Source organism: Dermacentor silvarum, chromosome 4 (assembly GCF_013339745.2).
Source record: "Dermacentor silvarum isolate Dsil-2018 chromosome 4, BIME_Dsil_1.4, whole genome shotgun sequence".
In the NCBI taxonomy this organism is placed as follows: domain Eukaryota; kingdom Metazoa; phylum Arthropoda; class Arachnida; order Ixodida; family Ixodidae; genus Dermacentor; species Dermacentor silvarum.
This window is the reverse complement of record NC_051157.2, coordinates 129,463,854-129,608,032: the sequence shown is the minus strand read 5'-3', so window position 1 is coordinate 129,608,032 and position 144,179 is coordinate 129,463,854. Positions and strand designations below refer to the sequence as shown.

Genomic DNA, 144,179 nt, shown 5'->3' with positions numbered 1-144,179 from the left:
ACTTGCCTTCGCGGCTCCGACAGGCGCATGAAGGTAGATTAACTTCTAATGAACCGCACTTCGTACCCATACCGACCACACTCCAGAAAACCTCGCAACTATATTCTTTTGAAGAAAGCCACATCACATTCGCTCCCGAACCTACACGTAATATACTTTCTTGATAGCACAATTATGATTCTCCGATGCGGCAATGTGGCAGCATCCTGAACAATCCCCAAATTTGAGGGAGACTCAGAGCAGTCACTACGGTCTGGTTGGTTGTCTTGAACAGGCGCGCATGCGCACCATACGGCAACGTGTGACCCCGGCAGTCCCCTCATCAGACGCCAAAGAGGGCATGACTTATCAAGACAATTTGTGTAGACACGGAGCGAGTCTCGCGCTTCTGTACCATTGTCCTTCCCATGGAACTCGGCCTAGGCCCTCAGTGCACAAATGTAAGTCCCTCTCGCATGTGACGTGTCAGCGTCGATGGCATGACGAAAACATACTTCTTGGCCCGCTTATTTAATGAGCTGTGAACAAATAAAAAGTTCTAACCGTACCAACTTCCGCAGTTCGCGATCCTTCTGGATGAAACACAAAATGCCTTTTTTTTTTCGCGATATGATCATAAGAGCCGTAGCTTTTGTTGCACGCCCCGCAGACTAAGCGAGACAAAAAAGGCTTCAGGGAAAGTTACCGCACTAACAGTTTCGCTGAATGCATACGTTGTTATTGAGATGTGTTCCATAAGCGTGTCATTTTTAAATGCGAAGCATTTCTTGGCAAACATTGGCTACTTTGTGACAGTATCTATCTATCTATCTATCTATCTATCTATCTATCTATCTATCTATCTATCTATCTATCTATCTATCTATCTATCTATCTATCTGTCTGTCCTTCTAGCCGCTGACGACATTGTGCACTCATGGTCGTTTCGTTAACTTGGTATGTACCAAAATTGGCATACTATGACAACAGTATATGACGAACATAAATTATATGTCATGACATGAAAGTCATTACATGCGTGTCATGTAGGGAATGAAACAGCCGCCTACGTCTTGGTGCTTTGATGGTCGTTTCGTTAACTTGGTAGGTACCAAAATTGGTTTAGTATGACAGGAGTGCATGACAAACATAAATGATAGGTCATAACATAAATGTCGTGACTTGCGTGTCATGTAGTTCATAAAAATGACCCAGCGATAATATTAACACTTGAAAACCACTGAAATGGGTTCGGACGTGGGTACTAAGTGAAGGAAACACTACAGGATGCTGGTAGAAGTCATCGTAATGAGCATGACTCCGCAAAAATGACAATGACTGTGCGAAAAACAGAATAACACTCAAAAATCACGGGAATGCGTTCGGACGTGGGCACTAATTGAAGGAAACACTAAAGGTTGGTGGTGGAAGCCATAGTCATGACCATGACTCAGTAAAAATGACAATGACTCAGCGAAAAAAGATTAACACTCAAAAACGCTCGATGTAGGTTTCTATTCTGATAGGTTCCATTAGTGTGCCATTTTTACTTTCTTTACGTTTCACTATTTTTTCAAATTCCAATGCTGCTACACACCTGCTTGAAGGTAGGAAGAGGAGGAGGAGGAATAAACGTTTAATTTTGAAACACTATCCCGGGTGGGTAGAAGCTTGTTGAATTGCCGATGTAAATAGGACAGACGAAAAAAAAAACACAGATACAGACAGCCAGAACGCTCCCTAAATTAAACACATACCTGTTGTTAGGATGACAACTGAACCGATTCTGGTAGTTTCAATTAAATTAATTTGTCGATACTTTCCAACAGCGGCTTCCGCGGTATAGCGCATCATTACCAGCGAATGTTTCGTTTGTGAAAAATAAAAGGTACTGCACTCACCTCTCTGGTAATGTTACAGTACATACGAACTCATAAATACCTAATGACACATATGTGTCATCAGGCTTCAAGGGAAGCTTTCTCTGACGTTTACTTAAATGCTTTCGTTTCACTTTTCATTCAGTTATATGTAACAGAACACTGTTCTGCCGCCAATGCTTATTCATTTCCCGTTTTGATAACTTAATTTTTTATCCACAGTCGTATAAACTGTTGCCGACTTCTCGTACATTTCTCCGTAGCCCATTTTAATATTCTCAAGCTGACATCATTTTTAACGCAATGGCGTTAAGGGTCCCGTGTCGCAGAAAATCCGGCGTAGGCAACCGGCGTGCGATGTAGGCGTGTGGCGGAGAAAATCATCCCCAACCTTGCAGGCCCTCCGAATATATTTAGGCAAATGCATATTGCACGCCTTCACATATCACGTGCCGTATATGCGGGTTATATTGCCACACCATTCTATCACTAATGTTGCTCATACCGTGTCTCACATTCTTGACCAAGCTATTGCTAGGAATTTTGAGAATTACAATCCACAAACACATGTCATGAAACAAAACACCCACAGCGCATGCCTTTCTCAGACTAAAATATTAAAAGTGCTAAACAAACACGCGAACCTTAAAAACTGATGTAATTTCTTTGGCGCAGTTGTGCTCTATCATCGGGATCGGCCAAAGCAAGAGGCTGCGTTTCTACCAGAAAACTCGCCTATGTGCATAGCGTTCGCCGCCAGTGTTTACCAGTAACCATTATGGTTGCATAAGCTGCAGTCGTCGGGAACCGTGAGAAGCGGTCAGCGATCTTTGAATGCTATCGCGTTCCACTCTTAAAAGCAAAGCTTAAGCGTCCTCCAAATTTTTCTATAGCTCAACACTCCTAGCTCAATAAACGCTCTGATATCCCTGCGTTTCCTTGGGTTCTTTATCCACACTTGGCTCCTTGTTGCCGGCTTCCTCACGTCACTGTAGTGAACTTGTATACTCTATCTCGGAACTGTTTATTTGTTGCTGCTTATTCAGCTTGTCTATTCGTGCACCTACCCACTGGCAGATATCAATTCTTGGAAGTTGGCCAAGAATGTTCGCATACTCAGTGGCACGATGGTATTTACTGTCTAATCCGGGCCTATAACCAGTGTCACATGCGCAGTCCCATATACGCAGTCGCCCAAGTTTGCGCATGTACCCAGTGGCTAATAATTTTTACGCTCAACAAGACAGCAACAAACAGTCAGAAGCCAAAATGGAAGGAGAACGCACAAAAATCAATGCTCTTTATTAATTACGCAGATCCAGCACACATTTTTGATGTTGTGTGAAGCAAGCCTTTAGTGAAGCTGGTAATCGGATGCTATACAAATGATGGCGATGGGTGCATGTCGTTTACGTTTACCTTGCGCAACGTGTATTCAGATCGAATGTTGAAGTTTATAAAAGACAATTTTTGTAACTATAACCCTATGTAATTACTATGATAACGAAAACACTAGATGATGATTCGACATTTCAAATCCCGCAGATGCACACTGTCAGACACCTACGCAATGTTTTTACGAGTACAAAGGGTAAGTATGATGCATGTCGAGGAAACAATGGTGATGACAGGGATATACAGACAGAAGTACAACACAAATCTATCTACATTTAAAAATGGCGTGCCTCTTGTGTTCGAGTGGCGCATGTCATTCTGGAAGATTGGTCAAGAAAGGCCACACACCATACGCCACATGCAGAGTGACTAAGTCAAAGAAAATTAAGGTAACAACTACCGTTCGCCTGCAAGGTAAAGCAGTGGCATGATATCTGATAGCTGGCGAAACATCATGCCTAATAAGCCTCAGATTTACGCCATTTGCTGTAGTGAACAAACGTAGGGTTCAGCGAGTAACTTGTTTTCGAGAACGAAAATAGTAAAACGCGCTCATTGACTCTTATGACATGAGGGAAAAAGCTTTTATTAGGACAGCCTCCTAGGCTAAGAAAGCGAAGTGCTTCAGCGGGAAGGTGCGCACGCCAGCCTTATCTATTAAACTGATGTTCAGGTGGTGGCGCAGTCATGCCGTCCAGTATCAGTATTCTGTATTCATGTAGAATTGGCAGAGTGGGTGCAAGGTATAAATCCTGTTCTGCCAATCTGTGGGCACTAAGTTCAAATGATCGTGGCATAGTGAGAGTGCTTGTTTCTTTTCAAATGTTTTGCAAGTATTCTTTGAGAGTTCACTGACCGGCGATGGTTGACATCAAAGAGTAAAGTAAGTGGGCACACAACAGCTATAGCTGTAAGAAATAATTAACGATAACGTGATATTTCATGAAGAGGCGAGCTTATATTAGGGGTTCGAATGAGCTGACATAAGAGCTCAAGTTTTTTTGCGAATTTCGCCTTTTATTATGCAGAATACATATGCGCTTTGTGGCACTACTTTGTCGGTCTGCATACAGGGGTTATATGTGCCCCTTTACATATGCGCTTTGTGGCACTACTTTGTCGGTCTGCATACAGGGGTTATATGTGCCCCTTTGCTGGCACTCGCATTCATGGCAAAGTTAACTTTTGCAGGTATGCCTACAAATATATCAACTAGCCCGCTAATTAGAATTGATTTTCAACAGCCCACCAAGAGACGTTGTAGAGAGCCTTACGCTCTCTCCCCCTTCCTCTCCTTTGTTATGACGGACCTTTTAAAAGCGGCACACCGCCACCTCCGAACAATACCCCCTGAAAAAGGAGCCGAATTGGTTCAGAAACGTCGGGCTAGTAAATTTCCTTATTTGGTTGGAGTCAATCTCTAAGTCTTAAACGTTTAGGCAAGCGCCACATTGCATTTTTATGCCTGACGACGGAATCGATGGACTCCTGGTTTGTTTATTAAAGATAATTCTTAATGGTCACAGCTGGTTTTACTGGCACTCAGCAATCTGCAGTGTATGATTGTCTGCCCTGATTACCAATAACTGAGTGGTATAATGGTGTTTAGGTAGTCCAAAGGATTTTTCTTTTAAGAATTTCTATGTCTCTGGTCGTTCATGGCGCGCAGCACCTTGGTTCTTGTCGTTATGCACCGTATAGCCGTAAAGCGTGAGCCTGCATTGAGTATCCTTGCTTGTTTCAAAGACTGTGTTCTGTTTAAGGGTACGATCAAGTAATTACGTATAGTCACTGGCGTACGTTGATGGGTACTTTATATCCCAAAGACAAATATATCACAGACGTTCACAAGCAGTTAGGAATAGGTAATGCAGCAAAACTGAGCCACCTGTTCGTGAGAACTGGAAAAATATCACAACGACACATGGACGCAGCAAAGCAGCACATAAATAGTGCATATGCCTGATTAAAATTGCAAGACAATGAGAAAGGCTACGTTGATTTTATTTCCGAAAGCCAATCGGCAGGGGAATTTTTGAAATATTTTAGACAAAGCGGAGCAAGTAACGCGTTTTAAAGGCACTTACTGGCCACCGCCCAACTTCTCCGGGCTATAAATCTAAACTGTAGCCTCCTTATCATGGACACAAGTGGACTTGTCTTTATTTACTTTTTCCAGTCTGATCCGGATATTTCTGCAAAGCTAAAATAAATATCATATTGATGCCCATTGGTATTTGGATAAAAATATTTTGATGGAGCTCGCGTCCTTTGTCGACGCGGCGCAGTATCCCAGATCAAACTCGTACGCGACCACGGTGCACGGTGATCCCCACGGAAAAATCCTGAATGCAGCGTCCATCCAACACCCGACGGCGTCCGTCGCAGAGGAAGTCGCAGTGGCGCTGGATCTGTGCGATCCTGGGCGCACCCAGATCCTCCCGGACTCCAGGTCAGCGGCGATGGCCTTTCTCGCCTGCTCGGTCTCGGCCGAGGCTGCGGCGGTGCTTAATACCCACAAGCCAGGAACGGTCCCTCACGCCATCACTTGGTTCCCGGCTCACATGGGCCGGAACGTCTCTCCCGGCTCGATCAACCCCAATGAGCTGGCCCACGACCAGGCGCGAGGTCTCGTCAACCGCGCCGGTCGGAGGGGCCCGGTTTCGCAGGGTATCGACCGGACCACGGACCCGCTGTTACTTTCCACAACGTCACGGCTCACTACCAGCAGGGACGCCGGCAGTTCCCGGCTCCTCACCCGAAGCTCGGCAGGCCCCAGGCCTCGGTGTTGATAATGCTACAGACGGGCTCATTTCCGTCTCGATCCAGGCGGAGCCACTGCACTCCGGGTGTGGATCCCCGCTGCTCTGACTGCGGCGAGGAAAGGTCTACCATTCAATCACATGCTGTGGCAATGTTCACCATTGCACCACTCGCCTTTCAACAGGCAAGAAGACTGGGAAGAAGCCGTCAAGAGCGAAGACCTTCAAGTCCAGTTTCGGGCTTTCCAAAGGGCCTGCGAAAGGGCTGAAGGTCAAGGTCTTCCGCCCCTGGTGCAGGTGCGGCCCGCGACTACGACAAAGTAGTCCCTTAGGACAAAATGAAGTTTCTTGTCTGTCCGTCCGTCCGTCCGTCTGTCCGTCTGTCTGTCTGTCTGTCTGTCTGTCTGTCTGTCTGTCTGTCTGTCTGTCTGTCTGTCTGTCTGTCTGTCTGTCGTCTGTCTGTCTGTCTGTCTGTCTGTCTGTCTGTCTGTCTTCTGTCGTCCGTCCGTCCGTCCGTCCGTCCGTCGTCCGTCGTCTGTTCTGTCTGTCTGTCTGTCTGTCCTGTCTGTCTGTCCGTCCGTCCGTCCGTCCGTCCGTCCGTCTGTCCGTCTGTCTGTCTGTCTGTCTGTCTGTCTGTCTGTCTGTCTGTCTGTCTGTCTGTCTGTCTGTCTGTCTGTCTCTCTCTCTGTGGACGATTATTGGCCAATCCTTAGTTATACTATTTTAAAGCAATCTTATGGTATTTTGATTGAGTGCCAATAGTTGCACTCAGAAAGGCGAACACAGATGCTAAGCGCAAGTACACGCTTTCAGCCACGTTGCTTCAACTCGTGCAATGCCAGTAGCATCGGTATACCATGATCGCTTATCCACATAACGCCTTGCAGAAATTTCCACTACAATTTCCATCGATACAGCGGCTTATTTATGAATTGATATTTGAACCACTTCTCCACGACCACGGCGTGAATGCAATGGCTTACTCGCTATTCGGAGTAAGAACTTATCAAGTGGTATACACGACGTCCGGCGCCTTGTGGCTCGTCAATAGTCGATCTCGCCAACACCACGGGTGTCAAACTAGATAAAATTAAGATTATTAAATTCAATTCGCGTCATTCAATTCCGCTCTGCCTATACTCACACTATCAGGCTATGTGACGTGCCAGGAGGTGGTCCAAACCCGCGCATACTAAGCTACCTTCAGAGAGGAAAAAGAACCTCGGGATATGGACGTTCGAAAGGTTCTCAAACTTTACCAAAATTCTGTGGCGGTACCTGGGGAATCATTCCGTTCCGTGGGGATGTGTTGACACCACGCACACCGTACTCTCATAACCCATAAGCTAACCTGGGAGATTTATTATGAAATAAAATATCGGTCGTATGCTACGTAATTTTGATGTTTTTATTATGATTGCTCATGATAAGGTTTGCAATGTACAAAATAAAGTGACAGGAATTGTGTGTTAGTTACTTTGGCGCCTGTTGACATTTAACTATTATATAGTAAGTAATAAAATTCTGAATAATCTCTATAACTATGCCCGAGGAAGATTTCGTAAAAGGAGTGGTGAGAGAGAAAACATTTATTCTTAATGAGACAGGATGATGTTTTTTGTAATGTGTAGCCCTTAGTTAAGTACCCCATTTGCTCGCGCCGCTCCACGTGCCCGCTGGATCAGCCGTCGCTGCTCTTGCGGGTTTAAGCTGACCAGGGCAGTCTCCTAGGAGGAAGCTGAAGGTGAAAGAATAGGGGAGTGACCCGGAGGGTGTGTGTGTATTCCCAGCTGTAGACTGTGGACTTAGCTTCATAGTAGGGACATTTGTTATAGTGAGGCATAAATTAATAAAATAAGAGCCTCTGACCGTACCATAAGACTATAGCAGGCACATCGTAGGGACAGTATGAGGAATATTGTGTGGGGTCGAAGACGTGGAGGGAAATAGGAAGGAGAATGAATTTGTTTGTAGCTGTCACCAGGCGGCGGCATCCACTCGGTTAAAGAAATGGTTTGGTGAGGGAAGTGTCTCCTGCTAGCCCTGTAACGTGTTAGTTTCAGTGTGTTTGAGTGGTTCCGTCGTTGAGTCGTAAGAGTTGGACAATGCTTCCAATGGCGCCCGGTACCTCGCTCTCGGACTACCGCGTCAACACGTTCATTAGCATGGAGAGGCGTCTCCAAGTGTCCAGACGATACGCACCCTGTCTAACGCTGTGGTGTGTAATGTTGTAAGGATGTGATGTGTGTAGGTGTCACCATCCTTAGTGCCAAAGTCATGTAGGCGGTTTTGTGAATCAGTAACCACTGTCATGGATTGACTGTGTGCTGGTACGGCTGAAGTGTGTACGATGGCTAGGGCGATAGGACCCTCTTACACTGTGCCACTATCCACAGTGTTGAGCATAGCCGAAGCTCTCAGAGTGTATGTGCTATCTAGTACGACTAGACACAGGGAACGTCTCTGTGGGAACTGGGCCACTTTGGTTTATAGGACTGATATGTCCGATGTGTCTTCGCGAACGAATCGAGTCAGGGCTTGTGCTATTGCCTGTCTCCGGCCTTCATGACGGTCAGGGTGCGTATTCAGGGAAATCGGGGCCATGTGAATTATGTTCCGAATTCTCCGCGCAAGATGCGGTCTTCCGGTTGTTTTTCTTGGTGTTTGGTATCATAGCTGGCATAGAATGAGGCACCCCTGCCTTGTTCGTTCGAGGCTTTGTAACAGGCTGTTAAGGTGACCTTAAAATAGTTCTCGGATGGTGTTGTGCACCCCGAGTCGTATAAGGAGCTGTGTGGACACATCATGGTGTGGAGCTTTGAAATGAAAAGATCAGCAACACCTCTGAAAACATTCCTGCATGTACAAAAGGCGCAAAATATATAAGCACGCGCGGCTGCCCAGTTAGGAATTATGCCTAAGGGCAAACTACTCATCGATGCAGCGCGGCTGCCCTATAAGAAAAGACACAGATCGGCAATTACTGCGCATGCTAGGCAAAAAGGATATTAAAAAAATAGAGTCGCACTTTCGCCCGACAGGTGCACCATTGATTGCGACAGCAAATTAGTAGACGAGGCAAGAATAGTAGTTTTATCGGCCATATGAACTTCGAAATATTCGCTTACTAAATCAACAAGCATGGTGTCAGCACGCCCAGGCAAACATGAACACATCACACTCGATGACCGCGGACACTCACTGCCAAAATCAGCGAGCAAAGTGGCCTTCGTGCTATCTATCACTTCAACGTAAACTGAGCGGCGAGAACACAGCATGCACAAAGGCATGAGCCGTCTGCAGATCGCTTGCTGTCGGAGTAGAACGCGCCCGCAATCCATCCCGTAGGGATGGTAATATCGATGAACGGTTAATCGATTAATCGACTAAAATTATGCCACAAAACGATTAATCGTCATCGATGTCTACCTTTATTTATTCCGTTTAATCAAATAAACCACTTCGATTAATCATTTTCCAGACAGTGACTAAAGTGGCGTGAAAATTTTGAAATCATACGATGGAATGCGGAGTACGAAGAACGACAGCGTGGCTGCGAAGACCGAGAGCGACTGTCGACTATTTTCCCGAGTCCTGCCGAAATGGCCAAGCGCTTTCCCACTTTAAGCACACGTCACACAGGTTGCCTGGGGCCGAAGAGAGCCCTCCCCCATGGAGGAAGAAATAAACTACGAAAGAGCGTTACGTGAGGCAGGAATTCTTGGCAAGCAAACTCACCGTCAAGCCATTTCCTTCGCTTTTTACCTCGCAGTATAGAGTCAACGTATTGGCCGATAATGTTTGGTTCACAGTAGTTTCAAAGCAGGGCCGCGATTTTGTGCGATGCCTTATGACTTATTCTATACTAGTCTCATCATTCACCACTCACGGCCGGCTGATCCCGTTGATAACGCGAGTGGACCATCGCTCTGACCACTGACAAAGCGCGATAAGCGCGAAAAGGCATCGCTACAAAATACCGGCCCTGTGCGCACCCGTTCAGCTGCTGCGCTGCACCCTACAGCGAGGCAGCAATCACGCGCTCTGATGTGACGATCACGTGTTGGGCCGTTACTTCTTGATGTCAGTCGTGCTGCGATGCTCTCTTCTAATTTCTCCTTCCCCATGCCCACCCTCCTGAGTAAGTGCCATTTTTAAATTACAGGGTGTTCATTTTCAGGTTTAACGGAATTTTTAGAAAGCGCCTGTGTCAGGTACCATAATTCCTATCATTGATGAGGCGGATATTAGTACGAGAAATCGAAACACATATTCAACTTATTAAGAAAAAATACTAATTAACTTCATAGTTTATTAATTTACGACACATATTGCAATTTACCAATTGCAGCCGGTGAACTTATTTATTTATTTCACCTACTTTCCAGGCCCGAAGGCGTTACAGAAAGGAGTGGAGTTAAAAACAAGAAATAATGCAGCAAAAATACAAACCAAAAATATTAACAAAAGGCATTCGAACAGCGGTCTTGCAGTTGGTGAAGTCGGTGTAGAGTGCGACTGATGCGGAAAGGGGATTCCAGGGCTGGTATTTTGTAGCGATGCGTTATGCTTTATTCTATACTAGTCTTATCATCCACCGCTCACGGCCGGCGGATCTCGTTGATAACGTGAGCGGACCGTCGCTCTGACCACTGACCAAGCGCGAAAAGCGCGAAAATGCATTAGCATCGGAAAGGCATCGCTACAAAATACCGGCCCAGTCCATGCTTGTCCTAGGGATGAATGAGTCACTGTACCGGTTGTGCGGCACAATGGCACCAGGACTTTAAGGCTGTGGTCAGTGCGGGACGAAATATAAGAAGGCGGTGCAAGAAAGGTTTATTTTAAAAGGGGGTTCAAATGAAAAAATGTCGCAGTTTCGCCCGAAAGGCGAAGCATCCATTGCGATAGCAAATTAGTAGAGCGCTATTCGGAATAGGGATAGTAGTTTTATAGGCTGCATAAACTTGGACACATTGGCTTACTAACTGAATTAACAATCGTGGTGTCAGCGCGCTCAAGCAAACATGAATAGATCACATTGAATGACCGCAGCCAACGACTGTCAAAACGCTGGCAGCAAGCGCAAGTTCGCGCGGTCTATCGCTTCAACGGAAACTGAACGCAAATGCACAGCCCATACAAAGGTCAGAGCCGTGTGGAGATAAGAGACGGTGCGGGCGACCGCCGGGCAGAGAAGTTGTTGGCAGAGGAGAAGCTGCACCCCCCCCCCCCTCCCTCCCTCTTCCCGTTTCTTGATTTCGCGTGGGAGATTGAGTGGTTAAGATACGCCTTTGCCGCCGGAGCACAGCGCCGCCCCGCCTCCCTCCCTCCCATACCCCAGCGGCCTTTCGCGGGACGGTCGCGTTTGCTTTCCGCCGTGCGTGCGCCCTCCGTGATAGCGCGCGTCTCTCGCGCGCTTTCGCTCGCGCATACGGCGCGCGGCGACGATTTTATCGCCCTTGGAATCTATACGGAACCTCACGGCGACGGCGACGGCAGAAATCCGGTTGAAGTGTCCATATAATTGCTATCGCAATAAAACTTTGTGAAAAGGGGAAAGACGGGAACATCTGCGGCGTGATGAAAGGTAAAGTAAGTTAAGAGTTCGTTTCATTGATGAGATACTTGCATAGTCAGAATAATTAGATAAGACAAAGCGCGCACCGCTGTTTTGAATACTTTCTAGAGTAGAAACTAATGAAGACTGAAAGAATGAAGAGTCAGATCCCAAATGGCTGAAGCATAGACGAATTTGGAGCGAACTAAAGTTTTGTAGAGAGTTAGCTTCAGGCAAGAAGGGGCAGAGCTAAAATTACAGCGCAAGTAACCAAACATACGGTTAGCGTTATTAGCGACATAGTCAATATAGGAATGATAAGAAAGGTTATTTGATATGTGAAGGCCGAGATACTTGTAAGAAGTAGCTGACGTCACAGGGGCACCATTAATAAAGTACGTGTGCATGACAGGGTTACGAGATATTCACATGGCCTTGTATTTATTTGAATTTAGTTGCACACACCAATTAGAACACCACTCAGTTACGCGGTTAAGGTCGTCCTGCAGTTCTCGGGAATCGGAAGGATTTGTAATTTTACGGTAGAGAACACAGTCATCTGCGAATAGCTTTATGGAAGAACAAAGAACGCAGTTCGAAAGATCATTAATATCGATTAAAAAAACACAGCCCGAGCACTCCGTACAGATGGTTAACCAGCGAAGCTGAAACATGCGGGCCCGGTGTTTAGAAGTGGGTTAATCCCGAAGCTGTATTGAAGCGTTTCTAAATTATTGGTTACATGTTTGTGTTTCTAGTGGAACGCAAGCGTCAATGGCGGGCGGATGCTGCTATCCACGACGCCGAGCTAACTCGAGATATCGAACGCATGCGACAACGGCGAGTCGAGGAGGAGGCGTTGCGGGCAGAGCAACGTCAACGTGGCAATGGCGGGAACGCATTCGCTAACGATGTCACTAACGGCGCTGCCAATGGCGCGCGCGCTTGTGTGCGACGGAGAGAACGGCGTAACTGACGGCGCATCCAATGGAGACGTTTATCGAAACATGGGAGGAACGGTTTTTCGTTTCGCCTAGCCATATACAGCTTTCGCTGTGAAAGAGAAGTGGACCCAGGACTGAGACTTGGGGAGCACCTGCTGGTGTATTAGAAAACAGGCGTATCCACTTGGAATGAATTTCCAGAATGACACCAGTTTGAATATATGCACGATCAAACTCGCCGTAAAAAAACGCTGTTGTTCTGTTTACTTTCTTACCAAAATGCATTGAAGAACAAAAGTAACCGGAACGCCCATGTATTTCGTCCCACACTTTGAGAAATGATATGTTGAAACTGGTGTCACCCTGGAAATTGATTTGAAGCGCATGCGTCTTGCAAACTCACCGGGTACAATTCTTAAATTTAAATATGCGTCGTAAAGTAATTAACTAAAAAGTTCATTAGTCAATTTTTCTTAATTAGTGAAATATGTCTTTCGATTTTTAGTGCTACCATAAGGACTTTGGTGCTACTAATGTCCGCCTCTTCGAATAACCCAACACAACGATAAGAATTATGCTACCTACCACAGGCAGTTTTGCAAAATTCCTGTAAAACTGAAATATGAACGCCCTGTATATTGTTTATTCCTTCACTAGGCACTAGTGGCAAATATAGTTGGCCTTTAGGAAATTAAACATTATTCTTTATCAAAGGTTATACCCTTGTATTTCTTATTTGGTTCCACCTTTCAAGCGTTATAATAGGTACTCACATGAGTAGATGACTGTGTTTCAGCCTTTTTAAAGCGCCCGAAAAAAAAGTCCACTAATCGATTAATCGACGAAACACCCCACATCGAAAGCGATTAATCGATTATAGGCTAAACCGACGAACGAATAATTGCAATCGATTAAAATATTTAATCGACCATACCCTATCATCCCGCGCTGCCTCCCCGCTTTCCTCCCTTGCGCATTCCCCTTGCTGTGGTCGCGAAATGCGCATTTGCTGCCGGAGAACAACGCTGCCCCCTCCCTCCCTCCCATTACCTCCTGGCCTTTCGTGCAAGCGATGACGGCAAGTTTCCTCTCTGCTCTCCTCCCTTGCGTGCACCAGATTGAGGCACGATCTTAGGCTCCCCTTCGCAGGATTTTATTCACGCATAAGCATACGTCACGCGGCGACGGTGTTATCCCCCTTGGACTTTATACGGAATATCACGGCGATGCCAATGGCAAAAATCCGCCGGGAGTGTCCAGATAAATGCTATCGCAATAAAAAAAGTAAGCAAAGGCTAGAACATAGGTAGGAGATACTGTACTTACCAGTTTGACTCATTGTGTCACAGCACTGTCAGCGGAGTTGGCTTTGAAGTGGCGTCCGAAGATGTCTCGCTATTTGTGAAGTGTGTGCCTCCGTGCCGCTGCTTTAGATCACTGGTAAGCCGAAATATATCCTTAACTGAAACACTAGCAATAACCACTGTTATGCTAGCTTTGATGACTTACCAGAAAGAGAGGAAGGACAGGCGCTAACCTGCGGCACCACTCATATGTGGTATACTGGTGATAAGAATGGCAGTGGGGCTCATTAGAAGGGGAAAAAAAGAGGATTTTGTATCGCAACTGAGAAAGAAAACGAGAAATATTTAAGTGAGCAGTGCATTGAAGCTCAATGCGAGGTGATGGACACTGCAGGCTCGTGTTTCGTACACTAATGATCAGAAGTAACGCTCCATTAAGGTTCTCCTGGCTATAGGCAATGCACTGGATATATTTGTCCACCATGATTTGGAATATCTGGAAGAGATAATTGTGTTCATGTAGTCAAGCGTTTTGCTGCCGCATAAATTTCTGTGTTACGGGGTCTTTATGGCGTTCACCATCTTTGTTCAGGACGCATGATCGAGTCACTGAGCCGTAAAGTATGACCCTAATGGTGGACTCTCTGTTGTTTCAGAAAACATACTTATGCTTTTATTGTGCACCGGCCATAGCAAGTCGTCATCAGGGCTGGCTGCTTGCTACTCTTTATTACACCAAATACACTTGCAAACAAAGAAAACATATCACATATATTCGCAAGCTGTTATAAAATTCAAGTATATATGCAGCATAATTTCCATACACCACGGAAAAGGGAGAACATCACAGAGGCATAAGCACTGCAGCGGCTTTGACAGATGCTGCCATTCATGAGGCAAGACGTTCCAAGCTAACAAAATGGTTAACTCGGATAAAGCGTCACCGGGGGCTAGGGCAACGCCAGCCGAAGTGATCCCCACTACGATGCGTCACCACTGGCCAGGGAGAGCTGCTGATGCTTGATTGTGCAACAAAATTACGCCGTCAAAACCCGGTAGGGACTCCACGAAAATGACACGCCATTTTAAACGATAATAAGGGCGTGCTTATATTAACGTCTACTTTGGCTCCATACGTATAGCCATGCTCTGTCCTCTTCCCCGCGGGTTGCGAGGAGTGAATAAGCTCCTCCGTTTTAGCACGCCATTGTTCAGTAAGCTCACAAGCAGGGCACATGTACCTCAAGATGAGCGGTGGCTTTGCTGACGCTAAATCGCAGGCTGTGCTAATGAAAACTGTTTGCCCCCGCTCGCTAGCTGTGCGTTACCGCGATGTCGTGCTTACACAGAAATTTCTGCGCTGGTGGATCATAGTGCCGAGGCGCAGACAGTTTTTGTAATCTTATCTTGGCTACATCGCGTATTGACGGGTGCATCTTCGTACACATACGTTTCCAGCAGACCGTACTGACACGGACAAAAAGGGACGATGACACATGCTGTCCTGAGCTCGTTGGTTGCACATACACAGACACACAGGCACATACACATTTACAACAGAACATATACTACGGCAGATTGTTACGACGTCAAACGCATCGCAAAGAAGTTCTTTAAAATATGGCACTGTTCAGTCTGAGAAAATGCTGTTGTCGCAGTAAATGGTTCATGAAGCGCAGGAATGGCCGAAGTTCGTCAATCGATATCGAAAGCTCCCACAAATGGGCAACTACGTCTGTTCTAACGGCTAATATTTCCACCAAGTATACGTAGCCTGATCTGTAATTTGTGTCATCGCCAACAGAACTGGTCAGTACCACCCTGCCGGTTTTGAGATAGTATTGCTCATGTGTCAACATCTGCACAAACATCTTTGTTTCGCATACATATGTTAGCTTTGAATGACCACCATTTTATACTGTAGTAACCTGTACAACAAGAAAAGAAAACTACGTTGACGGACGTTCTTCTTTTTTTTATTTCTTTCATTCAACCGCCACACTGCCTGGAAACTAAGGCTGCAGGTGAATCTGTAGAGATAACCTGGGCGATGGCTGGCTGCTTTAGAACGTAAAGTTGAATGTTTCATGCAATGCAGCCAGCTCCGGGGCAGTGGTGAGGGTCCTATGGCTCAGCTACACGTTTATGGTAGAGCCTTTTGACGTAACTCGAACAGCTATTGCTGATGAAGGTGGTATTACAGACACTTCGACATCAATGTTTTCGTCTTCTGTAGTAACACGAAATATGTTAACGCGCAAACTACTTCAAGGCTGGCACAGGAGCTCTACATTTCTTCATGATACCTGGAACCGCCGTAGGAAGATTTAACGCCGAGAACTTCCAAGGGAGAAAGTGAAAAGACAGAAATGCTCTAGTATCGAGACACGATCAGGTTGCTCACTTCATAAAGGCATATGCCAGCAATAGGATGTTTCGGGACTTTGGAGATATATCGCGCATGAACGTCCATTGACTCCTGCGCTGGTTGAGTGGGAAAGAACAGGCACCTGCTTTCTGCAGCTAGTAAAAGCCACGCCAAAGCCCCGAGGCAAGGAAGTAAAATGCTTCGCTTTATGTTATATGGCGCGAAATCTTTGTCTAAAGTTATTTATGGGTAAATAGTTGAGCGCGCTACAAAATAGTCACACACAGCCAGACTTCAGAGTCTGTGACTGTCAGTGCCCCTCATCATGCCAGAAAAACTCCGTGGCCGTCCAAATAAGAGAGAACGCAGTTTTTCTCCTGAGATTATGGAGCCCTTGTATTAGTCATGGAGGGTTTAGTACGCGGCAGAGACATGGCGGTGGGCTTAGAACACTGGTGCTCCATCGTGGGTGGTTCTAAAATTTGGCATCTCAGAAATTGGAATCTGACCTCTGACGTCTACGTATATCGTAACTCCAATGCGTCTGATTGGCCGTTTTTAATGCTTTTAGTGATATGCTATGATATTTACCTTGTGGTTTTTGACGCTTAACAAGAAACATGGCAATAACCGCTTAAAATGCTCCACGCACGAAGTGGCATGTTTATTCCTCAACGATCTAACTGCCTCTTAAATGCGTTGTTTCCGGGCTCATTGAAAAAGCAGCGCTCTCGACAGCTGTGTTATGCATTTAGGTAACAAGTAAACCTGTTTAGTTTAGTTGACTCCAGATCTACTTTAGCCATTACGCAAGCTAGACAAACTGCGCCTATAAGAGTATTGTGAGTTCTCCTGATATTAAGTTGACAGGGGGGGGGGGGGGGGGGTCGGCGTCCCAAATATATGTGCTCGTATTGGCATGATTTGTCGTGTTCTGCATAGCGTTCGCATACATGAAACTTTGCAGAACATATAAAGATTTAGAGGATGGCATATTTATAAGTCTAGCACTTGAAAGCATGACATCAGAAACATTTTCGAGGGTAAAGGACCATCGATGTGTTGGTTTGAAATATGGATTTGCAGAATTGTATGAGCCTATATAGCACTCGCAAAGAGACAGTTCTTTGACAGCGCTTGTACAGATCATACAGGCAAACAATTGAATGAGAACGACATACATATGCTAAAAATAATATACTAATAGTAATCACCCAGTGGAATACGGGACACACTGTATAAAATAAAGGAGTGCGTTTGGTTAAGTGCAGTAAGTACTCCACAAAAAAACGCGTTTTACCTTTTGTGACAGCTGAATAAACGACAACCGAGCATTTGCTGCAATTCCCTATTGAGCGTTGAAATACTCTCCACATCTAAACACAATACCCAGACAGAGTACCTTTGTTTTGCTTTGAAGCCTAAGGAAAATTAGTTATTGTCATTTTCCTCTTCAGCAAAAGAAAATGCTGCCACATGTTGCGTTTTTCGTGGACGATAAGATTTGTGAGAACAAAGAAAAATAGGTCGTCAGTAACTTTTCTAAGAACAGCGACAGGTTTAGGCACTGCGCTCGGGGTATCCATGACACAGATACTAGCATAAAACGCACACTTAGCTGACACATCTTGCTCATCACTTATAAATGGTTCTCACAATTTCGTGCGCTTCACTCAGATGGCCTCGCACATACTGTCGACGAAAATATACCACGCTTTCGGAAGAGTAAGACATTCTTTGAGCAACCCGCAGCCGTTATATATCTTATGAATCCGCTTTCTCCGGCTACACATGTAGATAACCCGCATAAAGTTTCCTGTTCCATGCGTGCTTTGTTCACTTAACAACGAAATCAAGCTATAAACGCTCATCCATGTGAGAATTTTAGTCATCGGGGACAACCGTTTTGCTAAGAGAAATCGGAATGTCTTAGGCGCCTACGCAGCCAACTAAGTATCTGTTAAAGCAAAGCAAAACTTCCGTTTGCCACCATGCACCACTTTCGTTCACTGCCTTCCTATGATTCATGAACCCCTTCATCAATCATCTCTATCGGTATTTGTGTGTTCTTTCGGTGCTCGGGCTAGTTCGCAAGCCTTATAGTTGCATCTTGATCTGTAGGCTTAGTCGATGCTTTCATTTCTTGCATTGCTGGCTTATCAGGCCGCCTATTCCCGCATGCCAAGAAGGGATATGACTAAGGTAGCATACCTAGATCCCTATCGGAGCTTCTAAGAAACTCTTTGAAATTTAAATGAGTGGCGTCTTGGAGGTTTGACAGCCTCATTGCCAGAAAACAGTGTCTTCACAATAACGAGCAGCAATGACGATGTTTACTTTGAGGTAGGAGTTTTTATATTTTCTATATTTGACTTGGGGATGATCACAGAGTAACACATTGCCGGTGTTTGTCTTTATTACACGCCACACTAGTGCCAGGTTTCCTGTGTATCCGACGCCTCGAAGGCCAGTAACGTTAGGAAGAGAATACGCCCATCACTTCCCGAGTGCTGTGCTTTAAACAAAGAAAAGGTGCGTTCGGCATTGGAACGAAAATTCGTGTCGGATGTGCAAGCCTCACGGCGCTGAGTTGTAGAAGCTTGTACACGTGGTTTCATTTGTTGTCGTGGGATGGGGTCTTGAACTTCTGCCCTCGGACATAGTGAGAATTGTAACTGCATACGTTAGGTACTGAAGACGCACTAAAGTTTGTGTCTTTGTTTTATAAAAAACACAAAACGGAGGATATCAGACTACAGAGCAAGCATGTATAGATAGACACTCATCGAGAACTGAGGTAAAAGAACGCGTGCATCCAGTACTTCATCTGATGCGCAGCGCTCGTACTTGCTAATTTTTGGAGAATTTTTTGCAGAAAACAGACTGGAGTCGGAGAGGCCACAGCAGGCAGTACTTCAGCAGATGGTGATGACGTTAAGAGCATCGCAATGAAGTTCTTCTAAAGTTGCCACTGTTCACCCTTGGAAAAGTGCTGCTGCCCCCGTAGGTTATTCGTGAAGCGCTGGAATCGCCGAAGTTCGTCAATGTCGATAGCTCCCAGAGGCGGGCTACTGCGACTGTTCTAAGGGGGATAATATTTCCATAAAATATTCGAAGGCTGAATTCTAATTCGTTTCCGCGCTGATACAATTGGCCAGTACCACCCTGCTTGTTTTGAGACGGTATTGCTCATGTGTCAACAGCTGCGTAAAAAACTTTGCTTCCCAAACAAATGCTGGGATTGAATGGCCGCCATTTTATATTGTAGTAATCTGTATAACAGAAAAGAGAACATTGTTGAAGGATTCGATAGTTTTCTCATTTGTTTCAATCAACAACGACGCTGCCTGTCAGCATTATTGTTTGATCCTTAGCATGCTAGACAACGGCGTAATTTCCAGTCTCTTTTTGCCTACTTCACGAGTAATCTCAGTGGAAGAGGCTACTGTGCCCACATATACCCTTTCCCCTACTTCAGAGTTCTGTGTTATATCAAAAAAGCAAGGAATACGAATGTGAGCGCTAGGAAACAAGGAGACGCATAAGCATTTAAACATACCTTCCGTACCACCATCGCCAAATCCCGAAAGTAACCATACCTATAAAACCACTTGGGTTCATAGGGCCTTAACTAAACTAATCATATCTCTGCTGCCAGCATCTGAAAATACTCACTGTTAGTAAAACCGTTTTACCATGACAAAGGTGCAATTTCCGTACAGATAACTGATTCCAGTGGATTTGAGGTTGTACAAGATTGCTCGCGCCCCACTTCATGCGATGTCCAGCGTCATAACTTGCCTTCGCGGGCTCCAACAGGTGCATGAAGGTAGATTAACTTCTAATGAACACCACTTCGCATCCATACCTACCACACTCCAGAAAACCTCGCAACGCTATTCTTCTGAAGAAAGCCATGTCACATTCGCTCCCGAACCTACACGTAGTATAATTTCTTGATAGTACAATTATGATTCTCCGAGGCGGCCATGTGGCACCATCCTGAACAATCCCCAAATTTAGGGGAGACTCACGGCAGTCATTACGTTCTGCTTGCTTGTCTTGAACAGGTACGCACGCGCACAATACGGCAACGTGTGACCCTGGCAGTCGCTTCGTCAGACGCCAAAGAGGGCATACTTCATCAAGACAATTTCTGTAGAACCGGACCATTGCTTGCTTGCGTACCGTTGTCCTCCCCATGGAGCTCGACCTAGGCCCTCAGCACACAAATATAAGTCTCGATAATGCATGTGACGTGTCAGCGTCGTTAGCATGACAAAAACATATTTCTTGGGTCGTTAAATTCATAAGGTGCGAACAAATAAATGGTTGATACCGTACCAACTTGCGCAATTCGCGATCCTAATGTCAGAAACAGAAAATGTGCTTTTCTTGCGAAACTAAGCGAGAGAAAAAGGCTGCGGGGAAAGTAATCGCAGTAACAGCTTCGCTGAAAGTAGGTTTCTATTCTGATAGGTTTCTGAAGTGTACCATTTTTTCGTGCTTTACGTTTTACTAATTACTTAAAATGCAATGCTACAACATGCCTGCTTGAACGTAGAAGAGCGCTGAATTCCCGATGAAAAGAACAGCGACAGACAGCAAAAACTGCTCCCTAAATTAGCGACATAACTGTTTTCAGGATGAGCACTGAATCGCATCTGCTAGTTTCATTTAAACGAATTTGTCGACATTGTACCACTGCGGCTATTGCGGTATAACGCACTGTTACCATCGAATGTTTTTCTGTGGAAAATAAAAGGTACTGCGCTCACCTCTGTGGCAGTGTTGCAGCACATACGAACCATATGACAAAAATGGCGATACCACACATATGGGTCATGTGGTTACAAAGGAAGCTTTCTATGACGTTTACTTAAATACTATCGCTTCACTTTTCCTTCAGTTCTATTTAACTGAACGCTGTTCTTTCAATGCATGTTCATTTCTCGTCTTGATCACTTAATTTTTATCGACACTCGTGACACTCTTTTAAACTGTTGCCGACTTCGCGTGCATTTCTCCGTAGCCCACTTCAATATTCTCAAGCCGACATCATTTTTCTATAGCTCAAACACTCCTAGCTCAATAAACGCTTTGGTCTCATTGCGTTTCCTTCGCTTCTTTACCCACACTTGGATCCTTCTTGCCCGCTTTTTCACCTCACTGTAGTGAACTCATATATTCTCACTACGAACTGTTCATTTGTTGCTGCTTATACAGCTTGTCTACTCGGGCACGTACGCACTGGCAGATAGCCAATTCTTGACAGCTGACCAAGCATGTTCACATACTCAGTGGCACGATGGCATTTACTGTTTATCCGGACACATAACCAGTGTTACATGTGCAGTCAAATATACCCAGTGGCCCAAGTTTACGTATGTATCCAGTGGCACATAAGTTTCATGCTCAGCAAGACAGCAACCAACAGTCAGAAGCCATCATCCTTAAAATGAACACAGAACATACAAAAATCTACACTCTTTAATAATTACGCAGATCTAGCACACATTTTGGAAGTTGTGTGACGCAAGCCTTTAGTGAAGCTGGTACACAAATGACGGTGAGGGGGGTATGTCGCTTACCTTTACCTTATGCAACGTGTAATCAGATCGAATGTTAACGTTTATTAATGACAATGTTCATAAATATAATCCTATGTAATTCCTATGATAAGGAAAACACTAGATGATGAATCGGCACTTCAAATCCGGCAGATGCGCACTACGCAATGTTTTTACGAGTACAAAGGGTAAGTATGATGCATGTCGAGGAAGCAATGGTGATGACAGGAATATACAGACAGAAGTACAATACAAATCTAGCTACATTTAAATTGCGTGTGCCTCTTGTGCCCGAATGGCACATGTCTATTCTGGAAGATTGGTCAAGAAAGGGCACACACCATGCGCTACATACAGAGTGACTAAATCCAAGAAAATTAAGGTAAGAACAACAGTTCGCCTGCAACTTAAAGCAGTGGCATGAGAGCTGATAGCTGGCGAAACATCTTGCCTAGTAAGCCTTAGATTTGCTGCGTTTGTTGTAGTGAACAGACGTAGGGTTCAGCGAATAATCTCTTTTCGATAACTAAAAGAGAAAAATGCGCTCACTGAGTGTCACGACCATCAAGAAAAAAAACTTTTATTAAGACAGCCTCCTCAACTGAAAAAAGGGAAGTGCTTGAGCGCGAAGGGTGCGCACGCCAGCTCTACCTAGTAAGCTGATGTTCAGGTGGTGGCACAGTCGCACTCTCCAGGGATCAGTATTCTGCATTGTTGTAAAATTGACAGAGTGGTGCAATGTAGAACACTGGTCTGCCAATCTGTGGTTAGTAAGTTCCAATCCCGAGGCATAATGAGAGTGCGTGTTTCTTTTCAAATATTTTGCAAGATATCTTTGAGAGTTCAGTGATCGGCAATTGGTGGACATCAAAGTGATAAAGTGAGGACGTAACAGCTATCGCTGCAACAAATAATTAACGTGCTATCTCAAGAAGTGGCTAGTTTATATTAGGGCTTCCAATAAGCTGACATATTAGCTTGAAGTTTATTGGAGAAATTTGCCTTCAATTATGCAGAATACCGATGTGCTTTGTCGCATTAGTTTGTCGGTCTTCATACAGGGGTTATATGTGGCTCTTTGGTGGTACTCGCATTCATGGCAAAGGTAACATTTGCATGCATGCCTGCAAATATATCATCAACTAGCCCGCTAACAAGAATTTGTTTTCAACACCCCACCAAGAAACGTTGTTAAGGCCATTACACTTACCGGTTTGACTCATTTGGAACGCGGAACTGCTCCGACGTCTGCTTCAAAGAGGCTTTCGGAGGTGTATGGCTGACTCTCTTGAGAGCGTTTAGGCTGTATTTTTACTTAAGCACTTGGAAATGAAGCTAACGTCCAAAATAAAGTCGGAATAAAATCATCTCTGCGAATGACTGTGGCGCGTACGAATAAAAATCAACATCAGACCCCCGTCAACCTAAGTCACTAGATGTTTCGGCAGAAAGAGAAGTTGGCCTCGTTAGTTGAATAAAAAGGAGCTGCGTTGGTAGAAGGTACACGCAACGTTTAAGCCAGCGCCACATTGCATGTTTATGCCTGACGACGGAATCGATGAACTCCTGGTTTGTTTATTAATGATAATTCTTAATGGTCACTTCTTCTTTTACCGGCTCTCAGCAGTGTGCAGTGTATGATTGTCGGCCCTGATTACCAATAACTGAGTGGTATAATGGTATTTAGGTAGCCCAACGGATTTTTCTTTTAAGAATTTCTATGCCACTGGTCGTTCATGGCGTGCAGCGCCATGGTTCTTCACGTTATGCACCATAGAGCCGTAAAGCGTAAGCCTGCATTGAGTGTCCTTGGTTGTTTCAAAAGACCGAGTTATGATTAAGGATGCGATAAAGTAATTCGATGCAGTGACTCGTGTAAGCTCATGGGTACTTTATATCCCAAAGAGAAATATATCGCAGACGTTCACAAGCAGTTAGGAATAGGTAATGCACCAAAACTGAACTCCATGTTCCTCAGAACTCGAAACATACCACAAAGACACATGGATGCAGCAAAGCAGCACATAAATAGCGCATATGCCTGATTAAAATTGCGAGACAATGACGAAGGCTACATTCATTCCTTTCCCGAAAGCCAATCGGCAGGGTAATTTTTGAAATATTTTAGACAAACCAGAGCAAGTGACGCATTTAATGGCACTTACTGACCCCAGCCCTTCTTCTCCCTACACTCTTAGTCAAGTACCGTATAATCTTCGGCCCATATGCGGTATATTTTCGTTCCAGCGTAAAATACTGCATATAAATGGACATTCAAGCAATATTATGCGTGACATTGGCTGCGGCGGCAGGCTAAGCCCGCTATTGACCCTTTTCGCGCCGATCCCGTGCGCGCTGCCATGTTTGATCACGTGGTGACGCGTCCATTGCTTGCCTCAACTGCCTCCGTTGCCTCCTTGTGTACAATGGAAGTGTATGACGACGGCGCGGCTTAGAAAACCTCTGTTTTCGGAGATATCGTGGACGATGACTATGTGGACGAGACGATGCTTTCATCACAGCTTCAGAGAACATGCAAAAGCGATTTCGGAGCTGATTAAGCTATGTCCATACGGCGCAAGTAGCGTATATGGCGCTTGTTATAAAAGCGGGGCTGAATATGTATTCCAAGCTATCCAAGCTTTCCGATTATGAATTCAGTCAGGATTAGTGTATTTTGCTCTTTGTTCTTTATTCAGCAAATATTTTTAAGCAGTGGCTGGTCAGTTTCTGACTTGGTGCGGCCACTGTCTGCTTATTTTTTGCCTAATCGCTCTATCGCGGGTGTACTCTGTCCCGATAGATTTGTTCTTGCTGCGCACAAGGCTTGGAACATAGGTGTTTTGTACATTGAGTACCTTGTAGCAAATATATTACAGCTAGTAACTCGCATACTCTTGTGAGCCGTCACGAAACATTCAGCTTCGACCATTCGTGTGCCATAGGTGCAGCCGTGATTTACTGTGCGTATACAGCGCGCATATATTCTAGTGTGCGCCCATTCACTTATTCGTGATACGTCGGCGATAGAGTGGGCGTAAGTTTTCCTGCCATTTGGGAGAGATGTGTATAGATAACGTGCGCGAAGCTTACTATAACAGGAAGCGGCGCTACTCCCTTTGTCATTGTTTAACGAGTGGTACTCACTCTTGCCGACGTTCTGGAGATGAGGCACTTTTTTTAAGGTTAGCAATACAAGGCTAGCGGATGAGCAAATTTCTGTATCCTCGAGGAAAGCCGTTCGTACATCATGAAGGGCCGGTAACACGTTCGGACAGTTGCAGCAGCGGTCCGCGAACTTGGCCACGCAGATTTATTCTATTCCTTAACATGCCAGTCACTATTTTTGCAGCCAACTATTTCACACGCTTTCAATCCACATGATTCAATCTATCATGATTGGAGCACAGTGTGTTAGCGAAAACTCAGTTGCATTTCCGACAGCTGATCGCACAGAAGCAAGGTATAGAAGCGGTAATGGTTTCGTATTCGTGCGCAGTCGCTGAGGAGAGTTATGGCGCTGCCGTGAGCGCCATCTCGTTTCTCTAAAACAAACTGCTCCGCGAAAAGGGTCAATATGCGGCCCCGAGCAGATGCAACACTTATATGCAGCCTTGCAAATTTGGCGCGCAAAAAGCGCGCCGAAGCGTTGAGAGAGCGTTACAAAGCAAAAGCTGTAAGGAGCGGTGAGGGTAATGCATTGAGGCAGAAAGCAAAGCGAAAGGCAAAAATCAGCGAAAAGCAAAAATCAGGCCAGAAATGGCTGTTCATTGCAGTGCGGAAATATATGCTGATGATGAAGCACACGAAGAAAAAGCTCATATTTTGCCAGCTCAAATGTGGTGTGGGGCTCAGAAAGATACAAGTGTTTACAATATTGCTCGCATGTGGAGAACATTGAAGCCCTTACACGAGCTGTAATATCACTAGAGATAGACACACATTCGAGAGCCTCTCACTAATTTCTGCTGATTTCAGAACAGCGGGAAGTCACTGAGTTTAGGCCATTGTAAATCCAAGCACAACTGAACGCCAGTAAGTGTAAGGGACATATACGAGTGCCCCTGAGAGCCAGATGACAATGTGGGCCAAATAATAATTACCTGCAAGTGTGAGGAAATATGACTCTGAAATAAATAATAAGCTCAAGCACATTGAGTTGATTTCGAAGAGGCGAAGTATATGTGAAATGTGTTTGTACATGACGTGAAGAATGCAACTGAATGTGTGTTTCTCTCTTTAGTTGCTTGCCAGAGCATTATGTGCTTGTGTCTATTGTCATTGCTTGATTGCTTTGTTTACACTGTGTATGCACACATTATATTCAGATTAATTAGGGATGGACTTTAGTGTTAATAATGCCAGTGAAATTTCAAAATTTAATGCTGTAAATTCAAAGGTCGGACACATTCGCATGTCTTTCACAATCTCTTATGAGTTATTCACATGTGAAGTGTGTGATATGGTATGTTCAGCTTTCTGTAGTAAATCATGGCCACCGAGTTTTACAATGCTGACACGTGCTCTTGGAGAAAGGAGGTAGAAAGATAGGAAGACAGGCAGGTTCACCAGCGTAAATATAAGTGACTGTGCTGAGGAAGGGGTATAAAGGGAAAGGCAACAGGAGAGCCGAGATTTAAAATAGAAAGGAAGAGAATGTGTGCACATCAATGCAATGCCATGCACTACAGCAACAACCCACATGTCAAGTAGCAGGGCAATGCAAGGGTGTTGAACGCAGTCTGAACAATTGTTCTCTCCCCCAACAAGGTGCAATTAAGCGCAGTCAAGTGTGGTTTTTTAGCCACACCAAAATGACGGACAGTCAAATAAAAGACCTCGAATCATTATTTCGCAGCCTCAGAAGTTTATGGTTAACATTGAGATCTGTTTCTTGCAAGATCACTACTATATTGGCCTCGAACAACTATTGAACAAACATAGCCCTAAGAGGGCCAAGGTGAAGCAGTTTTTGGAATCGTCTAACATTAAGTGGCATTTCTTTTTCCTTCCTGGTACGATGGTCACCTGAAGGCCCAGGAGTCATCAGGACAAATAACTCTGAATATATATGAATGATATCTAATGTGTTTGTGATGACGGAGCAATTATGTTAAAATGAAACACATATTAAAAATGCTTTTTTTCTCTTGTTAGCAATGTAAACATAAAAAACTTCACTTTGAATTTCTCTGCATTCACCAAACCACTGCGGCATGTATACAGAGTGTGCTCCGCAAGACAAAAGATTTTTTATGTTGCGGCTCCCAAAAGAGTTCTTCAATTCAAATACATACAAGGTGTGTGAAACGAAACCAAACTTTTGCTTTAACGTCTTTATTGCTTATTGTACGACATTTTATGCATGTCCCTTCAAAGTAGTCCCCTCTTCTGGCAATACATTGTTCCTATCATCTCATCCATTTTTGGAAAGCCTCCTGGAACGCTTTTCCTGGGATGGCACGTAGGTCTCATGTCGCATTGTCTTGAAATGGCTTTGATGGGTTGGAAACGACGTCCTTTCAACGTAGATTTTAAGTTCAGGAAACAGGAAAAAGGCTTCTTTGGCTAGGTCTGGAAAGTACGGTGGATGGGGCACGAGAGTGTGATGTTTTGCTAGATAGCCGCAGAAAAGGAGCGACGCGTGAACTAACTCATTGTCATGTTGCAACAATTAAGTCTGGGTTTCCCACAATTCAGGCTTCCTACTGCACACAGCATCCCGCAAACGCGCTAGAATTCCTTGGTAGACTGCCTTGTTTACCATCTGACCACGTGGTACAAATTCCTGATGGACTATGTCTTTCCAGTCAGAAAACACCACCATTACCTTGATTTTTTGCTGACTAATGCGCGCTTTCTTGGGCGACAAGACTGTTCGCACACCCACTGCAACTACTGCACTTTTGTTTCAATATCAGAGCCATAAAGCCATGTCTAATTGCCTGTTGTGATGTTACAGAAGTTTTCATTATCATTGCCAGTGGCATGCAGTTCCTGGTTTATTTCAACACAGGGGTTTCTGATCGACACTGAACAAACGCGGCACGAATTTTGCACTGACACGACGCATCTCAAGTTTGTCATTCTCTATAGGATGCCATGATCCTATGCTGATGCCCACTTCGTCAGCTAGTTCTCGAACAGTTAAACGACGATTTCCACGACTCACAGCACGCACTCTCTTGACAGGGTCACCATCTGTTGATGTGGAAGGTCGTCCAGGCTTGGGATCGTCATCAACTAACATTCTGCCTTGTTAAAAAAAGTTGCAGTGGCTTAGCTCGGCTATGCCAGGATATACGTAGCGTTAGGCAAAGGTTCAGCTGATTATTCTTAGCCTTCCTGCTTGTCTCCTACGCTCAACCGCTAATTGCCAGGCAACTACTTCGGGATCCGATGAGTCAAGCTTCTCCGTTCTTCTGCGCTGTTGAGCAGCATTTGCGCTCTCCTTCTCCATGGCTATACCACACTGGCAAACGCCAGTCAGAAGCGCAGGGGCTCCAGCGCAGTGTCAGACGGCGACTGCACAGCGAGCGCGCGCCGGCGCCAGTGCGTCTACCACGGCTACGACGTCACTCCTCTGGAATGCGCAGACCGGCGGCGGTGAGTCGCGCGCGGCGGCGGCGGAGTGCGCGAGAGGTGCCGGCTCCGGTGGCTCCGGTGCGCAAGCCGTGTGACATCACTGATCCTTGCGCATGCGCAGCACGGCTCTTGATGTGCCGCGCGAAACGGGATTGGCTAGGCCAGTGTAGCTAACACTACAAAATGCTTAAACTAGTCACAGCACTGAGTGCGACTCATACAGTTTTTCCCCATATGCTTGGTTAAGCAATTGAAATGTCTCTGTGAAAGTTTTGCCAAGTTTGTAGCAAAATTTCACACACACACGTTGTTCTTCAACCTCATTCGTTGTTACTTTGGCACTAATCCAACAAACAGCTTGTACAAGTGCGCACTTCGGCGGCTGTAGCTCACCAACCAATGGTCAGAATGAAATGCGGCTAATGGCAGTCTGTTGTCTAAACCCGCTGCTACATGCGTTCAGTAGCCGCAGCGTGCGGTCTGCCGATTTGCGTGCTATTTCAAAAGTTTGGTTTCTTTTTGAACACACCTCGTACATTTTCATGCAGCGTTTTCATTCTTTCTTTTTTTTTCATGCTAGTCATAGATAGGTATTTTTCATTAAAGCTGCGAGCACTTAACTGTCTGAATTCCTCATTAGATAACTTATCTACAGAAAATGTGACCTTACAGTAAGTTTAGTACATATGTGTGTTCTGTTCCTCATGTTGTAGTTATCGGCAATTTTACGTAGTTTTGGTCATAAACAAAACATTCTTTAATGAACGAGAAAACGGTGAACTGAGAGGCCCAACTTTTGTTGGTCGCAACTGCATGAAGTACATGCAAGCTAATGCGTTATGCTTGTTTCACATTTTAAAAGCTGCAGACACTAACACTGCCTATCTGATCTAGTATTTCCTGTAGCATTGTGGCTTTTATTTGTTACTGTCAGAGCTTGGTATATAAGTCCCCATTCTTTGTTGAAAACCTACAGTATAACTATGCTGGGCACTTTTCACTTTGTTGTATTGTTAATAAATCATTCTCCTTTGAAAAATATGTTCGTCTATGTCTGCATGAACGTACGTGTCTGCAATAATGTACAGCATGCTTTCAGATGGCGTACACACATGAAGTGGGCATTGCGCAAAAAGCAAACTTAACGTCGTAGGAGAAAAACGTGTGCTTTTAATAACTGTGCATATTGGGCACATTTGATATAACGAAGGCAAAGACACTCAACTAATGTACACGACACCTAAATCCGAATTCGATCTCTCTTCGAGATTATTAGGTATGCTAGCGGGCAGTCCATCTCACCTGCTTGCAACCACTTCATGGTACACGTTCCTTTGCCGGACACAGCACAATAGTGCGTGCTCACTTAATACAGCGCGTGCACTTTATTGCAGTCTGCACGATGCTTTCTTTTTCTTTTTTTTTGAGATAACTAAAAGTAGTTTGTGCTTGAATGCGGCTAGTCTTGCGCATGGAGGTTCACTTGCATTCCAGATAGCAGAGAGTGCTCATTGCGGTGGTGCTGATCACACAAATGCAGCGCAAGATACAATGGGCAAATTGCGGTTATTCCGCGTTAATTTGCGTCGAAGTCATCGACTTGCAAGGATATATAAATGGAACCGTTGTAAGCTTCGGCACGCCGGCAAAATCCCACCTTGTCATGCGAAATTTCAAACCGCTGATTCGTTCACTTTCAACGACAGTCGCCGCAGTAACAAGGTTACCTTAGCGTTTCGGCCGCACCTGTTGCATTCCGACGGAAATGGAAAAACGCTTGTGTCGTTCTTTCGGTGCTCGTTAAATAACTCCAGGTGGCCACGATGAATCCGTAGCTCTCTATTATTGCGTCCCTCGTAATCCACAGCATTTTCCGGACGCTAAGCCCCATAATATAAATTCTTTAATGACGCCTCAATTTATTACCTCCCTTCGTTCCTTTAAGCTCGACGGCACTGCAGGTATGGCCACGGTAGCTCGTTGCAACGTCGCGTGCATGCGCCTGGCAGGTGAAAACAAGCTAGCGTGTGCAAAGCAGTGAATCTTCCGATATTTGCAATGCTGTTACGGTAGGATCACGGGCGGAGATACTGACGCGCCTTGCTGCTTCAAAATACACACTGAATCATTAACTACAACGGAACCGCATAATAGGATCGGTTCGAGAGCATACTTCTTGATAGTCACAAAAGCTATCTACGTCAGTATTTCGGACAGGGCATCCCTGTTGAGGCCAGTGGAGGTGAATGGAAATAATTGTCGGTTTAACAAACTTAGACGCACCGGCAATATCCCGCCCGCTTATTCGACGTCTCAGAATATCGGAGCCCTATTGTCGTTATACCGTCGAGGCAGCGCAACAGCGTGGATCAGTTTTAACTGAACCTTCTGAACGAGGTTGAAAGTTTCTCAGACAAAGCCGAGTTCCCGATTAAACAATGACTGCATCCGCATCATAGCGAATAAAGAGAAAATATTAAAGAACTACATTTGCCTGGCGAAGCAGTTTTTCTTTTCGTGCAGCCATCATGCTCCGTAATCCTACCCCATTTAGCCTTTCCGCCTCACATGACAGCTGTTGAAAGCGCTATTCGTATACTGATACTCATTTAAATACATCTACTGTCACCAACCACCTAAACATCGGTAACAGCTACACAAACTATGTGTGTATAATGCACGATCGCCAACGGTGCACGATATACATAAAACGACAGCCTGGGAAACACAAGTGTATCTCTAAATAGCTGTGCGAGTCGTGGAGTAGTGGTTAGCGTGTTTGGTTCTCACGCGGTGTACCCGGGTTCGATTCCCAGTGTCCCCATACTTGTGTAAAGTGCGTTGCCATGCTTGTGTTGTGTGTTATCAATTTACTATCATGTGGTTCAATGCAATGCCTATGAAACTGCGCTCAAAAACCACAGTGGACGGCGCTTTCTCAAAATAATTTTTTTTCGTAAAAAAATACCAAATGGGCCGCGTAAGATTTGAGCCGCATATGATTTGGGTCGCTCAGTAAGCCGGACAGATTTGATCTGAAATACCGCATAAAAATTTGGAGTTATGCGTGACGTTCACCAAGTGGCCCTACTATGGGCCGTTTAAATGCAGGCTGCATAAGCAAGAGCCGCATAAAATAGGCCGCTTACAGTGAGCTATTTATAAGCGTCGAAATTTTGATCTACTTTCCGCCCTATATGCGTTGTTTTAAGCCGGTATTTGCTAAGAGTGTAGCATAAATCTAAAATGTAGCCTCCATATCATGGACAAAAGTTGACTTGTCTTGTTCTACTTTTCCCAGTGTGACCCGGATATTTCCACAAATCTAAAGTAAATCGCATATAATTGCCTATTGGGATTCGAATGAAAGCATTTTTGTCGGCGATTATTGGCCAGTGCTTAGTTATACTATTCAAGCGACGCTTGTATACGGTAGCCTGCACCGGCGATGTAACGCTAAAAAAATCAGCAGAATTGGGAGAATTGGTCCTGCCGAGAAAATGGGGGTAAGCGAGGCTTGCCGCGTGTGTATCTGACCTTCGTGACGATTTCCTTTTTTTGTTTTTCTCTCTCTTTCTTTTTCCTCACTCTATCTTTCTCTCTGTTTCTTTTATTCTCCCTCCTTCTCTCTCTTTCTCTTTCTCTCTCTTTCTTTCTTTCATTCTCCCTCCTTCTCTCTCTTTCTCTCTCTCTTTCACTTTCTGTTTCTTTGTGTCTCTCTCTTTATCTCTTTCTTTCTCTCTGCCCTCTCTATCTTTCTCTGTCTATCTATTTCTTTCTCTTTGTTTTTCTCTCTCTCTTTCTCCTTCTCTCTCTCTCTTTCTTTCTTCCTTTCTCGCTTTCTTTCTCTTTCTTTTTTGTCCCTGGTATAGGCCATTGAGCTGGACCCTTTCTCCATTATCGCCAGGATCGGCCCACATTTCAGCGTGACACCGCCGTCGCCACCAGCACCCCTACCACCGACACTTGTAAGGGTATAAAGCTTCGCTTAAAAAACCAGCTGCTCTCAGAGCTGCACAGGTGGCTCGTGCTCGGCAAACGCTCGTGGCACTGCTTCCGCGTTCCTCGTCGCCGTATGCTTCCACAGCTGGCTGCGTTGCCGCTAATCATTCTAGCGTAGAATTGCACTTCTGTCGTCGTAATCAGGAGGCCGCGCTTACGGGGGTATCAGCCATTGCTTAAGTGGGCATCAGTCATTCATTGTCTTACGTAACGGACAGATATAATTTTGAAGATATTTCATGGAAATCCATCCAGAGTGAACGCGCTAGGAAAGGGCTCGTCGCCGACATGCCGATTCTAGAGTGAGGGCTTCCGAAGCCCTGGCGAAACGTCAGCGAAGAGCCGCGGGACCCCGAGTTGAGGGAGCGCGACGTTGAGGCCAAACGTCAGCGTCGTCTTGCCCTCCAGGAACACGACCACGGTGATGTACGCCTCGGCAACGCTAGCACCAACTTCCCCGGTGCGATGACCAGGTTTCAACGCGAGTTTCTCAACCTGAACATCGGAGCCAGCTGCAGTGTGTGTGACCGGTCGGGGTTTGAGCACAACGTGGTACTCGTCAATGGAATTGGTTCAGAGGAACACCGAAGAAACACACGACAAGCTTCGCTTACTCCCATCACGTCGACAGGGGAGGGGCCACTGATATTTAAAAGCAATTGTATGATAATTTGATTGACTGCCAATATATGCACTCGAAAAACGTCGCAGCTTCAGCCTAAAGGCGAAGCATCAATTGCCATAGCAAATTATAGTAGAGAGCTATACGGAGTGAGGATAGTAGTTTTATCAGCTGTAGAATCTTAGACATGCAGCAGCACCAGCAACGTGCAGAACGTTTGCCGACGCCGTCGGCGTTTTGCCCGCGTTCGCACCGAACGCGCACGGCGTTCGTGACTGTTGCCGGTGCCTCTGGCGGCGGCTCGGAGGCTTCGACGAGATCAGAACGGGACACTCGTCGAACAGCGTCGAAGACTTTACGACCTTCTCGCCTCGCAACGTTTTTACAAAAATACGCATTTGGTAAAGCAGCAACGGCGCGCGTCTATCGGCCCAGTGACGGCAGCGGATACCTATCGATGGAATCGCGCAACTTCAGTTAAAGGTGGATACACACGCGAAGGTACAGTGGCTAGAATGGGGTAGCGAGGGCAAAATCCCGCCTGCTCCGCGGGCCAGTCACGTGATAACTTCAATCAGGCGCACCCGAGTTTAGTCGCATTCCCACAGGCGGAGTGCCGTTTGCGGAATCTGCGTGCTTACTCTCGACTCCAACGCTTATTAGCAGCTGTGCGTTTGCATACTCGGCGTGCTCTATATTCCATAGCGCTGTGAATCCCTCAACAAGAGCCAAAAAAGTGACGGTTGCCTCGTCACTTAGCGTTTTCTTGTGCACCTCGCTCATGTAGAGGTCACGCAGGCTGCGCGGTCTGAGTAAGTAGAAATTCGCGCGCAACCACGACTAGCCTTTCCCGCTGCACCACAACAAAAGCACATGTGGTCACTGCTGCACAACAAAAACACATGTGGCTTCAAGCCGACAACACGCCATCGTAGCCACGCTCGGCCAACTCGGCCACATCGGTTTATAGAACTGATATGTCCGATGTGTCATCGCAAGACTCGAGTCGGAGCTTGCGCTCTTGCCTGTCTCCAGCCTTTGCTACGGTCAGGGTGCATATTCATAGGAATTGGGGCTACTTGAATTATGTTTCAAGTTCTCCGCGCAAGATGCGGTTTCCCGTTGTGTACTTCTTCGTGTTTGGTATCATAGCTGGCATAGAATGAGGCACCGCCTTATTCTTTGGAATCACTCTAACTGGCTGTTAAGGTGACCTCAAACTAGTTCTAGTCGTAGGAGGACTGTGGGGATGCATCATTGTGTGGAGCTTTGAAATGAAAACATCAGCCACACCTTTGAAAACATTCCTGCAAACATAAAAGGTCGAGACGCGCGATATATAAGCACGCACGGCTGCTCAGTTAGGAAATATGCCTAAGATCAAATTACTCGTCGATGCAGTGGGGCTTCCCTATAAAAAAATACACAGACCGGCAATGACTGAGCATCCTAGGCTGAAAAGGATATTAAAAAAGTCGCAGTTTCAGGGCGAAGCTTCGCTTGCGAGAGAAAATTAGTATACAGTTATATGAAGAAAGATAGTAGTTTTATCGGCCGTATAAACTTCGAAACATTCGCTTGCTAATTAAATCAACAGGAATGGTGTCATCGCGCACAGGCAACCATGAACACATCGAACTCGATGACCGCGAAAACTCACTGTCAAAAGAAAGGAGCAAATTGACCTCCATGCTGGCTATCGCTTCAACGCAAACTGAGCGGCGAGAACACAGCACGCACAAATGTATGAGCCCTCTGCAGATCGCTTGCTGCAGGAGTAGAACGCTTCCCCCAATGCCTTCCCGTGCTGCCTCCCCGCTTTCCTTCCTTGCTCGCTAGCCTTGTACGTGGTCGCCAAATCCGCATTTGCTGCCGGAGAACAACGCCGTCCACTGCCTCCCTCCTATTCCTCCGGCCTTTCGCGTAAAGGAAGACGGCACGTTTCCTCTCAACTCTCCTTCCTTGTGTGCGCCAGATTGAGCCGCGATCTTCTCCTCACCTCGCGCGCTTTCATTCACACATACAGCATACGGAACGCGGCAACGGTGTCATCATCGCCCTTGGACATTATACGGAACATCACGGCGACGCCGACGGCAGACAGACAGACAACAAACTTTATTATGACCTAAATGACTACTTTGTCGTAGTCGCGGGTCGCACCTGCAACGGGGACTGAAGACCATGGTCTTCAGCCCTGTCGCAGGCCCATTGGACAGCCCGAAGCTGGACTTGAAGGTCGTCGCCCTTGACGGCTTCTTCCCAGTTTTCTTGCCTGTTGAAACGCGAGTGGTGCAATGCAGAACATTGCCAAAGCATGTGGTTCAAGGTGGACCATTCCTTGCCGCAGTCGGGGCAGCGGGGATCCACACCCGGAGCGTAGTGGCTCAGCCTAGATCGAGACGGAAATGAGCCCGTCTGCAGCATTCTTAGCATCGAGGCGGGGGGTCTGCCAAACTTCGGCTGAAAAGCCGGGAACTGCCTGCGTACCAGCTGGTAGTGAGCAGTGATGTCGTGGAAAGTAAGCAGGGGGGCCGTGGTCCAGTCGATCCCCTGTGAAGCTGGGCCCCTCCGACCGGCGCGGTTGACGAGACCTCGAGCCTGGTCGTGGGCCAGCTCATTGGGGTTGATCGAGCCGGGAGAGACGTTCCGGCCCATGTGAACCGAGAGCCAAGTGATGGCGTGATGGACAGTGCCTGGCTTGCGGGTCCTAAGCACCGCCGCAGCATCGGCCGAGACCGAGCCGGCGAGAAAGGCTATCGCCGCCGACCTGGAGTCCGTGAAGATCTGGGTGCGCCCGGGATCGCACAAAGCCAGCGCCACTGCCACTTGCTCTGCGACAGACACCGTCGAGTGTTGGATAGACGCTGCATTCAGGATTTTGCCCTCGGGGCCAACCACCATAGCCGCGTAGGAGTTTGATCCGGGATACTGCGCTGTGTCCACAAAGGACGCGAACTGTGGGTTCTCCAGGGCAGTCTTGATGAGTGCTCGGGCCATAACATGCGCGCCGGGTCTCGTTGTGTTGTGGGTGAACATTCCTCGGGAATGGGGATACTCGAAAGGCGTCCGTTTCTTCCTGGTGGAGGGGGACGGCGCACTCCTCTGCGGCCATTGCGGTGAGGCCCGCCATCTCGAGTAGTCGGCGGCCGGACTTGCTGCGCCGTTTTCTGTGCTTCTACGATTTCGCTCAGGGTGTTGTGGTCCCCGAGCGGCATGAGCTTCTCCGTGCTGGTCGTCACACAGATGCCGAGCACTCGCTTAATGCTCTTCCTGATGAGTACCAGTTCAGTGCGGAAGCTACGTAGTTGTTATGCCCCATGAGGAAGGCGTCGAAGATTCTTAGGAGGTTGGCTTCGCTGATGCCACCCCTCCGACTCGTCACTCGTGAAACAAGTCTGAGCGTGTTCTCCGTCTTCGCACTCAGGCGCGCGATCGTTTGCACGTTGCTGCCCTTTGCGTTGATGACCAGTCCGAGCACCTTAAGATAATCAACCCTCGGGATGCGCTGACCCGTCTTCGTTCTGAGCTCGATCGGTACTTGATCCAGCGGCGTGTCGAACTTGCGGCCCTTTCTGTCGGACCGATAAAGCAAGAGCTCCGACTTGGTCGGCGAGAGGACCAGTCCCGTGCCCTCGAAGAATTCTTCCGTGACGTCCTAGGGTTCTTGCAGAGCCCGCTCCACCGCTGCATCCGACCCGCCGCACCAGACGATGATGTCGTCCGCGTAGAGAGCGTGATTGAGATTGACGCCCCCGATTTGTTCGAGTCGGACCGATAGGTCTCTCATGGCGATGTTGAAAAGCCGTGGGGATAGTACCGCACCCTGCCGTGCGCCGCGGGCTCCCAGCACGTATCCGTCCGGCTTGATCTGGCCCAACTTGATCGTGGCCTTACGATCCCCGAGGAAAGAGCTGACGTACGCGTGAAAGTGTTCGCCGAGGTTCAATCTCGACACAGAGTATAAGGGTATCCATATAAATGATTACGCAATAAAGAAACTAGACAAAAGCTAGAAAAGACGCCCATGAAGAGCACTAGGAAAGTCAGGACTGCGCCACAGCAGGATGTATCTTGATTTCACATTTGCAGAAAATCCGTGCACCCGGGACACAAAATCATACGACACCAATTACGACATGTTACCCAGTCGACATGGCTTACAGGCGCCTCATTAAATGCCAATGTGCCATGCTAGTGCAATTATCAAGGCGATCGGTCTGGAGGCGGACCGAGTCCCGTACCTATGTCGCACTCTGATGCTCCATGGACCTGGTACTGAACAGCGTCCTGAACAGAGTGAAATTGTCTCTGTCATTGTAGCGTGCCTAATTGGTGCAATGAAGGGAAAGACAAATATTTTTTGGCTAAATTGTCGCAGGATTCATACTGGTGTGAATGCAAAGAATTACGTAAGCGTTCGTAAAAAGTGGTGAGCGATACCGTTGGGAGGGCCACTATACTCTATCCCGTATACTGTACCAGTGTTTGGAAAAACTTTTCAAGCCAGGCAAATCCCGGTGCTGTAGTAGTGCGGCGCGAAGATTGCGCAAAAGAAGACGTCGGACAGGAGTGGATTAAATTGCTGTGAGAGATATATACGCTGGAATGTTTCCCTTAATTACGCTACACTATTGTTTTAGGATCCAAGGATGGTACCTAATTGTTTAACTAACCGCCTAATCCTATCTTCTAGCTTGGCCGAGGCTTTTAGCACGCTATTGTCCTCCGGTGGCCACCCGGATCGAGAACCGTTAACTTGAAATTCTTGTTATAGAGGTAGGAGATACTGTACTTACCAGCTTGGCTCATTGTGTCACAGCACTGTCAGCGCAGCTAGCTTTGAATTGGCCTCCGAAGATGTCTGGTTATTTTTGAGCAGTGTGCCTCCGCGCTGCTGCTTTAGATCACTGTTAAGCCGAAATATATTCTTAACTGAAACACTAGCAATAACCACTGTAATGCTAGCTTTGATGACTTACCAGAAAGACAGCAAAGAAAAGAGAACAAACAGGCGCTAACCTGCAGCACTACTTATTCGTTGTATACTGGACTTAAGAAATGGCTGTGGGCCTTGTTAGAAGGGGCGAAATTAAGAGTACCTTGCATCGCAACTCGAAAAGAAAACCTTGAGAAATAGCAAATTGAAGCTCAATGCGAGGTGATGGACACAGCGGGCTCGTGTTTCGTACAATAATGATCAGGCGTAACGTTCCATTAGGGCTCTCATGGCTATAGGAAATGCAGTGGGTATATTTGTCCACCATGATTTGGAATAGCTGGAAGAGATATTTGTGTTTACCTTGTCAGGCGTTTTGCTGCCTGATAAATTTCTGTGTTACGGGGTGATTATGGCGTGCACCATCTTTGTTCTGGACGCATGACCCAATGAGCCGTAAAGCATGAGCCTAATCGTGCCTTCTTTCCTGTTTCAGAAAGCCCATTTATGTTTTTATTGCGTATAGGCAACAACATACCGTCATTAGGGCTTGCTGCTTGCTACTCTTTAGTACGCCAAATACTCTTGCAAACAAGCAAAGAAGATGGACAACATACATTCACAAACATTTACGAAAAGGTAGTACGATACGCAGAATAATTTCCAAATACCAGAGAAAATGGAGAACATCACAGTGACAAAAGAACTGCAGCTGGTTTTCCAGGTTCTGCCATTGATAAGGCTAGACGTTCCAAGCTAAAAAAACGAAAAAGTCATGAACTCGGATAAACAGGCATTGGGCGCTAGGATGACACGGAAAGAAGTAATCCCCCGTACGAGGAGTCAGCACTGGCGAGCAGGAGCTACTGATGCTTGCGTGTGCAACTAAATTATGCCGACAAATCCCGGCAGGGAGTCCACGGAAATGGCACGCCGTTTTCATTTATAACAAGGGCGTGCTTATATTAACATGTACTTTAGCCCGATACGGCTAGTCACGTTCTGTCCTCTGCCCTACGGGTTGCGAGGAGCGAATACGCTTCTCCGTTTTAGTACAGCAGTGTTCAGTCAGGTCACAAGCAGGGCACATGTACCTCAAGATGAGCGGTGACTTTGCTGACGCAAAATCACAATATGCGCTAATTAAAACTGTTTCCTCCGCTCGCTATATTTGTGTTGCGGGGATTTCGTGTTTAGAGACAAAATTTTGGAGCTGGTCGATTATGCTCACGATGCGCAGACCATTTTTGCAACCTTATTACGGGTATTATTCTAGATGGTTTTGTGTCACTCGTGGCCACACGAATGGCATGCTGTGGGTTTCTCGAGAACTAAGCAGCTCTCAATCAGTGTTGTACGGAACGGCGTTCCTGGAACTACTTCCTTTTGCGAGGAACGGAGTAACGACACCGTTCCATTAAGGATCGGTGTACGTTTATGAAGGAACGGCAAAGGAACAGCGTTCCTTCTGTAAACGTTCCACGGCATTTAACAGAAGCACGAACCTACATAGCAGGTCACGCAGGACGGATGGGCTACCACGTGAGGCGGTAAGTACTACTGCTTGTAAGTCACGTGACCATGGGGCATTTTTTTTCGTGAGATCTCTGTTGTATGTTTTTATTGTTGGGCTTCAAGATTGCCACGTGACGCTCCCTCCTGTAGTTTCTTTACTACAAGCCGGCATGCCGGCCTGCCGCAACGGAACCATGACGTCAGGATCTCAGCGCCACTCGAGGGACTTCGCAGCGGATGGAAAGTTTTCAGTCCTCACGGGCACCGAACCATTCCAGCTGAGGCACAGGATGAGCTGTTGCGGTAATTGCTGGTACCAGTTAAGTACCTGCTGTCGCAGATGAAGAACTTCCAGGGATTGAACCAACCTTTCCACGGCAGTACCCGCAAGCGCTTAGATGGAACGGTTTTTCAACATTACCAACGAAGTGCTACCGAAAAAATCACCAGCCCTTCCCCTGTCGAGAAAAGGGAGGTAAGCGAAGCTTGTGACAAGACGACGCTGTCGCAGGCGTTTCGCTTCTTTTGCCCTATACTTACGGTCGGCGGCTCTTCGCTGACGTTTGGCCTCATCATCGCGCTTCCGCAACTTGAGGTTCGCGGCTCTTCACTGACATTTCGCCTGGGCTTCGGAAGCCCTCAAGCAAAAATGGGCACGTCGAAGCCGAGCATTTTCGTGAGCGAGTTTGCGGTGCCGTCGCTCAAACGCAGCCTGTTCCTCACCGGAACACGGACCTTCCCATCCAGGGCCTAATCTGATCTGAGGCGAGGAAAGCACGGCGGAGCGCGCGCCATGCCCCTTTCCTTTCCCTCCCCTTGACACACCAAACGATCCTGATTGGTCGAGCGCGTCACGTGATCCGGCACCGGCGCAGCTTTCCTCGCACCTGTTCTAGTCTGGGAGCGGAGCTCAAATGTGCGGCGCCGGTATGAGCCACACGTGATTTCTTTCTTTCGTTCTCTCTTTCTTCCTTTCTTTCTTTTCTATTCTTTCCTTCCTTCCTTTCCTTCTTGTCCCTGGCTCGTACGCACATATCCAATGCCGGTATGCGCCATGCGTGATTTTATTTTCGTTAATCGTGACGTAAATGACGAGCATGGGACTTTATTGATGTTATGGAGTATCAGTCATGTTAGTCATACATTCGTACCCTTCCATGCCAATTTTGTTATATACCAGGCAAACGAGACGCGAGTTTTCGACACGTTTTCGATAGGGTTTGAGCGTGACACTACCACCACCGCCAACACTTCTGAGGCAATACAAGCTTCCCTTGAAAAACGGGTTCGTCTATCAGGCACCAACATCGAGATGCAACTTTTGCTGAGTTCAAAGAAGGGACTTAACTATGTTGCGAATATGCATTCTGGACATTTATTCTTCCCACTCATACGGCAATATTGAATAAGCATTCATTAAACGCCTGTGTATTGTTTCTTTCGACGTGGTTTCTTGTGGAAGAAATTTAATTATATTGGTGTATGTGAGTAACTTTCTATTTGCACATCTCAAGCGTAGTATCCTGACTTCGCATTTGAAGACCGAAGTGGAAAGTCCCATAGGTTTTGCACTTGTAATAGATGAGCCCCAAAGTTGCAGTTGGACACCTCTGGAGTATGTCCGGTGCTCCCCGAAAAGATTCTTATAAGAGCGCCCTTCTTTGGATTCCTTTTATTTCCCGATAATCTGTTGCCGGCGATGTTCAAATTCATAGAGCATACGTAGCTCGATGTGAGTTTTCAATTGCTGATTTTATTTCGCCTCAGGATTATCCGACACCATATTTTAATTAAATAATCATAAAATGTAACGTTAATGTAACGACACGTTCCAATGTTCGAAGTGTAGCTGAAACGTGTTCCTTTCGCATTAAAGCAACTTATAACGGGAACTCGTTTCAATATTGGGAAGGAACGAGGAACAAGATTTTGTTCCTGTTTTACAGGAACGTCTACAACACTGCTCTCAATATAGTGTAAAAAAACGCCATACTAAAAAGCATCCTCAAATCAGTTATTTCAAGAAGAAAACGCAAAAAGACGTCTAAGGAATACAATGCCTCGAAGGTGGCCTCCTGTTGTTAGTTCGAACCCCATTTCGTTCTCATTTTCGGGCAGCTCATATAGTGTTTTCAAAATGCAAGAAAAGGTGAAGACAAACAGGCAATATTAGATAATAATGCCAAAGAGGGCCAGATACGTTTCACGTCAATGAGTGTGGCGTAATAACAGGACGCATCTCATTCTAGTTAAGGAAAAGAGTGCCGCTACCTATGACCAAGCTAAGCAAGTCGATCTTTTATCAAGGTAAGGGGAGCCTTTTCAGAGTAGGTTTATCTTGGCCGTTTGGACCCTATGACCCTTAATCGTGATAAGAGATTAAAGATGGTTCAACAATGATAACCGAGCATTTTCTACAATTACCCTATTGTAAGTTGAAATACTATGCACATCCAACCAACACAATACTCAGAGAAAGTAAATTTGGTTTGCTTTGAAGCCTCAGAAAAATTTGTTATCATTTCCCTTTTGGACAAAATAAAATGTTGCTATATGTTACGCATTCCGGGGATCACAATATTTGTGAAAGGAAAGAAGTGGTAGTCTGGATTTTTTTTAACCAATGGCAGGTTTAAGCACTGCGCTCCTGCTATGTATGGCACCATTAATAGCACAGAACGCACACTTACATGACATACGCTCGTATCTTGCTCATCACTCGTATATGTTTCTTACAATTCCGTGCACTTCACTGAAATGCCCTCGCACATATCCTCATCGAAAATATTCCAGGCGTTGGGAAGAGTAAGACATTCTTCAAGCAACCCAATATATCTCTGAATCTGCTTCCTCCAGCGGCACATGTTGCTAACGCACATAAAGTTTCCTATTCCGCGCGTTTTTGGTTAACTGCACAAAGAAAGCAAGCTATAAACGGTGCTTGATGTGAGAATTTTCGGCATAAGGCCCAACAGTTCAGCGATGAGAAAGCAGAATGCGCGAAGCACCTACTCAGCCAATTGACACCTGCATCTGTTAAAGAACAGCGAAACTTACTGTAATTATACGTTTGCTCCCATGCAACGTGTCCGTTCATTGCCTGTAACGAGCGCCTGGAGAGCGTCGCGGTTGGAAATGTAGTGACATAAGACTGCGGAGGAGGGGCAGCTTCAAACTCTATCAAGTGGCCGACAAAGAAGACAGAGAAGGAGGGTGGTGGCAGGAGCGGTCGGACGAGGGAGAAAGACGGTTAACCAATGAGTGGTGGGCACGAAACCATGGGTACGAGGAATGAGCAGAGAGAGGGAGACAGACTGGAACGCTGAGACAAGAGATCGCTCCGAGACGCGGGGCTCAAAGGTCGCTGGTGTCGAGGTCGGAGTTGTCGGGGTCCAGACCCCAACCAGAGAGCCTCGACAGAACCAAGACGACCCCGGCTGTCCCTGTAGAGATCCGCCGAGCGTAGGGCTTGGCTATTCCTGGTGCACCTTCTGCTGTTGGCGTTCCTGCTGCTGACGCTGATTCTGATATCCTGGTGCTGATCCTGAGCTGCCGTGCGGAGAGTAGAGGTCACCTGGGGGTGACGAGAGGCCTGGAGCGACGCTGGTGAGAGTCGACACGGTGTAACCGCGAGTCAAGGAACCAGTGCATGTGCCACTCAGCTGTAGCGGTCGCAAGGGGACGGCGTTCGACTTTGGCATCCTTGGACTGTGACGTCCGGAGTTGGCTCTACCATGATGATGATGATGATTTATTGGCATCCCCTTCGAAACGGGGCGGCGACAAATAGTCACCTAGCCTGCTTGATTTAATCAGGTATACTATACATGTTCTTTATCTAGCATTTTTGCATACCTCTCATTATTTTTCTTTTTCAAAAATTTACCTTGTACCATGCCACTGCCCGGCACGCCACTACCGCCGTCAACGCAAGTCCCAGGGCGTGCTGTCAAGGCATGGCCCGAGTGACTACTTTCTATGATTGAGTTTTTCTTTGTTTGTTCTAGATCGAGAGCGTAGAGTAACGTGGTTAACTGTATTTTTGTTTTTTCTGTACTTTCTGTGTGCTGTTTAGTATTCTCTTGTTTTCTTGTTCTTGTAATGAATGTTAACTTTGTTTATGGAAGAAAATGGCTTCGTCTTTTCTGAACTGAGGCTCTGCCTCACATTGACACCTCGCACTCGAGGAACCTGTCACCACACAGCCTTCCATGGTTCGTAAGCCTGTTCATCATTGATCACTCTCCATCAGTATTTGTATTTTTTTCTTTGGTACCCGGGTAGTTTGCAAGCCCCAGCTGCATCTCATTCTGTAGGCTTAGTGGATGCTGACTTTTTTGCATTTGTGGCTTATACGGTTGCTTATTCTCGCATACCAAGAACTGATATAATAGAATTAGCGTGCCTAGACCCCTTTACCATGGTTGTAAAAAAAATCTTGAAAACTAAAGTAGTGGCGTCTTGGAGGTTTGATAGCCTCGTTAGAAAACAACCTTTCGAAGGACCGAGCAGCAATGAAGATGTTTCTATTCAGGTAAGAGATTTCAGTGTTTTCTATATTGTACTTGCGGCTAATCACCGTGTAACGCGTTGCCGGTGGTTTTCCTTACTACATGCCAGGTTGGTGCGAGTTCACATGTACATATATGGCTACACACTTACCCAGAACTGGAATAAAGGAACGCATGCGTCTAACACATTGATGTGCTGCGCAGTACTCGTGCTTGTCAATTTTGGGATAATTTCTTGCACTACACAGTCTCAGAGAGGCGAAGGGGCCACAGCAGGCAGTGCTGTAAGTGATGGTTACGACGTTAAACGCATCGCAAAGAAATACTTGAAGTTCTATCTAGGAAAATGCTGCTGTCGCAGTAAATGGTTCCCGAATTGCCGAAGTTCGTCAGTCGATGTCGATAGCTCCCAAAAATAGGCTACTACGACTGTCCTAACGGCTAATATTTACATCAAGTATACGTAGCCTGATCTGCAATTTGTGGCAACGCCGACAGAACTTGTCAGTACCACCGTGCCTGTTTCGCGCTGGTAATGCTCATATGGAAACAGCTGCGCAAACAGTTTCGTTTCACAAACAAATGTGAGCATTTTATTGAGCGCCATTTTACATTGTGGTAACCTGTACAACAAGTAAAAAGACAATGTTGACGAATTCGCTTGTCTTTTCGTTTGTTTCAATCAAAAGCCCCACTGCCTGTCACCATTATTTATTTCGCCATGCTACAGAACGGCGTAATTTCCAGTCTCTTCTTGCCTACTTCTGTAGTTATCTCACCCACTTTCTCCGTAACCTCATCCGGACACAATAAAAGTTGGCCTATGAGATGGAAGTTGGCCTATGAGATGGAAGTTGGCCTATGAGGGTGCTTAGTACACTCCCAGGTCACATGTATAGTGTAGGTATGCCACCGCACCAAGGGCACGTGGCCCTATAGCGGGTGGGATACATGGTATTTAGCAGTTTTAGATGGGGGAATACCCCGGTCTGTATTTTGCGCCAATCGGCGGCCTCTTCCCCGCTAAGTTGTGGGTGAGGCGGCGGGTATTTTCTGCGGACTCCGCGCTGATGAGCAAGGATGTCTTTTACATTTAAATTGATGGGATTTTGTGAGGGATAGTGTGAGGGGTTGGGGTGCGAAGAGGACGCCATCGCTCGGTTAGTAGACGCTCGAGCTAAAGCGTTAAGTATGAGGAGGAGGAAACAACTTTATAAAAAAAATTTCAGGGCGTTGTATGTGGCCGCTTGTCTGCGGCGACCTCTTCCGCCCAGGCAACGATTCCTTTTTGTAGCTTTTCTTCAGGAGACCGTATTAGGGTCTCCCATGTCGTTTCAGAGGGAGCTGGCAGAAGCTCTCTGGGTGGGGGAAGACCCTCGCATTCCCAGAGGATGTGTCTTTGGTTTGCTATGGCATTTTTGTCGCAGTTTTGGTACATTGGGTCAACCTCCCCATCTGTGAAGATCGCTAAGCGATGAGGAGTGATAAGGCTGTTAGTTTGAATTCGGCGGAGGACAGTGGCCTTCGCTCTTGTAAGGTTGCTGTGTGGTATTGGGTATATTCTCCTGTTCTCTATGTATAGGTTGGTGAGTTCGTTGTAGGAAGTCACTACCTCTCCCATCGGGGGGTCCGGTTCCAAGGAGAGCGCGACCCGGTTTGTTAACCCTCGGGCCACTCTATGCGCTTCCTCGTTACCGGGATTTCCCGAGTGAGCGGGGACCCAGACAAGGTTGATTTTTGTTCTGTCGTCCTGATTAAGGTTTTTCAAGATCTTGGCTGTATTTAGTCCCACACTGCCCCTCATAAAGCTGAGAATAGCGCTCTTAGAGTCGCTCAGGACAGTATGGGTAGTTGGGTTCATGATGGCCAGCGCTATGGCCACCTCTTCGGCCTCTTTGATTGATGCGGCTCTAGTTGAGGTCACATTTACAATTCTAGATTTTCCGTCCACGGCACTCAGGGTGTATGTGTTGTATCCCTGGTTGGCGGCATCGACAAAGACCGCGGTTTGGTCTTGCGTGTGCTTTTCGCGTAGTTTGTCTGCCCTGGCTTTTCTCCTGCCATCGTGCCTGCCTGCCAGGGTGTTTTTGGGTATTGGCTTGATTATTAGGTAATGTCTGATTGCGGGAGGTAGTGGTACTCTGCCTCCCGTGGTGTATATGGGTTTAATGTTCAGTCTACTCAGGATGTGTAGTCCCGTCATCGTGTCTGATAGGCGTATTATTTGTGCTGTTTTGTGTGCTTCGATCAGCTCCTCTAGGGTGTTGTGCATTCCAAGTTGGAGGAGCTTCTCGGTGCTGGTAAAAACAGGCAAACCTAGTGCCCATTTGCACGCTTGTCTAATTATAACTTCTATTTTAGCTTTGTCTGATTTCCTGAGATGATAATAGGGGAAGGAGTAGACTATGCGGCTGATTAGGAATGCCTGAATCAACCTACACAAGTCCATCTCCTTCATTCCTCTGTGTCTGTTGGCCACTCGCCTGAGCAGTCAACAAATTTGTTTGGCGGTGTTCTGCAGTTTTGTGAGGGCCGCGGTATTCTGCCTGTTGTGTTGAATAAGCATGCCCAGCACTCTAATGGTCAGAACCGGAGGAACCGGGCCGCTTTCCAAGACAATTTTGATCGGTGCCTGTTGTTGGGTGTCAGTGTCTGGCGTCTTCTTGGCTTTATTTCTAATGATTAGGAGTTCGGATTTCGTGGGGGAGCATGTTAGCCCGTTTTGTCAGACATACTCTTGCACAACATTTGCTGCCTCCTGTAACGCGTCATTTATCGCACCATCCGAGCCGCTGTTTGTCCAGATGGTAACATCGTCCGCGTATATGGCATGTTTGATGTGTGGTATCCTGTTTAGTTGTTGTGGTAGGTTCATCATGGTGATATTGAAGAGTAGGGGTGAGAGGACGGCACCTTGCGGGGTGCCTCTTGTCGCTAGAGTAAGCTTTTGACCACGCACTTCACCCAGTTGGATAGTTGCCGTTCTTTCTTTGAGAAAGTAGGAAATGTAGGCGAAAGTTCTTTCGCCTACGTTCAGCTGGGATAGGCCATTTAAGATGGCCTGATGGGCTACATTATCAAATGCTTTACAGACGTCCAGGTCCAGTATGGTACGAGTGGCTCTTATTGGGCGTGGATCTAGAATGTCTTGTTGTAGTTGAAGCATAATGTCTTGTGTTGACAGACACGCTCTGAAACCGATTAGCGTGTCAGGTAGTAGGTGTTCTGTCTCAATGTAATAGTTTATCCTGTTTAATATTACATGCTCCATGACCTTGCCTAAGCAGGAGGTGAGAGAAATTGGTCTAAGGTTTCCCAGTTCTAACCTCTTGCCTGGTTTCGGTATGAATGTGACCTTGGCATGTTTCCAGCTAGGTGGAACTTTTCCTTCGGTCCAGTGGGTGTTAAAGAGTTTAGTGATTTCGCTGATCGAGCGATCATCTAAATTTCGGAGCATTTTGTTTGTTATGCTGTCTTCCCCGGCAGCGGCAGTGGTTTTAATCTGGCTGAGGACGGCTCTAACTTCTGCTACGTCTATATACTTCCGAGAAATCACCGAAAGTTGACCGGCTTCAGTGCCATCGGCGGCGTAGCGGCGACGAGGCGGGTGAGCGGCAGCTTGCAGAATTTTCTCGGTTTCTCGGTTAAGTATGAGAGCTTAACTTTATGTAGTACGTCATTATTATCAACAGTGAGGTGTAACACATATGTAAACAAATAAAGGATAATAACATTGCCTATGAAATTTTACTCAAATCTCAGGACTACTTCAAAACTTCGCCTGTTCGTCTTGTGTACGTCTCTATGCTGTCTAGGAAACTGAAAGGGCGAAATTCAAGGGTGAAATTCACATGTAATGTGGCACAATGTCAGAAAAGGGAAGGTGTGGCTTAGTGGGACCATATGAAAGGTTCAGCTGCCATTGTGCTACTCACGCACAAGGAACAACACTTTTCAATTTCATTTACAAGCAGGCTGTTTGTGAATCAGTGACCACTGTGATGGGTCCACTCCGTGCTGGTACGTTGAAGAGTGTACGATGGCTAGGACGATAGCAGCCTCTTTCGCTGTGCCACTGTCTACAGTGTTGAGCATGGCCGAAACCCTCAGAGTGCCTGTGCTATCTAGTACGACTAGACACAGGGAACATCTCTGCGGTCACTGGGTCATGTCGGTGTATAGGACCCCTGTGTCCGATGTGTGATCACAAGAGAGTAGAGCCAGGGCTTGTGTTCTTGCCTGTCTCCAGCCTTTATGGCGTTCAGTGTGCATTTTCAGGAGAATTCACACCACCTGAATTATGTTTCCGCCAAGATGCGGTCTTCTGGAAGTTTTTCTTGGTGTGTGGCATTATAGCTGGCACAGAATGAGGCACCCCTGCTTTGTTCCTTGGAGGTTCTGTAACTGGCTGTTAGGTGACCTTAAACTAGTTCTCGGATGGTGTTGTCCACGTCGAGTCGTAGGAGGAGCTGTGTGTACGCATAGTGGTGTGGAGCTTTGAAATGAAAAGATCGGCAACACCTCTTAAAACATACCTGCATGTACAAAAGGCGCGCAATATATAAGCACGTGCGGCTGCTCAGTTAGGAATTATGCCTAACAGCAAATAACTCATCGACGCAGCAGGGATGCCTTATAAGAAAAGACACAGACTGGCGATCGCTATGCATGCTGGGCAAAACGGATATTTAAAAAGATTGTCGCAGTTTCGCTCGACAGGCACAACATGATTGCCACAGCAAATTAGTAGGCAGCTATACGAAGTAAGGAAAGTAGTCTTATCGGCCGTTTAAACTTCGAAACATTCGCTTACTAAATCAAAAAGCATGGTGTCAGCGCGCACAGGCAACCATGAACACATCACACTCAGTGACCGCGGTCACTCGCTGTCAAAAGCAGCGAGCAAAGTGGCCTTCGTGCTATCTATCACTTCAGCACAAGCTGAGCGGCGAGAACACAGCACGCACAAATGTATCAGCCGTCTGCACATCGCTTGCTGCAGGAGTATAACGCGGCTCCCAATCCATCCCGCGCTGCCTCCCCGCTTTCCTTCCTTGTGCGTTCTTCTTGCTCGTGATCGCGAAATGCGCATTTGCTGCGGGAGAACAACGCGGCCCCCTCCCTCCATCCCATTCGCCCCCCCTCCGGCCTTTCACGCAAGGGAAGACAGCACGTTTCCTCTCAGCTCTCCTACCTTGCGTGCGACAGATTGGGCCGCGATCTTCGGCTCCCCTCGCGGGCTTTCATTCACACATACAGCATACGTCACGCACCGACGGTAGTATCGCCCTTGGACTTTATACGGAATATCAAGGTGACGCCGATGGCAAAAATGCGTCTGGAGTGTCCATATAAGTGCTATCGCAATAAAACAATCTAGACAAAAGCTAGAAAAAGGTAGGAGATACTGTACTTACCAGTTTGACTCATTGTGTCACAGCACTGTAAGCGCAGTTAGCTTCGAAGTGGCCTCCGAAGATGTCTCGGCTATTTGTGAAGAGTGTGCCTCCGTGCCGCTGCTTTAGATCACTGGTAAGCCGAAATATATTCTTGACTGAAACACTAGCAATAACCACTGTTATGCTAGCTTTGATGACTTACCAGAAAGAGAGGAAGGACACGGGCTAACCTGCGGCACTACTCATATGTGGTATACTGGTGATAAGAATGGCAGTGGGGCTCATTAGAAGGGAAAAAAAGAGGATTTTGTATCGCAACTGAGAAAGAAAACGAGAAATATTTAAGTGAGCGGTGCATTGAAGCTCAATGCGAGGTGATGGACACTGCAGGCTCGTGTTTCGTACACTAATGATCAGATGTAACGCTTCATTAAGGTTCTCCTGGCTATAGGCAATGCACTAGGTATATTTGTCCACCATGATTCGGAATAACTGGAAGAGATATGTTTATGTAGTCAAGCGTATTGCTGCCGCATAAATTTCTGTGTTACGGGGTCTTTATGGCGTTCACCATCTTTATTCAGGACGCATGAGTCACTGAGCCGTCAAGTATGACCCTAATGGTGGACTCTCTGTTGTTTCAGAAACACACTTATGCTTTTATTGTGTACAGGCAATAAAATGTCGCCATTAGGGCTTGCTGCTTGATACTTTTTATTACACCAAATACGCCTGCATACAAACAAAATATATAACATACATTCACAAGCAATTATAAAATGCTTGCGTATACGCAGAATAATTTCCAAATACTAGAGAAAAGAGAGAACATCGCATAGGCATAAGCACTGCAGCGGGTTTGTCAGGTGCTGCCATTCATGAGGCCAGACGTTCCAAGCTAAAAAACTGTTAACTCGGATAAAGCGTCATCGCGTGCTAGGCCCGGGCAACGCCAGCCGTAGTGATCCCCACTACGAGGCGTCACCACTGGCCAGGAGGAGCTGCTGATGCTTGAGTGTGAAACTAAATTACACTGACAAAACCCGGTAGGGAGTCCACGAAAATGGCATGCCATTTTAAATGATAACGAGGGCCTGCTTGTATCAACGTCTACTTTAGCCTGATACGCCTAACCAAGATTTGTCCTCTGCCCAGCGGGTTGCGAGGAGCGAATACGCTTCTCCGTTTTAGTACAGCAGTGTTCAGTTACGTCACAAGCAGAGCACATGTACCTTAACATGAGCGGTGACTTTGCTGACGCCAAATCGCAGGCTGTGCTAATGAAAACTGTTTGCGTCGCTCGCTAGCTGTGCGTTACCGCGATTTAGTGTTTACACACGAAACATCTGCGCTCGTGGATCATAGTCGCGATGTGCTGACAGTTTTTGTAATCTTATTTTGGCTACATCGTGTACTGAAGGGTTCATCTTCGTCTTATTCTACATTATATTATGTCACACGTGCTCGCACGAATGGCTTCGTGTTGGTTTCTCTAGAACGATACAGCTATTATATAGTGTAAGCCCAAAATAAGACACCACTGAATGAGGAGGAGGAACAACTTTATTTAAAAGGGGTTGGGGTCAAGGGCTATGAGCTCAATGGGTGCGGACCCAAGTCGAGGGCCCCACTGGCTTCTGCCGCCGGCCTGACGTGACGCAGAAGTGCTAGCTGGACGTCCGAGTCAGAGCTGGCGAGTAGTGCCTCCCACTGCTTCAACGTGCTTGATAGTTTAAATTTACTAAAAAGGCACTTAAATTTGCTGGTCTATTTTGGCAGCCCCACGAAATGTGATATAGCGAAGGCGAGACGACACCCCACGGACAGGCGTGCCCATACAGTGCTGTAAACATTTTAACACAATCGCGTTAACAACCTCGTGTCGCAGAAAATCCGGCGTCGGCAACCGGCGTGCGATGTCGGCGGGTTGCGGAGAAAATCATCCAATCAGATCGACCGCGCAGGCCCTCCACGTGGTGCAAGGTTTTGGTGAACAAAAATTGAATTTCTCACTGTGAAATTCACCAGAAAAATGTAAAGTACAACTTTACCATTCGGCGTCGGATTCGCCGTCGGATTGTTTACCAATCGGCGTCGAATTGCAATTTGAATGTACGAGAAAACCCAATTCTGCTACGAGAAAACTCAAACATTTCTACCAAACCTGCACGCGTTGGGGCAATAGCAAACAAATAATAAAATAATAAAAATGTCACAGTTTCGCCCTAAGGGCGAAGCAATGAATGCGATAGCAACACAGCAATGTCATACGAAGTAAGGACATCGCTTTGGAGCGGCTTTGGTAGCAATATGAATTGTAGTAAACATGAGCTGATTAAGTAAGCAGGTGTGCTGCGGCGTAAGTAGACCGACATGAAGAGAGACTCGATGACCACGAGAAGGCGCGTGTGAAACGGTGGTGTTGATGAGAAGCGCATCCAGTGGGCAGCGCGTGCGAAGGCACACACCTGTAGCGTTGAACTGCCGATCCGGGCAGCATTACTTGTGTAGCGTGCGTTGGAAATTGTGGCCCGACTATTACTAACTGAATGAACAAGCGTGGTGTGAGCACGCACAAACAAACATGAATAGATCACACTGAATGACTGCAGACAACGACTGTCAAAACGCTGGCAGCAAGCCCATACGCTGCAGCGGGCGAAGGTACGTGCGGTCTATCGCTTCAACAGAAACTGAGCGGCGAATGCACAGTGCATAAAGGTCAGAGCCGTGTGGAGATAAGAGATGGTGTGGCGAGCGACGAGCGCGGTTGTTGGCAGAGTAGAAGTGCGCCCCCCCCCCCCGCTCTCTCCGGCGCTGGCTTCCCGCTTCCTTGCTTGCGCGTGGGAGAGATAAGAGACGGCGCGGTCGAGCGACGAGCGCGGTTGTTGGCAGAGTAAAAGTGCCCCCCCCCCCCCCCCCCCGCTCCCTCCGGCGCTGGCTTCCCGCTTCCTAGCTTGCGCGTGGGAGATTGAGTGCGTTCGCTCTCCGTGATAGCGCGCGTCCCCGCACGCTTCCGCTCGGGCATACGGCGCGCGGTGAAGATTTTATCTATACGGAACCTCACGGCGACGGCGACGGCGACGCTGACGGCAGAACTCCGGTTGAAGTGTCCATATAATTGCTATCGCAATAAAAAAGGTGCTAGGGCCTTCACATTGCTAGGGCCTTCAGCGCGGCTTCAGGAAGGGTTATTCGACTGTAACCTAATTGGTATCAGTGATTCACTCGTTTGCTTTATCACTCGACAATAATGGTCAAACAGATGCAATATTTTTAGATTTCATAAATGCCTTCGATAAGGTTCCGCATGATAAATTAATCATCAAACTTAGAATTATTGGCATACCTGACGTTTTCATAAATTGGATTATTGCTTACTTGACAAAACGCACCCAGTACGTTAAAATTGGTGAACATAGCTCGGCCACTCTTCCAGTCACGTCAGGGGTGCCCCAAGGTAGTGTCTTGGGGCCCTTACTGTTTCTAGTGTACATAAACGATATCGTTAAAACCATAACTTCCGGTGTGCAAATTAGACTGTTTGCCGATGACTGTATTTTGTACAGTGACATAACTTGTCAGAATGATCAGATTGTCCTCGAAAGGAATTTAGACAACATACTGAAGTGGTGTAATGAAGGGGGTATGATTATTAACGCTGATAAATCCGTATTTCTTCGTATTACTCGTAAAAAAAAACCACTAACTTTTTCTTATACGCTAGGTTCCTCAGCTTTGCGTGAGACTAACAACTACAAATACTTAGGTGTTACTTTGACTTCCACATTGTCGTGGAACGTGCACATTAATGATATTTGTTCTTCTGCTTTCCGCAAACTCTGCTTCCTAAGACACAAGCTGAAAAACTCCCCTCCTAATGTAAAATTACTCTGTTATTTTTCATTTATTAGACCAAAATTAGAGTATGCATGTATATCATGGGATCCTTACACTAAGTCAAATATTGCGCGTCTTGAAAAAATACAAAGAAAGGCAGTTAGATTTATATTTCATAAATTCGCAAGACTGGACTCTCCCTCTAAAATTATGACAGAAAATTCCATACCCACTCTTGAATCACGCCGAAAGCAGCTAAGGTTTGAATTCCTTTCCCTCCTTCTTAACAACAGGCTTCAAATGAAAGCCATCGACCTACATAACGCCTGCAATAACACGACACACAAGACAGCATCATCCGGACTCACTAACACCCTATTATGCTCGAACTGATACGTTCAAATTTTTCTTTTTCCCCAGAACAATATCAGACTGGAACGACAGTTTACAGACACAGTGTGACTAAACATTGTATAATTTCGTACTTGCTTGTTCCTAATTTGTTCTCTTTTTTGTATGTATTCTGTTGCCCCTCTGCTTGGACCGCAAGGTCTGCAGTATGTACTAAATAAATAAATAAATTTTAATATACGACCACTTATATAAGACCCCTGAAAAAACGTCTTTCCAGCAATGCATTTCAGCTTAAAAGTGAAGCCAACTTTAAGGGGATCGGTGTAAGCTTGGTCTTTGTAAGCCGGTTTTCCAACGTTCAGTGTTGCAGTGCATGAAGCCTACTTGCTGTATGCGAACGGGTCTCGATAATTCTATCGCGTCCACCGAGTTTTTATGTACATGCATATGCCACGCGTTCTTATATGACGTGTGGTGTATGCGGGTTATATTGCCACACCACTCTACCATTAATGTTGCTCATACCTTCTCTCACATTCTTGACAAAACTATTCCTCGGAGTTTTGAGAATGACAATCCACAAACAAATGTCATGAAACAATACACCCACAGCGCATGCCTTTTATGTTAAATGTTCTCAGACTGAAATATTAAAAGTGCGAAACAAACACGGGAACCTGAAAAAAATGATTTAATTTCTTTGGCGCGGTTGTGCACTATCTCCGGGATCGGCCCATGCAAGAGGCTGCATTTCTACCAGAAAGCTCGCCTATGTGCATAGCTTTCGCCGTCAGTGTTTGCAGTAACCATTATGGTTGCATAAGCTGCAGTGGTCGGGAACCGTGAGAAGTAGTCAGGGATCTTTGAATGCTATTGTGTTCCACTCTTAAAAGCAAAGCTTAAGGTGGGGGTCCCACTCTGGCGGCGCGAGCCCCCGCTTTCAGTACTTTTGGAGTAACCGTGGTGGCTCTTAAACTTAGGATATAAAGTTGTGGTACATACCATAAAAAGCCTAATTCTTGTAGATTCCAACTATATATAACATAAGGAAATTGATCGATGTGATTTAGAAATAAATGTTCAAGAACAAGCATGAGATACATAGTTTTTGCGAACTGTGTCTCAGTTGTGACCATATTTAGAAGAAACTTCCGCACTTACTGCATTGCGGCTTGCTCTGTAGCTTTAGGACATATTTATCTAGTTCCTAGACATAGCAAAATAATTTTGAATTTTTAGTTTTTAGATAATTTGCTTTTGAAAATTGCCAAATATCGCGATCTTCTGTTGTAAACAGCGCGGGAACTACAAGCTGAAAGAAGCTAAATTTTGGATAAAGTAGAGTTCAAGGAATTTACATTTAGGACGCAAAATTTCATCCGTGTACCTTCATTAGTTTTAAACCGCCGCTTCGTAGCTTTAGTTCCTTCCCGCAAAAATGAGCAAAAATAAAACCAGAATTTTAAATATTGCTTAATTTCGGCCGCAATATTAGGAGAACTAATTAAGTTACAGGAATGAAATTTTGCGTCGTAAATGGAAATTCCTTGAACTCTACTTTATCCAAAATTTAGCTTCCTTGAGCATGCAGTTGTCGGGCTGTTTACAACAGAAGATCGCGATATTTGGCAATTTTCAAAAGCAAATTATCCAAAAAGTAAAAATTGAAAATTATTTTGCTACGTCTAGGAACTAGATAAATATGTCCTAAAGCTACAGAGCAAACGGCAATGCAGTAGGTGCGGTAGTTTCTTCCAAATATGGTCACAACTGAGACACAGTTCGCAAAAACCATGTATCTCATGCTTGTTCTTGAACAGTTATTTCAAAATCACTTCAATCAATTTCTTTATATTATATATAGTTGGAATCCACAAGAATTAAGCTTTTTATGGTTTATACGACAACTTCATATCCTAAGTAGAAGAGCCGCCACGGTTGCTCCAAAAATACGGAAAACGGGGGGCTCGTGCCGCCGGAGTGGGACCGCCACCTTAAGCGTCCACAAAATTTTGTTTAATCTTTGTAGGTTTTAAACGACCCCCGCTTGAATCCAACGGATGTCTATGGCGTCCTCCTCTTCTAATGAATTGTGAGGGTGCTGTATTTTTGTCGCCTGCCACGCTGGTGAGCAAGAACTTCACGAGGGGCCATTCGGTATGGGTCGTGGCTCTGTTCAAGGAGCCATCATCTCTCCTCTGCTCTTTAATATAGGGCCATGAGAGGACTCGCGCGGACCCTGGATGATGTACGTACCGCAGTCGAGATACACGTTATACGCGGATGATATCTAATTTATGGGCAATGCACGGATGCCAGGCCAGTACGGAGCAGACACTCAAGAGGCTGCAACCGCAGTTGAAAATTTCGCCCGGGCCAGCGGGCTCAGTTGTTCCCCAGATAAATCCGAAATTGTCAGGGTGCATAAAAATATAAAAAAGTAATTGTAAGAGACATACAAATTGAAGGAGTCAAAATTAAAGCGGTAACCGTTGCAAGAATTCTGGGTTACTGGTTTCAGAGCAACGGAAGAGCGAAACACGTAAAAAACATGTTCAAATCAGCTACAAAACAAGCCGCCAGAATGATACAAAGAATAACATATCACAAAAAATCACCAGCCCTTCTCCTGTCGAGAAAATGGGGGTAGGCGAAGATTCGTCGTGTGTGCATCTGACATTCGTCAGGGTAACATATGTCGGAAGCCGTCGCCTCGGGATTCTCTGTTCTCTGCTGACGGCGAGCCTCCCCGGCAACGGAAGGCCTGACTCTAGACTCAGCACGTCGACGGCAAGCCCTTTACCGAGCGAGTTCACGCCGGCGTTCATCAAACACAGCTCGCTCCTTTGCAGAACGCACCACGCGTGGCCTTCCCATCTGTTCGCCGAAACCGATCTGAGGCGAGGGAAGCCCCGAGGAGCGCGCTCCAACCTGCTTTCCTTCCATGTCCCTCCTCGCGACATACCAAACGAACCTAGTTCGTCGCGCGCGTGTCACGTAATCCGTGATCGCGCGTGTAGCATATCCCATGCGGGTTTGCGCCGCACGTCATTTATTTATTTATTTTCTCTATTTCTTTCTGTATTCCTTTCTTTCTTTCTTGTCCCTGGTCCATGTGCCATTGAGCTTGGACCCTTTCTCCACTACCATCAGGATCGTCCCACACGACAGGGGTAAGTGTTATTGAGCTTGGACTCGGTCTGCAGTATCGCCAGAATCGGCCAACTTTTCAGCGTGACGGCACCACCACCGCGAGCAGTTGTGAGCCTATAAAGCTTCGTTTAAAAAGGAATGGAGGGGTTTACAATTAGATTACTACAGGCATTTGTAATGGGTAAGGTAACGTAACTCTTTCCACACACTAAACAAAAGTGAAGCAGCAAACATCGAGTCTATAATTAGGAGCGCCTATAAAGTGACCCTAGGGCTACCGGTAGGCATACCAACCCAAAAACGATTACAGCTCGGAATACATAATACATACTCCGAGATTAAGACTGTGGTACTGACAGCGAAGAGAGGGCGTCTAAATCAGGCGAGGGTGAGGGAGAGAAACTCGCTAGGGTGGCTTTCCCACCGTACCCCCAGAACCTGGACGAGGTACTGGTGGAAATTCCGGAACCCGTCCGATGCAAGATCTCGGTCGCTCTGCTGCCCAAGAACATGGACCCAAACAAAAACAAAAAGCGGAGAGAGTAAGATGGCTCCGTAAACTACTAAAAAAACGAAAAATTGCCCGCCAATCCACCCTGTGAAGGTGGTTGGAAAGCGAAGCTTTTTACGCCACCCTCACGGTGACTGCGGCGCACTTGATATTTTTTAGAATTAGCTCCCTTGAACTTGGCCAAATGATCAGTGTGTTACTTGCGCCGTTTCGCAGCGTTCTCCGCTTCGCGCCTCTCGTCGTCCTCGTGGCGGGCGCTACTCTTGCGTTCGGCGTCTCTGACGACGTATGTTGGGTCCTTCTGCCTGGCCTGACGCACACGTTCCGCTTCTCTACCGTCATATGCTGGGTCCTGCTGCCTGGCATGACGCATACGTTCGGCATCTTGTGCGAGAGCTGCTGGGTTTTGCCTACGACGCTGTTGAGCGAGACGATTTTGTTCTTTCCACCGAGCCTTATATTCACGCTCTTCTTCTGCCGTCTTTACTTTCCGTGGTTTACCCATAGTGGGGTAGTCTAGAAAATTAACCGAAGCAGTTACTAGGCTGAAAGGGTTTCGAATGATGTCAACCCTCTTTCAAGCAGCTGCATAAGCTTTGCAACAGCTGCAATCTAATCTTACGGACCGCGCCGAGCCTGTTTCCGTTGTTTGCCCGCAGCCCTTATCATCCATCATGTTGGCTCATCACTTTGAAGCTTGTTTTTGTGGTTTTTCTTGCGAAAACGAGTGCTTAGTTGTACGCTGAATGCCTGAATTCAAGTAAGCTATACTGCTATACCTGCAATTGTTAGCGGTTCGTCGGGATCGTTTTTTGATTACAACGACGGACACGACAGAACCCTTGGCTGGTAGAGGTACAAAGCTTCGCTTTAATACAATGTTTTGTATGTGGACGCTTCCAGGTACAACTGGAAACGGTCCGCTGAAACAGTAATTAACAGTGATAAGACCCAGGCGGCACGTCAGCTCGGGCCAACGTTCGACAGGTATTGGCAGTTACTGGCCGAATGACGGCCTAAAGTTAACAGCGTGGTTTCAATATGGGCTGTCCCGTTCTGATTCCTGGCCCAATAACAGCATGGATCGAATATCGGCTGGGCCATTCTGATATGTGCCTCTGATACTATCCTTTTTTTAACAGCGAGGCTATTTAAGCCAGCAGTAAAAAAGTGCGCGTTTCACGAAATTATCATCATCCGCATTGGCTCAAACGCCGTCATCTTATTCCGCAGCTGACTCGTGGGCGCCCCTCGGTTAGGGCTCGCACTTGTGCTCGGAACGCGCTCGTGCCACTGCTCCCGCGCGCGTTTCACGACACTATCATCATCAACATTAACTCGAGCGTCGTCGTCTACTTCCGCAGCTGGCTCGTTGGCGCCCCTCGGTTAGCGCTCGTACTCGTGCTCGGCACGCTCCTGTGCCACTGCTCCCGCGGTCTTCGTCGTCGTCTTCTTCCACAGCTGGCTGCGTGGCCGCTAATCATTCCAGCGTGCAATTTCACTTCTCGTCTGTCGTCGTAATGGGGAGGCAAAGCTTGCACTAGGCCGCGCAAAGCTCGAGACACAACGAAGCTGGCGAATTGATTGCGTCTCCTGGTAGTAGCTCAGTTGAACTTGGCTATGTCGAGGTTGTACTTGGTCGTATCTAGGTTGGTTGTAGCTAGGTTCGGCCTTGGCTATGCCTGAATTGAGATTGGTTATGCCATGTATCTCTTAGGTTATGACGCAATCAATCGGCCAGCTTCGCTTGTCTGGAGCTTTGCGCGGCCTAGTGCAAGCTTTGCCGTCTTTTTGCTTTTTTTGTAATAGAGACATTTTGTAAATTATATTGCCCGTCCTGCTTGGACCTGATTGGTCTGCATTATGTAATAAATAAATAAATAAATAAATATCCAACGCTGACCCTCATTGCACATGCAGCAGACAATATTATCACTACCGTTCAACAATCCGGAATCATTTGATGGACGTTCCTGTGGATTTGCCAACATGGGTTACTATGTTGGCTTTCTTGGATTAACACAGGGCTTGTAGTAAGCAAATGTTTTGTCACTGATTTCTTAAATGCATATTTTTATGGCTTGCTAAGCTTAACTGACGTTTAAAAAAAGTCAACACAAACTCAAAACTTGGGCTTTAGCATTGCCTCCTAGATATTTTCTATGCACGCGCAATCACTCCGCGAGCGCCGTTCAACCTCCTTGCGTGACCTCTTCGCAGGTCGCCCGCTAGGGGCGCTGCTACCCTAGAATAGTTAAAACCACTTAATGTTAGAAAGAAGCGACACTCACCCCAGCGCGCGCGCTTTCCTCCTCAATTCTCCTCGGATTTCTCCGCCTCACCGTGCCGGCGCGGCGCTGAACCCTCCAGTGGCTCGCTGCAGCCGCATTAGAATCAATGCGCGCGCTTGTTTATTCGGCCCTTTGAAGCCTTGTGTGGGAATTTATCCCTTGTGAAACTGTCAGGACGAAAGTACGTTTCCTAAAGAACATCGTGACATTTTTTTTGAGGACGATTCGATGAATACAAGCGGAAGCGCTCCGAAAAAATCATTACCAAGCAGTGGCTGAGCTGTTTACCTCTACGTCGCCACTTGGGTTGTCCGTAACGCGGAGGTGTATTGGGTGCATACAATATAAGCAGCGTAGAGTATAAACGAGAATTTGGTTCACAATCTTCGCTCTTAAAAGGCTCAGAGAAGGTAACCAAGAAGAAATGTGATAGTTTACTTAAAGTGAATTCGCCAAAATGAGTGGGCCAAAAGCCTTTGTACCAATGCCACTGTGCAAAATACGTGCTGTGTTTGCGAAACAGCCAACATAGAACTTTACACACGCGCCTGTATTCCGTCACTATGAAACGACGAGAAATTACATTCCATCACCTCTGGGAGTAACCTAAGTCTCGCTCTCAAAAAAAAAAAAAAGGCTGATTGCTTACATGGAAACTGCTAAGACTGGCACTTGATTATTAACTTACAGACTTCAAGATGTCAAGTTTATCAGAATTGAGGGAGATTGTCAGAAGCGCGTGGCTTGTACTTAATGAGCATGCGCGAATAATACATAATACATAATACCACTTATCTACCTATATATTGCGGTTCATGCCTTCGCAACATAAAGTACGTAAAGAAAAAAAAAATGCTCGCAGTATTGAAACTTTGCAAAGATACAATAAGCACGCAATAAGACTAAAATAGTTCCTTGGCTTCACAAGTGTCAGGCGCAAGGATCACACGCACACACACACACGCGCGCACACACATACATGCACACACATACACGCACACATGCACACACATACACGCACACACGCACGCACATACACAAACACGCACACACACACGCACACGAAAATTTCAGCCGACTCACTTAAAAAAAACTATATGCACAGTTATCGGTGCTCTGTATTGAACTGAACGAAGAGTCCGGCTATGCGAAGAGCATTAAAATCTCCATGCAATTTCATCCACAAATATGAGGAAAGCTGCAATTCATTCACCTCGCAAAGAACGGCGTGCTTAGAAGGGGCGAAATCCCTTCTCCCGATGTTATGGAGCCACTGCTTCCGACGCACGACATTCCGTTCACCTCGGGGGATATAAAATAAGGCTTGCCCTTTCTCTGGCCTGCTGCTGCATTGAAACGCGCAGCAGCAAGGCATTTTCACGGAGAACGAATCTCAGATTCCTACGAAAGGATGGAAAAACTTGGGAAACACACGTTCGGAGCGGCAGGGCGACCACCACTTGGACTGCGTATGACGGGCGGGAGAAACTAAAGGCGCGCGAAAGCAAGTTTCGCGCCGTTTTCGTGACGTCAGGGTCACCTGACGGGGTAGTCTCGCGCGCAGCAGCCATTCAGCGTAGTAGTAGTAGTAAGTGGTTCTTGAGGGAAAGGGAAAGGTTGGCGCTATCTTCTGCAGCCCTTGAGGGAGCACGGCTCAGCGCCGCCATTCAGCGTGGCGGATGCGCTGCCTCCGCGAAAGAGGGGGAGAAAAAGAGGAGGTTGACCGCGCCGGCGAGGGTGTTGCGGCGTAGATCAAAGCGTGTTGCTACTTTCTAACATCAAGGGGTTTTAAGAATAGTTCGCTAGCCGCCGTCCATGGTTAATTAAAGGCGGGAAAAATAGTGTATTCGCGTCTCCATTAGTGGCAAATCGAGACAATATTCATTTGCCTCGCCTACCGACATTTCGCTGGTTTGCTGAGACGTCACCTTTCTGCAGCAGTCCACGGCTGGGAAAAATACTTGTCTTCTGCCTTTGATTGACGCGATGAGCTGCGCGGTGGCTGTGGTGACACTGTCGGTGCCGCATTGAGGACGTCTAGCCGCAACGCAAATGCAAGCCTTCTGGCCGAAAAGAAGACATCGTGGTCACTAGTGAGTTATGCTAGTTTAAGTGATTTGATAGGTCGTTTTGCGAGTTGATACCCAGTGGTATGGCGTATAGTTGTGGACCTGATAGCACCTCTTAAAGTTAGAGAAAGGTCCCAAGCATCTCATTTCATGAAATTCCGAGCGATGAAGGACGTGGCTCAAAGGTGGAATGCGTTAAACGTGGAATGCGTCAGATACTTGCTGAGAGAGGTGCACTTTCGATTTCATCTGACTAGAAAGCTCTCGCCTGACGCCATTGAATCTTTTTTTGTGTGATTGAGGAGGTTAGCTGGTAGCAATGACTAGACAGACGCACGATCAGTTTCTGCGGAATAGAAAAGTCTCTGAAGACAGGCACTGCGTCAACATCGAAAAGCAGCAACTTGGTGGACACGGAAGATAACACATGCTCGTTGCTATACGCCGGCAACTTAGTGTGCCTACTACGCCAGAATCATCCGAAGAATTTCTCAAAGAGGTGATAGCAGCGCTGGTCAACCACATTACAAGGCGCAAAGAAACGCTTCGTTCGCCAAAATGTGAAGCACTAGCGATGGTTGGCGGATACCTGTCGAAAGCTGTTAATGAGCGGGTGTCTTGCAAAGAATGCCTCAGTGTGTTGACAAAGCCCAAGCCCTCGGCGCCGTCAGATCCTCTGATTAGGCTTCAAGACAAAAGTGGTCTGTTGTATCCATCAGACGAGCTCGTAGTTGGGCTGCACTCTTTGCACAAGTAGGTTGAAGTAGTGCTCGCTAAGCGAAGAAGTTTTAAGCAGCCGCTGAGGGAGACAGCCGTGAATGCTGCTCAAGTGCTGCGAGAGCGTTGAAGTGTTCCGTGCCTGAGAATCGCGAGAAGCTGTTTCAGATCATGCTGACAAAGTTATTCCGCCCTCTATTCACTAATTTTGCATTGAAGATAACGGACAAGAAAGACATCGCAAAAGTGTTTTCACAGAAGCCGCTGTCACGAAAGATCCACAAACTTTAAATCGAAATGATGGCAATGAGAGTGTTTGTTGTGCAGTTATTATTTTTTCCACCCTGAAATACAAACCATATGTAATAATAAGCAGAAGGAAAATAAAGCTTCATAGTAGTACAGATGAGAGCTGTAAATTTCCTTTTATCGTATTTTTTTTTTTTTGCGGCAGAAGCAATTTTCAGTGGCATTTACGCGTATGTGTTGGCGTTAAACGCCAGCAGATGTTGTAAAACGTTAGAATCGGCACCGATAAAAAAAATAACGTGATATATAGTTATGATACAGCGCACGCCGCGGTAGAGCGTCCTGTATTTCTATTCTGGGGTAACACCGCCAACTGGTGGTGAGTGACGGAACTATGCGCGATGAGCGGTTCCCTGCGTTCTCGGCGCCGATGGGCAGACATGAAGTATTTAGGGGGCTATGGCTTCAGGTGCCTAAACCACAATAATGTTACGGGTAATGTTGAACCGGTTTTATTTAAAGGACGAGGTCGATGGTGCGTCAAAATGGCGTCCAGAGGCTGCGTCAGCTAACGTCTTCCTCCTCTTCTCTTTGCCCGGCTCATGCCGTAGCAATCCACGGTTGCCAGACGAAGCCCGCCGGGCAAGTCCAAATCACCCGGAAAGGGTGTGGTGAAACCGCTTAAGACGAGCAACATGTACTAACTAGGTCCGGCTAGACCGACGACCAGCTGACGTCAAGCGTGCCACCAGGTACGTCAGGTCACTCAAGCGATCTACAACAACGAATGGGCCCGTGTACTGGGGTAAAAACTTTTCGCATAAGCCACGTTTACGTTGAGGGGTCCACCACCACACAAAGTCTCCTTTAGCGTACGAAACAGAGTGGTGTCGGCTGTCATAGCGCTATTTCGATCGGCGTTGCGATGCCACAGTACGAAGATAGGCAATACGCCGGGCTTCTTCGGCAAGACACAGCGTCTTGGCAACAGAGTACTCACTGTGAAAGTCAAACGGAAGTATAGTGTCAATGCAGCTTAGCGGTGTACGTGTGTAAATGAGATAAAAAGGACTGTAATCTGTCGTCTCATGCTTTGCAGTACTATAAGCATAGGTAATGAAGGGGAGTACCTCATCCCAGTCTCTGTCTCAAAAGAGAGCGTGGCGCGAGTACATCTTTCTTTGCGCAGCTCGTCGTAAGTGACTGGACTTGCTCGTCAAACGATGAAAGGTCGGCAGCAGCGACATTGACAGGGACACGTGACAGCGACCAAGGCGGTAGCAGCAAATCGTTCGAAACAACGCAATAGTTTTTCTCGGGTAAAGATGTGTCGGCAAGGGTGGCGAGAAGAGCGCTATTCAAGGTAATTTCGCCTGTGCCGCAGTTAACAGAAGCACCACAATCCTGAAGAAAGTCAATTCCGAGAATCACATCATGAGTGCACCGCGGTAGTACCAGAAATTCAGTTTTAAGATCTTCCCCTCCGAATAAAACACTTGCAACACAAATACCAAGCGGAATAAGGCACTCTCCACTGACACCACGAAACGTCACACCATCATTCCACGGGAACATAACTTTCCGACCCAGCCTCTCTTTGAAAGTCACACTCATGATGCAAACGGTAGCACCAGTATCCACTAATGCTGTTGCAGGTATACTATCAATTGACACACGCACTTTGTTCTTCACCATCATAATCGGCAGAGGTGTATTTCGTAGAGACGCAGACTGTCCGACGACGTTACCTTCATCGGCGGCGCCGGCTAGTTTCCCGACGGCGGTGGTGACGTAGCACGTCGCCGTGGTGACGGTGAACGGCGCTGGCGACTGGTTGGGGCGTCAGGCTGCCGTCTGAAGCTGGCGAGCCACTCCGTCTACTATATTGACGGAAGGTATTCCGGGGTGGCGCGCCTGTGGTGTTTGCAGTATCAGGGTCTGTCGGCCAGCGGTCGTCATAACTGACACTTTCAAAATTAGGCCAAGCTGGGAGTAGGGTCATATGTTGTTGTCTGTCGGCACCGGCGACAAAAACGAGCAATGTGTCCTGAAGCACCACAGCTGTAACACACAGGCGATGCGCGACCGACGTTGTAAGGCTCGGGGTCAACCCTGGGACGCTGCGAATAGTAAACGCGATCTTCCGAATGCCGATTTGTGGTGGTAGCTCGACGAGGGCGTTTATCGTGCGTCATGTCGTTGGGAAAGGAATGTCGATGCTGTCGCGGCTGATCGACTCGACAGTCTGCAACGCCTGGTAAGGCAGACAATGCCGACACAGAAGATGCACGTTCATGAGGTTGGTTGGAAGCGCAACCAAGCTGTTCGACATCCGCGCCTGTGGTGTGTCGTTTAATTTCTTCGCAGACAATTTGCCTTATAGTTGCCGCAAGGTGAAATTGAAAACTGTAGTTGCCATTATCGTCAACGCTTGCCACCGTTGTGACATTCGCTAACCTGCCGAACTTTGGCGTGATACGGCGCAGCTTCGAGGCCTCAAATGTGCGGCAATGCTTGATGAGGTCGGCGACAGAGGCGAGACTCTCCTTTCCGAATAAATAATTGTAAACATCCTCGGCTATGCCTTTCAGAAGGTGTCCAACTTTGTCCTCTTCGGACATTCGAGGATTGACTGTTTTGCAAAGTTTCAGGATCGCCTCTATGTACGTAGTGCAGGTCTCACCTGGGACATGAGCGCGCTGAATCAATGTCTGCTCCGCCCTCTTCCTTTTCTTCGTGGAATCGCCAAAGCACTCTGTGAGGTCAGTATCGAAGCTGTCCCACGTTGTGAAGGAATCTTCATGGTTCTCGAACCACACTAGCGCAGTGTCTGTGAGGAACAGAACTGACATTGTCGAGCTGAGTCGTTGAGTTCCAGCCGTTGTACTTGCTCACACGCTTGTAGTGGGTGAGCCATTCCTCCACGTCCTCGCCGAATGTTCCTGAGAAAGGGTTGGGTTCCATCTGATGCATCCAGGTGCCGGTTGTTCGCACTGGAGCAGCGAGAGAATGTTGTTGGTCGCCGCTGTGGGACATCGGGATCTCAAGTGGTGTCGGAGGCAGTCGAGCGAGGCGTCGGCTTCGGCGTGGCACTTGCTGCAGCAGCTCCGTCGTGTTGATCGAATTACCCAGCACTTACACCACAAAACTGTTACGGTTAATGTTGAACCGACGAGGTTGATGGTGCAGTCAAAACGTTGTTGTTGTTGTTGTTGCCTCAAAACAGATGGCTTCCAGAGGCTGCGCCAGCTAACGTCTTCCTCCTCTTCTCCTTGCCCGGCTCATGCTGTAGCAATATCATTATGAGGCATGTTGTAGTTCGGGACTTAGGATTTATCCTAAACACCTGTGGTTTTTTTTTCTTTTTCTACCCCATGCATAGTATACCGGCGTTTTTGCACTCTGCCCTGACCGAAGTGCGCCTCCCTAAAACAAAAGCCAATCAACAACGTATATCGAGCAAACTAGCCGCTGCCTTACTGATCGTGCAAAAGAATAGTGGGCTTTCGATACGAAACACACGTATTGCGCATTTTCCTGCCGATTGTACATTTTGTATGTGCGCTCCGTGGCTTTGGAGGATCAAGATTATGGGCACAATGAAGAATGGCACTGCCAGAGAGCTGATGGAACCGTTTTATATCGCCTCGAGATTGAACGCATGTGGTAGTGAAAGTTCTATTTCTTTGTTTAGCAGCGAAAAGAGGTTCATGCGCGGCATGTTGCGGTGCAGCAATAATCATGCTTATATTTCAACGGGTTTATATGTTGCTTTATTGCCCATGTGTGGTAAACTTTTTGTATCGACGCCTCTAACGGAAAGAAACATTTTGCGCTTGTCCATGTCAATAACCTCTCCTCCTTGGCTGTCTGTCGCGTCTCCTTTAATTTTTTTGCTTTTCTTTTCAGCCTACTTTGCACATGCCTACTGAGCATGCAGGCACGGTGCGGGGGGGGGGGGGCTATTGCTTCCGTCTTGTCTCCCTCAGTCGCAGCCACCCGAAGATCGCGGTGGGTCTAAGTCCTGCGTGAGAGAGTGTGGTGTTTACGCCGTTTTATAGCGAAGCTATATACCTCTACCAACAAGCGATGCTGTCGTGTGCCCACCAAAAAGCTTCCGCGAAAGTGGGCCGTTCCTGGCGATGGTGCTGAAACGCTCATTGGCACATCCCAGGGACGAAAAAGAGAGAAATAGAAATAAAGAGAGAGAGAGAGAAGGAAAGAGAGAGAAAGAAAGAAAGAAATAATGAGAGAAAGAACGACCGAGAGAAAGAGAGAGAAAGAAAGATCACCACGAAGGTCAGAGAAAGAAAGAGAAAGAGAGAAAGAAAGAGAGACAGGGAAACAGAGCTAGAGATATAAAACGAAATTAATAGAGAGAGAAGGAAAGACAGAGAGAGAGAGACAGAAATTCAGAAAGAAAAAGAGAGAGAGAAAGATAGAGAAGAAAGGAAATCACCAGGAAAGTCAGAGAAACAAGGAAAGAGAGATAAAACGAAAAAAAGACAGAAAAAGAGAAAGAGAGAAAGAAATAAAGAGAGACAGGAAGAGAGAAAATAGAGAGAGAAAGAAAGAAAGGTAGATAGAGAGTGAGAAAGAGAGATAGAAAGAAAGAAAATCAGCACGAAGGTCAGATACACACACGACAAGCTTCGCTTACCCCCATTTTCTCGACATGGGAATAGGTGGTGATTTTCTTCATTCACCCTTTCCTCGCACCCTTTTCTTCTATGCATAGGTAGCATACCGACTAAGTGGCGTGAGTGCTTGCAGTCTAGTCCGTTCTTGTCGCCGCACTGCTTCGTGAAGAATGCTCGCTTGCGGTCGTCATTCCTACTGCGAAGCCTACATCTTAAATTACGCAGCATAGTTGCCACGGAGTCCTAATTATAGGCCGTCGGACAGGCCGTCACTGGAAACTGAACCTGGCAACGTTCAGCACACGCACCCTATCGAGTGAGGCTAGCTTAGCAGGGCTGTTTGAAGAATTACCAGGAATTACCGGGGATATTATTGGCCTTAGTGAAGTTAGAAGAACTGTTGAGGCTTATAAAGTGCTGACTAACGGCCAAGTGCTTTGCTACAGAGTTCTTCCAAAAAGGTCACAGGCCTGCGCGGCACACACAGCACAGTCACAGAGTAAGCTAGTGGAGTGGCTCAAGAGTCATCATCATCATCATCATCATCAGCCTATATTTTATGTCCACTGCAGGACGAAGGCCTCTCCCTGCGATCTCCAATTACCCCTGTCTTGCGCTAGCGTATTCCAACTTGCGCCTGCAAATTTCCTAACTTCATCATCCCATCTGGTTTTCTGCCGACCTCGACTGCGCTTCCCTTCTCTTGGTATCCATTCTGTAACCCTAATGGTCCACCGGTTATCCATCCTACGCATTACATGGCCTGCCCAGCTCCATTTCTTCCGCTTAATGTCAACTAGAATATCGGCTATCCCCGTTTGTTCTCTGATCCACACCGCTGTCTTCCTGTCTCTTAACGTCAGACCTAAGATTTTTCGTTCCATCGCTCTTTGTGCGGTCCTTAACTTGTTCTCGAGCTTCTTTGTTAACCTCCAAGTTTCTGCCCCATATGTTAGCACCGGTAGAATGCAATGATTGTACACTTTTCTTTTCAACGACAGTGGTAAGCTCCCAGTCAGGATTTGGTAATGCCTGCCGTATGCACTCCAACCCAATTTTATTCTTCTGTAAATTTCTTTCTCGTGATCAGGGTCCCCTGTGAGTAATTGACCTAGATAAACGTACTCCTTTACAGACTCTAGAGGCTGACTGGAGATCCTGAATTCTTGTTCCCTTGCCAGGCTGTTGAACATTATCTTTGTCTTCTGCATATTCATCTTCAACCCAATTCTTACACTTTCTCGATTAAGGTCCTCAATCATTTGTTGTAATTCGTCTCCATTGTTGCTGAATAGGACAATGTCATCTGCAAACCGAAGGTTGCTGAGATATTCGCCGTTGATCCTCACTCCTAAGCCTTCCCAGTCTAACAGCTTGAATACTTCTTCTAAGCATGCAGTGAATAGCATTGGAGAGTATACAGCTCCAATTTGGGCACCATGCACAACAGGGTCTTCGTGGCAGTCTGTTCACATCGTTTTGACGAGAACGATCTGAACTGTCCGCCCGGCGTCTACGGCGAGCTGCGGCTTGTAATGATCTCTCCACAGCAGTCTGCTGAGCCCGATGAAGCCTTACAACTATAACTTACATGTCGGACGCGCCGCGTTTGTAGGCCCCTTAACTAGATGGCGCCACCATACTGGCGGAGGCTCGGCAGCTCGGGAGCGCGTTGATTGCGCGCCACGCCTGAATAGCATATCGTGGTATGCGCCTGCGGATGCTGCTTTTGCAGGCATCTTACCTAGATGGCGCCACCATACTCGTGGAGGCTCGAGTCGTCTCACCCTCAGTTTGCCTTACAGTATTGTAACGTGGACAAGAGGAGATAGAAGAGGAGGAGAACGAAGAACTCAGCAGCAGCCACGGCTACATTTCGGTGGCGACATCGTGGCGACCTCTCATCCATCCTAGTCTTCACCTGTGAATAAACATCGATCATCCGTAACAGTTTTCGTGGAAGGTGCTGGGTACCCCCGACCACCACGCAACACGGCGAACACGGTTCTCTAACCTCCTGATCTGCGTCGAAGCCGCCGAATCGCTGGATTGCCCGCATTACTTTCGGTGTCTCAGATGTCCCACACCGAAGCCAACACTCGCACGGAACCAGAGGCATCTTCGACCCAAACGATGGCTAGTCCGTGGCAGCGCCAACATCTGGTGGAGCCTCACACATTCGGAGGGAAGCCCGGCGAGGACGTCGAAGAATGGCTTAACCACTAAGGAACGGGTGAGCAAGCACTATCGTTGGGACAGCGTAACGCGACTCTCCAACGTAGTCTTCTTTCTGATGGACAGGGCGCTCCTGTGGTTCGATAATCACGACGAAACTCTGACAACGTGAGATCGTTTCACGTCCGAAATCAAGGAGCGTTTCGGTGATTCAATCGCAAAGAAGAAGCAGGCCGAGCAAACGCTCCTTCAAAGTGCTCAAGTTCCGGGCGAGACGTGCACGACCTACATCGAAAACGCGCTCAAGCTATGCAGGACGGCCAATCCTCGTATGTCAGAGGAGGACAAAGTTGGCCATTTGTTTAAGGGAATTGCGGAGGACGTTTACAACTTCCTCATTGGTAAAGAGAACCTTGGCTCAGTCACCGACGTAATACGTCATTGCCGTACCTTTGAGGCTCTTAAACTGCGCCGCATAATCCCGAAGTTTGGCCGGCTAGCAAACGTCAGAACTGTTGCAAGCATTGAAGACGACATCCCATCAGTCGATCTCGCGACGACCATTAGACAGATTGTTAGAGAGGAGCTACGTCGTTGCACGGAATTGAACAATGAGGTCCGTGATAGTCAACATCTGTACAATCCTCCACCAGCTCTCCTTTCCATCGCTGCACCGACTGTCGAGGAGTACCGCTCGAGAAGGCCAATGAGAACGCAACCGAACTACCACCGGGAAACCGGCAACGGGCGTGCTGAGGGATATGCCCGTTGCTCAGCAACGGCCTACTCGGAGCCCCGCACATACCCATCCTACCCGAACGTTAGCCGCGAGCCTCCCGTGTGTTATACCTGCGGTGTCACAAGACACATCTCTCGATTCTGTCGTCAGCGCCGTTGGCCACCGAGGTGGCACGAGTCGCAGCCAACGTCCTATGGCACTGAACGTCCTAACGCCGATAATTCCTGGCCTCCACGCTCCTTGACTTCGTCGACGACCTTCCCCATCAACAGTCCTCGACGGAATCACCGCAGCGACTCGCCCGTTTCAGACCGCAGTCTCACTCCACCTTCATCACGTCAACGTCGCTCTCCTTCACCAGCAACATCGCATATCATCAACACATCATCGCATATCATCGCAACATCATCGCATATCCAACAACACACATAGCATGATTTGATTCGACATCTCCACATCAATTAGGAAGGGGTTTTTCATCTCTAGGCCAATCTCTCCGAATTAATCTACGATGGAGATGGAACAGGCCGTCGTATTCTTGCGAACCGAGTACGATGACATGAACACCCAAGATCTTCGTAGGGGGCATCGATACAAGCCACTAATACATATCCAGTCTCGCATCTACAGTGGCCCATTTCGGCGGGATAGAGGTTCGTCGAAGAGTCCCACGTACGAGTATGTACACAGTGCCAGGTACTCAGTGACTCAAGCCTCTTACCTCAACACCGCAGCTCGATAACCATTCGACCATGGACTGTATAGTGACCCAAGTTGACCGGAAAACCGTTAGCTACAAACATATGTTACACATTTATACGTAGATAGACAATTAGCCATGAAAACTCCGTAACGGCCTGTAAGAATGCTAACGACCATTAGACGATCCTTTAAATTTAACGGATTCTGGGCGCAATCGAACCCAGGTAACACGGGTTTCTCAAGACCAGCTGCCCGACGCCTTAGCAGGCAACGCCACAGATTCACCTGGTATGTGCCGGTTTTCCATGATCGTCTTTCGCGCCAGTGCTTTAGCGAGGTGCGCCACGAATCCGCTCGGCATGTGCCGCTCTTCAATGAACCTATCGCCGACTTGGGTCACAGAGTGTGTGCAAACGGCTGTGCGGCATGCGAGGGAACAATTATCAGCCTTCGCACGCGTCGGTGCGCCACCTCTAGTCTCGACGGCCGCGCACGATCTTTTCCGCAGATCCTCCAAACGAAGCAGCGCGTTCAGAAAGAAGCGCGAAAGTGGATCCCGGCTGTCGCTAGACGCGTTTCTAGAGGCCACGCGGAGGCTCCATGGCCGCGCCGCAAGATGGCGTTGAGTGTTCTTCGGAAAGCGGGAAAGAGGAATCCCACTGCAGTATACGCCTATTACAAAGCTCGTTTCGACGGTGGCAATACGTTCAGAATGTTTATTGATTCAATGATAAATGCATTACATCGATCGTGAGATCGGTTCTGCCGAGTTTTGTTACGCAAGATTTGCACTTTACAAATTAAATTAAATCCAGCGTAGTGATTTAACTTCTCTCTCTCGTACAGCACATGGCTTTTAGTAGGACTGGGCAAATGCTTCGAATATTTGGGGGCGTTTGAGAGGTATCAGCTGTGAACGGGACTATCCTGGTGATATTACGTCCTAGCGCCTCTGCACCCTACCAAAGAAAAAAAATGGGTTAGCTTGCTGTAGTGGCGCAAAGCTAAAGACAACGCGGAGCTGATCGGTTCCTAGCTGCTCCTGCCTGTACGCAGTGATGCTACGTTATACGAAGTAATGCCAAGTGATGCTAAGTTATACGAAGTGCAAGGATTTCCTCGTTGTCCGTGGCATCTGGGAACGCCTCGCGAAGCACTTGCAGTCCGAGAACACGAAGGGGAAGTGGGGCGAAAGCTATGCACAGTGTACGGGCGGCGCGCAGCAGACGACACGCCGGGATGACGTCACGGCGCATGCGCAGTAGTGCACAGCTGGTGGGAGCTCGGCCGAGCCGCCGCCAGAGGCGCCTGCTGCAGTCACGGACACCACGAGCGTTGGGCACTAAATCGGGAAAACGGAGAAGCGCGGATGGCATCGGCAGCACCTCTGCGCGTTGCCTCGTTCGTGCTGCTACAAGTTGTTTCTCTCTCTCGCTCTCATTTTCTCTTTCACTCTCCCGAGCATAGCGCGCGATGCTGCGCGAGGTGGTTGCTAGGAAACGCAGTGGCAGGCTGCACACATTACGGCCGGCATAAACAGCTCCACTGTTAAAAAAAGAAAAAAAAAACTCATTCTCGTCATTTCTTCGTTTTGAACGAAGAACACGGCAATTATACGGGACACAACCATGACTCCACGGTAGTACTGCGGTCATGTCTCATTGTACAAAAAAGTAATTTAGGGGGTATTTTCATGAGGCAAAATTAATCTTAATTGTACTAATGAATGCATCGACGCATCGTCGTATTCACTTATCCACTATTGCTCCCGTGAAGTGATTGTGCATTTCCCCCACAAGATTGCTGTATTCTTACTCACCTGGCTCATAAGCATTCCTTCGGTCGTATGATTGGGCGTGTAGGCCATTGAAGGATATGCATTGCATGGTAGCTGTTTATCCCGGTCCACATACCAGTCTGTGCTGGGAGTCGGTGTTATTATTTCATTACCGGTAATACCATTTCATTTCTGCACATTTCCGAAGAGCATTTTGCCTTGTGTCGTACGGTATATCCGGTGTCGAGCTTACCTTGCAATGGGCTTTCTATTTTTCTTTCCGGAAACATAATTCCGGATGAACTGTGTATTACTGCCGCTGTAGGCCTAGTAGTACTAAGTAAATAAATGTACTAACTTGAAATAAATGTAGAAATGAACAAAATAGACAAAAAAAACCTTAGCATAGCTTGCACTGCAGCCACAAGGATAGAGAGACAGCGGAGCTCATGGGCAACTAGCTAGTCCTGATTTTTGGGCTAGGCTAAGCAGTACTAAGTCAGCCCCAGCATTTCCTGGAATTTATCAATTATTGATCGATTATTTTTCAGCTATTGATTGCATAACTACTGCCTATCGAAAGGTATTGGACACGTAATTGGGCTAGGCTAAGCACTACCAAGTCATCCCCAGCATTTTCCGGAACTTATTGATTACTGATCGATAATCGATTAGCTATTGATTGGGTTTCGATTCGCTATCGCAAGGTATTGGCCACGTATTTGGGCTAGGCTGAGCACTACCAGGTCATCCTCAGCATTTTGTGAAATTTATTGATTATTGATCGATTAGCTATTGATTGGATATCGATTGGCTATCGATGACTGACTGAGCTTAAGTAGTCCACGAGGCTTAGCTAGACTTATCCAGACTCAGCTTCGCTAATTCACAGGGATACGTATGTGCCATTGCGCTTGGACCCATTCTGCACAGCCACCAGGATCGGCCCACATTTTTTCCGACGACGGATGGACTAACGGCAGGCTTAAACAGTTCTGCTGTTAATAAATGTAAAAATAATTACACAGATGTAAAAAAATGCGCCAGGTGCCAGTTCATGCATTTCCTTATTGGCAATAAGATGTCGGGCTTACCGTGACCTTGCTACCATCATCTCTACATAATTCCTTCTGTTCTAAAGCTGTCCTGCCATGCTGACGTTGCAGCCTTCTCGCACCGTTTCCCTGCGCATGCTCTTAGAGCAACACAGCCAACAGACATATATTGGACCAGCGCGGGTAAAACTTCATCCTTTTACAAGGTTATCACTTTTAAGCTATACGAAATTTTTGAAAATCGCCTATGGCAGACAGCGTAATTCTTGTCCTTGAGCTGGATTATTCGAAGAGGCGGAAAATACTAGCACGAGAAATGGAAACACATATTTAAGCAATTAACAAAAATTTACTAATCAACTTCTTAATATTCTTTTACGGTACATATTGCAATTTGGGAATTGTAGCTGGTGCACTTGTAGGAAGTATCCACTTGAACTGAATCTCCTGGTCTACAGGATGACACCAGTTCCACCGTATTATTTCGCAAATTGTGGAATGATATACATGGGCGTTCGAGTTATTTTCTTGCTTGAATGCCTAACGAGCGTTTTGTGAAAAACGCAAGTGGAACAACAGTGCAACAGTGCAGTTTTATGGCGCATATCTCCAAACGGGCATCATTCTGGAAATTAATTTCAAGTAGACACGCCTTGCAAACTCCCCGGCTACAATTCGTAAATTCCAATATGTGCCATAAAGTAAATGTTTCAAAAGGTAATTAGTGTTTTTTGTTACTTAGTTGAATATGTGTTTCGATTTCTCGTGCAAACAATGCCCGCCTCTCCGAATAATGCAGCTGAAGGAATAGAATTATGTTCCCTGCAGCAGGATATATATATATTTTTTCATTCCATAAAGCTTAGAATTGATCACCCTTTATAGTGTTTGCTGCCACCAGGGCATTGGCGAGAATTATCGGGACGTTCTGTCAGATGAGTAGACGTAGTACTGTGGAACCACGTTGGCCACACTACTGATAATGCTGTGCATCATTTCTTTTTCTTGTACCAGCCCCTTTATTCCGTTCACTCAGTAGATAAGTTGTAAAAAAAAGCTTCTTATCACAGCAACTAACACAACAGAATGGTCCGGTGTCCAGCGTTGTTGAAGGTCCCTGCTATTCGTAGGTGACACAGCACTTCTTCAGTAGCCTGCTGCATTTGATGTAGCGGTTGGGAACTTCATAATCACGGCATTTCTTTCGGCATTCTCCTCCAATTTTTCTGCATGATCTAGTTTTACCTGCGGTGTAGAGATTTTAAATTAGCTCAAATTATACTGACCTCTTTAGGATGAAGCTCCGCGGGTATAATTCATAGACTGCAAGCCACGCGTAGTTTGTAAAGGCGATCGCGCCGTTGCGTAAAGTGGCGTAGCACCACGCATTTTTCAAGAGGCGTCAGGCAACGAAGCGAGCTACTTTAAGTACTAGCCTGTAGGACACCAACGTTCCATATTTGGACTGAAAATACGCTGTCTTACTTTTCAGTAGAATGAGTGACCCGTGCATGGCATCAGTAAGTTTCTAGTAGTTTATGTACCTTTGACGACGATAACAAATGTGCGCTTCGAGTTGACTGCAGCTGTGGCCTAAAAAAAACACAATATCTCAGACGTAATATGCGGACACTACGTATGAAGAACGCGTAGATCTGCTATAGTCTAAGGGAAGAAGTAAGTGAAACAAAGTTGTAATAACGCTAATTTCATATTGCAAAGAGTGGAATCCTCAATAGTGTGCCCTTATCAACGGACAAGTAACCTTTACAGACCAAAAATAAATCCTCCTTGATATTGTAATAGTAATCTAATTCTATGTTGGAATGATGATTATTAAGATGAGCAGATATAAAACGGGAAATAATGTGGCCTCCTTTTCTTTTTGCAGCAATGTGACTAATGGATGACGTCACGCCAGAAAACAACAGCATCCGATGTCGCTTGAGTTCATTCTCGCCCTTAAACAATTCAGTCTGAGCCAATTAAAAAACAATAATCCATGAGGCAAGATGGAACGCCAGAAAGGAGAGGGACGCCTGGCGGGGGGTGCGCAATATTAGTGGCACAGTAATGGCGAATTAAACAGTGATCGACTGAGCGATTGGCTCAATCGGCCGTGTTTTATCTAGTCTACACGTAATGTCTTGAGCAAGGAAACGCGGTAACTTACCAATGTTGCAGCAAACATCACCGTAAGGACAACCGTGGAGGCGCAGCCGATATTTTGGCAAACAAGAAGTGAACTTAGTGCATTGATGGCCCAGGAACTGGCATTGATGGGACACCCAGTATGCTGGTAAAAGAGACAAAGCAGCGATTTTACCAAGGGAAAAAACAGCTGCATAGCTTTGATTTGTGGACTACAAAGTCAGCCTCGTGCATTTTCCTATGACCTTAGTGTCCTTTTCTAGATTTTAGGGAATTGATCTTTATGTATATTTGATAGGTTACAACTTCGAACGTATAAATATAGACAAAGAAATTCAACAAGAGAGGACAGTAGGCGAAAACTGAAAACAGGAAACACGTCACGCATGTGTTCACAACAGCCGTTAGCTGACACGAGCATGAGAAAAAAAAACTACGTAAAATACAGTTAGTAATGTTTCATTTTGTTATCATATCCCGCTAAAACTAAAAAGCTGTGTGTATAAATGGAGCCATACTTTGCGATATTGTTCTCGCGTTACCCAGCGAAAAGCCAATGACGTGCCAGATCTATGCGCGATATGCCATGCACGCAACGGAAGCAAGCGCCTCTTCGGCGTCCAGTTTGCCTTTTTACAGCCAAGCAGTGGTGGGCTCGTTCCTCCAATATCGTGTCGTGTGTGCAAAAAAAAAAAAAGAGAGAAACTTAGGCGCAGCTTCACACTAGTGGTGCGAAGACTGGGAAAGCAGCGAAGCTGGCGACCCCACCTAGCTTGATCGCAGTTCGGCCAAGTTATTGCGAGGTTATTCTTCGAGACCGTAGAGGCTTGAGCTAGTCTGTCTCCCTTCTTGTCTTGTCATGTTTTTTTTTTTGCGCTGTTCCGCTATCGATTATGCTTCGAGACTCGGCCACGTTTTGCGCAAGATCACCCCGAAATCAGCGACAGCCCAAGGAGCAACGAACACTCGGTCATTTAGAGTATCTGAAAGCTTCTGGATGCTGAAACGCTTTTGCTCGGTTTCGGGGGCTCGAAACTCCGGATCTTCTGCGGATCGCCGACGTTTCGCCGCCGCTTTGGTGGCGCGATACTCGGGATCGGACCGAAGTCGTATCACTGGCTCTCGAGTAGCGGGGCGGCGGCTTTCGCGCCGCGCTTACTCTTCGGGACTGACGGTCTTCTTCGGGCACACCATCCTCGCGGCGATGTGCTCGGCGGAGACGGCGGGGCTTTTGTGTGGCCGCGGCGGCGACGCGGAGCTGTATATCCCGAGAGTCGGCCTCTACGCCTCTTTGCAGCCGCGACAATTACTCGGCATGACGTCACCGGTTCGGCAAAGCCAAGGCGAAGGGATGCGGTGCGCGCGATGATGTCACGGCTCACGCAGCTGTTGCGAGGTTTGGCGCGGTCGGCGCAGTTGGGGCGAAGCCTTGCTAGGCGACGCATTGTGACGTCATCGCCAGGCGGAGACTATGCGGTGTACCCTCGACGGACCACCCTCTGTGAACATACCCCTGTTAACTAGCGAAGCTAGTTCACATGACTATGTACAATTGCGCTTGGACCCTTTCTGCACACCTCCAGGATCGGCCTACATTTCGGGCGTACACCACCGGATTACCTCCAGCCTTAACATTTTCGCTGTTAAGACTACCGTCATCAACATTTCCGCTCCATGTGCGTGGCGATTTCCCGCCAGTTGTGGCTCACCACAGGTGTCAAAACGGATGATTAACATGACATCAATAACATCATATGCCCGCCAGTTACGTCCCGATTAACGATAATAAAAAACCCGTGGGGTGCATGCCCGCATTGGATATGCGGCCATAAGCCAGGTATATGCTGGTATTATCCAGGGAAAAGAAAGAAAGAAGGAACGAATGACGGAAGGAAGCAAGTAAGGAAGGAAAGAAATAAAGAAAGAAAAGAAAGAGAGGAGGAAAGACAGAAGGTAAGAAAGAAATCACGTGTGGCTCATACCAGCGTTGCGTATGTGGGTATATATGAGCCGTCCAGAGCAGGAGCGGGAGATATCTCACATGATCCAGCCGCTGCCGTGCAGTGTGCCGAGGCTATGACCGCTGTGGCTCATACACTGGTCTATGACGATGGGGTGGACTTGGCGCAGCTAACGCACTTGGCCATCGTACCGGGCGAAAACAAGACGCTGGTGTCCTTGCTCTTTCACGAGCATGACGAAGACGTTCAGTATAATCAATCTTGATAATATATAAATTCACTGTAGCAATATTCAATGCAGCAGACCCACCATAGTTACAGCTCGCTGGCTTCCATCTGCACAGTAGTGGAAGGGATTTGATTTTTTAACAGCGAAGCTGTAAAGGGCTAGTTCCCCCAGGATCGTGTCCGCGTGTAGAAAAAAACGACCATCATCAGCATTGGCTCGAGCGTTGTCGTCTTCGTCCGCAGTTGGCTCGTTGGCACCCCAAAGGTGCTCCTCGGTTTGCGCTCGTGCTGTTTGAAGACGGCCGAGCACGAGCAAATGCTCCGCACGCACTCGTGCCACTGCTCCCGCGTTCGTCGCCTTCGTCTGCTTCCACAGCTGGCTGTGTTGCCGCTAATCATTCCAGCGCAGAATTTCGTCTCTATTCTGTCGTTGTAATGGGGAGGCCGCGTTTGAGGGGGTATAAGCCATTGCTTAAGGGTGTATGAGCCATTCATGAGCAACTGACGACGTGTCCTAACGCATTTGACCCACGCCGCCGCGAACGCGCCCGCGAAAGGGCGCGTCGTCGATGTATCAACTCTAGCGTGAGGGCTTACGAAGTCCAAGCGAAACGTCAGCGATGAGCCCCGGACCCGAGTTACGGGAGCTCGATTTTGAGGCCAAACGTCAGCGTCCTCTTGCCCTCCAGTAACCCGACGATGGTGGTGCACGCCTCGGCAACGCCAGCGCCAACTTCCCCGGTGCGACGGCCAGGTTTCAACGTGAGTTTCTCAACCGGAACGTTCATGACAGACATGTTCGGCTGTGTGAACGACGATACGCCCACGAACGACGATACGCCCATTCTCATCGTGGGGGCACCATTCACTACTAGGGCTGGTATTTTGTAGCGATGCGTTATGCTTTATTTTATAATAGTCTTATCATCCACCGCTCATGGCCGGCTGATCCCGTTGATAACGTGAGCCGACCGTGGCTCTGACCGCTACAAAATACCGGTACAGCAGACCCACCATAGTCACAGCTTCGCTGGCTTCCATCTTTACAGTGGGAGAAGGGCTCTGAACGTTTTATGCAGCTGTGGTCTCTTGGGCTCTCAGCGTAGTGTTGTGTTCGTGCTGCACTTCTACACAGCACTCTGGCGCTATTGGACCACGGCAAGGTGAGAAATTTTGTTTGACAGTCTGCGCTGTGTTTGAAACAATGTCGACGTAGGGCATGCTTGCCGCACCGGGCCTTGTGACGCAGTTAGCGAAAGACAGGTCGGCCGCTGCGGCGCAGATAGTTCGGCGTGTAGCAAATCCTACTAGTGCATAACTATGACGTTTTTTTTTTTGCCACCCCAACAACATTTAACTTCTTTAGGTACTCAAGCTTCTCGAAAACGTGACGAGGGATCGCCAGGATTCATAACAGCGGAGTGTGTTGCTTACACCGGTAGAACGCGTCGAAGATAACGCATGTACGTTAAAAATTCGGTCTTCTGAACAACTGAAAACACGTTTTCACCCATGCATTGGTCTTGAGTGCGCCTCGAAAGCATCCTGGAGGATCTGGCTGGCAGCCTGTGTTGTGGGCACCTCTGTATACGTGGCGTGACATCGCGTCGTTCGACGCCAAGTTGTGTCGAAAACGCGCAGTCACCCGTGTATTCGTGCTTTTAAAGAGCAATAAATCAGGCCCGGGTATCGGGGCTCGCTTGGATATCAGATGTCTTCTATATATTTTATGTGTAGTATTGTTTGGGGTGCGTCAGATGTTTATATACGCCGTGTTTATAAAAGCCAATTGCTTTTGTTCGTAATATCGCCCACTCCTAGCTCGCCTTTCGGCTCTACGCGCCGTTTTCATATAAGGTTGAAATACGAAATTGACACATGCTTGTAATTTACTGTTTTTGGTTGATGCGGTCCGGCGGAGCTTTGTATGGGAATTACTCATGCTTACCTGTTGCCACAACAATGGAAGAACTTACAAAAAGCCCGAAACGAGCATTTCTATAAAACAAAATAAGCGTTAAATTTCCTGATTTCAAAAGGCGCGTTCCGTCTACTTTATGAAACTGCACATTGTACAGAACACAGCTTCAATGAAGGCTTGTAGGGATAGCTCGCAATCGTATTTATTTTACTATATGGAAAATACACGACCCAGCACCAAGACAGCACGCAGTTGAGAAGTAGAAGCAAGAACAGATGCCGCGCAGATCAGCAAGAACTACAGTTCGCAAAATGCAATTACGTCCAATCTGCTACAAACGAGCTTGATTGCATCGGAGGCAATCTCAGGCATTAAAATAAGACTTAGACGTCCTACCGAGACATGTGGGCAGTTCAGCACTGACTGGCCGGCTCAAAAGTTGGACGAGAGAGCAGTTGCCCGGTAATTAAAAATTAGCCCTCATTGGCCTCCGCATATGATATCTGTATTCTTACCGTTACGTGGCTAGTGAAGCTGCACACAAACCTTAATTGAGAAGAGTGAAGAAACAAACAAAACCGATTTCGTACGAAGTATTTGCGATGACATTTTCAGTGCACTTTATAACAATAATTCTGTTAAAATAAAAAAAAAGATCTTTAGTCTTATAAAAAAGCCAATGCTGTAAATGAAATCAACTATGTATACAGTTTAGGTTCAAATAATGTTTTCATAGTGAAAAAAAAATTTTTGTTGTATGATGGCTGTTTCGACAAAGGATCACAATAGCATCTCCACAAACACATGTGGAGATGACCTATAGTGTCATGTTGTCGTGACGGCATAAAATAACACTGTCAAAAGCCTGAATGCGAAACGGTAAAGGTCAAACTACTCGTACGCTTGTCAGCGCGCCAAAACTCGCCACCACGCCTCTTGCGTTTGCCGCGCCTCGAGAAAGGGCTCGTCGTCGAGGTGCCAATTCTAGCGTGAGGGCTTCCGAAGCCCAAGCGAAACGTCAGCGAAGAGCCCCGGACCCGAGTTGCGGGAGCTCGATGTTGAGGGCAAAGACCAGTAAATGAGGCAGTTTGTACAAACAAGACGAAAGGTAAATATAAATGGTAGCGAAGCTTCCACTGTAGCCCATACGTTCAAAACATAACGGTTCATCGGGTGTTCATGGGGCTTAGCGCCATCTGCGTGAGGAGAGAACGCTTCAGGCGGAAGAAAAAATTACTCTATCTCCCGCTAAAGGGAACCATGTGTGGATGCGAAGCAACGGGGAGATGGTTAGCTTGAGCGGGAGATGGTTTCCTGTCCGATGTCAAGGTATATGTACTCGCCACAGAGTCAGCGAGAGTTGTGCCGCCGTCGTGGCGGCTCTAAGTTTTATCTTCCCGGTGACGTCACGGTCAAGCCGTGGCTGGTCGAAATCTGCCGTGCCGATGCCAGAGGTGCCTGCTGCATTCACGGACACCGCGAGCGTTCGGCGCGAACGCGGGGAAACGGCAAAACGCGGGCAGCGTCGGCAGCAGCTCTGCGCGTTGCCTTGTTGGTGCTGCTGCAATTTCTTTCTCGCCATTCGTTGCGCAATCCGGAGCGAAGAGAAGCATCGGAGAGGAGAGGAGATGAGACAAGGAGAGGGAAGGAGGGGGAGGAGGATGCGCATGCGCAGTAGGGGTGTGGACGTCGCACGGCGGATGGATGGACTGAGGGAGTGACATAGCCCCGACCATAAGATGTTTCGCATCTAAAAATAATTTGACGTCATATCCGTTAAAAACAGTAGTGATGTCATTTTGTTCTATAAGGCGCGAAATTTATTTTCGGAGGCCTCCCATTACAGCTGTATGTTCAAATGCCCCGCCATTGACTTGGTGGGCGTTTCAAGCTTTCACCGCGGAAAGCGATGCAGGAAAAGGTCAGCCGTACAGGTGTCGAAATTGCATCCCTGCACAAACATACTTTATTTGGAGGCACACGAACGCTTAGGGCGTAGAGTGCTCGTCCTTTCGTCGGACGCCAAACCCGTCGGCCAGCACTGACGCACGGAAACTACTAAAGTAAACAAGTATCTGGCGGTCGCAACGCATGACATTTGACTGAACAGGTTAAGAAATAATGAAACTACCCACTTCACTAAATTCAGACAAACGTCGACAAGCAAAACAGCACACATATGAGGGGGCCGTATTGTAATAGGTGAACTTTACGAACGCGCCTTGCTGCACACTTCAAGAGCTGCATTCCACTGCAAGTGTTGCGGCGTCAGCGCCCGCCGCTCTCGGTGGGCGCTCTTATGGTGGGCGCTGAAAAAAAGGTATTTATTGATAATAATCAAGTAAAATAGAGCTCCTTTCTCGCGATGCGTATATAAAATTAATTAGGAATTTTATTTCTGTTGAATTTGTGTTTTGTTGTATATTTTTATTTTTGGAACTGTGTCTCGCTTTATCCCAATGTTTATTATTACGATAGCAATTATATGGACACTCAAAAGCAGATTTCTGCCGTCGGCGTCACCGTCGTCGTCGCCGTGAGGTTTCGTATGACGTCAATGGAGATGAAATCGTCGCCGGTAGGTAAGTGGTTCTTGAGGGAAAGGGAAAGGTTGGCGCTATCTTTTCCCTTTCCCTCAAGAACCACTTACCTACCGGCGACGATTTCATCTCCATTGACGTCATACGAAACCTCACGGCGACGACGACGGTGACGCCGACGGCAGAAATCTGCTTTTGAGTGTCCATATAATTGCTATCGTAATAATAAACATTGGGATAAAGCGAGACACAGTTCCAAAAAATAAAAATATACAACAAAACACAAATTCAACAGAAATAAAATTCCTAATTAATTTTATATACGCATCGCGAGAAAGGAGCTCTATTTTACTTGATTATTATCAATAAATACCTTTTTTTCAGCGCCGAACGCTGTATGTGCGAGTGAAAGGGCGCGAGGGACGCGCGCTTTCACGGGGAGTGAACGCACGGCGGAGAACAAACGCGCGTTCTGCGCCGTGCTCCTTTAAGGGCTGCAGAAGGAGGCGTCTCTTTCCTCCTTTACAATCACCATATATGTAGAGCAAACGCGCCTTGTTCCGACGCGCGAAAGGCCGTGGGGGGGGGGGGGGGGGGGGGGAGGAAAGGGGGGCGACGTTTAGCTGCGGCACCAAGTGCCTATTTATATCAGAGGCTCCGGCAACAGTCACCAACGCTGCACGCATTTTGTGCGAACGCGGGCAAAACGCCGCCGGCGTCGACAACAGTTCTGCGTGTTGTCGGTGCTGCTGTATGTCCAAGTTTATACAGCTGATAAAGCTACTATCCTTGCTCCGTATAGCTCGCTACACATTTGCTATCGCAATTGATGCTTCGCCTTTAAGGTGAAACTGCGACAACTTTTTCTCTCAAAACATAGTCGCGCTTCAATCACTGCTCCCATAACCATCCTTGCTGATGTCGCTGACAATTCGTTCTGAACCGATTTTCGCCCGAAGCTTCGCGACATATGTGCATCGACCTTGGACATCGTTTCGTATTTTTGTAAGGCAGCCAGGGGCAGAATTTTAGCAGTGGTTCGGAAAGCGAACGGTCAACTTTCCCGCTTGCGTCCCTTGCATTGACGGCACCCAAGCCGGAGGTGGAAAAAGCGGAGGACTTCGGCCAATACACGAGAAGGTGCTTCCTCGCTAGGGCGATGTCATCATATTGCGCACTAGTCGAAACAATGCACAATATTTCTTCTTGCTGAATAAATATAAAGTACAAATAAATTTTATCTTGCAAGTTATAAAGCATAAACGTATGGTGCCGTGCATTTACGCAGTGCTTGAAGCAATTTATTATTGTCATTCTCTTTTTCATTCTCAGCCAATGGGTAGTGTCATAAACGTGAATGAGTTGGCAGAGCGCAGCACTCTGTCGCCTGCCACAAGGTGCTTGCACGATGTACGCACCAGCTTTGTACTACCAGCACTTCTTAAGTAGCGATTGGAACAGGACCATGAACTGGTTCTCAGGGCCGTTTTACTCACGGTCCATATCAGTTTTCCTTTTTTTTTTGCCTTTCGTCATCTGCTCGGGCATGATTCGCAAGCCGCCGCGCGGACCTTATCGCTGCGAGCTGCCGCACGGCGCGCCGCATGACAAAAAAAAAAAAAACGAAACATGAAATCGAACATTACAAAGTACGGGTCCTGCATTGCCTGCGCGAAGTAGAATTGAAGAGCATGGCGCGAACGGCATGCGCTGTACTGTGAATTTGAGGACGAAAGTGCAGCCCTCCCGAACTAGAGCAAGAAGGGCAGCCAAACAAGAGATTTTTACCCTCTTCCCGCCTTGCCTCCACAGTCTTATTAGCCGAACAAAGGAAGCGCTCCAGCTGCCTGGGTGGAACCGTTCTGACTTGCGGTCTGCAATCTGTGAGCTACGGACGCTGGCGATAGCACGAGAAATCCGACCGAGCCATGCAAATATCTCCTTGGCAATGGCTTTGACAGCCAGGGTCTCAGGAAAGCTGATTCAACCCTTGTGCAGGCGAACACACCCGGTTCAACCAGGCAACAGAAATGTCTGTCGCAACTACAGCAATTGCTGTCGCGACCACAGAAGTTTCTGTTGTACGACGGAAGTTAGTGACGTCTGACATAAGTTTCTGCAGATGCGACAGACATTTCTGGCGTTACGACAAAAACATTCAGTCGCAACAACAAGAGTTCTGAAGTCGCAACAGAAACATTCTGTCGCGGCAACAAGAGTATTGAAGTGGCAAGAGAAACATTCTGTTGCGACAGCAAGATTTCTGAAGTGGAAATAGAAACATTCAGGGACGACAACAAGAGTTCTGAAGTCGCAACATAATCGCTCTGTGGCAACGAAAGACGCTTTCTGCGGCGGCGTTAGAAATGTGCCACTTTTTATGGCAACGACACAAGTTCTGACGTCGCGACAGAAGCGCTTTCCGTCGCAATGCTTTAAAATTCTTACGCAGTATGCAAAGGCGTGTTCTATGAATTGGGCAATGCTGATAGCACTAATACCTTTATTACCGTAGACGTGGCGAATGACTCCGATTTGTCGTAATTGCGCCGTGAGAACAGGACAGAATCAATCGCCTTACCGGAATCCTGAAAAATCGGTCGCTGATCGAAATCATCGCATCTGCGTCAATGGCTGCGTATCTATTTTGTCTTGTTTTGTAATATGTGACACACAGGCCTGCGGACTTCCACGTATTGCTACGCTGACACATTAGTTAATTTCCCAGAAGTATTGCATAAGCTCATGCCAAGCGCAGAAGAAGTTTTGGGTTGTTCCACAAAGCTACATGAAAATCTAGCTGCCTCGCTCATGTGTCATTACTGTGGCATCTACCGTGAGAAATCGGTATGCTGTCCAAAGGAGCACTTATCTACGAATGTTCATGTAACTATTTTACACTGAGCACACAAACTATATCCACGCTCAAAAGTGTAAAGAGTCAGGGACATATCTTTAAATTAGCAGTAAAAGCCCTTACAGCGTCCCTGATTGCCGTTGTCTATTTCTGAATTCTTAACAGCAGAGGTGTTCAAGCCTGCCGTAAGTCCGTGATGCGTCGGAAAACATGTGGGCCGATCCTGGCGGTATTGCAGAAAGGGTTCAATTAAAATAAGCGCAATGGCACATACCCCTCTGAACTAGCGAAACTCAGCCTGGCTAAGTCTAGCTAAGCATGGTTGGGACTACTTAGGCTTATCCAGTCATCGAGAGCCAATTGACAGCCAATCAATAAATAATCGACAATCAATCACTAATCAATAAATTCAAGAAAATGCTGGGGATGACTTGGCAGTGCATAGCCTACCCCAAATACGTGGACAATACCTTGATATAGCCAATCGATAGCCACTCAATAGCTAATTGATAATCGACAAATAATGAGTTCCCGGAAATGCTGGGGATGACTTGGTAGTGCTTAAGCCTAGCCCAAATACGTGCCGAATACCTTGCGATAGCCAATGGATAGCTAATCAATAGCTAATCGATAATCGATCACTAATCAATGAATTCCGGAAAATGCTGAGTGCTTAGCGTAGCCCAAAAGCCAGGACTAGCTAGGTTCCCATCAGCTCCGCTACCTCTATCATTGCGCCTCCAGTGCAACTACGCTAAATATTTTTAAACTCAGATACATATCGTAAAGCAAAATCAATGTTCTAGCACTTCAAGGAGTACTTCTAGATAGTAACAACACTTTTGCTCTTCTATAGAGGCGCCAGTTAACGTTGCGGAGGGAAAGCGTACATTCACTATCAACGTACAGACAGAGATACTTACTGTTGACATAGCCAAATGTGTACAACAACGTTTGGCGTTAGGCTTCAGAATGCTTACGACAAAAAGGCTGATCAATTTATTTCCCTTGTGCACAATTAAACGCAGACAGTCTATTAAGCGTTGACCGGCCATTAACTCCAGAAGAAATTAGGTTTCAGTTTAAACTGCAAAAAAACACCGCATTTCTACCAATCACAGAGCGGCGCGCGCCCCAAGCTTTCTACCAATCATAGCGTGGCGCCGTCGCAACCACGGCAGCGGCAGCGCCGGCCGGCTGGGCGGGCAAAGTAAAAAAATTTAAAAAAAGGAACCAGAACGCTCGCTTTCGAGAACAACGTTCACGGCCAGCGCTTCCAAGTAACCATTACTACTACATAAGCTGCAGGTTCCGGCAAGCGTGTGAAGCAGTCAGGGATATTTGAATGCTATCGCGTTCTACTCTTAAAGGCGAAGCTTAAACATCTCCCAATCTTTTCGGTATATACTTGTAACCGCTTTGCTTAAGCGTGATTTGTAACTCAAGCATTAAAAGATACATGTACGCAAAAGAGGAAATGGAAGTTCTGGCTTATGCGGATGACGTTTCCTTCTTTTGCGTAGATAAGCCCAGTATTACTGAGGCAATAAACACTACCCTGAGTTTCTGTGAAACTGCAGGAGCTAGTGTAAATTTTGATAAAAGTAGGAGGTTTTGTCTAGACATGTGGGCTCTAACATCCTCTGTGTTCTCGATTATTCGTTGGGATCGGTCTCCGCTGCAATATCTTGGTGCGCCTCTCGATAACTTCCGTAATAGTGGACCTCATCGGACGTCCGCGATAACCACTATCCATCGAAACCTCGCAGGGACACCTGGCAGGGTGTCCTTCCCGTCTTCTCCATTTTTGCTAGAGCTAAGGCATCCAATATATTTCTTACTTCTAAGCTTCTTTATGATCTGCAGGCCTTGCACTGCTTTCGCATCCATGTTCAGGCATTTCATGGAATATTTACATGGTATCTTTGGCGTTCATTATAGGAAGCTACGGGAAGGGACATTTTCCTTCGCCTTGAGAAGGTAGGTCTAGACATGTGCATTTGTTCGTGTGACAATTGATAACGCAATTATTTTACCTTGAAAACATCCGTCATCCATTCATTCTTGCGGGTAATTGAACACGTCTTGTTTCACAACTCCCTCTTCTTTCTGTCTGCTAAATTATTGCCGTTCGACAAATGACCGATTCCGAAGCAAGCAACGCACGAGCGTGCGAAGCCGACGGGTCTCCGGGGCAGCGCCGCCGTATTCGAAAGCCAACAGCCAAGCCACAGCAACTGAACCCATAGCGAACTACCTCTTCGCAGTTTCCGCTCTTAACCAACGACGGGTCTATTCGAAAATGATTGACAGATGTGTGACGTGTTCATAATTTTTGGTGCCGCCCGGCTGTCCCTGACAGCCGCTCACGTAAGCACAATTATGACCAATCACATGAGGCTAAAGGCTCATTCACACTAGGCCGACGCGACACCGATTTTGGTCAGACGACCGATGGCGACAGCAGTTTAAAGGATGGAAAACGCTGCGCGGCCAATGGTTTAAAGGAAGGAAAACGTTGTCGCCAACAGTCGGCAGACCAAAATCGTTGTCGTGTCGGCCTAGCGTGAATGAGCCTTAACTGAACCCTTCTTGATAAGATTCCGTCCCAGAACACCGATGTTTGGAAAATACATTTGTTCTCGCGCCGCGCTTTGACAACGTACGATCTGTCCGACACGAAGCGTAGACGCGTGGGCGCGAGCTTTCACATGCCGCCAAGCGTGCGTGTAGTTTGGCCTTTGCTCTTTATTGGGCGAACCTGTGCCCAACAAAGCAAGTGGCACTCAAAGTACAACGATTGCGGCGAGGCCAGTCGGCGATCGTCGGAATCTGATCAGCAGGTCAAAGTGGCCAAGCGCGTTGGCTTTTATACACGACTCCTCCAACGTGCCAGCACATTCTCTGATGCACGCGTGCCTTCCAGAAAGAACTACGCAATTCGTCTCACGCACACTATGTGATTATGTAAAGTTCGGCGAGAACATACACGCAGATAGAATCAACGATAACATTGAGCAAGTTCCAAATCATGCAGGCACGTCTTGCGCTGTGCGATAACTTTAAGTTGTTAGCGGGTGAAAAGCAGTCCCCCGAAAGACGATAGATAAGTACACGTGTCAATGGCCCCTCTTGAAAAGCATCGTCCCGATGCTACAAATACGAGAGCACACGTAAAAGAAAATTTGCCAACAAAAAATACACATTGTCCCAGAGTTCGCAATCACTGGTAGAAAGGCATACGGCACGCAACATCGACTACGTATGGTCACGAGCGGCGTCGCTGTAATTGAGTAATACCGTCTGGAAGGACTTCATAGTCCAGTGCGCCAATACCTCGTATTACCTTGTAGGGTCCGAAATCAGAGTTTTCATGCTTCTTCGCGCGCTGCAAAATGGCGGCGACGTCGAGATTCTCTTCCTCAGTTACGTGCGGCAGCATGGCGTTGAGAGTCGTCGTCGGGTTCCTTCCGTAAAACATTTTGAACGGCGTGGTCTGCATTGTTTCTTGCACTGCCGTGTTGTAAACGTGAGTTAGGAACGGAAGAACAGCATCTCACGTCTTGTGTTCGACGTCGATGTAGGTATACCGCTAACAGGCATTCCGTTTGACCACTCGTCTGAGGGTTGTGGGCGGTTGTCCTCCGGTGACTTGTCTGGCTATATTTAAGGATGGCGTGAGTAAGCTCGCTTATAAAAATGCATTCCCTCTCGGCAGTGGCTACTTCTGGCGCACCATGTCACAGCAGAATGTTCTCGATGACGAATTTCGCTACTTCCATTACACCCCGATTTACATATATTGTCGGCAAGAAGTATCGCTCGGCTGTAGCAAAACCGCTGGCCGTGTTGGTGGTGTCTTGCAGCGCTGGCAGTCTCTGCGCGTCTTGACGTAATGGATGACGTTGGCGTTAAATTGTGGCCAATAATACTTACCCTGAAACCTCGCGAGCGTAAGGGAAAAACACAAGATTTTGGGGAAGCCATTGTGCCATCATGAAGGGTGGGGATAGCCTCTGGCCGCAGTGCCAAAGACACAGCCAGAAGGTAATTGGCGCAGACTAGCCAGAGGTATTTCTTTACGAGGACGTCGTCTTGCGATGAAAAGGAAAAAAATTACCAATGATTACGATACTCCCTAATGCGAAATTTGAGCGCAGCTGTATACGTGTTCTCATTTCGCGATATATTGGCTGGCGCAGGCAATCCGTCACGTGCGGCACGTTGCAAACGAAGCGAAGTGGGGGCGAATGCCTCGCTAATCGGGAGATCGCGAGGAAGGCGCGTGGGTGACGTGTGGGCGCAATTCTAGCAGCCGCCGCAGACAGACCTCCGCTCTTGCAGCGCTTTGTTTCCATACAGGCGACGCGCCCTACTCTGGCGCCATCTCGTAGCCATCGTCGCCGCAAAGCCGGTGTTTCGAGGCACTACGCGTCTCACGCTTTCGCCATACCTCCTCCTCCACTTTCCTCCTAGTGCTTTCTTCGCTATCGCCGTCTTTCATCTGCCGCTGCACTCCGCGTTCGCTGTCGTCCTTACGCTGTGTTGTTTCGCTCGGTTACGAGGGACAGCGACGACATCGACGCTCATCTCAGGAACGGGCGTCTAATAGCTGCGCTCTAAAAAAATCCGTACTTAAATACCCTTGGGACGAAGTATATATTTTCCAGTCCAAGAACTCGACAAGGCTTCTTAGCTCCGCGTGTGCTCGATGCTGTTCGGTGAAATCGTCAGCACTTATTGTCCCTAGGAAACAGTCGTCGTCCTGGTCGTCTTGCGGGAGCAGATAAATAGGACCGCCGTGGGGGCAGTCGACATCAGAGCGTTTTCTTCCGGGCTTGTATACCAAGGTGATGTGGAATTCTTGTAGTCGGAGGCTCCACCGTGCTAGGCGTCCTGAAAGGTTCATTAAATTGGCTAGCCTACACAGTGCGTGATGGTCGTTTACGACTTTGAATGGCAGGCCATATAGGTAAGGGCGAGATCTCATGGTAACCCAAATTAGGGCCAGACATTCGTTTTTCGTCGTTTAATAATTCTATACCGCTTTCAAGGCTAGCGCAAGATAGTATACCCTTTGAAGTCCGTGTTTCCTCTTGACTAGCACAGCGCCGAGGCCTACGCTGTTTGCGTCAGCGTGGAGTTCCGAACCAGCGTTTTGTCGAAGTGGCCGAGTACGAGTGCTGACTACAGGCATCGTTTTAATTCCTCAAATGCTTTGACTTGCGATGATTATCCACTTAAATTCGACGACAGATTTCTTGAGAAGCGTAAGAGATGCGGCGATGGGTGTGAAGTTATTGACAAAGCCTCTATAGTAGGCACACAGACTACTGGGAAAATATACTTTGCAATGACACCATGATACGATACCGGATACTCGGGAAAGAAGCACTTGAGACACAGATACAATATACTACCGCAATTATTACATCCGATACGATACTTTCCGTTTGTATCATAAGATACCTCAATACATTCGCAAATTTCTTATTATATATCTATAAATAACTTCTGTCACCACTTAAATAACTAACTATAAATAACTTCTGACCATTCAGGTCAGGTGGCATTCTTGCCGTCTTGACAAAAACAAGGACGCGAGCGTCTGCATGCAACCGACCTTTTGCTTTCTCCATTTTTTGTGTTTACGGACAAGGTAAAACTCCACAGCGGTATTTGCCACATAGTGCAGAAGCTTCTTATTGACGTTCTTATAAATACATGGGGACCTGCTAGCGTCAAGTAAAACCTGCGCACTCTCTTATTATCGACAACAGGCAGAAAGATTGCAATGGAAGCTGTATTCTGCACAACAGGAAGGACTCCTGACTTGCTGATGACGTGGCCCAGGAACAGAAGTTATTCGTAAGCTAAGCGGCGTTTCTCCGACTTCAGCGTCAGCACAGGTTACCAGGTCATCTCTAGTACTGTCGCATGGCGCTTAACCTGATCGTCGAAGTTTGATGCAGAGACAATGGAACGTTATGAAGGTAGACTAAACAGGTCTACCATTTGAAGCCAGCCAATACCGTGTCAAGTTCTTGGCAGTATCGAAGGTACATGTATCTTAGATTATACCTTAGATACCCTTTGAGTATCTTGTATCTGTATCATAATCCACCTGGCACGACGTGTTCAGTATCTGTATTTTCGATACAGGAAAGAATGTATCGGGTATCTTAAGATGCAAGATACTGCTATCAAAACATGAGCGTGTGAAATTATAATCATTGGCTGTACGCCGCTTCTCTTAAGCTGGTACTGCTGTCACTAAGCCATCTCAATAAACCCAAAGGTAGCGACATTCTTTTAGTTTTCTGCCAAAGCCCTCCAGCGAGGGCTGGTGCTGAGGTCTGCGCGTGCCTATTACTGGAGCACAGTCACGTGATGGCATTCTTGCCGTCTTGACAAAACAAGGACGCGAGCGTCTGCATGCAACCGACCTTTTGCTTTCTTCATTTTTTGTGTTTACGGACAAGGTAAAACTCCACAGCGGTATTTGCCACATAGTGCAGAGGCTTCTTATTGAAGTTCTTGTAAATAAATGGGGACCTGCTAGCTGGTCAGCAAGCAGAGCAGCGACTCATATCAATTACAAAAGCTTCAAGTAAAAACCGCTGACCGTGCAGTGTATAAAGAGCTTCCATGTTAAGCAGCTAATGCAACCCCATTAAATTGTTTCGGAATGAAAATATTATGCTTTGTCGAAGAAAGACAAAAATTCGATATACTAAGAGACATTTAATTCAAATGAAACAAGGTTGGTCGGAGTTAAGAAATCACCCAGCAAACATTTTTGTGCATACGCTTTTGCTGCTACATTTTATAGATATATAATAAGAAATTTGCGAATGTATTGAGGTATCTTATGATACAAACGGAAAGTATCGTATCGGATGCAATAATTGCGGTAGTATATCGTATCTGTGTCTCAAGTGCTTCTTTCCCGAGTATCCGGTATCGTATCATGGTGCTATTGCAAAGTATATTTTCCCAGCCCTGCACATGCCATACACGCTCGAAAGTTGCGGTTGCCGATCAAAGGACGAATAGCATGACCTTCAATTACGAGAGGCCATCCGGCATAATGAAGGCCCACTTAACGCGATCCCTGTTGTCGAATTCAATTTTCGGTAACCTTTATTGAGATCCATCGACTAAAAGAATTTGCATTGCAGAGTCGGTCCATTGCGTCGGGTATCTGGAAAAGGCTATATGTCTTTTTTTGTGCGACTTTGTTCAGGCAATGTTAACCGACGCAGAAATGCCGAGTTACATCTTTTTTCTTCACCAAGAGTACATAAGACGCCCTACGCCCATGGCTGGATGATGTCGCGCCACATTTTGTGGTATTGTTGCCGTATTGGGGGCGAGCTCCACCACTGCAAAAGCTGGCGCCATTGTCGGCGTAACATGGTATGAGGGATCACGTGGGCACAGCGACCGCGTCGTCTGCTTCGGAAGCGCCGAAGCGAGCTGAAAACGAAAGTTTACTCCCACCTGCGCTACGGTTCTGATTAAGTGGGGATGTCTTCCCGCTTCCGGTGTCTGCTTGACCGCACTTGAAATCACTGTAATTCACAGGTAGAAGCTGCCTTTGAAGACATCCGACATGGTAGGCTATTGCTCGGTACCGCAGTGCCGGACGCGTACGCAACGGAGCCTGGTGTCAACTTTCACACGTACCCGCCGGCCAACAAGCTGCGTGTAGCTTGGATTGCGCAACTTAGAACCGGCAAGCAACCATCGGCTACAACTCGGGTGCGTAGCACGCAGTTCCGCTACGGAGATTTCCGCTACGGATTTGGGGCTGCGATGTTCGGTGAGTTGCAGAAAGCGCGCACTGAGACGCTCGCCCGCGCGCACTGCCCGGTTAATGACATGAAGATTTGGTCTATGAACTTTCTGATGCAAGATACTCGCAAGTTCACCAGCATGGAAAGGGAACGGTAGGAAGCACATTCAAAAAAGGCATGGCATACACTCAGGTGTGCAATTAGAACCAAAAAATGAATGTACTAGATTACCAAAAAGAAGCAGCGGGAAATTCCTCGCTGAAAAGACCGATCAACATACAGTGCGACACAACTTCAGAAATAACGATATATAAATGTCCAAGAATTTAGAAGAACAAAAAAAAATTATTGGATCGTCGAGATGGCCCATCGCGAGTGGCCGTATAGGGTCGAAGTGCCTATTTACAACGAAGTTATTTTTGAATAGCCCTGACAGCGTCCACGCAACAATGGTTGCTTGTAAACTGTCAAATGTACATATGCTGCCGCCTAAAGCTCACGACACGGTGCAAAAGCGCGGTCGGAACGAAAGCGAAACATTGTGCGCGGACATGCATGCAGACGCGCAGTCGGTCGCTGCGAACCCGTGCGATCGCTGTATTGAGGCTTCATTCTGTTATGCTCCTTTTGGTTATACGGACAGTACACTATAAGAACATATTTCACGTACCTGTTCGCAGCGATTGCCTACCTTTCACGCAAGAAGCTCGTTCGGGGGACTCCATCGCGGCGACCGCGCGCAATGGGTGTTCACTGTACGTATTCGGCAAAGAGATAGCGCCTGTAAACTATTCTGCCATTTCTGTTTGCCCAAGGTTATTATTTTGACAGTAAGAAACTTCCCTCGTTTGGAGAGTACTTACAGAAATGGCCAGGAGGGCTCCCGCGTGGTGTTTTTATTGAGCGCCGACAGCCAAACCCGTGAGGCGTGCGCCCCGTTATCACCTCATACTACGCAAGCCAGGCGCTTCCGACAGATGGCGACTCCGTAAGTCCTCGCCCCCAATAGCTTGACGTTCTCGCATTGAAACTCGGTATGGATTCTAGCGGAGTGGTCGAGCGCATTCTTCGGCTATTATGCGATGAGTAACAACTGGTGTTTGTCGAATCCTTGATGTCGGCGATAAGCAGGATTGCTTGAGACGACCTTTGAGCAGTGCTTCCTTATGCCTGGGCAGACTCACATTAATATCCAAGGCTGATTCAGTAACATGGAGCGTCGTGGTAGGTTTGGCTGAATTCGAGTATACCAACGCATAGCTTACTGCTGTAACTTATTGAATGCGGGCAATCTTCGTGCCCATTTTCAGGTGTTTAAATTATTGGCTGAAGTTTGTGCACTTTACTTTCACTTTTCCTCTGTGCAGTCGAGCGAGTCCTCTTGTGACGGAAATTTCACGGTCGAGAAGTAGATGTTGGCCATCCTCGACGACGCCTTCTATGTCTGCGCGTGTTTCAGTGATGACGGAAATAATTATACTGCAGAGAGGACGAACGCTGACTTGGCCATCCAGCACTCTCAAGACATGGTGCCTGAGAAAGCTCTCCGGTGATATTGCTTGGTCTTCGGATAGAATTATCGACTTGGACTTTAGGTCTATGATAGCGCCGCGTTGGTTCAGGAAGTCCATGCCGAGAATTACGCCTCGCGAGCACTGTTCGAGAATAACTACGGTCGCAGCGTAGGTCCAGTCGTGAACGGCAATTATTGCCGTGCATGTTTGAGTCGACGTTATCAGGTGTCCTCCAGCCGTCTAGATTTGAGGGTCTCACCAAGGAGTTTTTACTTCCGTCAACTTGACGCCGAACTGCCCACTGACTACAGAGTAGTCGGTTTCTGTGTGGACTGAGGCAGTAATGTTTTTACCATCGATAAGAATGCCGAAGCCAGCGATTCTTGGCCTTACATTGGGGTCAGGCCGTGGCGTCGGATCAAGGCTGCCTCGAATTGTCCCAGTGCTGCCACGTCACCTCGTGGCATCTGGTTGCTTCGAGGTGGTGTCTGAATGGCGGCGCTTCGTTGTGGCATCGCCGATTTGGTTCTTGCAACGTCGTCGTCGGCGGTGGCGGATGTTCGGCATTTCGACGAACAGCAACCGCATCTCCAGTGTATAGCCGCAGCTGCGATGACATGTAGCGTTCTTGTGACGGCTTACGGAAAGGTGGTCAGGATCTCCACTGCGTTGCGGCGAGGTAATAGAGGTTATCACGAGGCCGTTCGCTTTGCTGTGGGCGTGGCACGTAGACGCCGAACTCTCGTAGTCCCATGTCGCAGCACTGGCTTCGGCGGTAGACGTGGCCGGCTTCTCTGCAGTGATAGCAGAGTGGATGGTAGAGTGCAGCGCGCCAGACTTCTGTCTTCCTTGCGCGGTGGGCGACAAGTACGTGTACTGGCGTCGGCGGACGACGCAACCGCGGTGAGATAGGGCGTTGGCGCGGGGTGGATGAGAAACACGGCAGCGGACGACGGCAGCGGCGCAGCTAGCTCATGACTTCCAGCTCAGAATGACGCAGTTCTGGAAATCCTAGCGCCTGCTGGATTTCTTCAAGGACATTGTCGGAGATCAATGTCATTTGAGCATCCGAAGCAGGGGTAATTTTACTCAGTTCTTCGCATATAATTGCCATGCACCCACTGAACACAAGACGTTTTGTAGCCGTCTTGGACCAGCCAAAATCAACTAAAACGTCTACAACTAATCAAGACGGCTACAAAACGTCTTTATATGTACGTCTTGAAGACATCTTGCGAAGGACGGCTTGAAGGCGTCTTGTTAAGCTGTTTAGGCTATCATCTTGCTAAGACGGCTAGAAAACGTTTTGTAAAAAATGTCTCGAAGATATCTGTGTGGATCCTTATCCATATATATGTATAAAATATGCATTTCAGTTTTTTCCGCTGCTTTATACGGTTATTAGATATCTAGCACCCATACTGGCCACACAGCCTGTACTTAAAAGCATGTACATGCACTGCCTTTCCTTTGGTCTGTCATTTTACCATCCTATAAGGTGTACATTTCCATTAGCTGCACATCTGTCATTGCGCTGTACGTCCAGTGGTAGCGTCTATACGTATTTCACGAAGGAAAAAACATGAAGCAAATGTAAAAAAATGTGCTAGATTGAAGGCAGCATACATGCAAGACCTAAGGCTTTTAACCACGTTAATTGAGGAAACAGAAAAAGTAAAAATAAATCTATGATGCCGACCGTAGGTGGAGACTCCGGATTAATTCTGATCACCTGGTATCTTTAAGATACACATCAATCTAAGCACGCAATCGTTGTTGCGTTTCGATCCTATCGTATCCGCGATCTCGAGCTCAGCAGCGCGATGCTATAGCCACTTAGATACCGTGGCGGATAACAGAAAAACGTGCGCCTACGTTGAGCAGCTGCGCAAATTTAGTGCGAGCGTTAGTTTCAGATGGATGAATAGGTGAGTCCGATGATATATTTTTGTGGCAGAAGATCGCTCGGGTTTTTACCTGTGCGGTTTTCTGCAGGCTGTCACAATCGGCGTTTTTCGCACGATGCTAGTTTAACCTCCACGCCAGCGCGTTATTTGACAGTTTTTCGCTCCTACCAAAATCTGCACATTGAGCTGCATCACAATTCTGCTGTCAGCTGTTCAATCAAGCAGTGAAAAACTATAGTATCGCAATTTCAGCAATTCCTTATAGCACTTTTCACCGTCGTGTGCTCTGAAGTTGTGAGACTGAATCGTTCATTTCATCGCTCTTTCAAATGAAATACCTATATACGCTCGAAAGCTATAGCTAAAATTGGCGCTATAAATAATGATGTGCACTTTGGTGGCATATCACGGCATTTGAAATGTTTTGAATGACCTTCCTTTGTAGATCTACTTGGAATCTTTTTCACAATAGAAGCGCACACTTAACAAACTCGTAACACTGCACCAAAACCAATATTGCAGTCACCAGGACTGAGCACGGTTGTTGAGCAGCTCAGTACAGCCATATACAGCCGATGCATGGCGTCGGGGGGGGGGGGGGGGGGGTGAGGGGCGGGTATTATGCCAGCGCCTACCTAGGGTGCCTCGATGCAGCGCTTCTCCGTACAGCGTGGTGAAACGTCTGGTTGAGCCGCCATAACGGGTCGGAACATGCAAAGGCGCGCTATGACGGACAGCGGGGATTTAGGTTCTGCGCTCGCTGACATTGCAAAAATGTCTCATTTTCGCATTTTGTACGATTACTTGCATTGCAATATTTGCATCTCACCTTAAAAACGGAGGTTGAACGTTTACAGTAAAGCAATACTAAAGTAAGTTTCGAGCCGTTTTTGACGCGCTTTCGCATACGCTAACAAATTTCTTTCAAACACAAAGTTGACATATATGGTGTGCACAAAAGGTCTTAAAGTTGACCTTCAAAAGGACTGACGCAACTTTTCACCATAATGCTTTAGTTGCGTCATGCCGCGAAAAAAAGTAGGAAAACCAAGGTTAATTATTGCGGCAGCGCGTTATATCTGAAAGTACTTTATTCATCGAGATACAAATCGTGCGTGTAAAAGTTACAGATGATAAAGAACCCGTGGTCGAAAAAAGTCTTACATTAGCAGCGCCACACTATGCGAATGTCAAAACGCAAGCTCGAGGTCGCGGTTTCGATCACAGCCGTGGCTGCCGAATCTCAAACGGGGCAGAATGCAAAAACACTGCTTTACTTAGATTTCGGAGCACGTTAAGGAACCCAAGGTGGTCAAAATTATTTCGAAGCCACTCACTACGCATAATAATCAGATCGTGGTTGTGGCTCGTAAACTAGAGAATTTATCATTTCTTTAATAAGTGAAAAGCAAAGGCACTCTAAATATAGTGCCTAAATATTTTGCGGAAAAACACGTTTGCCTTAGTTCAGTTATGCAACGACCCATGATGAGCAAAGCAATATGAGAAAGGGAAGCATAGTGACACCTCTCACTAAATGAAAGGGAATGTTTATTGCTAAAATATACGGGGTGATCACTTTTAAGTTTTGCAGAATTTTTAAAATTCGCTTGCTGCACGTACCACAATTCTAGTCATTGAGATGGATTACTCACATAGGCGGACATTACTTGTACGAGAAATCAAAACACATATTCAAATAATGAAAGAAATCACTAATTACCTTCTTAATTACTTTACGGCACATATTGCAATTTACGAATTGTACTTGGTGAGCTTGCAAAGCATATCCCCTGAGAATGAATTTCCAGAGTGAAACCCCATTGCAGATGGACACCATCAAACGTGCAGCAACATTGCACTGTTCCACTTTTTTTTAGCAAAATGCCCTTTTATGCATTGAAGCACAAGATTAAGTGGAACGCCCATGTATTTCGTACCACACTTTGAAAAATATCTTGAAAACTGTTGTCATCCTGCAGATTCATTGCAAGTTTCATTTTAATCTCGCCGGCTACAATTCGTAAATAGCAAAATGTGCCGTAAGGTAACTAATTATGAAGTAAATTAGGGAATGTTTGTTAATTTATGAATACATGTATTGATTTCTCGTGCTATTATTGTCCGCCTCTTCGGAGAATCCAGCTCCACGACAAGAAGTACGCTATCGGCCTCAAGTGATTTTAAAATTCCGGAAAACTTAGAAATTGTCACCCTGTATAGCTGTCACTTTAGTAAAACCATAGGAAGACAACCCGAAAACCGAAATGTAGTTCAAGGCTGCTCGCCCACAAGTTCAGGCTGCCTGAAGCCACAAGAGGCCATGTACATAAAATCGAGAGCATTGACAATGCAAAGCTCAAGTTGACATGCCTATTACAAACATCAATACACATCAGTTCAAGTTTACAGCTTCAGTGGTTTTACTTCCATATTCCATCCCCCTCCTTACATATCCGGCTGGTACAATCGGTGCAAGTATAAATTCTGAGCCGCAAGACAAAACTGCGCTAGAACATTTTCCTGACATTTGGGTGCTCAGTGCATGGGATTATTGGAAATGACACATTGAGATTAAGCAGGCTTCTAATCCCCTTAATTAAATGATTTATACGACAAACGCCTAGTGCATCAGAAAATCTCCTGAAGACCGTTTCACACGAAGACTAATTTAAACATCATGGCTTAGCTAAACAAGGTTCTTGTCGACTTTTTACTCCGTTCTGGGTCGTAGTATGAGACATGGGTGTCGTCTTTCCGCTGAGCTGGTGCACAAAGGTGCGCATTAAACGGGTATGACCGAGTATTTATAGCGATAAAACTGTCAAACACCTTTCGTCTTACGCCGCAAGCCCGAAAAGTCAACTTAGTGAACACGACGTGCGCAGCATCGTTGAAATAACAAACACCATGCAACGCGACCGCGCTGCACAGAAAGCACACACATGTACGGCCGCTTCAACAGCTCCGACACAATATGGCGGAGGAGCGGCGCGGGCATGGTCAAAAGATGTCACCACCCTGTTCGGCGGGAGGTGGCGCTGACATCGAGGCACCCTACGTCTACCTAGATTGGAGCGCTTAAGGCGGGAAAATTTGCTTTAAGACGTAAGTTTGCAGTCCACGTGCACTTCTCACGACGTTTACAAGGGCTTTGCAAAAAAAAGTCACTTTTGATAATTAGCGGTATCTTTCAGAGCCGCGTATACTGAATCTATTTTGTCTGCTTTGGACGTGTTATTAGGTGCACATTACAAAATTGCGATATCGTTTAGTATTGCTATGTCACAGAGTTGTAAACTTGATACTTTCCAATTTTCGAGACTCTTTCGAAAGACAGCGCCGATATTAAATCAACATCTGCTTCCAGCCCATACTTGATTTTACATTTTATTTTAAACGCAAAAAACGTAATCGAAATCGGTGTAGCGATTGCCGAGAATGTCGATTTCAACATTCCTATGTATCCGGAGCTAACGCTGCAAATCATTTCAGTGCTGACGCTGTGCTCGAGCACGTTTCCGGAGTTTCCTTTCTCCGTGCTAACGAAAGGCTAACGGTGCCGCGACTGGCAGACATGGAAGGCGGATGAGATTGGAATTTTCTACCCCGATCACCCATACTCTCTGACGGGTGCAAATAAAGTGCTTTGTCTCTCTCTACCTCACCCCATGCCCGGCGGCCTTGGTTGCATAGCACCTCTTCCTCTTCAAAACCACTCGCCCTCGACGCCTCCGACTATCACGTGATGAAAGCAATGAGCGAGGGCGTTGCGTTGGTCGCGTGAGCTCTCTCCCGACCTGCCCTTCCAGTCTTTCCCCATTTCACATCTTTCACGATCTTTCACGGCGGGAAGCGGTGCCGTTTGCTTAGGCAAGTCAGTTCGCGCCTTTTTTTTCGACTTTGAAAACTGGCAGAGCGTGCTCTCCATTTTGTGTCTTCGATGCGTTAACCAAGGACCCTTGCTGACCCTCGGAGTACGCGGCGTCGCTTCTTTGACTCGGAAAGCGGATCCTGCCTCGTCGATACGGACAAAAAAAAAAGTGAGTACCGCACGAAAGTACCTTATTTCTTAGAATTGTTACCCCCAAATGCCCTTTGTATGGGCCTCTCACGTTTGCGCGACGCGCTCCAAAAGTATACTGTGAGCTTGCCGCCGTCTTATATTAAACGTTGATACATGTTTGTCTCAGATAAAATGATGCTTGCTTTTTCCACATTGTGAATAACTATTTCATGACGCGTTTTCGTGTTTTTCTCGATGATCCTGACAACGTGCGAGATATAGCGCGGCACTGACAAATTTAATTCCTAATTTGCTTTATTATATTGCAGTCATTCATGGTCCGTAGAATGAGTTCGGGATAGTTAGTGTCCCTGTGGGGGCGAAATGCTAAAACACCCATGTACTTTTAGGTGCATGCTAAGGAATCCCAGGTGGTTCAAATTACTACGGAATCCCTCACATTCGCATGCCTCATAATGCAGATCGTGGTTTTGGCGCGTAAAACACCATAATTTTTGAACGGTAAGGAAAGTTTTTACTCATGACAGGCTTATCACAGCTGCTGCTGTACGCATGCCGAAACGTTAGGGCTTCAATTAGTGTCGCTCGTTTGGCTATACAGAACTATGCTGCTTGCTCTTCCAGTGGCCCATCATTCCCGCATTGTTGGCGATCATGAACGCGATCAGGCAAACTTGCGCATCCGACATCATTTTTTGGCATGCTTCATCATCATGATCATCAGCCTATATTTATGTGCACTGCAGGACGAAGGCCTCTCCCTGCGATCTCCAATTACCCCTGTCTTGCGCAAGCGTACTCCAACTTGCGCCTGTGAATTTCCTAACTTCATCATCCCACCTGGTTTTCCCTTCTCTTGGTATAAATTCTGTAACCCTAATGGTCCACCGGTTATCCATCCTACGCATTACATGGCCTGCCCAGCTCCATTTCTTTAGCTTAATGTCATCGGCTATCCCCGTTTGTTCTCTGATCCACACCGCTCTCTTCCCGTCTCTTAATGTTACTCTTAAGAGTTTTCGTTCCATCGCTCTTTGTGCGGTTCTTAACTTGTTCTCGAGCTTCTTTGTTAACCTCCAAGTTTCTGCCCCATATGTTAGCACCGGTAGAATGCAATGATTGTACACTTGTCTTTTCAACGACAGTGGCAAGCTCCCAGTCAGGATTTTGCAATGCCTGCCGTATGCACTCCAATTCAATTTTATTCTTCTGTAACTTTCTTTCTCATGATCAGGGTCGCCTGTGAGTAATAGACCTAGATAAACGTACTCCTTTACAGACTCTAAAGGCTGACTGGCGATCCTGAATTCTCATTCCCTTGCCAGGCTATTGAACATTATATTTGTCTTCTGCATATTCATCTTCAACCCAATTCTTACACATTCGCGATTAAGGTCCTCAATCGTTTGTTGTAATTCGTCTCCATTGTTGCTGAATAGGACATTGTCGTCTGAAAACCGAAGGTTGTTGGGATATTCACCGGTTATCCTCACTCCTAAGCCTTCCCAGTCTAAGAGCTTGAATACTTCTTCTAAGCATGTAGTGAATAGCATTGGAGAGATTGTGTCTGCTTGCCTGACCCCTTTATTGATAGGTAAATCTACTTTTCTTATGGAGAACCAAGGTAGCTGTGGAATCCTCGTAGATATTTGCTAAGATATTGACGTATGCCTCCTGTAATCCTTGATTACGCAATGCCTCTATGACTGCTGGTATCTCTACTGAATCAAATGCCTTTTCATAATCTATGAAAGCCATATAGAGAGGTTGATTGTACTCCACAGATTTCTCGATTACCTGATTGATGACATGGATATGATCTTTCGTGGAATATCCCTTCCTGAAGCCAGCCTGTTCTCTTGGTTGGCTGAAGTCAAGTGTTGCCCTGACTCTATTGGAAATTATCTTGGTGAATATTTTATACACCACGGAAAGCAAGCTAATGGGTCTGTAATTCTTCAATTCTTTAATGTCTCCCTTCTCATGGATAAGTATAATGTTGGCGTTCTTCCAGCTCTCTGGTACACTTGAAGCTGTGAGGCATTGCGTATAAAGAGCCACAAGATTTTCAAGCATTATATCTCCTCCATCTTTGAATAAATCTACTGTTATTCCATCTTCTCGGGCAGCTTTTCCTATGGTCATGTCTTTCAAGGCCCTTCTAACTTCATCGCTAGTTATAGAAGGAGCCTCTGTATCCGGTTCATCACTATTTCGAATGAAAGTAGCTTGGCTGTTTGGGCTCTGTACACGTCAGTATAGAATTCTTCCGCTGCTTTTACCATGTCATCAAAATTGCTAATGATGTTACCATGCTTATCTTTCAGTGCATACATCTTGCCTTGTCCCATGCCAAGCTTTCTTTGTACTGATTTAATTCTGCGTCCATATTTTACGGCTCCCTCAATCTTTCCCACGTTATAATTTCGTATATCCTTTACTTTCTTCTTATTGATTAGTTTTGACAGTTCAGCGAATTTTATCTGATCTCTTGAGTTGGATATTTTCATCTTTTGTCGTTTCTTTATTAGGTCTTTGTTTTGTTGCTTTGTTTCTTGTTTACCCATTATTTTATCACAGCTTTATGGGATCGCTTGTAGCGATTTCTCCAATGCACTTCTCTGGAAGGGAAGGGAAATTGAAATTTTAGGGTTGTTATGAACGTTTAGCACAGCGCTATATGTCGCTTTATACCGTTGCCGCGACGTCCTCAGGCACAAGTCTGGTTGGCGCATGCTCGCTAAGCTGCGCCAGTTGTAGGCGTGGCGTGCTTTATGCAATGTAAGCAAACCAATCGGTAGCTGGCGGATACGGTGGCGGCAATGGTAGAGTGGCATATGGTAAATTCTTGTTCATTTAATGTTCCAATGGGAACCCGTGAGGCACCTTGATCATTAAATAAATTGAGGTATGTGTACCTACTCGTGCGTACCGTCAAGCGTTGAGCAAAATCAGACACTTCCAGCGTTCTATCAGCAAGCTGAAGCGCTGGCAAACAGAACGATGCATGAGAGAGTGGTTTCCTGTGATCCACGTAACGATGAGGCTTTGTTATCGCAAGACTAATTATTTGGAACGTTGAAAAGGTCATTTCTTATTCCTCTTGTGCCATAGACATGCGGAAATATAGTTTACAAGTCAGGCCGCATTATTGTTCCAGAGCGCATTATATGTCCATATACGTGGTGTCTTTTTTAGCTGCACCAATTTTTTAAAATTGCCTGTGGCAGATAACACAATTATAAACCTTGATCAAAATTACTCGATAAGGTGGTCATTACGTTACGAGAAACCAATCTGCTTTTCGAACAATTTACTTAATTCCGCTAATAAACACTAACTACCTTCCAGCAAATATTTTAAATCTACGAATTGCAACTAGTGGGCATGCAATGCATATCGACTTAGAACGAGATATGATGACTACGCTAGTTTCGATATAATAAATTTTAAATGTGTCCACCGAAATGCATTGGCGTTCTAGTTAGCGTGTGCTTCTATGAATGAAACAGCGTTTTCTTAAAAATTAAGTTAGACAACTGTGCATTTTTACTGCAAGTTTGATACCGCATATCTCGAAACCGTTGCCACCCTCAGAATTTGTTCCAAGTTGATATGCCTGGCATAATCACTAGCTACAATTAAAATATGTGCCGCGAGGTAATTATTAAAAAGTTAATTGGTGTAGCTGTCAATTGTTCAAATAAACGCTTTGATTTTTCATAGTAGTAATAGGCCACCTCTTCGAGTAATTTAGAACAATTTGGACAGCACAATTGTGCTGTCTGCCACATGTTCTTTATATTTAGTTCAGCTAAAATAAAAAGGACCATGTAGAATGAGAACATACCGTATGTTCTCATTCTACAAGGTTCTATTTTTTTTACTGAACCAAACTAAAAAAAAAACATTGCATGTGGCAGATAGCACTTTGGCAAGCGCAATGGTCCAGTCATATCACATGGTTCAAACCATAACGTTATTCAGCTGCTTTCTGTGTCACATTGAGAGAGAGAAAGAAACATTCTTTAATGAGATGATGGAGATGTTAACCTGGCTATTCGCCTGACATGCTATTCCAGGTGCTTAATAACGTAATGGTTTGAAGTAGTGATATGACTAGCCCATTGCGCTTGTCATGTAATGTCATTTTAATTTAGTTTGCTGTTACCGGTAAGCTGAACCAACCGCTGAGTAGGATGAGCTTAGCACTTAGGCGAGGATGACAGAAGAAGGTGAATACGTCATTGCGGCCTCAGTAATCACAGAACAAGATGTTGGCCTTCAGAATAACACACGGGTGTAATGTCCTATCGTTTGCGCCTTTAAATAAATAACTTCTAAATGTGGCCTGTATGTGCAGCATATGTATTTTTGCGTCCTAATTAACTGGTAGTTTGGACCGAATTTTTTTATGCTGTTTCACTTGGTTCTTGGCAAATCTATCTGTCCTAATTAAGACCACAAGAATGTTTAATACGTAGAATTTTGCCGTCTTCAGTTTTTTTGCTCACATTGACTTCCATACTTTGCAACAGCTAGGATAATAAATTCAAATTAAATGCTGCATCTGGCTTATGCTTTCTCTTGGTTCTGGAGTTCATGTTACAAGAAGAAAAAAAATGACACCATCTTCCCGTAGGGGAACCCTGAGTAGTATGCGAAGCAGCCATGGGGTCGACTCGAGGTAGTTTTATCAGCTGTATAAACTTGGACATGCAGCAGCACCAGCAACGCGCAGAACTGTTGTCGACGCCGTCGACGTTTTGCCCGCGTTCGCACCGAACGCGCACGGCGTTAGTGTCTGTTGCCGGTGCCTCTGGGGCGCCTACCGTCGCGCCTCTAACCTAAATTGCTTCGCATTATCGCGCGCGGAGCCGCAGTTGTTGCCATTCGTTGCGCAATCCGGAGAGGAGCGTCGGAGAGGAGAGGAGAAATGCCGAGAGGAGAGGAGATGAGACAAGAAGAGGAGGGGGAGGAGTATGCGCATGCGCAGTAGGGGTGTGGACGCACGGCGGTTGGATGGATGGAGGGAGGTAGGGAGGGAGAGAGTGACATAGCCCCGAGCATAAGATGCTTCGCATCTAAAACAACAAAGGACTGCGATCAAAAAGTGTTAATAAGAATTGGACGTACGGAAGCCTTGTTCACAACACGAACTGCTCGAAACGACGGCATTCTGCGTATGCAGGCGGGATATTGCCATCGTTGCGATACAGCGTTTTTTTCTGTAGTTTTTTGTAGTCTGGATAGCAAGGGATTCGAGAAACTCCCTTCAAATCCACTTTCCTTAGCAATTATAGAAGCCTTGTCTCGTCGGTGGCATATTCAGACTACCACGTGCTCCGCAAGTGCAATAGAAACGACATTGTTTCTTCACTTCTGATTCATTTCTAATTCATATCTTTGACATAGATTTCTTGCTTCAAGCGCTTTCAGAATGACTGCTTTCGCTGATGTAAAGATAGTCGCGATTCGTGCAGGCCGTTCTGTATACAATGATTGGAACGTATATTCTGCATCTTCACATCTGCCTGTTCATGCTGAAACTAGCGGGCCTAAACGTGGGACATTGACTTCATAGGGTTTCAGAACAATTGCGATGGCCTTGCTCACTCAAGGGACATAGGCGAGGGTCGTGCGAGCTCGAGGGCGCGCGTGGCCGGCAATGTGGCAGGCCTCAACGATATTTCATGGAACGGATGAACAATTCCGGTTACGCTCACTCGGACGTAATCTGTGCAAGTCATTGTCAGAAATCTGGTCGCCAGGATTAAAGCAAAAATTTTACAGCGATCCTGGCAAATTTGCTGTATCTCAGGACGCTCAGGGCAGTGGCGTATCAGGTGGGTGTGGGTGACCAGGCTTCCGCCTCCATCCCCTCCAACTTGTTTTTAGTTTTACGGCCGGCGCCCTGCCCCCTTTTGTGTCTGGCACGTCGCCTATTAACAAAGGCGCGTATCCTTCGAACGTGCGGCTATTATGGGCATTCGCGTCTCAACGCTTCTACGACTCCTGAGAGCTTAAAAAGAACGAAGTACCGCAGTCAAGGCGATCGCGGTGCTTTAGCTCCCCCACCCCCGAAAAAAATATCCGGCCTACGTCGCGAACATTCTGAGTGCGGTTACCCCGGAAGTGTTTCATTCGTTGCGTAGAACATCGTTCAAGTTGACCAGTGACCTCGCTTGGCCGCGCGTCCTTGAGTCGACGCTGTCATTCAACCTGTCCCCAAGAGGAGGCCTTGTCACGTGTTCTGAAACCCTATGACGCGTGGCGCATATATGTTCCTGCCTGCACGTTGCATCATGAACTGGTACACGTGAAGGACACGGTGTAGAATTTTTTTTCGGCGCAAACTGCTACTACGTTTAAATCAACAAAAGATGCAATTTAGAAAAAGGGCTTGCAGCATGCGTATGATGCGAAAACGAAAAATGTCGCTTGCGACGTACTTGCTGAGGACGTGGCAGCCTCCAACCATGGTACTGACCTTCTTGGACAAGGCTGTCGTTATCGCCAAAAATCCGGATTTCACGGAAATATCTCGGGGGCTTGCTACCGAGGCTACATGTAAGGCCGAATCACAGCGATGGCATTATTGCATCTGCATACGGAAGATACGTAGGTCGCATTTCTAACAGTTACTGCTTGCAAACAAGGCTGCGGTATAAATGAGTGGGAACTCTTATCAGTCATATGGCTGGATGGATGGAAAACTTTAATGGACGTCCTGAGGTACGCGACTCAGCGCGCAGCGGGCCGCTCCCACGTTGGGACAGTCAGGCCATGCCCGACCACCGCATCGTGGGCCCTCTGGACCGCCCATATATAGTTGCGCCCCGGCATCGGGGCTCTTGATAGCTGAGAGCCACTTGTCCTCATTTATTTGTTCCGTGCCTCGTAACGAGGGGCAACGCCAGAGCATATGGTCTAAGCTAGCGAAGTCATTGCAGTGCCTGCAAGAACTACTGACATAAGTGCCTGGATAAAGCTTGTTTAATAAAGCCAGGCTGGGATACGAGCCTGCTTGCAGTAATCTGAGGGTCAATGCCTGCGCTCTATTTAACTTCTTGTGGGGAAGGGGAAAGTCTCTCCTGCCGAGATAAAAGTGCTGCGTAATTTCATTATATGTTGTCGGATGATCTCTGTTCTCCACCACTCCTGGCCGGCTGGGGAGTTCTCTATGGTCGCGGAAAGCGAGACCTCGCGCCTTGGAGTGGGCCAGCTAGTTGAGGTTTGTGGGGCCTCCCATGATGGATCCCATGTGAGCGGTGAACCACGTGAGAGTGTGGGTGGCGATGCTTTTGCCGTCGAGGATGCGACAGGCTTCCTTACACACGGCGCCAATGCTGAAGGCGCGGATGGCTGCCCTGGAGTCGTTGAAAATGTTGGCATGTTTCTCGTCCAGGAGGGCCAAGGCAATGGCCACTTGCACGGCCACACATGATGACGTGCTTCGTACCGAAGCTGCGTTAATGGTCGAACCTTTGTGGTTGATGGACACTACTGCGAAATTTTTGCTGTTGCCATATTGGGCCGCGTCAACGAAGCAGCTGCCGCCAGGGAGTTCTGTCGCCCGGCGTAGGAGCGCCACGGCCCTGGCCTTCCTTCTTTCCACGTTGCGCTGGGGATGCATATTGCGCGGGGCTGGGGATATGATGATGTGGTCTTTCTGCTCTTTCGGAAGGCCCTGGTAGGAGTCTTCGACCTTAGCCGTCATATCAGTCATATGCAATAAAGTCTTTTTATAGTGAAGCTGAAGGGGGAGCCAAAATTACGTTATTATATTCATTGCTGCCGTTCACTGCAATATATGCGCAATGTCGCACGCAAATTTCAACTTGTATAGAAGAAGACGGCTTTTCGGCCAGCAGAACCGCTACATCGCCACGTGCTCGCTGAACCTCTAATAAAACAGCAAAAGAAACTTCGGCGTCCTTAACACACCACTTCTTAGCATCTGACACGATTTCCTTTACAACAGCTGCCTTCTGTTTCAATGTGCTGATCTTTCGTTACCGCTTTTTGTTGGGTCGTCTCTAGCATCGCGAAACCGGCGAAACGGCGACGCGGTTCAATAGGTTGCACGCTGCGACACCAACAATGTTCGTCGTGTGCGAGCAGCACGTGGTACGCACAGGGAGGCGTGGCCTCTGAAATTGCACCGGCGCAATCTCCGAGGCCATGCCTATAGCTGCACTAACTAGCCTGCGCGGTGCCGCAGTTCGAGGAATTGCGCTGGCGATCTAGAGTCTCCTTATGCGCAACTACGCGTAGTGGTGACAAGGACCAGTGTTCGACGGTGGATTCAACGCAAATATGTAAACGTTTTAAACATCGGCAACGAATGTGTGCTCTGCCCTGCGGAAAGCAGAAGCGAGCCTGCAAGGGTCGGGCATTTCTTTTATCGGAGAAAACTGAAGTTTGGTGTATCTATTGGCAGGATAATTTTACTTCGTTGAAACGAGGTTGTAAAAACATGGATATCTTCGGGGATTTTAGCGGGAATCTTATTTTGTTGTATACAATTTGTTATATCATTTCTTATGTCATTTGTTATATCCCGTTTCGTTATAACGAAGTTTCACCGTAACATATTTATTAATCTTTTGTCTTACCTTCCAATTACAGGTGCGAAATCTGAGGTCAAGCATCATTGGAAAACGCAGAATTTTCTGCGGGTGCATCAGCCTGTGCAAATGTCTAAGTGAGTTCCCTGAATCGTGAAGTGACCAATTTGTTGTAACAGACAGCCACAAGGCAAAACTCTACGAGGTACATTAGAAACATTTTATTTATGTAGTGGCGTGTTACTGATTTATTAAAAATTCTTTGAAACCTTTGACCACTTTAGCGCTTCATTTGTGTGAAGAATCATGCTTTATGTTAAGCGTACGTGGCTTTGACACGTGTTTATCGCTTTTGTGGCTTTGCCAATATTTCAGTGGTGCTATCGTGGATTGTAAGAAATAGGGCCATAGGGATTGGTGCTGTCGGTAAAGCCAACCTTTTTTCAATATTGCGAGGAATACGAACATCCTCATTGATTTTCCTATGTAGCAGATAACAGGGAGACACTCAATTCCTTTATAATAAATGCCATAATGGAAGGGTGTTTTGTGTATCTAAATTCTTGTGCGTGCCAAACATCCATGCCAGGAAAAGTTCTGTAATAGTGTTGCAGGAGTCTTTGATATTATTCCATCTGCATGTCTAGATCAGTGTTGACAAGGTAAGTAAAATGATATTGGGTCTTCCCGGACCATAATGGGCAGTGTATGCCGTTTCTAGCAAGATCACTGAAGCTAAGCGACATTTCGTTGGATAGTTGACATAGGAAGGAGACAGACCATCTGGATTGTAATATGACTTAATTTTAGCTTCTAGAGACTATTTATAATGTGCAAGTGCTTCCCCTAGCTCACAATAGATTTGGTGTTGAACTAAAGTTTAGAGAGGTCAAGTCCGTTGTACTTTATATAGTATGCATATATTCACAGTCCCCATAGTTTATTGCTTATTTGTTTCTTCACTTTTTTTCCAAAAAATGAAGACTTGGTAACTTTATGGAATACATTGTGTTGAAATAACCTACGTCGTGTTCAGATTTCACGTCCTCTGCACTTTACACTAAGTATATTTACACTCACTATCTTTTGCACATACTGTAAAACAAATGAGGCTTAATTAGACAAATACGAGTGGCTAGAAACGGTCATGCCTTAGTTTGCCAGTAGATGTTTAAAGCATTTAAAAACGCTTTCAAGACATTCTCAAAACGTCCAGCAGAACGTTTTGTAGCCGTTTTCAAAACGTTCCCAAGATGTCTTGCAAGACGTCCTCTAGCCGTCTTTAGGACGTCTACCAGACGTCTTGCAAGACGTCTGATATCCCAAATTTGGTGGTGCATTAGAGGGTCTTACAGACGGCTACAAGACGTTTTAAGACGTACGACAAAATCTTGGTAAGATGTCTTGAAGAATTTCTTAATATCCTTGCCAAAACGTCTCCACGACATCTTGTAAACATTCAAAATGGCTTTCAAGACGTTCTCCTTATCCTGTCAAGACGTCTCGAAGACGGCTTATAGACCAATGTGTGTTCAGTGGGATGATTGTCGTTTGGAAGTTGTCGGAGCATAGTGCTTGCACTTCTGAGTTCGGGTGAGCACTTGGCGATTATATCGCCTAGTGCTCATTTGCACTGCAGCTTCTTTTTAATGGTTGTGCGAGAAATCAGAGCGATCAATGAAGAGCGATCAGAGCCCATTGAATTGGGGGAGCGGGGCACCCCACAGGGAGCAGTGTTATCACCACTCCTGTTTAATCTGGCCTTACTGCCACTGCCACGATTGCTAGACCAAATCGAAGGAATCGGACACGCGTTCTACGCAGACGATGCTACTATATGGACGCAGCGAGCGGGCTCCGACGGCTGGATGGAGGAGACACGTGCACGAGTACGCGAAGACCTGTGGACTCAGCTGCGCGCCGCAGAAGTCGGAACTCCTCGTAATCCAACCAGGAATGCCCCGCAAGCAGCCCCCACCAGACATCTGCATCCAAATTGACGGCACCACAGTCATACCGACGGACACATGCAGAATTCTCGGACTCCTAATACAAGACAATGGCAAAGCACACGCCACCATCGCCAAGATGAAGACCAGCGCGGAGAAGATCTTAGCCATGCTGACAAGGGTTTCAACTAGAGACAGATGACTCAAGGAAGACGACGCCCTCAGACTAGTGCAGGCATTCATAACATACGGGATAACATATTCGGCCCTGTATCTCAATCTAGACAGGACTCAAAAGAATACACTCGATACCATCATCAGAAAGGCCACCAAGCAAGCCCTCGGCCTACCCATCTATTCGTCGACCTAGCACCTTCAAGCCATAGGGGCACACAACACAGTCGACGAACTCATAGAAGCCCACCTGTCTAACCAGCGACTCCGCCTGAGCCAGACAAATCATGGCAGCGCGGTGCTGGATAAGATAGGGTGGCGCAAGGAGAGAGCAACAATAAAGAGGTACATCCCAACTGAATGGATGACGACAATCACCACCAAGCCCTTACCCCGAAACATGACGCCGGAGAAAAATGATGGCAGGAGAGAAGCCAGAGCTCAGGCGATTAATTCCAAAATGCAGCGGTTGGAGGGAGTCCTATACGTGGATGCGTCCCTCGTCAAGGGCAGCAGCAAAGCAGCGGTGGTGCTAACCGACGGGGAACGGTTGATAAACAGCGCTGCAGTCAACACCAGAGAGTCAGCGACAGCAGTGGAAGTGGCCATAGCCCTGGCGCTCGTCCAACCGGGCGCCAGGGTAGTGCTTACCTACTCCAAAAGAGCTTACGGCGGCTTCAGGAAAGGGTGATCTCCTCAGAGGCAGCTGCGATATTAACGAAGAAAAGGGCACCGAAGCGAGCCGTAGAGCTCGTATGGGTGCCTGCCCACACAGAGGTAGCCGGCAACGTCATAGCCGATTACCATACCCGAGCGATGGCCCTCCGGGCAGGGCAGGACGCCGACACCACCAACCCGGTGCTCACGTACAGAGAGATTACCTCCGAGTATAGGGAGGATCGGCGCACCTTCCCCGAGCCGCAGCGCACCCTGAGCAGAGAACAACAAACAATCATCAGGCACATTCAGGCGGGTTCACTTACCCACCCTGCCCTGATGAATAAATTCTACCCAGAAACCGAAGACGACATTTGTCCATTTTCACAAACAACACAGGCACCCTCGCACAGATCCTGATCGAGTGCACTTCACTCAAATCCCCTATACCCTCCATCCCCCCTCCGTCCCCCACTACCCCACCTCATGAGTGATGGGAGACCTTACAGTCCAGCCCCCCCCCCCCCCCCCCTGTCGGTTCCAGCTCGCGCTGGCGGCTAGGGGCCAGGAGCTGCTGGCCGTATATGGGTCCTGAAACCAGGGAACCACCCCGTCCGACGTCTGAGAAGACGCCGTCATTTGAGCTGAATAAATTTTTTTCTACTTTCTACTCGATTGTTGTGGCCTCTGTAGAGAATTCCGTGACAGTCTTGGACGGGTTACGTGTGAACGCGTCAAATAGTTCTTGTTTCACGCTACGCATAAAAAATTGACTTTATCTTCATCCATCATGTCGGGGTCGGCGTGGAGAAAAAAATGGGTCATTTCTTCCATGAAGATGGTGATGTTCTCCTTGGGCAGCTGCCTTCGGGATGGCAGTAGAAGTGCGGTCTTTTCTCCTCTACCGACGGTGGCAATGGTCTTCGCGAAATTGCTTCGAAACAGGTTCCACGACGTTAGAGTGGTAATCCGGTTCTTGAATCATGTCCGCGCATTATCGTCCATCGACAAATAGACACTCCGTAACTTATCATCGCGGTTCTAGTTGTAGAACGTCGCGAACCTTTCGTAAGTCGCAAGCCATGTTTCCAAGTCTTCAGTCGATGCTCTGCGGAATGTCGGTGATTTCTTCGGTTGCTGTAGCGTGAGCGGTGCAGACGACGCTAGTCTGTATTGTGGAAGTTGACATCGCGGTGAGATTATGGGCCTGGGGTAAAAGTTCCTACTCCGGCGGCAATTGTCGTAGCCTAGCTTTTGTAGGCTAGCGCGCTGGTCCATAGTGACGTGGACGATATCTTCGTGGTTCGGGCTTGCATCATGGCGTCGTAAGGGTGTGCGGTACATGAACGCAGAAGCACCTCCACCGCATGTCACATTGTCGTGACGGCGTGACTGTCATAAGCTTGACTAGAATACGTTAACTCTTTATTGGGTGAACATGTTCCAAGGATAACAAGTGGCACTCAAAGAACAACGATCGCGGCGAGCGCAGTCGGTGATCGTCGAAATCTGGTCCGCGGGTCCAGCGTGCCGTCTTTTATACATGACTCGCCCAACTTTCGAGCGTAATCGCTGGTGCCAACAGGTCTTTCAGAAAATACTACACAATTCGTGTGGCGCATACAATCTGATTATACAAAGCTCGGCAAGAACACAGACAACAAATAGAATCAAAGATAGCATTAGAGCAAGTTCCAAATCATCCAGGCGCTTTTTGCACTGAGCGATAGCTTTTAGGTGGTAGTCCCCGAAAAGATGTTAAATGAGTATGCCTGTCAATACCAAAGCGCACTGCATTAGTAGTTTAACGGGCCTATTCACGAGACATTTTCACATCTCCATAACTGCACTCAAAACAAACTGAAAGTATAAACAGTTTCTTCTAACTTCAAAGGAACTCAATAAAATAATAACATCATGGCAAAACTTTTGTAGAGGAACGGCTGGGAAAGCTGTAGCACAAGCATACACCGCGTAACGCTTTTAGCACTATATCGCAGTGCTCCGTGAGACCTGTACAGCAAAAAGATAAAGCGATTATATCGCTACCAACGTCTGCACATACCACGATTTGCACTTTCAAAATACAACGATTAGACAATTGTCTGAGGGTGCATACATACGGATCATCGTGTAACCTTATACTATCGATGATATTGTAGCGACAGCTACATTCGCCGTATTATCACCGTTTCGTTGTGGCCGGTGGCCGCACCGCGAGCTGAGCCGTTGCCTGGCAATCGCCGCAGCTGGCAGCGCCGCTTGCCGCGCCATCTGGCATGTCATCAGAGGACGAGCCGGTGAACCACGTTGCAACAGAGGAGGAGCCGGCGTTGCATCGTAAATATAGAAGGGGAGGCTCGGTGGGATTCGTCGGCAGATATGGAAAGTGAGTCGGAGAGACTGAAAGAAGCCAGGCTTCGTCGTTGGAACGAAACCAAGAGGAGGCAACGAGCCGAGGAGCCTAGAGGAAGGACGAGCCGCACGCATCGAAAAGCGTCGTAAGTACGAAGCGGCCAGGCGAGTGCATTCAGATGAGGATAGCACCCGAAACGTGTTCAAGTCACTGGACGGCAACCCCTTATCCTCCCGCCTCACCGACCATCGGGCCGTCTTTGTGACAATTGAGAAACTACAACATGAAGACTTTCAAAATAAATGCGTTTCACTTTAAAAATGTCTAGTCTTTAATGTAACCATAACTTAACGAGAAGTAACAACCAAACCTAAACACTCAGACGTACGAAGCTGAACGACAAAGATGTAACCGTAGAGAGAACAAAGCTAAACAATACGATTAAACATACCTCTCGCTACGCACACCCAGGCATAACTGAGTTAAGCCATAGCCAATTTTTTTTATTCACTTGTGTACTTCGATTGCATTGCATCGCTAGGCCTTAATCACCTCAAAAACAAATATTCTTAGGAAACCTTCTACGCGTGAGAGACGAAATAGAGTTTTCATAGCTAGCCGTAGGCAGAAGTTTGTTTATTCATCCTCTGTACTGTAAGTACATTTACAAATAGTGTGCACTTTAATAGATAAATATTCTCAAATTACTAAAACCCTCATATAGCTGGCAATGTTCATTTCCAATATAAAAGAGCTACAAATTATGTCGCATCGTTCCCAAAGCCGAAAACTTATGCCCATCTTTTTCTGTGAAATGCAAGCATTTTTCTCAGTTATCGAGCTCTGACGCGTCATGTACCGACAACCTCTGTCAATACAAGGCATTATTAGAGCAATAATATTTTACGTCGATCGCTCGAGAATGGCAAATGCAAAGGCAAGCAGAGGGGAAGTATATTTTGCTAGAAACCATCGAAGATGATTGGCAGAGTAGCAATAACTTTCTTGTGCATCCTGCTGCGTATTCGCATGCCATCCATTAATTATGAAACCCTTTGGTTGCATCAGCAGACAGACGAAGAGACCATCTCGCTGCTAATCATAATGCGATATGATACCACGACACTGTATATCTTGCTGTCTTTACTGCACCCCAGTTGAAACTCCGTAGCAATCCCCAGAACTCCTAGAAACCTGGAGGGATATTCTGTAAGTGTCCACCTGGTGGACACTTACACAATGCTCCCCTGGTTGCAATCTCTCTGCAACGGCTATCCATCATGCGGCCGCGCTCAACGCAGAGATGTTTGTTTCGAATGGGGTGCTAACGCTTCGATATATCTAAGGCTACATAACCCTTGTGTCATGGCCCATCCAGTTCTCGGGGATCGGCCATCAATGGGCCCAGTCCAACATCCCATAACGCAGTGCCGAAGTTGTCTATTCGTGCACTTAACTAATGACAAATACCTGGTGCCCTTAGGCGGTCCTTTAAGCCAGCCAGCTGCCAGCAGCATGTTATTTATTCGAGCACATGCCCTGTAGCCCATGCTGTCTTCTACGCAATACAGCAGCCTGGACATGACATGTGTAACAAGGAAGTAGACAACTTGGGTGACTGGGTATGTGGCACTGTTTACTGTAAAACATTGTCCTACCATTCATTGCAACCAAAGAAGGTAAGAAAACATGTCGAGTTAAAATTACGTGTCACCATACGACCAATGCTGTAGACAACAAAGCTCACATGAGTCTACCCGTAAAAGCTACGTATAGAGCTGTTGTAGTATATCGTATAATAGGCTACAACTAAGATGCCGCGCACATTATGCACTCATGTCGTCATTTTCAAGTGTAATAAAAAATGTCGCAGTTTCGCCCGAAAGGCAAAGCATCAATTGCGATAGCAAATTAGTAGAGAGCTATTCGGAGTAGGGATAGTAGTTTTATCGGCTGAATAAACTTGGACACATTCGTTAACTGAATTAACAAGCGTGGTGTCAGCGCGCACAAGCAAACATGAATAGATCACACTGAATGACCACAGACGACTGTCAAAATGCTGGCAGCAAGCGCAGTCGCCGCTGCGGGCGAAGGTTCGCGCGGTCTATCGCTTCAACGGAAACTGAGCGGCGAATGCACAGCGCATACAAGGTCAGAGCCGTGTGGAGATAAGAGACGGTGCGGGCGACCGCCACCGCCGGGCAAAGTCCAGAGGAGTTGTGCAGAGGAGAAGTTGTTGGCAGAGGACAAGCTGCCCCCTCCCTCCCTCTCGCGCTGCCTTCCCGCTTTCTTACTTTCGCGTGGGAGATTGAGTGGCCAGTTCTCCTTGCGCCCGGTTGCAAGATAAGCATTTGGTGAAGCAGCACGATGTCGCCCCGCCTCCCTCCCTCCCTCCCATAACCCCACGGCCTTTTGCGCGACGGTCGCGTTTGCTTTCTGCAGTGCGTTCGCTCTCAGTGATAGCACGCGTCCCCCGCGCGCTTTCACTCGCGCATACGGTGCCCCTGGCGACGATTTTATCGCCCTTGGACTTTATACGGAACCTCACGGCGACAGTTACGGCGACGCCGACAGCAGAAATCCGGTTAAAGTGTCCATATAATTGCTATCACAATAAAAAGGCCGTCATAGTTTGATGTAGCATTTGGTCTCAGTAAATTTAATTGACAGGTTGTATAATGCCTTGAGTAACAACCCAGTTATAATAATAGAGATTAAGGTAACTCACGTTGATCAGGCTCCGGAACTTTCTGTGATCCTCCCTTTTCTGAAAATACGTAGCATGAGCAGCAGTTTAGTACCTTGACGGGATTTGTATGTTGTATCAGACAAACAAAAATATCAGTATAGGGATACTGAAATCATCTTTTGTAGCAATTCCTCCACAATTCTAAGAGCTATATGTGGAAAGCTTATGCAATTATCAAATGCATTTACGCTTTTTTGTTGCCTGGATAGCTATGTTATTGATAACTGCGTTATCAAGTTAGCCTAGCTGTTCCTTGAATAAAATTATTTATTTAGGTACAATAAAGGGGCCCTGAATTACTTTTTATTGAAGTGGAAAAAGACATTTGAAGTGAAAATAGGCTATTTCAGAATCACTTTGCCGCAAAAAGTACTTCAATGCGTTCAGCAGAAGCGGAGTTATCGGCAATTAAACACGGCCTTCATTGTGCTCCCCTTCCTCCTCCAAAGCCTTGCACAACGTAGGCTATGGCAGAGACCTCACTGTGACATCCGAGACGTCACCGTGGCGTGCAGTTCAAATTTCCGATTTGGTGCCTACGCCGCGCTAAACGTAAGCCAAACGAGGCTGTCCTCAGAGAGCCGCAGTGTGCTTAGCCACTGGACTCGTGGCGGCACCTCGCGGCGGCCGCGGTGTAGCCGACCTCAACGACCACTAGCAGTCCCGTATTGGAGTGCGCTTTATGGCGAAATAAAGCGCAAAGAAAAGATCGAGGATCATGGGGTTTTTCAAACGAAAGCGTTTCAGAAAAAGGTGAGTTCGTGCTCCGCTTGCGAGCTCCACGGACGCGTACGACAGCAGAACTTGGCTGAGATGTTCAGAACAGCGTATGCTACCCGCGGACTATGTTATTTCACCAAGCCCGAGGGGTAGTTCAGGGCCCCTTTAAAACTCTAACCGGCGAAACAGTACCCTTGCGCCGCAATACAGCTAGCTCTTGAAGTGTTTCTGCTACTTCAGGAATACGTCCTTGAAGTGTTGTTTCCTCTACGAGTCGTGAATCTCTTGCTATTCGCGCTTCATTTCAGCAGTTGCGTCAAAATAGCCGCTATTGAGTACTTTCTGAATTTTGGGAAGACAGCGAAGTAAGCGGTAGCCAAATCTGGCGAGTAGGGTGTGTTTGGAAGAGATGATTGTTTCCGTCGAGAAACTAGCTTGTGTGGATAAATATTTGGCAAGCGCCATTGTCATGGTGCAGCATCCAGATTCTCGTGCACCATCGATAGGGATGTTTACTCCAGAAGTCCTGGCTGAAAGCGCTAAACCTTGGCTGTAAAATCGCTGTGGATAACTTGGTCATTAAGAACAAATAACCTATGGCCAGTGTTGTGAATGTTGAAAAAAGTTCACCGAGGATTACGATACTCCCAAATGCGAAATTTGGGTGCAGCTAAATGCGTGTTTCATTTCGCGATATATTGGCTGGCGCGGACAATCTGTCTCGTGCGGCACTTTGGAAACGTAGCAATGTGTGGCACGACTGCCTGGCTAATCGGGGGATCATGAGAGGCAGCGCGTGGGTAACGCGTGGGCTCGATTCACAGCAGCCGCTACAGACAGACCTCCTCTCATGCAGCGCTTTGTTTCCTTATATAGTACCAGTGGACGAGCTCGCCGCATGTCTTATTAATTGCGTCATCGGTGAATAGACGATGCGTGCTACTCTGGCGCTATCTCGCAGCGATCGTCATCGCAGAACACCGTCTAGCACGGCACTACGCTTTTCTGCTTAATCTTTGGCCATACCTTCCTCATCCGCTTTCTTCCTCGCGCTCTCTCCTCTATGGCCGTCTTTCATTCCTCACTGCGCTCCGCGTTCGTGCTTTCATCCTCCTATGTGCTCGTTCGCTCGGTTACGCCGAGGGACGCCGAGGTACGGCGACGCTCAACACAGGAACTGGCGCCTAAGAGCTGGGGAAAATTACTTTGCCCAATTTGAAAATTGAGTTAACCCTCGTTCAAAACAAACCTGGCCCACTCCCACAATTGACATGGGCAAACCCAAAATTAATTTGCCCAAGTGAAAAAGTGAGTGGACCCATGTTCAAATCCGACCAGGCCCACTGTCATATTTCATTTGACCCACCTCCAAAATCTGGGCTGCCCACTCTCAAAAGTGGCTTTGCCCAATTAGAAAATTGAGTCGACTCACGTTCAAAACCGACCTGGCCCATTATCTAAATTGACCTGGCCTACCCTAAGAGTTTGGCCTGTCTGCCCCCAAAATTGACTTTGCCCAATTTGAAAATTGAGTTGACCCACGTTCGAAACAGGCCTGGGGTGGCTTACACGAACATTAATAACGCAAATAATAACGAATTTGTTGTTATTTTCATTATTGAAGTTTCGTGCAAGCCGCCCCTTCCCCCCCCCCTCTCAATATTGACTTGGCCCACCTCAAGAATTTGGGCGGCCCACCCCCCAAAATTGCTTTTGCCCTATTCGAAAATTGAGTTGACCCACGTTCAAAACCAACTTGGCAAACTTCCACAATTCACATGGCACACCTTCGAATTGACTTTGCCCAATTCGAGCATATGACCAAGGGATCGCGTCATGTGACCGTCACGGGGCCAAGTAAGAATCTTAAGTTGCAAAGACACATGACCAATTGATGATGTCATGTGACAATGTCGCGTGACATGGACGTTGAAATAGTATGGACTTCAATATTGTCGACACGCCCAGAATGCTTTCGCATTCAATCACGTAAGGACTTAAGTGCCCGTGTACTTTTTGTTTTACTATCGTACGTACATATATTTGATAGAAAAGAATAGAATTAATAAGAAGAGTCTTTAGACTTCGCCGGCATACTGTCCTTTAGTTTGTAAAGTAAGTCTACAATTCCACACCTTAGTAAGTAATAGCAATGCAAAGAAATGAGACAACAAAATCACCCAAATGTTGTGATGCTAGCGTTAGATAATGATGCTAAAAAAATTCGGCAGAGACACTGCTTATGTGTCGGAATGCGAAAGTATTATACTATCATTCGTGAAATGTTTTTTTTTTTGCACGGGTTCCTTGTCAGCGCAAGCACTCGCCTACGTTCTAAGTGCGCCTCGATAATGCCAAATCAAAACACGCGAAGGGCCACAACGCGATCGCTCTCCCGTGAGGAGTTCATAACGCTGTAGAAGGACCGCTCAGCGCCGTTCAATTTCGCAATAATGCTTTTGGACTTAACGAGAGAGCGTTAACGCGGTAGCGTTAAGAGCCCCGTGTTGCAAGAAATCCGATGTTGGTGTTGGCAGCGTTGTCCGTTAGGTAAAATTGCCATATGTCATGTGGTAGTGAGTGAGCAACAACTTTATTATTCGAATGGGTGAGGGTGTGGGGGTTATATTACCACACCACTGGATCACTAATGTTGCTCATACCTTGCCTTACATCATTGACAATGATATTCCGCGAAATTTTGAGAATGTCTGCCCACAAACAAGATGTAATGAAACAAAACCGACAGCGCTTGACTTTTGTTAAATTTTCTCAGACTAAAATCTTAAAAGTGCGAAACAAAAACAGAAACCTGAAAATTTTGCAGTTTTCTTGGTGCTGATTTGCGCGAACTCCGAGATCAGGCCCGCGCATGAGGCCACGTTTCTACGAGAAAGCTTACCTTCATGCATAGCGTGTGCCGCCAGCGTTTCCCGGTAAACATTACGGTTAAATAAGCTGCATTTGCCGGGAAGCGTGAGAAGCGGTCAGGGATCTTTGAATGCTGTCGCGTTCCATTCTTAATTGCGAAGCTTAAGCGTCTTCGAAGTTCTTATTTTATAACCCCATTTTATAAACCCATGACGGGGCGCCACCTCCTCCCCGTTGGCACTCCCTCACGTGTGCAATGACGCACGCGCTACGCACACCATTAGTCAACGAGAGCCGTGAAGCTGCCATGGCAGCATATAAGGCAGCATATGAATCCGACATATTAATTGCATTCACTGCTAGTAATCTCGTGGAAAATGCTTGTTGAAGGAATATATATATACATAATGTTGTCCCTTACCAAATGGGTTCATTGGTATTTCGTTTGGTGATGGAGTTCCTCCTGCTGTGATGCTTCCTGTTGGGGCCGGTGCTATTCCTTGAGGTATGCTATTTCCTGCAGATATGAAGGCCCCAAACAAAAAAAAACTCATTTTTTTCTAACAGCAAGAATGTAAGAGCGATATTGCTAAATATATGAACCCCAGGTAGTACAGTGCGAGAGCAAGCCCACCTGACAAATTTGTTAATTTCAGTTTTGTGATCGTGAACGTAACTTTTAAAAATCAACCCCCCATAAGTATACGCACTCGTATACTTATGGGGAGAGTAAAGTACAGCACATGATCAAATTATGATGGTGAGTGTTCTCTGACAACTCTAATTAATTTCGCCGAAAAGGCAAAATTTTATTCAAGGAAATGAAGGCAAGCTTTTATCTTCCTTTGGATTTCCATTCGGAGCCTCAGCGCCGCTAAGCGACCTCCATAACTGATTATAATATATTTCACATTAAGGATCTCTTAGGGAGCGAGAGAAATTATATGAGCCCGCTGCGTTAAGCGAATGTTTTCGCTTATTTTAAGAGTTACACAGTCCTTATTTTCGAAAGAAAAAACTACGCTACAACATGATATTTTTCGAAACCATGTATAGAGCAATAAGGCCAGGACAAAGAACAGAGGACCGGACACCACTTGTACCACGCGACACCACGTACCACCTGTGGGGCAATTTAAAAAGCTTTCTTTCACATTAGCAGTGATAATTCAGATACTTCGGACGCATTATTTAGTTATTATAGCCTAATTTCTTTGCTTTACGTGGTAATGGTATGGTGGCTGGGCCTCACCGGTATTAACATTCTCTTATACAGAGTACAGCATATGGTAATTAGGTTTTGTGAGCTGCATAACGATGTCTCTTATCTTAACAATCAGCAGCTGTCTGACGCAGAACATTTAATATTTTTGTTAATTACCTAACAAATTTTAGATTTCAATGTTTATATTTCAAGTTTTACATTTAAATGTACTTATTCTGAGAAACTTCTCAAAGCATGACAATTGAAATTGGCACGTGTACTGCACATACTACTGTCTTAAAAAAGGAACGTATTAAATTTTAATTTGTGCACGCAACCTTTCAGAAAACGTTCCGTGTCCCTAGCTATACGGTAAATTTTATTTTACAAGTATAACAGAAAATGTTGTAATCGTCAGATTCATAATGTTGGCTATACAATACACTATAGGCTGCAAAATGTTCATTATAATTTGGGCATTAGTTTTCCAGAAAATGTACATCAAAGATTTTTACACATTCCATAATACAATTTGAGAAAACGCACTTTTATGTTTGCACGTTCACCACAGCTGCTAAAAACGCTCGAGCGCAATGCGCAATACGCAGAAGTTATTTTATTTTCATCATCCTTAAAGTATTTGATGTGGTTAGTTTTCTATTTTCGACATTATTTGATCGCATTGAAGAACTGCGCTTTTCCAACCCTGGTCCTTATCAAGAAAGGGTAGAGTGATGTCATAGAATACACGTTGTTTCATACCACTTGCATTCAGTGCAGCACTTTATGCTGCGTTTTTATTACTGCTTACTACAGATGCGATTTCGGCATATGTGGACACAAACCATCGAAGAAATACCCACTAAAATTCGGCAAGCATCCACCAAGCAGTCACGTGGACGTAATACACTACAGAAGCTTGCTTACTAGAAAAATTTTCAGACACAGCTAACAAACACGTCCACTACTGAATGTATTTTGAATTATAAGTGACATTATTCAATAAAACATGCAAATGTACTAAATAAAACCTTTGAGCCGACAAAAAACACAAACTGTGTGTTTTAAAATACAAGGGTGGGCGGCATTGGCACTATCTTTAAATGACTTGGAGAGGTCTACACTCGCCGTTTCACTACCGCGTTCCTTAGATTTTCCATAATTTTATATGCTACGACCTAAATATCTACTTTTTGGTCCGTACACCCTGAAATCCGCCCTAAGCAAGTCTTTGCATTGCCGTCCTTTACAGCGCAATTTTTCTTCCTACATGATGGTTCATATGCCGGTCACAACTGTTCGCGTGCGAGATACGCCTAGCTGTACTAACAGGATTGGTTTTGCATTTTAGCAGCAATTAGTTGTTTTGGCGTGGTTTCCTCTTAGCGGCATGGGGCGCTGATGTCATCAGGCATTTGCTTGACTTTAGCAGTTTGCTTTTTTGTGCATCAATGTTCAACTTAAAAAACGAAATACTTATTTGAGTCAGCGCTTTAAACATCTTGGATACAGGGCTCAATGGTTGCTGTGACGTATGCGTGGAATTCTCAACCAAACGCCTCAAGCAACTACAGAAATCCGTCCTTCGTCAATACGTTCTTTGATAATATTATTCCCCTCGGGGAAAAAACAAACAGAAATGACGAATGATGCTACATTCTATGTCTTGGCTGTTCGTGTTAACGTCTTTGAAAAGCGCTTGTTGGAAAGATGGCGAACAAGCTTGTGGAAGTTTGCTTCCAAGCTGTAATCGTAGCCAGAAAAGCACGTAACGTCTCGGTCTACTCAGGAGCCCTGGCAGCGTAGTCGGGGCTGCGTTCTTCTCCCTGCTGGTGGCATGAGCGTTGTGTGCAAGCGAAGTATTCTTACTTAGGTAAGGCGTGCAAGTATTAGGATGCATGAATCTGACAGCAGCCGGCTATAAACGCTGAGCGGTAAGTTAAAATGAATCCACCAATTCAAATACGTATGATATTCTGGACGAAGCAGCAAAACACCAGCTTATTCTTAGTGTCCAAGCTTATGGTAAACAAGCTCCTTGTCTTATTGTATGGTAGCAGGTCATCATTCCTGTTCCGCCACAAGAATTATTGTTGGAAACTAATTATTAGCTTAATGAACTAAACTTGAATACACAAGTTTTTTTAATAAATGGCGAGATTTGCTATGGGTAATATGCCGGATCCTTTAGCATCCCATATAGTGCTTTTCGGCGCACATTGTTCTATATAAAAACCATTCAACGCGAATACAACCTAATCTAACTCATTTTTTCATATTCATTCTTTTTTTTCATAGTTGTCAGCAAAAAATAAAACCTTAACCGAGTACTTCCACGGAATCATTTTCTGATAAATCTGAAAGGTGCAACACCATGGGCAGTACGTATGTAAACTTTCTTCGCGTAATATAAAAGTAACTGTGAAACACCATGTAGTGTGTGTTATATACCTGCGAATGCAATCACGATGTACTAAACCGTGATGGGCATTCGAGAAAATACCAACGTCACAATTGTTGCAGTAAATTGGAACACAAGATCCGGAATAGGAATTCCTTGTAATTGGTTATTCCTTTGTACATGACGCCTTTATAAATACTTTATATTCTGTTCACAGGAAGATATTCTTACGGCAATCGGTTGATTTATGAAAATAAATATTACAGCAGTACAAGACAGGTACGGTGCGGGCAGTCGCCCATCTCACCAACCGTCTTTCGCCTTCATCTATAGCAAATCATGCTGCCCAGCAGTGTGGAATTTTTCGCGGAGAAGGCAAAGAGCACCGAGTGATTTAAGGAATCAATCGTAATATATGGAAGGCCACATGAGCGACTAGAAAATTGTCAACAGAATGCGTGATATTAGCTTGGCTACGACGCAGTTCCCGTGTTTGAATTGTGTACAAAATTGCGAACGGGATAGAGCACATGGCCATAGAATTGCAGAATAATCCTTGTCGCTTGTCCGGTATTGATTCAGTGCTGCATATGAGAGACCAGGGCAACATAGAACCCTAGCTTTTGGGCAAACTAAAAAAATGGAGGACGCTTAAGCTTCGCCTTTCAGAGTAGAACGCGATAGCGTTATCGGGACCCGTTCGCATCGCGTCGTTCGCATCCGGCAAGTAGGCTTCATTAACTGCAACACAGAACGTGGGAAAGCCAGCTTACAAAGACCAAGGTTACACCAATCCCCTTAAAGTCAGCTTCACTTTTTAACAGGAATGCATTGCTAAGAAGACTTTTTTCCAGGGGCTATAAAAGTCGTGTTATATTAAAATGTGAAGGCACTAGAATCTTTTTTCATTAATGTATTAATTGCTTGCTATTGCCCCGACGAGCGCTCGTCCAGAGCGCATTTGCCAGGCCAAGTCCCAATTTTACCTGCCGAGTATGCCAGTGCCACCTGGATAAGATTTTCGCAAGTAGGCTGCCCTAGTGTGCCGGTGTTGCTATGGTAGAAATGCAGGCAAAAGAGGTTTGTGTTTGAGTTTCCTCGTAACAAAATTATGTTTTCTCGTACATTCAAATAACAGTCCGATGCCACCATGTCTGTAGGTTGTGCTTAAGTTGTGCTTTACCATTTTTGTGACGGATTTCACTGTGCAAAATTCAATTTTGTTCACTAACACCTTGCACCTCGACGAAGGGCTGGCGCGGTCGGGGTGGTTGCGGATGATTTTTTCCACCACGGACAGCGACATCGCACGCCAACGCCGACGCCGGATTTTCTGCGACACGGGGCCCTTAATGCTATCGCGTTCACACGGTGGTGTTGCGGACACTACCACTCTATTCGCTAGAAGACAGTGACTTCTTACTCATGCGCGAAATGTCTTTAATATACAGGAAAGAAGAAGGGGAACCGATAGGCCTAATATACAGCTGTTTTATTTTACCTGCACAAATTTAAAAAAAATTGCCTGTGACAGATAGCACAATTAGAATCCTTGATCAAAACTACCCGATGAGGCGGCCATTACTTCCAAGAGAAATCAAAACGCTCAATTGAATAATTACCCTAATTACGCCATTTAACAGTTTCATTAATTATTTTACGACGCATCTTTTAATCTACGAATTATAGCCGCTGAGTTCACAAGGCGTATCCACTTGGAACAAATTCTCAGGACTGAACCAGTTTCGAGATAATAATTTTGAAAGTGTCCGATGAAATGCATGGGCGTTCCAGTTAACTTTTTCAAGAAAGTGTGAAGGCCTTTATCGTGTTCTCGAATGCACATCTCTTGTGAACTATGTAGTAGAACTAGTTGAGCCATCTTCAGACATGGGCCACCGTGGACGACACATTGTTCATGTCGACCGTCTAAAGCCTTGCTACGACCCGATCATCATTACAAGCTGTTAAATCACGGGACGGCTCCCTTATCGCTTCCGGGGGCGATTGTATCAACCAGAGACGCTAGTGGGTTCAGCGCTACTGGATCAAAACGCCAGTGGGTCGAGTGCGCTTGCTTGGCAACGGCTCTCGTGCTTGGAAGCTGTGACTGCACTGACTGCTGACATTGCCCTGCTCCGAACTCTGCCTAATAAACACCTTTATATATATATATATATATATATATATATATATTGTGAGACGACGCCCGGGACGGAGGCAGAGCTCTTGCGTTTTTCACAGAGCCCTGGCACTCGAACAGGTATCCACAGGAGCACTTCGTCGCCTGGGCGGAACGAAATGACACGACGCCTTGCATCACATCGGAGTTTCCTCTTGTCCTGAATGGCCGCGGTGTGGGCGCGCGCAATTTCGCGGTAGTGGGCGACGCGGGCGGCGAACTCCTCTGGTAGAGATGTGGATGGAACAGAAGGCGTAGAGAGAAAGGTGGTGTCCAAAACAAAAGACGGTGCACGGCCGTACACGAGGAAAAAGGGGCTGTAATTTGTTGTACTTTGAAAGGCAGTATTATATGCAAACGTGACGAAAGGGGGTATAGTGTCCCAGTTTGTGTGGTCGGGTTTCACATACATGGAGATCATGTCGGACAGAGTTCGATGGAAACGCTCGGTAAGACCATTGGTCTGGGGATGGTACGCAGAGGTGGTCTTATGGATGGTACTTGAGGCTTGCAGGACTTCAGCAAGAACATGGGAAAGAAATGTTTTGCCACGGTAACTTAGAAGAACACGAGGCGCACCGTGGCGCAAGATAATGGCTTGCAGGACAAACTCGGCGACCCCAGAGGCTGCACCAAAAGGAAGAGCTGCCGTCTCAGCGTATCGAGTGAGATGGTCCACGGCGGTGACAATCCAGTGGTGACCCGCGGGTGTAAGCGGAAGGGGTCCGTATAAGTTGATGCCCACGAATTCAAAGGGAGCGGATGGGCACGGCAATGGTTATAAAGGGCCGGCGGGAAGAGAGGTCGAACGTTTTCGGTGTTGGCATGACGCACAGGAACTGACGTACTTGGCAACACTAGTAGACAGGCCAGGCCAGAAACAGCGAGTCTTAAAGCGCTCGTAGGTTTTATGAAATCCTAAGTGGCCAGCCGTTGCGTCGTCGTGAAAAGCTTGTAAAACTTGCAGTCGAAGTGAGCGAGCGACGACTGGGACCCTATCGGTGACCGGTAGGGTGGTAAACTTGCCGCAATAATGAGCCATCGTGAAGTTTAAACCATGCCAGTTGTCGTTTTAAGCGGCTGTTGGGAGGGCGGGATAAGCCAGTGAGCCGGTAGATAATTGTGCGGCAAAATGTATCTGCACGTTGGAGGGTGGCGAGGTCTTCTGAGCACAGAATGTCAACCGAAGTCACAAACCGTACCGCGGCCATGGTTGTGGTCGGTTGGCTGGGCGGTGCCGAACGGAGGGAACGTGAGACATGGGCATTTGGCGACAGCGGGCAACGAGATAAAGCGTCAGCATCTTGATGTTGCCTGCCAGACCTATATGTGACAGAGTAGTCGTACTCCTGCAAACGCAGAACCCAACGGCCGAGGCGTCCCGACAAATTCTTCAGGGAGGACAACCAACACAGAGCATGGTGGTCAGTCACAATTGTGAATTGGCGGCCATATAAATAGGGGCGAAACTGTTGTACGGACCCTACGATGGCGAGGCATTGTTGTTCGGTGATAGTATAGTTTCGCTCAGCAGGAGAAAGAGTACGACTCGCGTAGGCCACGACTTGCTCTTCCAGGCGCGGATCCAGGGGCGATGTCCCGATGTCCTGACTCCCCCCCCCCCCCCTTCAGATTTCTGCATCGCCCCCTCGCTGACAGGGGGATGGCCCTGTCGCAAAAAGAAAGAAATATGGCCACCAGCATTCTTCAAAAGTATTTTTCGCGAGTACCAGTGGTAGCAGCCATGTAGAAGAAAAGCTAGCTCACTCACAAGCTTAGTTGTATTCCTTAGGGGTGTGTGTTGTCGCGGCGTTGCCGTAGTTAATATTCTCATGAACACCTTGGACCTCCTGGCGCCGGCCGTGCCTTACTTGTCCCGTCGGTGGCATCGAATGAACGAGGGAACGTCCATTTTGCCAAACACGCCGATGTGCGCGCGAGCTCTTTCGCGCCTGATTAACTTAGTTCCCCCTCGGGGTGTCATCGGTTGCCTCATTCGCTGTCATCGGTTCCGCGACTAACCTGCTTAATGAAAGAGATCTCTCGCTGAAGTGTTCATGTATAAATAATAACAACTAACAGCTAAACTAAGAACTATGCATAGGCAACTTTTTTTAACAGTAGCACTCATTGTGATCACAGTTACACGTTGACAATATCCAGTACGAGTACAGTACCATTCGTACGCTACAAGTTTTTCATTGTAACTTCCTAGTTTTATTGTCGTACATTAAACATGGGAGGCTCAAATCCGCCGGATCCGTTTATCTGAGTGGGCGCACTCGTTTATCTGAGTGGGCGCACTCGTTTATCTGAGTGGGCGCTGCGAAGGGGGGGAGCGTGACGTCTGCGGCCAACGCCAGCGCGCGGGTCTAGGATGGCATCGCGTGGTTAGAGAAAGGGGAGTAGATGCGCGCCTTGTGTAAAAGGATGACGTCGAGTGGAAAACAAAACATGATGACGCTGGCTCGCGCTCTCGGCTAACACGCCACATCGTTCTTCTTGTAGGTGGCCTCGTGAGTCTTCATACGCGGTGATTCGCATATCGTAAACACCCAGCGTAGTGGTTGCCGCGTTGGAGCGGGGCGTTACGCCCGTATTCAAGAACGTTCCTCTAGTCAACACAACACCTCGACTCAAGAGGAAAGATAGCAACGCCATCCCTCCAAAGAAGTGGTCACTGAGCTTCATGATCATTCACGGTAATTCTTTAGAATTGTCGCGTCTTTATCAGTCGAGAGGCGGCACTGTGCTCAACAGGGTGGAGTGGAGGAAGAGCTTCGAGTCGAGGGCTGTTTGAGAATACGGGAGTTAGTACTCCAAAGCAAACGAAGGTGTTTCAGCCGAAAACAAAGAATCTTCTTAAGGAAATCAAGGTGTCCCAACAGAACTCCAAAGACGGACGCGTGCTTACGCATTTATAACGAACCTGCAACAGATCATCCCAAATTTTACTTTAAGAAACAATACCGGCCAGATATACCGCGTGTTCAAAATAAAGCTTTATGGTTTTCTTAAAATTAGGCACTGGGAGGTACGTGAAGACCACCTGCTCAAATAAGTCATGTGGCCAGGGGGACACAAAGTGAGATGATAATTATCGCTGTTAGCAGCCGAATTAACTAAAATTGAATAATTAACTTTTTATTGACTGCAGTAAGTGTGTATGTTTGTATTCAAAAGTTAGAAGCAGTCGCGTTTCTACAGTTTCACTTTGAAGAATTATTCTAGCATGTCTGTGCTCCGAGATATCCAACTTAAAATTTTAATTGTTGTTCGCCTGATTACGCATGCAACTTGCAAGAGAGTAGGGATCAGCGCAAAGCTCCTCCCTGATGTGACGCGGCTGTTGCGTGCGCCGTTTAGTCCGACAACGGGGCGGAGGCATTGGACAAAGATAACTGTCCCCCTTCCCCTCACGGCTGGTGAAATGAAAAAAAAAATCGAAGAACCCGTAACCGCTGTCATAACACGCGACCACGCAGCCTGTAAAGATGGCGGCAGCTGCCATGCCGAGATAATGGCGCGAGCTGAGAAGCCGGAGGGCAGTGCGTGTGCGTAATGGTGACTAGACGACCGGGCACGGTCCTTACCTGGGCTACGCAAATATAGTGACTGCTGATTTCCAAGTATTGTAAGTTTTATTGAAATCAAGAGAAACAACTGCACCATCAACAGCAGAAACTTTTTAGCTATGCTAACGAATATTTCATACTGCCGCTTTAAGTTTGGTGTTGTCATGCACAAATCTCATGACAGCACTTCACCCATCAAGATGTCAATGCCCTAAAGATGTTCAAAATGCCTCCCTTCCACAGCAACGCAAAGCATAAACCGCTCTCGCGTCGACTCGATAACTCTGCGCAGTACAATTGAATGCAGTCGGATGTCTCGGAGCACGGACACGCTAGAATAATTCTTCCGACTGATACTGTGTAGAAACACGACTGCCTCTAAGTTTTCAATACAAACATACGCACTTACTGCAGTCGACAAAAGTTATTGTTCAATTTTAGTTAATTAGGCTGCTCACAGCGATAACTATCATCTCACTTTGTGACCCTCTGGCCACATAGCTTATTTGTACAGGTGGTATTCGCGTGCCTCCCAGTGCCAAATTTTAAGAAAACCATAAAGCTTAGTTTTGAACACCCTGTATACAGCCGCCAAGCACATGGCTGTATTAGGTAATGCCCATTTCCTATATGTCGGAGAAACCGATACCTGGCTTCGCTACAGGTCTTCTTCCTCTTTCTGGGGTTTTACGTGCCAAAACCAGTTCTGATTATGAGACACGCCGTAGTGGAAGGCTCCTTATTAATTTTGACCACCTTGGTTTCTTTGGCATGCATTACAGCGCAAGCACACGGGCGTTTTTGACGTTTTTTTTTTTTGTTGTTCAGCGGAAATCCGCTAGGTGGAGATAAGTAATTAAAGTTTTCTTTAACGTTTACAGTTTTCCTTTAACGGAGGTTTTTGCATTTCGCCTCCATCGAAATGCAGCCGCCGGGGCCGGGATTTGATCCCACGATCTCGTGCTCAGCAGCGCAACGCCTTAGCTGACTGAGCCACTACGGCGGGCTACAGGTGTCGCTCTAGCCGTATAAAACGCGGGTTTATCGTGAGCAGAAGCGGTGAATTTCGGTAAATAAGATAGGCTACTATCATCATTATCATCATTGACAAAAGCTGACCCCCTCCTCAGAAAAAACCTGGATCCGCCCCTGCTCTTCATACGCGTGGTTCCGCTGCAACAGAACAGCGCCTATTCCATGCCCACTTGCGTCAGTGTGGAGGATAGTAGAGGCTGTGGGATCAAAGTGACGAAGCACACCTGATGTGTGGCATCGCTTGAGGGTCTGAAAGGCGGCTTCACATTCATCGATCCAGCTAAAGGGTGTGGTCGTGGTCAGGTGTTTATGAAGAGGAGCTGCGATAGTGGCGAAGCCACGGACAAAGCGGCGGAAGTATGACGCTAATCCGAGAAAGCTGCGAAGGTCTTTAGGTGTGGTTGGTGTTGGGAAATGCTGTACAGCAGCGACCTTGTCGGGATCTGGCTCAATGCCGTGCTTGCTGACCACGTGACCTCATACTTTCATGCTGCGGCTCGCAAATCGACACTTCTTAGTATTGAGCTGAAGGTCGGCCATGGCTAGACCTGTGAGAACGTCGTCTAAACGTTCTAGGTGCTGGGAGAAGCTGGGCGAAAAGATGACAATGTCGTCCATGTAACATAGGCAGGTTTTCCATTTGAGGCTGCGTAGTACGGTATCGATCTTTCGTTCAAATGTGGCTGGCGCATTGCACAGACCAAAAGGCATTACGTTGAATTCGAAAAGGCCATCAGGTGTTGCAAACGCCGTCTTCTCCTTGTCGGGCTCATGCATCGGGATCTGCCAATATCCAGAACGCAAGTCGAGGCTCGAAAAGTATTCGGCACCTTGTAAGGTATCCAAAGCATCGTCAATACGGGGCATAGGATATACATCCTTACGGGTAATTTTGCTTAGTGCCCTATAATCGACGAAAAAGCGTACCGAACCGTCCTTGTGTTTATCTAGGACAACAGGAGACGACCAAGGGCTTGCTCAAGGCCTTATAACGTTCCGTGCGAGCATGTCGTTGACTTGGTCTTCTGTAACTTTCCGTTCAGCAGACGATGACGCGGCATCCGTCGGTTTCGATGTGATGAGCGGCTACGGTTGTTTTACCCAAGCCATCCGAACACACGTCAGAGCAAGGTTGGTGTTTCCTTAAGGTGGTCAGCAAGGCATCAGTTTGAGTTGGGCTCAGATCTGAACTCACAGTGGCCCTGAAAGCACTGGGTGAACCGTCCGTGGCGTACACTCGGCGAAGGAGGAAACAGGCGAAGAATTGACGACACATACTGGTGCTGCGTCGATAAGCATGACAACAATGGACCCCTCCGGCAGCAGAAGTGGCTCTGATGTTGTGTTGTAGGCGGTCAGATTGGCGCAGCCGCGTGAGAAACGCACTAGACAAGAAGCGATGGCGAGTCCCCGAAAAATGCAGCGCTGAGAATGGGAAACCACTGCGTCGCCGTCGATATTTTGTCGCTAGATCTAATGGTGAGAATACGGGCTTGGCCGGCTGGAAGAACAAAATCTGCCGCTGTGACAAGGTGGGGCGGTGACGAATCGGCAGCGTCAGAGAGCTCGGTGTCCGTAATGTGTATAAGTGGTTGTCCGCACGAAATGACAGCAGATGCAGCTGACAAGAAATCCCAGCCTAAGATTATCGGATGAGCGCACGACGAAAGCACAGTAAACTGTATATGATGGCGAGTTTCGTCGATGAGGACACGAGCAGTACACTGTCCGGTAGGGTAAATAGGACTGTCATTAGCGCCACACAAGACCGGACCAACATGCGGAGTTTGCACTTTTCGTAGACGGAAGCATAGGTCGCGATGAATAACAGAGATGGCGGCGCCAGTGTCAATAAGAGCGTCGACAGAAACACCTTCCACACAAACAGCGAGTAAATTAGTCGGGCGATCAGGAGGAATTGGGACAGTTCGCAAACAAGCAGTTTCTCCTCCAAACACTGCAGCGTCTAGTTTTCCGGATGGTTGTCGAAAGAAGGGGAGGCAGGACGCAGGGGCGATGAAGTACGGCGGAACGGAGACGGGGAACGACGACGGGGTGAGCGAGAAGACCGGGACATGTTTTGACACAGCTGAGGTGAGGGCGAGCTGACGTGACGAGGATATATAGGGTCCTGGAACGTAGGCGTCCGATATGGGCACATAGTCTCTCGCATAGGCGGAATAGCCGCACCGGCGGCAGAAACGAGAGATATGACCACGTATGACACAGTAGAAACATATACTGGGTGGGAAGGGCGCCAGGTAGAGTCGTATGGTTGCACGGGGGCCTTCGCTGCCATCGAGGCCAGGTGGTCGCAGACAGCGGTGGCAGGTGCAGACGGAACTGGGACCGCAGGCCGCAAAGCAATCTCGGCGTGAGAAGGTGCACAAACAGGCGCAGGGGACCGGGCATTTGTGACACTTGGCATGGACGCCAGTTCTTCTTTAATGATCTCGCTCAAATTGGGAGGAGGAGCGCACAAAGACGCAATGGCGGTGTTGGTCGGAGCATGGTCGTGAAGCTCCTCTCGCACAATGATGCGGATGAGCGCTCGCAATTCGTCGTTGTCGGTAAGGTGAAGCGTCGCAGGAGGCGCGCGGAAGACGAAAGGAGCAGATCGTGGCAAGTCGTTGGCAAGTCGTGATGATGTCACTAACGGAAGTGGGGTTCTGAATAACAAGGGCGTGAAAAGCAACGGAGGTGATCCCCTTCGGGATATGGCGGATACGTTCCACTTCGGGCATGTCACTCTGAGCGTGATGGCAGAGAGCCAGAACGTCTTCAATGTAAGAGGTATAGGATTCCTCGGCTCCCTGGATGCGGGTAGCGAGCTTCTGTTTCGCTACTTCGGAGCGCCCAGCAGATGTGCCAAATATCTGTCGCAGCTGCGCAGTAAATGCTGGCCAATCAGGGAAGTCGTGCTCATAGTTGAAAAACCAAGTTTGGGCGACCTGCCTCACGTAGAAGGCAACATTGCGGAGCTTGTGTGACCCGTCCCAATGGTTGCAAGTGCTCACCCTGTCGTACTGGTCAAGCCAGTCTTCCACGTCTTCTACACGAAGGCCAGAAAAAACCTGAGGGTCGCGTTGCGGTGCGGTGACGGACCAAATAGGCCCAGCTGGCGGAGCTGAGGTGGTGGCAGCAGTGGATGCGGTGGTTTGTACCATGACTGGTGTTGGCGAACACAGCCGTCGACCAGAGCGGAGCTCCAGGGGCGACCGGTAGAGCAAGAGGACGGGGATATCAACGCACGCTCCACCACTTGTGAGACGACGCCCGGGACGGAGGCAGAGCTCTTTTATTGTCACACAGCGCGAGACAGCCCACGAACATCAACTCGACAAAATGATGATGATTATGAGGATGGGTATTTACACATGAAGACGATGATGAACTGCACAGTTAGCGCTCACAATATATATATATATATATATATATATATATATATATATATATATATATATATATATATATATATATTTGTGCTCCACGGAATTTCGCGTTAGACCACACCAACTGTAATGTTTTGCTTTCATTTGTAACATACGCCTACAACCGCGCGTGCCGAGCCGTTACTAAATTCTGGCCGTTATTTTAGTTTTACGACGTCGAGCCCGTCATCAGGATTCTCTTTTAAACAACCGAGCATGCAGAGTGCCCACCTGTAACCGCGGTCGCTCAACACTCCGAGGAATGCCGACAAAACGCCGGCTCTTTGGCACACCCTGAACAGTGCCGCCAAAGACAGCGCTACAACGTGACCCAACCTGCTCACGCGCTTGCCATCGACTCCTTCGTGTGGCAGTGGGTTCCGCCTGCTGCTCCAGGCCTTTCATCTAAGCTTCTTCTCAAGTAACATGATATTTACCTGGAGGTTGCACCAACATCTCCAGTCAACTACATGGTCAAACCCGTCACGCCATCTTCAGATCTCCGTTATCGCGAGCACGGGATGGTGCATGTTGACCAGCTCAAATCGGATTGCAGTCCGCTGATCGCGTCCTCTTCTTAGGCCACCAGAATGGCTGCTCTTCAACGGTGGGAATGATACTAAGGAAGAAAATTAGAATTCTCGGAAGTCCCGTCTCCTTCGCGTGGATTGGAGCTAGTTCACCGCCTCGCGGAGCTCTTGGTGCTAGTTATGTGTTTATCGCTGCAGCTATTTAACCTTAATAAACTTCCTTAACAAGTGTAATAAATATAAAGGCATGTTTTACTCTATTATAATTTTCTCTTCTCTTATACCGCAAATTATTTCTGGCAATTTAAAATTCACTGCCACAACATTTCTTATATCTTGACAATAATGAAAAGTATACAATTGCAAAACGAGTTGCGACTTTTCATTTCCTCATTGAGTTTTCCTGACGCGGCTTATTTCTGCACTTCCACGAGCAGAACTTAACGACTAACTAGAAAACGGAATGTTCAAATAGAAGCGACAATATTGAAAGCCGTTTTTTCTATGATTACGCATTCTTCTAACGCCCTTAAAAATTAGTGTGCAATATATCACATTTTGAGATTTTATCAGGTATTGCCTGGGATATTATTGGCCTTAGTGAGGTTAGAAGAACTGGTGAGGCTTATACAGTACTGACTAACGGCCACGTCCTCTGCTACAGAGGTCTTCCAGATAAGAGAGAATTCGGGGTAGGATTTCTAGTCCATAAGGACATAGCGGGACATATTGATGAATTTACAGCATTAATGAGAGTGTAGCAGTCGTCGTAATAAGGAGGTATAGAATCAACGTAGTACAAGCCTACGCCCCAACGTCCAGCCACGGTGATGAAGAAATACAACAGTTTTATGAAGATGTTGAATTTGCTATGAGAAAGCTGCAAATTCAGTATGCTGTAGTAATGGGCGACTTCATTGCAAAAGTTGGGGAAAAGCAGGCTGGTGAGCAAGCGATTGGCAACTACGGCATCCATTCTAGGAACACTAGAGGAGAGATGTTGGTAGAATTCATGGAAAGGACTGGCTCCGAATAATGAATACCTTCTTCAGGAAGCGCAGCAACAGGAAGTGGACCTGGAAAAGTCCTAATGAAGAGTCAATGAGCGAAATATATTTCATACTCTCTGCCGATCCCAGCATAGTGCAGGATGTAGAAGTGTTATGTTGGGTAAAGTGCAGTGACCATAGGTTAGTCAGGTCTAGGATTTCTCTCAATTTGAAGAAAGAATAAAATTCGTCAAGAATAAACAGGCGAACCTAGACGCAGTAAGGGTAAAAGCAGGCCAATTCCGGCTGGTGCTCGCAAACAAATATGCAGTTTTAGAACAGGAATATGAAGACAACATAGAGGTAAAGAATGAAACCTTAACTAGGCTGATGTCAGCAGCAGCATTTGAAATGGGATGTAAGGCGCCAAGGCAACCAGTAGGTAAGCTCTCTTAAGTAACAAAGGACCCAATAAAAAAACGGCAAAACATATAACTGTCATACTCCAGAGATCAGATAGAATTCGCTGAACTATCTGAACTGATCAAGAAGAAGAAAGTAAGGGATATCCGAAATTTTAACGTGGAAAATAACGAGGAAGCAGTAAAATATGGACGTAGAAAAAACTTGGCATAGGATAAGGCAAAATGTATGCATTGAAAAATAAGCAGCGTAATATCATGAGCAATTTCGATGACATAGTAAAAGCAGCGGAAGAATTCTATACTCACCTGTACAGTGCCCAGAGCAGCCAAGCTACTTTCATTCGAAGTCGCGATGAACAGGATACAGAGGCCCCTTCTATAACTAGCGATGAAGTTAGAAGGGCCTTGACAGACATGACCAGGGGAAAAGCTGCCGGAGAAGATAGAATAACACTCGATTTAATCAAGGATGGAAATAAATCATACTTGGAAAGCTTGCGGCCCTTTACACGCAATGCCTCACGACTTCAAGTGCACCAGAAAGCTCGAAGAACGCCAAAATTATACTCATTCATAAGAAGGGAGACGTTAATGAATTGAAGAATTATAGACCCATTAGCTTACTTTCAGTATTGTATAAAATATTCACCAAAGTAATTTCGAATAGAATCAGGGCAACACTTGACTTCAGCCAACCAAGAGAAGAGGCTTGCTTCAGCAAGGGATATTCTACGATGGATCATATCCATGTCATCAATCAGGTAATAGAGAAATCTGCAGAGTACAATCAACGTCTCTATATGGCTGTCATAGATTATGAAAAAGCATTTGATTCAGCAGAGATGCCAGCAGTCTTAGAGGCACTGCGAAATCAATGAGTAGAGGAGGCATACGTGAATATCTTGGCAAATATCTACAAGGATTCCACAGCAACCTTGGTTCTCTACAAGGAAAGTAGAAAGATACCTCTCAAGAAAGGGGTCAGGCAAGGAGACGCAATCTCTCCATTTCTATTCACTGCATACTTAGAAGAAGTATTCAAGCTCTTCAACTGGGAAGGCTTTGGAGTGAGGATCAACGGCAAATATCTCAGTAACCTTCGGTTTGCAGATGACCATAAGCAAATATTTACGCCTTAGCAGAAATTGTGAGTGGTCTTCTTTTGGCAGAGCTGTTGACGGGAAAATTAGTGTGGCGTTCTCACCTGGCCATTCATTGTCATGTGACTCGTGCCTTGCTAAGTAACCTTTTAGAGTATAAGTATGAATTGCAACAATAGAAGATCTTGGGTTAAGAATACGGTCTTACCCGGTAGTTTCTCTTTAGGGTCGGGAAGGCTATTAGGGAAAGCTATAAATAATTGCCATTTACTACACTTCGAATTTTTGTTCCTCTGCGAAGCCCCATTATCCACTGATAGCTCTTTGAGTCCGATATTTCTGCAGCAACATTTTCAGCCCTGCGTGTTAGCTGCAGTTGGCTGTTTGGTGTGATATTCAGTTATGGCACCGAACACTATAATGACTGACGTGGCTTATTTTAGCAGAATCCTTTATATAGTAAATATCTGTACCTTCCACTTAAAAATGTAGCACTCAGTGAAGCATCCAGGTTATAAATTCTGGATAGCGTGTCTCATGGGTTCTCGTGAGCGTGCGCAATACTGAAGAACGCATTCTGAATAGGCTAGGAATGCGATGGTCTAACTGATGGCTGGGAATAAATTGAATACAGTAATATGGAATACGGTGAAATACGGAATAGAGCTTTTATTTAGTAAGCGAACATTTACACCAGTTCATGCAGCTGACAAAACGACTAACCTTACTCGTATATCTGTCTAATAATTTGCTATCTCAATCGATTTTACGCCTGCCGGTCAAAACTCTAAACTTTTTATTATTTTGCCTAATTACATACTTAGTCATTATTAATTAGCGAATTCGTTTAACATTATATTGAGAGCAAAAGTGTGAACAAGAAAATTGAACTCCATCATAAAAAAATTGATGATCCAGCTTTCTGTTGCTCTATAAGTGCTGCATAAATATGTTTTCTAAAGCTGGTTGAAAACCCCCGAAACGAAAATAAAAAGTCACAGGCCTGCGCAGAACATGCAGCACAGTCACAGGCCTGCGCAGAACATGCAGCACAGTCACAGCGTAAGCTGGTGGAGCGGCTCAAGAGTAGGTCCAATTTCGGCACCACGCGCAACAGGGTGTTCGCGGCAAAGTCTCTTCGCCTCGTTTTGACGAGAACAATCTGAACTGTCTGCCCGGCGTCGACGGCGAGCTGCGGCTTGTGATAGTCTCTGCACAGCAGTCTGCTTAGCCCGATCAAGCCTGGTTGTAGCCGCGCACGTAGCTTCTACGATTCGCTTCTTCAGCAGCGATTCGTACCTTGCGAGGAGACGTCATAACGTGTATCGAAGGGGTATCGAGAATACGTGGCGCACATCTCACATCCCTTGACCCGTGGCACAGTACGTTGCTGTTGTTGTTGATAATGATCATGATTGTTTATTGAAATCTTCAAAACGGGCTGGTGACAAATAGTCACCTAGCCTGCTTGAATAAACCAGGTCCAGTTACATGCAGCATGCAACTGCTATATGCAACTTACATGTCGGGAAAGCTGCGTTTGCAGGCACCTTACTAGATGGCACCACCATCCTGGCGGAGGCTCGGGCAGCTCGGGATCGCGTTGATTGCGCGCCTCGTCTGAATCGCATGTCGTCGTCTGCGCCTGCATACGCTGCGTTTGCAGGCGCCTTGCCTAAATTGCCCCACCATAATGCCTAGGGCGCGTTTAAAGGGCATTTTTCCGCTGCCTTATAGCAAGCGCTTGCTGCCTTATAGCAAGCGCTTGCTGCCTTATAGCAAGCGCTTGTGTGGCTCAACCTTTCGGTATTCGTTTCTTGCGATGCGCAGACGCAGAGGGAGTGCCGGCTGACATGATAATGCTTTTGTGTATAAACAGTATGTGGAAAACGCGCATGGATGTCAGCAATGCCCGCGTAGATGCAAGGTCGGCAAGGCAACACCTAAGTGAAAGTCTCACGTACACTCGGGATGCCATAAAGCACATGATTGAACCACCAAAGTGGATTCAGGAGCTTGACGATTTGGTGTCTGTGGTGGCCTCTTTGAAGGCCTTTCAAAGTAGCACAGTCTAGCCAAATTATGTATTAATATTCTGTAGGGCCAAGTGACCTGCTTTGTATTTGTACGGGTGTATGTATTGTTGCGAAGAAGGTAATAAAGAAAAAAAAGCTTGCATGGCCCAATTGTAAAATATGCGACTCCCGCGCACCATGGCCTGGGTTCGATGCCGACGGGGACCGGGCACTTTTTTTTCGCATTTCCGGCGATAGCGACTATGGTCCCCAGCGGCGGCGGCGGCGGAGGACACCATCGCGAACCGAAAAATATATTGGAGTGAGCCCATAACAGCTTACGCTGCAAAAAAATGTGCAGCGCGACTTTGGCTTGGGTGGTGAATCCAGCGACATCTACAAAGTCGGCGCCAAAGGCTATGTTTCCGCTGTCTGTTTTGACCACTTCATCATCATCAGCCTGTATTTATGTCCACTGCAGGACGAAAGCGTCTCCCTGCGATCTCCAATTAACCCTGTCTTGTGCTAGCGTATTTCAACTTGCGCGCCTGCAAATTTCCTAACTTCATCATCCCACATGGTTTTCTACCGTCCTCGACTGCGCTTCCCTTAGGTCTGACCACTTACAGAAGTGTGAATCAATTTATCTATATAGTACTGCTTCCCGAATCCGCAGTGCGCATTCTTTCATTGTTTCCCCCGAGGCAGCCGCTTTCATTAGCGTCACCCAGACGGCGACTGTGCCCGAGCGCCACCTTCCGTGGAAGCGTCGACCAGCGCGAAGGCCACTCTCCTGGCCCTGACAAAATGAGCGTCACGGAGAGCAAGAAACGCGCTCGACGACTTTCGTGTAAGCAGCGTGAACCCCTGGTTTCCAGAGTGCCTCGTCCTTGCTTCGAAGTTTGTGCATCAGAAGCGGAGTTCTGTGAACAGTATGACCTCTCTCATTGGCCGCACCAAGGTCATCAAATTTCCTTGTTTAGGGAACTAGGGAAGACGGCTGTTTTGTAAGCGGACATCTTTGGTGCAGTGAGGTGTCCCCTGACATGTCGTGACGTGTTGTGATGTCTGCTGAGGCGTGTAGTGAGCTCTGACCTTTAATGTGCTCCTACATGGAGTGGGTTTCCATATCTGGAGCCACCGTTTATACTGTAAATAAACCCATTTTCTCTAGCTCCTACTCCCGGACGTACTCATCCCTATTACTGAAGGATCCGCGGCCTAAACGCTACCCCGAGTCCCAACAATAGGTGCCATGCGGGGTAGTCTCGAATGCTTGAACTCTGAAGCCAGAGGCTGTCCGAAGCACTGCTTTAGGCTTCATTACAATGTTTTGGAGCGCCGCTCTTAGGCGCCCGTTCCAGGAGCGAGCATTGGTGTAACCGAGTGAACGAGCACAACGAAGGATGAAAGAGCGAACGTGCAGTGCAGGGAGGGATGAAAGACGTGATGAAGAACGCGGAGGGGGAGCATGCAGTGAAACCATAAGGCGGAAAGGGGGAAGCAGAGCATGGTGAAAGCGTTAGAAGAAAAGCGTAGTACGGCGATGATGGCGCCAGAGTAGCACGCGTCGTATGGGAGATCTGTCTGCGGCGACTGCTGTGAATCGTGCCCACACGACACCCACGAGGTGCCTCTTGCGATCTCCAGATTAGCGAGGCAGTCGCGCCACACTTCGCTCCGTTTTCAACCTGCCGCACGAGATAGATTTCCCGCGTTAGCCAATATATCGCGAAATGAAAACACGCATAGAGCTGCGCTAAAATTTTGGATTAGAGAGTATCGTTATCGCCGGTGAATTTTTTTGATGACTATTTACCATATTATCTATAAGCTGGATAGGAGATGAAAATCTGGTACTTTATATTACCTACTAAAGCATTCAAACATCTCTTGCACGAAGAACGAGTACCTGATCTTGCTAGCTATGTTTTGCTATAGAAAATTTATGTATTTAGGTTCACGTACGTCCGCAAATTGGTGCTGATATGTTGGCTGGTCATTTCTAGTACACAGTAATTATTATTCTTCCTAAAGAGTTCCAAATTTTTCGTTACGAACCTTTTCATCAGAATGCACAAGTGCATCAGTCGAACATGTCGGCATTGCTGTAAAATGCTTTTAAGAGAAACAGGTTCAGAACAAACCTGTTTTCACACAATGTTTCGCTCCTTTTAATGCGGGTGCTATTTTGAGATTTTCTTCTAAGTGGATGTCCCATCAATCATCGCTTCGAACATGTGCTCTGAAGTGACTAGTAATAAAGTGAATAAAATTAGGCTCTGTGTGCTTGAAGAAATCGCCACGGGCAAAAAGAAATGCGCTTTTTGTCAGTATGTTTCTAAATGTTCTGTATAGAAAAACCATCAGGTACGTACAGTCTCACTCAGCATGTACAACGCGCGAGCGCTTTTCCACGCATTTTGCATTGTAGCTCATAACGAGCGCGATAGTACATATGTACCTCACACTCATATCTCATCTACTGCATTGTTCTTCTTATTCAGTGCATAAACATTCACATGAGGATTCTCATTCGGGAAAGACGCTGATTATAGTAGCCCTTTGAAATCGTCCTGTTTTTATTCGATAGCAATTATATAGACACTCTAGGCACATTTCTGCTGTCGTAGTCCCCGTGATGCTTCGCATGAAGTCCAAGGGCGATAACATCGTCGCCGTGTGTCGTATGCTGTATGTGCGAGTGAAAGCGTGCAAGGTTTAGCCGACGATAATGGCTCAAGCTCGCACGCGCAAGGAAGGAAAGTTTGGAGCCACACTTATGGTGTTGATATTCGGGGGTAGCAAACCGACGTGCTAAATAATTACGGTTCCTACCATTCACTGAAACGTGAATTCGTATGTGGTTATTACATACGAATATACGACAAAATCATAGGCGAATCTTCAATGAAATCAGTAAATTTATCTCCACGCGCTGGATGGGTACGGTGACGTATTTCCGTTTATAACAAAGGTAACAATGCCTTTGAGAAATACTGGTGCTTCTGCTTAGTCTAGAGGAAGGTAAAAAATTGCAAAAATGACCAGTGATTAGAAAATAGATGCATAAGTAGTTATATTAAAATCACTTGCCGCCCGTTTTTCGGACAGCAGACTTGTTTTCGAATCCTTCTATTGCTAGTGAACCTCAACTGATTTTGTTCCTGATACTGTTACCACTGCTTTTTGACAGACCACTGCTTTTGTACGCGCAGTGGTCCGCTTCATAAGGAAGAAGTTTCACTGGCCAGTATGTGTAGATGGTGGAAGCTACAAGGAGGAATAGATGCGTTCAATACCCAGCAAATGGAATCACAAAAGCACATGTGTCACGAGTCTCGAAATAATGGAGTCAGTTGAGACTTATCCTGCGACTAAGCTTGTAGCCTACCCCAACACCATCCACGGCATGAATGATAACACCACCGCTGAAACATTAGAACACCGGATAAAGCGAACATATTTCCTTTAATGTGAATAAATTACCTCAGGTTGTTGGCTTTCGCAAGTCAACAGCACGACTTTTCAAAACTCGTTATTCTGGAGAACACAAGCAACACGAAATCTTTTATTAGCATCGACCGGAGAGTTAGCGTTCAGACTACATTGACGCTATATATTTGCACAACTACCTTAATATGATTGCTCTGTGATGGTAACTGAAGGACCTACATTGATTTGTTACAGTAAAGGAGTAAGGGCTCCAGAACAAATTTTACAGGGAACTGTGAGAACAATTTGCCGTTACCATTATGATATAAACTACGTGATTCCCACGTAGAATGTAGTGAGATTCATAACCCAATTTTTATTGCTAAAATGTTTCTGATCAAAATAATCTTACCAGGACCGGGAATTCTGTTCGCAGGTGTTGATGCAGTTACTGCAGATGCAAAGTTTGCAGGTGGGGACCCTTGTGCAGCTTGGGGGTTTGGAGCTCCTACGGACATGGGGCGTCAAAATTTATACACGGCAGCAATGCAGCTTTGGCGCATTCACAAAATATGGAAAGTGCGATTCTGCTGCAGTCGTCAGGTTACGTTTAGCACAAGAGCGGTCTAAAGTGGCACAAATGTGTTGGCATCCTATTCACATTTGTCACATTACAAAACTTAAACAAGTAACATAGTGTGAGAACGAGCGCAGAACTTAGACGTATTTCTAAGAGGCAACCACTTCTTTCTTCCTACGGCAATGTTGCTCTTTATGGTGAAATTTTTACTTCTCTTCATAGCGAGAAAGTTTAGGTTGGTCACGTCGTCTGTATAAGCATTTCTTAATTTTCACCTGAAAGAGTGCATTGCTATTATGAAAACAAATGCCAAACACTGCGCTTTATTATTTGGCGGCATCACGTTGGTGTCATTCCACACAATTATAGGATCAGGATTTCAATAAAATTGTAGTAGTCGGGCAATATGAGGCAGGTAAACTTCTCGGAAGGTTTCGTGGTTGTATGTCTCATTTCTCTAACGCTTAGTGTTGATATTGTCCAGCCATAAGAAATTACCTACGCTTTAGCAGAAACTGTGAGTGGTTCTATTTAGAGGCGCTACAGAAGGGAACTTTAGGGCGGCGTTCCCACCTGACCATGCGTTGTCATGTGTCTCATGTCTTGCTAAGCAACTTTTCAGGGTAGAAATACTTATTGCAATAAAAAAAAAACTGAGGTTAAAGATACAGCCGAACCCGGCAGTTTCTCTTCAGGTACGTATTGGGCAAGGTCAT

At 46.7% G+C, this 144,179-nt stretch overlaps 1 protein-coding gene across 1 annotated transcript; it reads right to left on the bottom strand.

Moving 5' to 3' along the window:
- Window positions 1–74,655: 74,655 nt before the first annotated feature.
- Window positions 74,656–143,401, bottom strand: LOC119450625 (uncharacterized). Its single transcript, XM_037714126.2, has 5 exons — window positions 143,296–143,401; window positions 120,983–121,078; window positions 116,950–116,988; window positions 75,781–75,903; window positions 74,656–74,852 (listed from the first exon to the last, which is right to left on the bottom strand). Exons 1-5 carry the CDS (start codon window positions 143,399–143,401, stop codon window positions 74,728–74,730), a joined length of 489 nt encoding a protein of 162 aa, XP_037570054.1. The 3' UTR covers window positions 74,656–74,727.
- Between the last annotated feature and the right edge of the window lie 778 nt (window positions 143,402–144,179).

Bases quoted from the DNA above. Each gene is read 5' to 3' on its own strand.
- LOC119450625 (XM_037714126.2), bottom strand. From the start codon at position 143,401: ATGTCCGTAGGAGCTCCAAACCCCCAAGCTGCACAAGGGTCCCCACCT. The intron at 121,079-143,295 runs GTAAGATTATTT...TCATATCTGCAG, and splicing joins GAACAGAATTCCCGGTCCTG to GAAATAGCATACCTCAAGGA. The intron at 116,989-120,982 runs GTAAGGGACAAC...ACGTATTTTCAG, and splicing joins AATACCAATGAACCCATTTG to AAAAGGGAGGATCACAGAAA.